The sequence below is a fragment of the Antedon bifida genome, chromosome 3, assembly GCF_963402885.1.
Source record: "Antedon bifida chromosome 3, ecAntBifi1.1, whole genome shotgun sequence".
Taxonomy (NCBI): Eukaryota; Metazoa; Echinodermata; class Crinoidea; order Comatulida; family Antedonidae; genus Antedon; species Antedon bifida.
The window spans coordinates 19,876,145-20,020,323 of record NC_136228.1 but is presented as its reverse complement, the minus strand read 5'-3'; the positions used below and the strand labels follow the sequence as shown (position 1 = coordinate 20,020,323).

General features: G+C 33.4%; 5 protein-coding genes, 2 long non-coding RNA genes and 1 pseudogene across 13 annotated transcripts in view; 6 read left to right on the top strand and 2 right to left on the bottom strand.

The window, feature by feature from the left end:
- Nucleotides 1-11,039: 11,039 nt before the first annotated feature.
- On the top strand, nt 11,040-15,849 carry LOC144837949 (uncharacterized). Of its 2 annotated transcripts, XR_013611582.1 has the most exons (5): nt 11,040-11,452; nt 11,655-12,036; nt 12,890-12,947; nt 13,845-13,873; nt 14,280-15,849. It is a non-coding gene; the product is annotated as an uncharacterized LOC144837949 (long non-coding RNA). The 2 variants fall into 2 exon arrangements; XR_013611581.1 differs by lacking the exons at nt 11,040-11,452; nt 11,655-12,036 and having other exon boundaries at nt 12,633-12,947.
- Nucleotides 15,850-35,468: 19,619 nt separating this feature from the next.
- Nucleotides 35,469-41,821, top strand: LOC144837202 (uncharacterized). The gene is made up of 6 exons (XM_078692218.1): nt 35,469-35,619; nt 35,829-36,329; nt 36,589-36,651; nt 36,759-36,821; nt 38,242-38,337; nt 39,822-41,821. The coding sequence occupies exons 1-6, from the start codon at nt 35,610-35,612 to the stop codon at nt 41,819-41,821; spliced, it is 2,733 nt and encodes a 910-aa protein (XP_078548344.1). The 5' UTR covers nt 35,469-35,609.
- Nucleotides 41,822-67,072: 25,251 nt separating this feature from the next.
- LOC144837947 (uncharacterized) lies at nt 67,073-102,439 on the bottom strand. Its single transcript, XR_013611579.1, has 4 exons — nt 102,375-102,439; nt 86,964-87,071; nt 67,487-67,536; nt 67,073-67,208 (listed from the first exon to the last, which is right to left on the bottom strand). It is a non-coding gene; the product is annotated as an uncharacterized LOC144837947 (long non-coding RNA).
- Nucleotides 75,381-128,692, top strand: LOC144837858 (uncharacterized). Of its 6 annotated transcripts, XR_013611555.1 has the most exons (7): nt 75,381-75,483; nt 77,729-77,762; nt 77,972-78,472; nt 78,711-78,773; nt 80,408-80,539; nt 82,041-84,659; nt 100,285-100,634. XR_013611555.1 is itself a non-coding variant. In XM_078693150.1 (6 exons), the coding sequence occupies exons 2-6, from the start codon at nt 77,753-77,755 to the stop codon at nt 128,393-128,395; spliced, it is 2,718 nt and encodes a 905-aa protein (XP_078549276.1). In that variant the 5' UTR covers nt 75,381-75,483; nt 77,729-77,752; the 3' UTR covers nt 128,396-128,692. The 6 variants fall into 6 exon arrangements, 5 of the variants coding, with proteins under 5 accessions (XP_078549276.1, XP_078549272.1, XP_078549274.1 ...); XM_078693150.1 differs by lacking the exons at nt 82,041-84,659; nt 100,285-100,634 and adding an exon at nt 126,384-128,692; XM_078693146.1 differs by lacking the exon at nt 100,285-100,634 and having other exon boundaries at nt 82,041-84,954.
- Nucleotides 92,046-100,313, top strand: LOC144837859 (uncharacterized). Its single transcript, XM_078693152.1, has 7 exons — nt 92,046-92,225; nt 93,549-93,804; nt 94,538-94,571; nt 94,668-95,174; nt 95,550-95,612; nt 96,260-96,385; nt 97,691-100,313. The coding sequence occupies exons 3-7, from the start codon at nt 94,562-94,564 to the stop codon at nt 99,676-99,678; spliced, it is 2,694 nt and encodes an 897-aa protein (XP_078549278.1). The 5' UTR covers nt 92,046-92,225; nt 93,549-93,804; nt 94,538-94,561; the 3' UTR covers nt 99,679-100,313.
- Nucleotides 123,669-125,181, top strand: LOC144837201 (uncharacterized). The gene is made up of 4 exons (XM_078692217.1): nt 123,669-123,992; nt 124,173-124,673; nt 124,934-124,996; nt 125,168-125,181. Exons 1-4 carry the CDS (start codon nt 123,983-123,985, stop codon nt 125,179-125,181), a joined length of 588 nt encoding a protein of 195 aa, XP_078548343.1. The 5' UTR covers nt 123,669-123,982.
- A 1,380-nt stretch (nt 128,693-130,072) lies between the features above and the next one.
- LOC144838202 (lymphocyte-specific helicase-like) lies at nt 130,073-131,850 on the bottom strand (annotated as a pseudogene).
- Nucleotides 131,851-136,375: 4,525 nt separating this feature from the next.
- The window catches only part of LOC144837856 (uncharacterized), a 9,146-nt gene continuing 1,342 nt past the window's right edge, over nt 136,376-144,179 (top strand). The window contains exons 1-8 of the mRNA XM_078693145.1: nt 136,376-136,609; nt 138,416-138,671; nt 139,410-139,443; nt 139,540-140,046; nt 140,284-140,346; nt 140,452-140,514; nt 141,162-141,287; nt 142,593-144,179. The exon at nt 142,593-144,179 is cut by the window's right edge and continues 1,342 nt beyond it. Coding sequence (XP_078549271.1) covers nt 139,434-139,443; nt 139,540-140,046; nt 140,284-140,346; nt 140,452-140,514; nt 141,162-141,287; nt 142,593-144,179 — 2,356 coding nt within the window. The 5' untranslated portion in view covers nt 136,376-136,609; nt 138,416-138,671; nt 139,410-139,433. The remainder of the gene's footprint in view (nt 136,610-138,415; nt 138,672-139,409; nt 139,444-139,539; nt 140,047-140,283; nt 140,347-140,451; nt 140,515-141,161; nt 141,288-142,592) is intronic.

Below are 144,179 nucleotides of genomic sequence, written 5' to 3'. Positions count from 1 at the left end.
GCTATAAATCCTGAAATGCATCGCGCGCAGAGTAATATATAGTATTTTTTACAGAACGTCGAAATTAGTAGGGAATGGGTCTTTAAACTTTATAAACATATAGGAGAACAAGAAAGAACAGTCACGTAAAACTTTATCTGTATCTGGCATTGCATATTTGACATTCCCATTCAACGGTATCTACTGTGATGGGGGAGGTACATGTATTTTTATGATACCACCTCCCACACACATCACAACAGATCCACTCTGTTGCCTGCCTTTGGGCAGTGCATGACACAGCCTCACATGCTCTTATAGATCCTTTTTGGCCTCTCAGCAATAGTCTTCTCAGAACAAAAAAAAAAAGCTTTTGTGACCAATTTTGTAAATGCTCATTTGAATTACTTCATATTTTTAATGCTATATTTGAGTACTACGATTTTAGAAGAAAATTCAATGTTTATCTATATCTTTTTACATCAATTTGTTTTAAATACTTTTTTTACGGTTTTTAGCTTCTGTTCTTTAGTTTTTTTTATATTTTTTTAAATTAAATACTTCCATTCTTTCGTTTAATATAATGTAAGTTGTTTTTTTGTATTTGTACATGAAGAGAAATAAATGTTTATTTGCATACCATCATTACAAATGCACTGCAACTATGTCCATCTTTCTGCTGACAAGATGACAAATGCAAGTTTTTTCTAGTTGCCTCCAAGTTCATTAGTCTGTATGAAACGTTTCTTCATGTATTTTCTTAAAAAGAAAACTACTTTACTTTATTTATAAAAATATCAAAAACATAATAGCAAAATACTATATATAAGGTTGTACAGTAATAATATACCCAAAACTTTACATAACCAATTACACACAGGAATTGAGAATTATTATTCTGAATATTAGATCTTATATTTGTCATATTCTGAAATATTTACCTGAAGTTGTCAGAGTGACGTTCATTATTTAGATTCAAAGAATCTAAAATACACACACTCATTGATGAGATGTGTGCTACAAGAAGAATCCAGTGATTTGTGTTGGTGCAAACAACCACTTGAATTTTGATAGCACAACCTGTATTATTAACAAATGGAAAAAAAAAGAATTATAGTTGACAGTTTCACTAAAAATGAGCATGGTAGATTATATTATATTAAATATAATTATTATTATATTTATGTTATAATAATTTTTCTTAATTGCATACTTATTAAGACTGGTTAGACAAATTTGATTGAATATCTTTAATTGTCACAATCAAATTTGTTAAAATACTTCATGCAAGGCCCTACCTTTGATGTCATCCAGGTAGATATATTTGGATTGTCCCACCTAGATGATATGTGTGTGGGTAGCACACAAATGTGGCCAGAATCATTTTGGTTATTGTCATGTGCCAAAAGGCCCAGAAAAGCATTTATTATCTGAAAAAGATACAGGCAAACATTATTTTAGGATCTGAAAACAACTGTAATGTGTACAGCGCCCCACCGCACAATTCGTGCACATGGTTTGGACAGCCATCTTGAATCTGGAGTTTTACATTAAAGTTGTAAAGTTTACACAGTCGTCCATTTCGCATTATTATAGTCATTATCCCCACAAGTCAAGTTACTTTTATTTTAATTTTTTGATGTCAATTAGTTAAGAAAATACAGTATTTCAAGTAATCTCTTGATCATCATGTCTCTTTTGGCCATTTTAATCAGTTTTAGATTAGATAGTTACTTTTATATTTCGTACCTATGGTTGAATCTTACTGCACATTGTGTGTGAATAATATTGAATAATTAATATGCTACTTAATTCATAGAGCAAATTTTGATATAAATATATTATTAAATTCCTATTCTTTATTACTGTGTTTAACAAATTATATTTTTTATCATTAAAGATTTACTAAAACCAAATTTAACAGCAGCCTTTCTTTGATAGTCTCGTAAGTTTTGAAATGCTTTAGAAATTCGAGAGAAAATCTTTTTCTGTATTTGTTGGCTAGGTTGGCTATGATGATCTTTTACAGAATTAATGTAAATTTAAATCCTGATACCAATCCCGGCGAATGTGTCTCAATAATCTCATCGAAGCATATTCAAAACAACCATATTTTAGGGGGAAAATAGTTATTTTTTACCATTTTCTCCACCTTTATCTCGTCGCCCCATCAATTACCTCCATAATGCTTTAAAAATAACAAGGTCAATCCCTCATGAATATGTATGAGAATATCTGACCTTTCAAAAAACTTTTGAAATTTTTTTATAGATGTTTGAAAATTACATGATTTTCGACGTAAAATTTTAGTGAAAGTTAACATCAATAATAGCTATACTGTGTTTTGTATTTTTAGATATTTTAAATAATAATATTTAAAGGAAAATAAAATAACTTGTTTGAAGGTCATAATTTTATAGAAAGGTTATGTAAAATGCCAGGTCATTTGTTGATCAAAATGTAATCGACCGTTACGCGAAAATACAAAAACAACTGCGCGTGGTATTTAAACGGTGCATGGACGCGCATGCGTAGAACAGTATTCACTTGGAAACGTATGTGGGAGGAAAACATGCATTGCGCAAACCTCTATGCGCCTCAACAATAACCGGTGAATATGCGATTCGTCACTTGATGTAATGAGACAGTTACATTTAATTGTTCTGCTCTTTTTGTACATATCTGTATTGCTGTATGTTAATGAAATGATCTTATTAGGTACACTATGCAGTATCTCAAATGTCTTCACTAATTGGGAGAAAATCATATTGTATCATATCATAATTATTATCATGTTTATATTAAATTCCTATTCATAATCATTGTGTTTAACCGTAACCAAATTGGTTATAGTAAAACACAGTACTAAATTGCTATGTAAATGTCATTTATCATGTTTATATTAAATTCCTATTCATAATCATTGTGTTTAACCGTAACCAAATTGGTTATATAGTAAAACACAGTGCTAAATTGCTATGTAAATGTCATTTATCATGTTTATATTAAATTCATATTCTTTATCATTGTGTTTAACCGTAACCAAATTGGTTAAAGTAAAACACAGTGCTAAATTGCTATGTAAATGTCATTTATCATGTTTATATTAAATTCCTATTCTTTATCATTGTGTTTAAAGCCCCCTTCCCTACGTTTTTTAGATCTAATTTAAGATCACAAACTATATTTAATGTAAAAATAATACTATATGGTCCTATTGCGATAACTTTTTTCGTCTTTAAACGGTTAAAAATGTGAAAAATAAGTCGATTCTAATAATTATAGCGGCCCGCTATAAATCCCAAAATGCATTGCGCGCGGATTGATATTTTTGTTTTTCACCTGTAATTCGCCCACTTTTCGATCGATTGTGCCGGCCAAAACAAATGGAAGACTCCTAACTTTTCAGCGAAAATACCGGGTTTTCCCCAATTTGTATCAACGGAGTCTGGCAAAAATAGAAAGACAATTAATGCAGCAACTATACAACGTCAGGCTAGGTATATAGCTAGCGTATGAAGTTTCGTACGTTACCGATGTTTACCAGCTAGGCCTACAAAACTAAGCCTAGCTAGGCTAGGCCTAAGACCGTCCACGAGAGGTCGATCGCCGCGAGCTACTTAGGTAGTGCATTGTTTCTCACTTTTTATCATAATTTACCATAAAACGTACATTTAAGACAAGGAATGACATGGTTTAATGTTTTTAAAGTGATATATATGTATTATTTTCCAAAAACGTCCAAAATTGCAGGGAAGGGGTCTTTAACTGTAACCAAAATGCTTTTAGTTAAACAGTGTTTTACTCTACCACATTGGTTATAGTAAACCACAGTGCTAAATTGCTACCGTAGTAAATGTAATTTATCATATTAAATTCCTATTTTTGATTTTTGTAAATGTCATTTTTCATACTATTAAATGTTTCCTATTCTTTATCATTGTGTTTAACTCTAACCAAATTGGTTATATATTAAAACACAGTGCTACATTGCTATGTAAATTTCATGTATCATAATATTATTATTAAATGTTTCCTATTATTTATCATTGTGTTTAAATATTTCCTATTTCATATCATTGCGTTTATTTAACATGGAAATAATTATTTGCTTATTATTGATTCAACCATGGTTATACCTCCATGATTCAACAGATTGCAGATTAAACATAATTTTGTCAACTCAGTAAATGCTTGTATATCAAATATTCTCATATACTCTGGGATTCACTCACAAATAGGCCAGTACAAATAATTAATATTTTACAATTACACTTTATTCCTGTTGGTCTACTTTTAAGCATCAAAATACCATGGTAAAAATAACTAGATCAATTATTTTAGACAGAATGTTTCATTGTGAACTATGTAGGTCACTTAAGGGTAAAGATGAGTTTCATCATGTCAGGTCTATAAAAGAATTTGTCATATTAAACATTATTATCATTAATTCATGAAGATGAACAAAAATAACATTTGAAATATAGAATCTACAATGCTTCACCTTTTCAGAGTAAACATTAGTAATATAACCACTTATAATCTAATTTAAGGTCACAAGCTGCATTTTATGTAAATTTAAATACTATATTGACCTATTGCACCATTTTTTTTTTTCTTTCAGTAAAAAAAAAGCGGCCGGCTATAAATCCTGAAATGCATCGCGCGCAGAGTAATATATAGTATTTTTTACAGAACGTCGAAATTAGTAGGGAATGGGTCTTTAAACTTTATAAACATATAGGAGAACAAGAAAGAACAGTCACGTAAAACTTTATCTGTATCTGGCATTGCATATTTGACATTCCCATTCAACGGTATCTACTGTGATGGGGGAGGTACATGTATTTTTATGATACCACCTCCCACACACATCACAACAGATCCACTCTGTTGCCTGCCTTTGGGCAGTGCATGACACAGCCTCACATGCTCTTATAGATCCTTTTTGGCCTCTCAGCAATAGTCTTCTCAGAACAAAAAAAAAAAGCTTTTGTGACCAATTTTGTAAATGCTCATTTGAATTACTTCATATTTTTAATGCTATATTTGAGTACTACGATTTTAGAAGAAAATTCAATGTTTATCTATATCTTTTTACATCAATTTGTTTTAAATACTTTTTTTACGGTTTTTAGCTTCTGTTCTTTAGTTTTTTTTATATTTTTTTTAATTAAATACTTCCATTCTTTCGTTTAATATAATGTAAGTTGTTTTTTTGTATTTGTACATGAAGAGAAATAAATGTTTATTTGCATACCATCATTACAAATGCACTGCAACTATGTCCATCTTTCTGCTGACAAGATGACAAATGCAAGTTTTTTCTAGTTGCCTCCAAGTTCATTAGTCTGTATGAAACGTTTCTTCATGTATTTTCTTAAAAAGAAAACTACTTTACTTTATTTATAAAAATATCAAAAACATAATAGCAAAATACTATAAGGTTGTACAGTAATAATATACCCAAAACTTTACATAACCAATTACACACAGGAATTGAGAATTATTATTCTGAATATTAGATCTTATATTTGTCATATTCTGAAATATTTACCTGAAGTTGTCAGAGTGACGTTCATTATTTAGATTCAAAGAATCTAAAATACACACACTCATTGATGAGATGTGTGCTACAAGAAGAATCCAGTGATTTGTGTTGGTGCAAACAACCACTTGAATTTTGATAGCACAACCTGTATTATTAACAAATGGAAAAAAAAAGAATTATAGTTGACAGTTTCACTAAAAATGAGCATGGTAGATTATATTATATTAAATATAATTATTATTATATTTATGTTATAATAATTTTTCTTAATTGCATACTTAAGACTGGTTAGACAAATTTGATTGAATATCTTTAATTGTCACAATCAAATTTGTTAAAATACTTCATGCAAGGCCCTACCTTTGATGTCATCCAGGTAGATATATTTGGATTGTCCCACCTAGATGATATGTGTGTGGGTAGCACACAAATGTGGCCAGAATCATTTTGGTTATTGTCATGTGCCAAAAGGCCCAGAAAAGCATTTATTATCTGAAAAAGATACAGGCAAACATTATTTTAGGATCTGAAAACAACTGTAATGTGTACAGCGCCCCACCGCACAATTCGTGCACATGGTTTGGACAGCCATCTTGAATCTGGAGTTTTACATTAAAGTTGTAAAGTTTACACAGTCGTCCATTTCGCATTATTATAGTCATTATCCCCACAAGTCAAGTTACTTTTATTTTAATTTTTTGATGTCAATTAGTTAAGAAAATACAGTATTTCAAGTAATCTCTTGATCATCATGTCTCTTTTGGCCATTTTAATCAGTTTTAGATTAGATAGTTACTTTTATATTTCGTACCTATGGTTGAATCTTACTGCACATTGTGTGTGAATAATATTGAATAATTAATATGCTACTTAATTCATAGAGCAAATTTTGATATAAATATATTATTAAATTCCTATTCTTTATTACTGTGTTTAACAAATTATATTTTTTATCATTAAAGATTTACTAAAACCAAATTTAACAGCAGCCTTTCTTTGATAGTCTCGTAAGTTTTGAAATGCTTTAGAAATTCGAGAGAAAATCTTTTTCTGTATTTGTTGGCTAGGTTGGCTATGATGATCTTTTACAGAATTAATGTAAATTTCAATCCTGATACCAATCCCGGCGAATGTGTCTCAATAATCTCATCGAAGCATATTCAAAACAACCATATTTTAGGGGGAAAATAGTTATTTTTTACCATTTTCTCCACCTTTATCTCGTCGCCCCATCAATTACCTCCATAATGCTTTAAAAATAACAAGGTCAATCCCTCATGAATATGTATGAGAATATCTGACCTTTCAAAAAACTTTTGAAATTTTTTTATAGATGTTTGAAAATTACATGATTTTCGACGTAAAATTTTAGTGAAAGTTAACATCAATAATAGCTATACTGTGTTTTGTATTTTTAGATATTTTAAATAATAATATTTAAAGGAAAATAAAATAACTTGTTTGAAGGTCATAATTTTATAGAAAGGTTATGTAAAATGCCAGGTCATTTGTTGATCAATATGTAATCGACCGTTACGCGAAAATACAAAAACAACTGCGCGTGGTATTTAAACGGTGCATGGACGCGCATGCGTAGAACAGTATTCACTTGGAAACGTATGTGGGAGGAAAACATGCATTGCGCAAACCTCTATGCGCCTCAACAATAACCGGTGAATATGCGATTCGTCACTTGATGTAATGAGACAGTTACATTTAATTGTTCTGCTCTTTTTGTACATATCTGTATTGCTGTATGTTAATGAAATGATCTTATTAGGTACACTATGCAGTATCTCAAATGTCTTCACTAATTGGGAGAAAATCATATTGTATCATATCATAATTATTATCATGTTTATATTAAATTCCTATTCATAATCATTGTGTTTAACCGTAACCAAATTGGTTATAGTAAAACACAGTACTAAATTGCTATGTAAATGTCATTTATCATGTTTATATTAAATTCCTATTCATAATCATTGTGTTTAACCGTAACCAAATTGGTTATATAGTAAAACACAGTGCTAAATTGCTATGTAAATGTCATTTATCATGTTTATATTAAATTCATATTCTTTATCATTGTGTTTAACCGTAACCAAATTGGTTAAAGTAAAACACAGTGCTAAATTGCTATGTAAATGTCATTTATCATGTTTATATTAAATTCCTATTCTTTATCATTGTGTTTAACTGTAACCAAAATGCTTTTAGTTAAACAGTGTTTTACTCTACCACATTGGTTATAGTAAACCACAGTGCTAAATTGCTACCGTAGTAAATGTAATTTATCATATTAAATTCCTATTTTTGATTTTTGTAAATGTCATTTTTCATACTATTAAATGTTTCCTATTCTTTATCATTGTGTTTAACTCTAACCAAATTGGTTATATATTAAAACACAGTGCTACATTGCTATGTAAATTTCATGTATCATAATATTATTATTAAATGTTTCCTATTATTTATCATTGTGTTTAAATATTTCCTATTTCATATCATTGCGTTTATTTAACATGGAAATAATTATTTGCTTATTATTGATTCAACCATGGTTATACCTCCATGATTCAACAGATTGCAGATTAAACATAATTTTGTCAACTCAGTAAATGCTTGTATATCAAATATTCTCATATACTCTGGGATTCACTCACAAATAGGCCAGTACAAATAATTAATATTTTACAATTACACTTTATTCCTGTTGGTCTACTTTTAAGCATCAAAATACCATGGTAAAAATAACTAGATCAATTATTTTAGACAGAATGTTTCATTGTGAACTATGTAGGTCACTTAAGGGTAAAGATGAGTTTCATCATGTCAGGTCTATAAAAGAATTTGTCATATTAAACATTATTATCATTAATTCATGAAGATGAACAAAAATAACATTTGAAATATAGAATCTACAATGCTTCACCTTTTCAGAGTAAACATTAGTAATATAACCACTTATAATCTAATTTAAGGTCACAAGCTGCATTTTATGTAAATTTAAATACTATATTGACCTATTGCACCATTTTTTTTTTCTTTCAGTAAAAAAAAAGCGGCCGGCTATAAATCCTGAAATGCATCGCGCGCAGAGTAATATATAGTATTTTATATTTACAGAACGTCGAAATCAGTAGGGAATGAGTCTTTAAACTTTATAGACATAGGAGAACAAGAAAGAACAGTCACGTAAAACTTTATCTGTATCTGGCATTGCATATTTGACATTCCCATTCAACGGTATCTACTGTGATGGGGGAGGTACATGTATTTTTATGATACCACCTCCCACACACAACAGATCCACTCTGTTGCCTGCCTTTGGGCAGTGCATGACACAGCCTCACATGCTCTTATAGATCCTTTTTGGCCTCTCAGCAATAGTCTTCTCAGAACAAAAAAAAAAGCTTTTGTGACCAATTTTGTAAATACTCATTTGAATTACTTCATATTTTTAATGCTATATTTGAGTACTACGATTTTAGAAGAAAATTCAATGTTTATCTATATCTTTTTACATCAATTTGTTTTAAATACTTTTTTTACGGTTTTTAGCTTCTGTTCTTTAGTTTTTTTTATATTTTTTTAAATTAAATACTTCCATTCTTTCGTTTAATATAATGTAAGTTGTTTTTTTGTATTTGTACATGAAGAGAAATAAATGTTTATTTGCATACCATCATTACAAATGCACTGCAACTAAACCAAATTTAGATAAAACCCAGTGCTAATTAATTACTATATAAATGTAATTTATTATACTATTTGTTTTCTAAACATTATAACCAAACTGGTTATATAGTAAATCACAGTGCTAAATTGTGATGTAAATGTCATTTATCATGTTTATATTAAATTCCTACTTTATCATTGTGTTTATTTAACAGTTAACCAATTTAAAATTACTAATTAGCATATATAAAACTCTTAAATAGTAGGGTAAAAACAAGCGCGTTTTTTTTCATGTGCGACAAATTTTTTTTAAACATTAGCCACAGTAGACAAAACACTTTACTGAGTGCGAAGCGTATATTCGATAGACAACGATATCTTTATTGATGTTGACAAAGGAACTGATTTGTTATCCAGTTTAGTTAACTTCTTACAATTTACTTCTTAACAACAATTCTTATATATAACTTTAAGTTCAAACAACATAGATACTTCATGTTCTTTTAAATCGGTTGTTGGCGGAACTTGTGGATTCGACTAATTCTTAGTCGAGCAGCCATATTTACCTTGCCCGCTGATATTCATAGTTGGACTGTTTGTCCCTTCCATCGATCGGAAATTGGGTTAGGTTGGTCTCGAGGAAATAACAACATATGTATACATAGTGTGCCGCCAGATCTCTCTAATCACATCCAAAGCAAGGGAAAGAGGGACCCAAGTGCGATTAGCAAAGAAGATTCGCAACTAATATTAAAGAAAATAGGAACTTTCCTGCAAGTTGGTTCAGGTAAATATAATTAAATTTTTATATTTTTATATATTTCATGTAATTTAAACTGTTAAACAAGAACCTGTAAGTAAATGTTTTTACGCTTTTTATCTGTTCAACTTGCCATAAGATGCTGAAGTCATTGTAATACCTACAACCTCGACCGCTGAAACAAATAGCCCTAGTCTCGTCGATCAGATGAGCGCACGCAACTGTAAGTTAAAGCCCCCTTCCCTACGTTTTTTAGATCTAATTTAAGATCACAAACTATATTTAATGTAAAAATAATACTACCGTAGTTCCCCGGGTATAATCCCACCCCCCTTGTACGTGAAATTTGCCCGAATTTGGGAGGTGGGACTATACCCGGGGATTTCCCACTGCATGAACTGAAAATGACGATATTTCTTCTAGCTACGATTTAGGCTATCTAAAAGCTATATTCCGATGTAGGCCTAGCAATTAGACGGCCAGGACATCTAGGCCTACACGGCCTAATTGGTCTTACCTGTGCTATGCCTACCGTATAGATTTTCCCCGAGATTTCTACTTAAAAAATACCCTAAAATGTGATCTAGGCTAGGCCTAGCTTCCTAAATCGACATGAACTCGATCATACGAGTTCTCCATGTTCACCCACACGCTCGAGCTCTCTGTGTAAATCGCATGTTGTTGCATGTGACACAAACTCTACTGCACAAGCCGGTCGGTATAGAGGGCGGTGTTTTTTTATGGTAATCAAGCATGCAGAGTAGTGTAAACAACAAGAAAGAATGTACACGACGGCGAAAGGATGTACAAAACGTGACGATCGGGGCATGCTAGCCTTAAGGTTGTTTTCAACTTAACAATGTTTAATGAGTTTTAAGTCAGCCAAATTCAGAGAAATTACTCTATTTTTTTGGTGAGAAATTGACGTCGGCCTAGCTAGCTACAGTAGGCCTAGGCCCACCTCTGGCCTAATGTTAAATTATACACTGGGACTTTGCCCGGGGATATGCTTGCGTGCGAAGGTAATCGTAAAGTCGGGGGTGGGATTATACCCGAGGAACTACGGTATATGGTCCTATTGCGATAACTTTTTTCGTCTTTAAACGGTTAAAAATGTGAAAAATAAGTCGATTCTAATAATTATAGCGGCCCGCTATAAATCCCAAAATGCATTGCGCGCGGATTGATATTTTTGTTTTTCACCTGTAATTTGCCCACTTTTCGATCGATCGTGAGGCCAAAACAAATGGAAGACTCCTAACTTTTCAGCGAAAATACCGGGTTTTCCCCAATGTATCAACGGAGTCTGGCAAAAATAGAAAGACAATTAATGCAGCAACTATACAACGTCAGGCTAGGTATATAGCTAGCGTACGATGACCGTACGTTACCGATGTTTACCAGCTAGGCCTACAAAACTAAGCCTAGCTAGGCTATGCCTAAGACCGTCCATGAGAGGTCGATCGCCGCGAGCTACTTAGGTAGTGCATTGTTTCTCACTTTTTATCATAATTTACCATAAAACGTACATTTAAAACAAGGAATGACATGGTTTAATGTTTTTAAAGTGATATATATGTATTATTTTCCAAAAAACGTCCAAAATTGCAGGGAAGGGGTCTTTAAATATAATAATAATTGAATTAAAATCAGTAGTAATTTTTATATTATTCTGATTTTCAGGAAAGTAATAATGAGTTCTACATGCCATTAGCCACTCCAACTTGTCAAACACCGGCGTGTGATGTTATGGATACTCAAATGAGCCTATATCAATTTTGTGATCCAACATTTGCTTCAACTTATTCAAATTAAATGCATTTCTCAATTCCAATTAAATATCCTTTATCTGCACCGCTAGAGCAAGTTTAAGACCGTACTAAACGTTTCTACGCTCTCCATTCTGAAATTGCCGATCATTGTAGGGCGTATAGCTCTTAGTTCTTGCGAAGACAAAGATTACCAGACTGTCTGTGATCATGACCACAATGCAAGATGTGACAGATGTCTTTTGTCTGAAATTTATGAAGCTTTAAACGAAGTGCGCTGCAGAAAATGACATGCAGTACGTAATTACACAGTTAATTCAAGACATCGAGACGTATATCTTAAGATCCATTAATCAAGACGCTGCATGACATGATATTTTAGGAGATTTGAATCCTGGTTGTGCCCTAATTGTTTTAGACTGAGCAATAAAGTTTTTTTTTTTTTTTTTTTTTTATTGAACACTTTCATATTTCAATTTAAAAAAATAGCTTAAAATAATAACACTTTCTTATTAATAATAATATACAATATACATTTCTCTTAAGAACAAAATGTAAATAATTTCATAATGTAATAAATATAAATCTTCTTTTTTTTCTCTCTTAAAAACAAATCTATAAATAATTTGTTGTCAAAATTTTTTTTTTTTATAGCATATTTCAATTAAAAAATAATTTAACTAAACATATAACTTTCTTATTCAAATAAATAGTTATTAGGCCTACTTACTAAATAAACAGACGATAAAAGTCTATAAATAATTCAAGATTAAAAAACATTATATAAAAAAACAATACTAAGTCTTTTTTTTTTAAATGCAAAGTTACCAGTCAATAAGTTCATGTTTTTCCAAGAAAGTACTCCATTTGTTTAAGTAAGTATGATGCTCCCCTTTAGTTTTCAAAATATATTCTTCTTGTTTAACGTGTAACTTAATCTCATTCACGAATCTTGCAATATTAGGCTTACTTTTTCTCATTTTACAGCTATATATGTAGTGTCGACAAATTAGTAAAATAGTATTTAGGGCTTTAAATGTTTTTTTTCTAACTCCAAAAAGGCATAATTCGGGGTTAATAATTACATTTATATTAAAATATGATTTCAACCATTGTTTAACCTTTCTCCAAAATATTTTAATTTCACAGCATTGTGCAAAAATATGTATTAAGGTTTCTGTTTCTGCTTTACATAAAGCACATAAAGGTGAGTCAATTTTCCCAATTTTAAACAAAAAGGAGTTATTACCTAGAATTCTATGCACAATTTTATATTGAAACCAGATTAGTGGTGTGGACATAGTAAGTGAGAAAGACATGGTATTAATAATTTCCCACTCTTTATCAACATATAAAGTATCCAATGCCTTCTCCCACTTAATTTTAGCTTTCGATTGTTTTTTTCTGGAATTGATTAGAGTATTATAAATTAGCTTTGATCCTTTTTTATTTTTAATAACTACGCTAAGGTTAAAAGGTAGTAATGGACTATTTATTTTTCCTTTTGGAGAAATTTGATTTAAAGACGTATGTTGTCTGACCGCATTTATTAGGCCTTCATATTGAAGAAAGTTTATGTTAAGGTTATGATGTTTACTAAATTGTTTAAATGGAGTTATTCCATGTCTATCAACTAAATCATTTATAAAATTCACCCCATGATTACTCCAGTTTTTATAATAGATACTTTCTCCGCCGACTTTAATATTGTCATTCATCCAGAGTGATTGTCTACATATCGATTCGGTGCTCATAGGAATGTTGTGTTTCACGAATACGCACCACGCCTTCATTACATCCAGCCAAAATGCATTGTAGGGCTTAACCTTCGCTAATTTGATTAACTTCGCTGATCCGCCTTCTATGAGCCAAGTTTTATGAATATTCAACACGATTGGAACTAAAAGAGCCCAGCCCGTCTCATTGGACGTTACTAACCGTCTAACCCACGTGATTTTTACCGATTGAATATATGCATTTATATCGACCATTCGTAAGCCTCCAAATTTCTTTTCTTGTATAAGTTGATCTCTGGATATTCTATCCACCCCTTTCCATATGAAACGATATAGTTCTGACTTAAGTGATTTTATTACTTTTTCAGGGGGATCGGGTAATGTCGAAAGGACATAGGTAAGTTTGGACAGTAGTAAAGACTTAACTACCGTGATTCTTCCCAAAACAGTTAAGTTTCTTTTTGACCAATGTCTCATTGTATTTTTTATTGATTTATATGCGTCTTCATAGTTCAGATCTACCATTTCATTTAAATTTGTACTGAACCGAATACCCAATGATACAAAAGGCTCTCCATGTTTGATCCATTTTATATTATAGTTTTCGCATATTGAGTCACCTCGGTCTTTAAACGAACCAACCCAGACAGCATTTGTTTTGTTCACATTCACTTTTAGCCCGGAAAATTTGGAAAATACTTTACCGTCTTTACCGTCAAGAAACAATACAGTGTCGTCCGCATACTGGGATAATCGATACTCGTGATTTGCAATTGATATTCCTTTAATTTGTTTATTTTTAGATATCATTGAGGATAAAATTTCTGCGCAAAGAAGAAACAGGTATGGACTCAACCCATCCCCTTGTCTACATCCTCTTTCAATTAGGAATGATTCGGAGAGGAAGCCATTAACAAGAACTGAGGATCTTGCATCTTTATATAGTACTTTCACCCATTTTTGAATGGATTGTCCGAAGTTAAAATTTTTAAGAACGCAGTTAACAAATGTATGAGAAATGCAGTCGAACGCTTTTTCAAAATCTATCAGTAAAAGCAGACCAGGAATTTTCTTCTTTTCACAAATTTGCATAATATCATACATAAGTCTTGTATTTTCGCCTATATATCTCCCATTAATAAATCCTTTCTGTTGTTCACTAATTAGTATATCAAGGACCGATTTTATTCGTTTCTGCAATACATGACGAAACAAGTTTATAAGTGACACTTAACAGGGTAATAGGTCTCCAGTTTTTTAGATACTCTCGGGGTTTATCCCCCTTAGGCAGTAAAGTAATTATTCCTGACTTTTGGGAAATTGACAGTTGACCTGAGTTATACGACTTGTTAATAGCTCTCAAAAGATAGGAAACTAAATCCGCAAAAAAGAACTTAAAAAACTAATAGCTAAAGCCGTCAATACCAGGTGACTTTCCATTTTGTGACCTCTAAAAGTTCATTATAAGTAATTGGCCCTTCAATTTTATTTTGTTGTTCTTTTGTTAATGTTGGTAATGTAGTCATAGTTTTGAGAAGTTTTACAATATTTTTTTCGTCATCTGTTTTGTGGTTTGAGGAATAAAGGTTTTTATAAAAGTGTCTAGACTCCTCAAGAATTTCATTTGTGTTTTGCAGAATACTATTGTTGCTTTCCTTTACTATTTTATTTATAGTTTTATCAACAACATTTTTCTTTTCCATATTAAGAAAAAATTTGGTGGGCCTTTCGCCTTCTTCGATCCATTTAAGTTTAGTTTTCATCATTATTCTTTCCATCTTCACTTTTCTGATACCCATAAGTTCCCCAGACTTAAGTTCTAGTGTACCATTTAACGTGGAGTCGCCCTTATTGATATCAAGTGTTATTTTTTCAATTTCCCTTTCTAATTCTTTTTCTTTTTTATTTTCAGTCTTTTTCTTATAAGCCCCGTAAGAAATTGTTTTTGCTCTAATTTCCATTAATATAATTTCTAAAAGAAGTTGATCACTGATGCTAAACAGCGCTTTATTAGCATCTTTATTATCTTTTTCGTTTTGCAGTATATATTGTTTCCGGACTCTATTTATCGTTTCCTTAACTTGTTGCACGTATTGAATATCTTTTAATAAGGTATTGTCAAATTTCCAATAGCCTGGTCCGTGTTTTATCTGGTTCATCGTCATTTTAATATCTACGAGTGAGTGATCGGTTCGGTAACCTGGTTTTATATTACATTCCAGCATTTTGCTGTTTAGTTCAGATGAGATTAGGAAATAATCAAGCCTGGCTTGTTTATTGAATTTATTCTGTCTCCAAGTAAACTTTTGTTCATCTTGGTTGTAAACCCGCCAAACATCTGTAAGATTAAATTCACTACAAATATTTATTATCTTTTCTCTTGCCTTTGGGTTATTAAGCTTTAGATAATTTTTAGTCTAATTTTTTGTCCAGAATACAATTCCAGTCGCCACAAACGATATTATGTGGGTTTTCATATTCTAAAACAACTTCCCTCATTTTGTCGTAAAAGCCGGGGGTGTCGTTGTTGGGCCCATAAATTGAAATTAGCGTAAATTTTAGATCATCAACCTTTACCTCCAACGCTAACATATTTCCATCATTATCTTTTTTATGCTTTGTAACAGTGTAGGGAAAGTTATTATTGAAAAAAATTGCGACTCCCCTTGCATTACTACGATATGAACTAAAAAAACAATCAAGGTCCCACTCCAATCTAACAAGTGACTCAGTTTCTGCCGAAAAGTGTACATCTTGGAGGCAGATAATATTGTATTTTTTTGACTTTAGATAGTGTAACACATCTCTGCGTTTTGATTTTTCTGCTAGACCTCGACAGTTCATTGAAACTATTGATAGCGTATTATTATTATTAGACATTTTTAATTGTTATTTTTTTACCTATTTTGTTTATATATAACGGTAGATAAAATAATAGAGCAAGAGTATATATGGTGTCATAATGGTTGTTTTGTGTAACAACCATAAACCATAGCAGGCCAAAAATTGTTTTAGCTTCGGGGAATATGTTTACATTAATCAACAGACCGATTCTATTGCATTGTATTTTAGCACGTTTGTAAAATTTGCATTTTATGTTAATTAAATTTTTGTTACAGACGATTATAAGTTTACTTGATTGCTCTCCTATATTTTCTTTTATTTTAACAATAATTTAAAATAAAGTTTTTATGGGGCTTAACAATGTCTATACACCATGTTCCTGCCGAAATGAATGAGTCGTAATTAGTGTTAACCTCAAGTATCCAGTAAGTTTTATTACTAATTGTCAGTGGGCAATTACATTTTCCAAGATCATTAGGTAAAGTAAAATTTGTATGTAATCGCAGTCCAAAATAGCCACGTGCTGTGACAATGCGTATTGCTTTTGTATTCAGATTACCAATTGTTCTATCATACCTCGTGTTAAAATTAGCATATGTGTTCAGGTTTTTTTTGTTATAGAGTAAAAATAAAATAAAATAAAAAAAGAGAAACAAAGAAAACCCACCCAACAAATGATAACAAGACCCCGTATATCCTTCCCCCTTCCAAACCCCCGAAACGTAAATTCTCCTCAAATATAATAATAGCCTAATTTTCTTTTTTAAGCAACAAAAAAAAAAGTGAAAAAAGATAAGTATCAATACAATCATCACTGATATACCCCTAACAGGCATACATACAATATCAGTACATTGTTGGATAAATTAATATATCATATTGCGACACAGAGTTATGTTTTTAAAGTTAAAGTACAGCATATACAGACAGATTTACTGCACTAGTCTCGAACTCCCGTCTTCTTCTACAATTCTTAGTACGACCGGGTAATTTAAGAAAACTTTTCTGCCGGGTTTCTCCTCTAACAGTCTCTTACGTTTGGCACACAACCGCTTCCTCTTTGTTCTCAGATTTGGGGTAAAGTCATCCGTTATCCAAACTTTTTTTCCCGGAAAGGGACTGTTTTTCAAGTTTACAGCTCCTTTCATTACTTTAATTTTGTCGGTGAATTTATTGAAGGCAATATGTATTGGCCTCGGATACTTGGCTCGTTTACCACCTGTGGGCAGGAATGTCGGGGTACGGTGAGCTCGTTCTATGTCCATAGGCCTATTGCTATCCACTTTCAGGTATGTTTTAAAGAAGCCTAGAATATAATCTGAACAATTATTACCTTCCGACTGCTCTGGAATGCCAAAAATAACTATGTTGTTCCTCCGTTGCCTATTTTCCAGTTCGTCTACCCGATTTTGTAGTACTTCCATATCCTGCGAGTCTGCCTTTTCATCTAAATTTGCCTGTAGTGATTCTTGGGATGCTTTCATATCCTTAACCTTCTGCCACATGTTTTTGAAATCCTCTTCCAAAATGACGAGCCTTTCGTTAATGGAGTCTAGTATTTCCAGTTTCTTTAGTTTCCCTATAATTGTGTCCAACTTGTCCTCACTGTCCGCTTTTGATCTAGTTTTTGTTGCCATATTGTATTCGATTGGTTATCCTACAGTACAATTGTATCTTCAGTATGTTTAACGTGCTCGGTAACTATTGCATGCATGCCTCACCTGGGCGTGGAGGTTTAGGTATTCATATTACCCGCTGCTCAATTAACATAAAGTTAGCAGCCTAGCGGAGCGAATAAAAAACACGTCCGCTCTCCATGAAGTCACAGTCACAATAAAGTTTGTACCACGTAAATACCGCAAAAGCCAAAGAGACTGGTTTGGAAAGCGTGGACTTCCGTGGCACATAACGGTCTTGACGAAAAAGAATAAAGACAGAGAGGTACAGATACTGTTTACGGTTTAGAGACTAAGCCTAGCTATAGCATGTTTAAAGTGGAGCTAATTGAAAGTGATTACATACAAAGAACAGGGAAGATATGGCAATATTTTCCAAAAACTAATTTCTAAAAAATCGGTCAGAAAATAGTGTTTTTTTACTACATTACACTTTTTCAGTAACTTAGGGGTTATTAGTTTACAATACGTCGCAAAACACTTAGCGACTGACGCGTTTTAGTCGCCGGTGAACGCATTGGTGAAATGTCTCCTCTTTGGTAAATTATGTGTTGGAAAATGGCGAATCAATTTTATACCATAACAGTCGGAGAGCCGCGTTGGTAACGCATCACTGATTTCATACATTGTGAGGGCGCTGTTTGTAAACAAGTCACGATTTTGTGCGAATTTAATATGGTGGTAAAAATTCATTTTTTGGATGTTAAATCGACTTGTTCATTGAATTTTATGACGTTCAACGTTAGTTAATATATATGAACAATATACCGTTATACTTTTATTAGGTTTATCATTTAAAATAATTTGGTTTTTTTACATTTAAAGCCGCACATCCATTTTTTTTTATGTCTGAAAATACGGTAAAATTGCAAATTATAAAAGTGAAGTACAAATTACAAGTTTAAAATCTATTATAGAAAAATTACTAAACTACCTAATGAAGCAAAAATTAACGTTCTACGTTCACCTGCAAGCAAATCCCACCAATCAAACCAACCACCTATAATTTCGCGTACCTCGGGGAATACCGATCTCTGCCGATTCTCTTCAGTCATAGGACAACCTGCCTCGCGATCATTCTAAGGCTAAAGCGCTGTTAACTCTGTTCGAAAGTCGTTTCGGCCTAAAAAGTGCAAATGGTCATTCTGTCGGAATTATATTAAAGCTCAGGTACAGGCATGAATTTTAAATATAATATTTGGTTAATTGTACATAAATCAAATATTTGTAACAGAAATTGAGACAAAAAACATGAATTTCTCTTAATATGGTCAAATACAAAATTTGGCAAAATTCTTCCATAAAAACCAGGAAGACTTTTTTTCAGTAGTTAGGTAGTTAACCTAATGTAATAACATGTCTGATGACTCCCTAGACAGTGAAAAAAGATGGTGGATATACAGTGGATAATTTTTGCTATAGCATGAAAATAAAAATCTGAAGTTGAATAAAAATATCAGAAATGTAATATTCAAGTTATATTACCTATATTTAGTCATCTGATCTGATATTGAACATTTTTTACCACACCGTTTATTTTTCATAGCTTTTTAAAATGCCTCTCTATTTACAAAATTTGTGTACAAAAGAATAGAGATTTTACTGTGTAATTTGAACTATCCCCCCACTGATAAGAAAGTGCTTATTTTCAACAAGCTCCTGTAACACAAATAAAATCCAAAAAATTATGAAACATAGGGGAAACTAAAGATCGATAATTATTGGAATGTACGATCAATAGAAATTTTTTGCCCGTACCTGGCCTTTAAGTAAAACATACAATTTGATTATTATTGATATGTATATTATGTTGGTAAGAGATTTGGTTTTGCAAATATGTATAATGCATCTGATTAAAATGTTTAAAAGTCACTGAAATATCAATTAACAGTTGTAAACGTTTATTTATTCAGATCATACATTAGAGGCATATCAAATGGTACAGTAATTGAATAAATTCGGAGATATTCTGTTTAAATAATGTTCAATATGGGTCATACTAATCTTCGTCCGGGCGAAGATTAGTATGACCGTTCAATATTGTTTTGTAAACTAGGCCTATTTAATTGAACAACAACAAGGTACATTCGTCAGAATCCAATTTTTGTTCATGTTAAATAATGAAATGAAACTGAATTGCTGAACAAACTTTAAAAAAATATATACATACACCACATATTATATTATACAGTGAGGTTCTATCAACAATATAAATAACACATCATACTGTATGTGAATATATAAATTAACGATGTAACAAGTCATTTCAAACAATTAAAATAATGTTTATATATTATGTTATAGAACAGTAACAGTATGCCAAAGACTCAGCAATTATTTACATGAAAATGCACATTCAACTACAGTATTATTATTTATACAATATAAACAAACAACATCAAATCAGTTATAATTCTTTTTTTAAAAACATACAATTGAAACCTTTACATACCCAAACTTTTTTACACAATTCTATTGCCAATACAAAGATTGGATATAGAAAGTCTTTGATACGAAACACCAATACAATTCTGAGCTATACAGATTTATTTTACACGCTTCATAAATATTATTGTTACGATGTTTTTCGAATACTGCACTACAAGTCAATACCTTCTTATATATATTATATACTATACTATATTTGACGTTAAGTCTTTTCAATAAATTTAATGTAATTATTTTAATTTAACATTCATATTTTACTCAATTTAAAGTCATTAAACGTTGCATACATACAAAAAGTTTACACAATACAAAACACAATTACAAACTTTGACTTAGAGATATTGACCCCATGAAAAAATAATTTTAAACCACTTTAATGTCATAAAAATGGAATGCCCTTATTATATCCACACTACTTGATTACCATGGTTTTCAAGTACTAAAATAATTGGTTTTGAAAACAATGGTAAACTAATACTGTAATATGAAAACAATATGAATTTTCTAAAACACTGCTTTGGGGTAATGAGTGTAAATGAACTCCAAAATGACTGCACAACCAATTTTAACCCTTTCTTTATTGTGATATATTAGTATTAGTATTATTATTATTATTATTATTATTATTATTATTATTATTATTATTATTATTATTATAACAGTTGACAATTTTAACTTTAATAACTTTTAGATTTAAAACTTTTATATTACATTGTGTAAAAAGTTATTTTAAATTCCATGAACAAATTAAATACAATTCAACAATTTACCATTTAGTTGTACTCTTTAGAAGTCATTAGTGTTAAATGTAATATATGGCAACATTAATAATAATATAAACCATTTTCAAAGTTATATGAAACTTAAATTAACCTCAAATTTGGTTATGTTTTATATTAAATTACAAGGTTATCTTAGAATGCAATAAATAAAACTTTGTTATAAAATATTAGTGATTTAGTATGCTCATTTGATGTTACTGTATAATTATGAATGACCGAGTATAATCCTACTATGAACTAGTATAAATACCATCCCCTTACTTAGATTAAATTTAAACACAAGACTTTGGTGTATCCATTTATGTATCTCTCACTCAATAGTTTTCACCCAAATTTTATAATTAGAATCTCTGAGACTATACACGGTCATACTGTATACAGTAAATTGAAACACTAACAAAAAATAAATGACTAAAACTAAAAAAACAGAAATATTTATCTATTCAAATTGTTTCCCTTGATATACTTAAACTGAAGTATGGTACTTAAATTTCATTTTTGAAAATATTTTCAAGGGAAATTTATTTCAAATAAACATGTTTTTTGTTTCTTTTTTGCTACTTAACTTCATAAATATTATTGACCGTTGTTGTGGTTGGCATGCAGTAGAAATTTGTACATAAACCTAAATACTAAAAATAAAAAATACAGTAAAATGTAAATGTTCAATTTAATCTGTTCAAACTTTTTTTCCCTTTATCATTAAGCACTCCCTTTGGTATCAGAACAAAAACACCACATTGCATTCTGAAAGACAAAATAAAAGAATATATTTTAATTCAGTATCACACTTATAGATAGATTTAATGCACTTTAATTGATAGTATAACAAAGCTACTCATGCTTATTTCTGTAAATAAATATACAGTAAGGTAAAGTTCATAAAGTTAATCATTTAAAAAAAAAGAAATAGTTATGATTAATATTAGCCAATAGAAATTGAGAATCTCTCAATTTACAGTTTCAAAATCTCTTCTAAATCATCATATTCATTATAAACACACTCTACATCAAAATCAATATCACTACAACTGTCATCAGAACTACATTCTTCATAATCAACATTACCCACCATCTCTATATTAGTTCCATCTCCTTGACTTGCATAAACCTGCTCACTTGAACTATGTACATTAACACAGTTTATACATTTACAACTTACTCCACACTTTCTATCTGATTTTCTACATGAGCATTGATTGCTTTTACAGCCAGACTTACAGGAACAACCTCTTTTTAGGTATTTTGCATCATCTCTAACTTTCTTTAAATTATCATCACTATCCCACACTACAGACACTCTATCTGCAACTGTAATCCAACCATACTCATTCATATCTGGAAGCTCAACAAATGCATCTCCTGCTTGAGACCACATCTGAGACACATAACATGTGCGGTACCAATGCAATCTTAATGCATCATCAGAAGGAATCATGAGTTCCTCAAGTCCCACTCGGCAGTCTATAGTATCACGAACATGTTTTATAAACAATGAATGTGTCTTAATTTCAGAAAGATTAGAATTAATTCCTTCATTGTTTACTTCTACAAACACTTGTTCAGCTGTACATCCATTAAAGGCATTGTGGTACTTCTTGTGATAAACACATGCAACTAGTCGCAAAAATGCTAAAAATCCACAATCTCTTTGATCAAATTTAACCCGACTTAACTTTCCCTTAAATGATCCACCTGTAATAAAACTACAATTGTCATAAAAGGCATCCAAAAATGTCTTCTTAGAGTGTGCCCTGAAAAAAGAAACAAAGTCACATCCACTACAGATAAATAAGATTTGAAGGAACTCTGGGACTTCAGCTTTGAAATTAATTAGTTTGTCTAACTGAAGATCATTCTGTATATTGTGCAACAATGCATTCATATTCAAAAACAGATTGTCACCTCTCTTTGCTCTGAGTTGAACATTGACATTCTTATCTATATGTTTCATTAGCGGTATTCCAATGTGTATTATATCTCTGTCTGGGCTATAGATGATTACATTTGGGCAAGGAGTTTGTTTACAATGAAACCACACACGGGAGTCGCCTTCTTCATGATTTGATGTGTACTTTGCTTCTTCTTGTTTAAAACATGGTCAGCTTAGAAACGCCTTGTCTCTGTCAATGCCATCAAACCCTCCTGCTGTAATGAATGTTTCATTAGGTTTTAAACAATTCATTGCTTTAAACAGAAGAAAGGAAGATAGTTTATTGACCAAGGAACGTTTATTGCGGCGGTCTGCCAAAAAAGAAGACCATTGTTTTGGGATTTTTGCATCATCCTCAACTGAATATAAAGTGTATTGTTAGTGCCTTTATCTCTTCTAGATCTTTCGAGATCCTTCGGGCTCAACCCATGTCTACTTGGATGATCAAATAAAATATGAACTTCCGAAGCTTTGTATTCCTCAAATGGTTTTTGAACCCATTGCCTGAAAATAAAATTAAAATAATCAATAAATGTTTCATGGCTTGGTAGAGGCTTGTAATTGTGAATGATAATCATACCTTCTGCTATGTAAGCTGTTTGTGTATCATCTGTAGTAACATACGTATCTGTAAACGAATCTGGATATTTTTTATTATAGACAGAAGACGAAATTGCTTTGTTGGATTTGAAAGGCAAACCATCATCATTGCAAAGAGCTTTAGGAAGAGGAATGCACTGTTGATGGCTGCCTCTTTTGCTGTCTGAGGAACACTGATTAGCATACCTAAGTTTCATAATTTTTAGTTGCAGCTCTGCATCCTTCAGCTTTGATTTTTGTTTTGAAACAGTTTGCTTGGGTGGCGTGAATGTAGAAATGTTGTGTTTCCTTCTAACAGGCCGCTTCACTGATGGGTCAGCTAGAACAACAAATTTTACAAAAGAAAGGTAGCTCTCTTCTCCGATAGAATAAAACTTAGATAAATCAGTGTTTGCTTTTAGTGCAGCAGGCTCATTTGTAAACAGATGTCTAATGCAAGTGTCAGTAGAATCTGAAATAAAAACAGAAGTCTTGCTAATTTCCGATAACATGGCTAGAACATTCTGTTCCTCATACCTAATGAGTGTTGGAGATAAAAATGGGGGAGTAGAGGAACATTTTCGTTTTGTCACTGATGTTAGATTTGCCATGGCCTTAGTTCTATGGGGCAAATAGTGTAGGAGTTTCGATAGATAATCTCCATCAGAACTTGTCATTGCCATTTTTATGTTCTTGTTTATGACCATTTCATGGGCTTCATCGATTCCTACACATGACCAACTGTTTCCTGTCAAACTAGCAACAAATCCACCTCTTTTCAAAACAGTCATAACCTCAGATGGACATTTCTTCAGATCAGAAATATGGTATGGTATTATGCGTAGATAATTCTGTCGATCAAGTGCATGAAACATTGGACCCATTTTCATCAATGAGGCATTTCTTAGATCAAAGTTACGACCACGGATTGAAAGATAAAGTGCAATATAATGAAACATGTCACGATGAAGAAAAGTTGTTCCAGAACCTGTAAGATGCATTAATATTTGATTTGTCATCATTAAATTTTGTGAACATCTGCTTTAATGTGACTACACCAGCATTGTCACAAAGTAATTGAATATTGTGATTTGTTACACATGAGGTTGTACCCTGTGAAGAGGCATCAATAATATTGTGGACATCTGTCTCTATTGCTTGTGTTGTGGCATCTGTGCTGAATTTAAGAAATATACCTAGTTGATACCTGTAAAAGCTTTCCCAAATCTGTAACAAAAACTGATGTGTGGCATCAAAACTATTACCATTGGCCACTGATACAAGTTTTGCACCTTGATATCCGCACCTCTCTAGTATGGTCTTCAATCCTGCATCCAAATATACCTTCATTAAAGGGGCTTGGTAATTTTTCAACAGATGCCAGTCCCCTATATATGGTATTACCCAACTTAACTCTTTGGACGAGAATGAACGAAGATTTGTTGATACTAAGCGGTGGTGGAGCTAAAGAATTTGAAACGTTCGATTTGGATAGTGGTGCGTGGAGCGTGGAACAGTCGTTGGATACGGGCGTCGTTGGTGAATTGTACACGTCGCACGCAACGTGTCAACACGGCCGTGACCTATGCGCATGGTACGTGGATCAAGCGGGTGATCATCTTCTGGTGATGTTGCGACGTACCAGAAAAACGTGGCACGTCCTACTCAGACATCCAATTTCCATGGACGAAAACGAAAAGCAAAAGAACGTGAAACGTACCAGTGTGCATTCGTTCTTTGACGCAAACACGATTGTAGCGTTCCACGGCAACACCGTCATCACTGTACACGTACCGTCGGGAAGGTTCGTGAAAACAACGGCACCATTGCATCCTACGCCCGGTGAATGGATCTGCGAGGTGAAACACGAAAACACTGTTCAACGCATCGGCTGTAACGGCATTGTAGACACATTTGTTTTCAAACAGTCTGTTGCTGCTGCTGCTGCTTCTGCTGCTGCTGCCGACGAATTTAAAATACAGATTGTCAACAGAAAAATAAAACTCGAGCACGGTACTATTGTTGCGTGCGCACCGCTTCTCTTTCCCGATGGTGCAGTGCGACCGACAGTGCTGCATGCATCCGTTTTGAATTCCATAAAGAAACAACACAGATTCTCTCTCTTTCGACGATCAATAAGAAGTAGTAGTAGTAGTAGTAGTAAGCTGAAAAGCTGACGTGAAATCATATTCGGAAACGTCGAGCATTTCGGCGAGCATACGCCGTCCACAGCCTGATCGAAAGTAGGGCAGAAGAGGCAACATCATTTCGATGTCCTCAAACGCTCTCTTTGTCCATGGTTTCAGCGGTACGCCGTATTCTTTCATCCAATCGTCGAGCAGTGAACTGACGATGAAATCTTGCCACGATGCCGAACAATCGCTGACAATCTGCTGTAACATTTTCGCTGGAAGCGCAGACGTTGTTCCGTGGCGTGCAACGTTGCCGGCGCCTCCCCCCGACACCGGTATTGATCCCAATAGCACGTTTCTGACGAGAACATCGAGATGGGCGGATGCCTGTTCGAGTCCCGATTGAGTTTTTACATCCAATCTGGACGCCAACATACTTCTCTCGTCACCAACATCCTCGGTCGTCATAACCGGTAACAAGTGTCGTTCACGTCTTTTATCGAAAAGAAAACTCTTTCTCAAGTTTTCCTTCTCCTTTCTGCATCTGACTAGATCGCCGATAAGTTTCTCTTTTTCGTCTACAGTGCTCGTTTTGTTAACGTCGTCCAGTAGAGACGTTGCCATTGGAACGCCCATGGTTCTGGCTTTGATCAGATTCGCTACGGCTGCTCCGGTTACCAAGTCTTCTGTGTTGTTGTTGTTGTTGTCGTCATCATCGCCATCAATCATGCGGTTAGATTTCGCTTGAATTTTAGGACCGGTCACAATAATGTTCGTGGCCGAATTGCGCACGGCCGCCAAATGATATTCGGTCAAGAGACGTACGTTTTCACAGCTGGCGAGCAGATTTGATAGAGCGCTGTGCATTCTACCGTCAACGCCTGGCCGATGAACGACAACAACACGCAAACGAGATTGACTTTTAATCGATCTAGCATACAGATCACCTTCGTCGTCTCTGAACACTAAACATTCGTCCATGTCGACGGCAACCGGACGACCATCGACACACGTCGTCACCACAAATCCATAGATCCATATACATCGAATGGTGTCGCGTATGAAACGTTCGATGGATTCTTTGTACGTTTGACAAAAGACGGCAACTGTACATGAAGACGGCGATGGTATTTCGACTGTTGTGGACTGCGTTCTAACGATCGCTTCGGCACTAGCACGCATTCCATGTTCAAACATTGATTTTACCGAGATGGATGCACACAGTCTGTTGAGTATACACATGCACATTGGCAACTGATCGAACGTTCGACGCAATAGTTTGGCGTGCTCTTCGTCGAGTAGATAAAACGTTTTGTTCTTAAACTCTTCATTGACGGCCGTCATGCATGTTTTGCGTTTTTCAAACACACGTTGTGCATAGTCTTTTGCGTCGAGGAACATGTTAGCGTCTCGAATCTCTGATCAATGGATGCTCTAATGCTGTCAACAGTCTTTTTGGTCACGTTACTATCGACCGTAGTCAGAGGCATTACTTTCCCACCCAGAAGATTCATTTTGGCCAGAGGTGATGTGATTTCCACCGATTCGATTCACTTTCAAACAATTGACTACTTTGAGTATTCTTTGCCGATAACCACACATTTCAAAAGCAGCAGCAGCAGCAGCGGTCAAAAAAATGTTGATTGATGCTTGGAAAAGATTTACGGATAGTCTGCCTAGTGGACTTGTCGAAAAGTCAAAGCCTATCTTGATAACGGACGACTTGTGGGGTGCAACGCTGACGGGTGACGGTCGAACAGAGATCGATCTCACGCAATTGTATGCCGTCACCAAATCGGCTGGAATTTCGATTAACGTATCCAAGCCAAAAAGTACAAACAAGAAAATCAAATATATTTTATATATCGAACCTTCAAAAGAAGAAGAAGAAGATGATGACGACGATGAGGAGGAGGAGGAGGAAGAGGAGGCGGTGATGGGTGTGAACGGTACTAAAGGATTAGAGATGGCCGAGTGTACGTACGAAACGCCAGAAACTATACATTATAAATTCTATGTTCACACTTCTTTCTGGTTACCAGCCATAATCTCAAAGTTACGGAAAAAGTTTGGCGTCAACTTTCAAAAGTTGATTATTGCACCAAGATTAACGGAGAAAGGTCTTGAGCTGTTCGTTGCAGTAAATGTGCGCGAACGACGAACGTCCTCCTCCTCCTCCTTCTCCTCAGCACAACGAGTACAATCGAAATTGATGATTAAGATGATGATAATTGTGTTTGTGGCTGGAATCGGCTTCTTGAAATATCGAACATAGACATGTGCCGATTTTAAAAGCTAATAGACTCGAGATGTAGACAAAAGAAATGAAGTTGAAACTGTTTTTTATTGATAAACTTTATTAGAAAGAAAGCAAGTCCACGCCAACCACAGAATAAACGTCATGGCAAGATCATCACGAACACCAGCTGTCTTTCCACTTATCGTGATTTTACCGTCGGATTTTACGAGTCTTCTGAAGTTACACAGTTGATCCTGTAAAATGCTCATCTGTTCGTCATCGATGTCTTGTGCAAACACGACTCGATCGTTCTCCAGCAACATTTGTGACAAATGTACCAGATTTCCTTTGTCTCTTGTCCAAATTCCGACACACTTACGCCCGTCCGTTCGACGTCTCTCTTTTTCGAAAGATATGTCGACTGACGTACCGGCAAAACGATCCGTTACTTGTTTGGCCATGCGAGCGGCGTGCGCGTGCGATGTATTACGTTCTACGTACACACGAACTGGCATGAATGTCAACTGATTGTACGTAGCCAATGTCCTGTTCACCGTGTCTATTATTAGTTGGGCGTGCATGTCCAGTAAAGAATCCATACGATCCATATGTGCAACGTGGTGTTTCAAAGCAAGTATCTGCGTAGTAAAATAAAGGCTATTACGATTATTAAATGCTTTTCTTTTCTTGTGTTCGTCTCAACGTATAGTAGGGAGAGAGAGAGAGAGAAACTGTATCAATAAAGTTTAAATATATATATATATATATAAAAGAAAAAGAAAAGGAAAAAGAGAATCAATTGGTAGCGTAATGTTGACGAATGCATTTCATCCCGTGTATTGCAATCTGGAATTTCTACAAGAACGACAAAGAATATTTTTCGAATGGAAGAGCGCTATAGACAAGGCGGCTATAACGGACGAGATTAATGCATCCGCATTACCTATTGTCGAAAAGATTGTGAGAACGTGTGGTAGAGAGACAGTGTTGTTGGTGGAAATGAATGATGCAACCGTACAAGATATGGTCGAACAACGACAAAAACAATCGATTCTTGCTTACACAAGAACGGCAATGATGGCCGCCACGCAATTTGAAATGGGTCGACAACGAGAGATATCGCAATTGAACACGTTTCTCTTACAGGCAATAGAAATGTTCAATTTGACATTTTTACCAGATGTAGAACGTGAGTACAGAGCATCAACGCCAACCGATAAACATTGGATAATAGATAGCGTTCGCAAGATCATCGTACAGCTGTTGACCAACACGTACGATCAGCCAATGTGGCATTCTGTCGGATGCGGATCACCGTTGGCCGTGGCCGTTGCAACGATTCGAAATCGAGTACAGAATACCAGTTGTCGTGGTCTGTCTACGATTCGGGCCGGGCTCCCAGGGCACGCTACGTACGCGCTTCGAAGAATTATGGAGAGAAGAAGCACCGCGTGCAAAATACCACCCGTTCGACTTACCTGTCTAACGTCCGACGTCGTTAACACACCGGCAACCAATCCAATGCCGGACACGTCCGACGGAGTTGGATCGACGGCAATCAACAGACCCGATGAGAAGCCAGATCTTGTAGTCGATCTTCTTTCGTCTGAAAACAGTTTGGTTAGCAGTTTACCGGAAAAAAGTCGCTCGGCGAGTGAAGACGGTGAACAGACCGGAATGCCCATACACTCTAGTTCATAGCTTCCGGTGGCTATGAGGTTCATCATCTGCTGAACGACATTACCGTCGTTTCCATCAATGTGTTCCGGTACCAAATGTCGCCTGTGAGCGCACACTGTTCGCGTTCCTTTCTCGAAGCACGCATCGCACAGGTACGACTGAGTAATGTATTTAACCAGTGCACGTCCATCGTGTTTAATATTCACAAACTCTTGCGACCAGTGATCACTCGAAGTCATCGACGATGTTAAAAGAACCGACACGTTCTTAGGTTGAAAGATTGGCAGAGTTGATAGCATAGCCGTTTGCTTTATCCACGGATACTCGTCCATCCATCCCATATCACAACCGGTTCCTCTTGAAGCCTGAAAACAAAAATAAAGATGACAACAGCTGCTCTGAACGCGTATCTACAAGCAAATCGTTTCGACATATATCACGTGGACGAACTTCACGAATGTGTACCGAATAGATGTACGTTCGTGCAACCCATGCAAGACGGTGAGAATTTCGTGTGCATGTTGTCACTACGCACGCACACCTGTTCATTGTCGGCAGACTGCGTCGTGGAAAATTTAGATCACAACACTCGAAGATGCGCATTGACTGGTAAAGAATTCTATACAGACGACTATGAACCGATTGTCGTTGGACTCGATACGCCGCTATACAACGGCATGCAAGACGTTAGAAAGACGACAACGACGCGAAAAAAACACGATAAAATGTTTCGTTTCGGCACAACCGTACGTCAGGTTCTGAAACGATTGTACGATCGAAAGAAACGATGCAAGTACAACAACGTAAATTTCTTTGAACACAAGGCCTGTGAAATGATTTTGGAGAACATGGGCAAACAGAACATCGTGTCCGTAATCAGATACACCTTTCTAAAATACGTATCAGCAAACAGATTACCGGATGCAGCGCTTCTAGACGAAAACATGCTGGACGACGTGGTAGACTTTATTTTCGACGTTATGTCTGTGTTCATGTACTACTCGACGTTACAATATGCCAAGAAAGACTTTCTACTCAGCAACGGCCACGAAACGGTCGTGTACTTACTAAAGAGCACGTTGAATGGTATTCGTTCGGCGGAAAGCGTCATTCTAAAACCACGCTTTCCTCAACTGAAACCCATGCCAGGTGATCGGTTGATGTTTCCGATATTTCAGGTGTCGACCTCTCAACTGACAGCGTGCTCGAGGTTGTTACAGAGGATGGCGAATGAAAAGATTTGTCGTTATCATTTGGCAAAATTAAATCGAGAATCTTAGTACGTTTTTGTTTGTGTTTTTTCTTCTTGATTACGTTTTCTTTCTTCAATAACGGTTTTGATGATGATGATGATGATGATGAAGATTGTGTCGTTGTTGTTGTTGATGGTGGTGGTGTTGATGATGATGAATTTACAGTTGATGTGGTCATGTACCAGAAATTGCGTTGAATTAGTTCATCGGCCGATCGACGCCATGACATTTTCTCGCTCTTCTTCTTCTTCTTCTTCACACGACGTACGTATGCGCAACATGTCATTAATGACATAATGGTAAATTCAAAGATAATCATCATCATCATGTATACATCATCACAGACCGAAACGTTGATGGACACGACGGCTGTTAGACAGAGGCCGACAAAGAGAAAAGGACGGGATGATAATAAAGAGGTTGGCGAACAGTCGAAAAAAATTACGCCGTATCTTGGACGAGTTCTCGACGAACTCGCAGACCCGACGCTCACATCAACGACGCTCATGAGAATGGTATCGACTGCTTACAGATCCGGCTACCCTCCAGATGGATCCATGCTGGGTCTAAAAGCGCAGCTACTTCGAATGGACGGCTTTTCAAAACAGTTTTCAAACGCGTTCGTTTCTGGTCGCATAGTTGTTGCCGACGCAAAGAATCTTAAAAGCTTGTACGAAAGTCTGTGTGAAATAATCAAAATGATTAAAATCATCACAGAAATCAACAAACATGCTGACATGAAAGAGAGAACGCGTAAATTGTGCGACAGTTTGTTTCTCGGCGGTAGCTTTCTAAATTCGAAACAAGTGCGGGTCTCAATCGTCATCAAAGACGGTAATCTAATACAACAAAAGATACACTTTGCAAAACATCTCAAGACAATGACTGCCGTTCCAGGTATACATTCACAGTCGCCTGTAATAGGCGGTGGCGGCGCAGGAAAAGAGAAATCGTTTCTACAGCTGGGAAAGTTTCAGGCCGGCAATAGACTGACCATGAAAGATTTTTTTCTGAAACACTACACATCTACGCAAGGTAACAATTCCAGCGATCGTGATGCTCTGTTCAACGAAACCGGATTAAGTAAAGACGATTTCGAGAGATTGTTGAAAGCGTGTACGCACATTCAAAACGTGGAAATCGGAACCACGTTTCGATTGATGAAATACGTGTGCGCGCTGTTCGACAAAAGACCGAATCTGTACATGATTTTCGCTTGCCTCGTGCTACATCGCATAGCTCATCACATCGGCGATGCTACACTGCTCGCCAGAGCCGACATGTGGAATCTCGTGTTGGGACAGAGTGAAGAGATCACAAACAGCTGGAACTTTGAAAGAATCGACGCGGAAATCACGGCAGCTGAGAGTAAATGGAACGCAACACACGCTCCGTGGTTGACCGTTGACTCAGCGGAACGTCCCACCGTCGAATGGATCAGAAAGTTGGCAAAAAAGATACAAGAGGACTTTGCGCCATACGAAAGAAATGCTTTGGACATTGACTTTGACCATTTGTTTGGTGCGCTCGTGTCGTACATTAAAAAACACGAATTTCTCAAGATTCGTCTAAGAGATCATGCACTCGTTACTGGAACGATCGACGAACTTAAACCGTTTCAATGTGAACGACCTCCGTTCGGAACGCCCACTGCCCAAGATGACTTGCCATGGAGAGACTGTTGCCATTACGAGGCGAACGTATGCGCTATTCTACTCAACGCTCTTTGCAATATACCGGTTAGATCTCCTGAATCAACGCGCAAGATTTCACTCGACACGGCCACCGAAGGCATGGCAATGGTCGAACAAAGTCGGTTCGAAATAACGCAACTCAGTTACCAACATCTGCTAAGTTTGGAGGCTAAAGCGCGCGAACGTGCCGCCAACATCACTACTACCGATTCTGAATCTCGTATGCTGGTGGTGAACACCGAAACTGTTGATAATATGCCGGTGGTGCAGCAGGTGAACATCGAAACTGTTGACGACGACGCGCGTACTACAAACGCATCAGATACGCTTTCTGTGCTCGAATCTCTGGTCATGGAAGGTATGCCGGCAAACACCACCCAAGACACACTTTCTGTGTTCGAATCTGGTACGATGCCGGCGGTGATGAACACCGAAACTGCTGACGCGCGTACACACACCGATGATACAATTTCTGTGCTCGAATCTATTGCCATAGCAAGCATGCCGGCAAACACCACCCAAGACACACTTTCTGTGCTCGAATCTGGTACGACGCCGGCGGTGATGAACACCGAAACTGCTGACGCGCGTACACACACCGATGATACAATTTCTGTGCTCGAATCTATTGCCATAGCAAGCATGCCGGTGAACACCGCAATTGTAAACGAAGAAGAAGAAGGTGACGGTGATGAAGATGATGATTTACCTAGCATCGGTCAACTGCTCGCTCCTTACGTGAACACGGCCAACAGCACCGTACTTTCAACAAACGACGATTTGCCCAACTTGGACGAAGACACCGTTCAAAGATTGCGTGAAATCTCGGACGATGTGAACGCTCACAATAGTACAATGCACGTAAAACTCTACGATATTGAAGATTGGATATCATCTCAGCCCGATTCTAATGCCGAATCCCAATCGCAGATTGAAGTCATGCAATGGGCAAAGGCAAAAGCCGAAGAAGAACGACGGACGGCTTTGAACACGCTCGAGACTCAACGAGTAGAACACGAAGAGTTCAAAAAGACCATGGCCACCAGGAATGCAGAGTCGTCGAGAGAAAATGAAAAAAAGACGCGAGTGAGCGACGCAAAAATTAAAGAGTTGGAAACGAAACTGGACAAGACCGAAGGCGAACTGCGAAACAGTGAACGTCTTGTGAACGAAATGAAGCAACAACTTCACGACACTGAAATGCAAAATGTCGACGAGTCAGACACTCTGAAAGCCTTGCTTAACAAAAAGACGGACGAAGCACGCGCACATGAATTGAATTTGAAGCGCAAGCAATCCGAATTGATATCGTCAAAAGAACACGTTGACGAGGAAACGAGTCGTCGCATCGAAGCGCTCACAAACGAAGTTGGTGAATTGCGCGTGCTGAACAGAAGATTGGACACGGCCAACACGATTTCGGAGACAACGTACAGGCAACGAATTCAACAGTTGGAAACTGATTTGCAAACGTACGAAGAAAAGAGCAGATTGTATCAGTCGAGCGTACAAAAAAATGAACAGTTGATGAGCCGACATGTTGACGATTTGGCGTCGCAACTTGATGCCGAAAAAATAAACTCTGCTTCGTTAAAACATGATGCAGAGAACATGTTAAAAAGTCGAGAGCAGGTAGATACATACTTAGGCCTATCTTTCTGTTTTTATATTTTAACATGCTAGTGTAATACAGTAAATTCGTTTAGTTTTGACTAATATTCAATTAATGTGTGAGGTTAATCATGACATGTTTAGTTTGCCAACCTGTCCAACATAATCCTATAGTACGCGTGTTAATCATGACATGTTTAGTTTGCCAACCTGTCCAACATAATCCTATAGTACGCGTGTTAATCATGACGTTTAGTTTGCCAACCTGTCCAACATAATCATATAGTACGCGTGTTTATCATGACGTTTAGTTTGCCAACCTGTCCAGCATAATCCTATAGTACGCTTGTTAATCATGACATGTTTAGTTTGCCAACCTGTCCAACATAATCCTATAGTACGCGTGTTAATTATGACGTTTAGTTTGCCAACCTGTCCAACATAATCCTATAGTACGCGTGTTAATCATGACATGTTTAGTTTGCCAACCTGTCCAACATAATCCTATAGTACGCGTGTTAATCATGACGTTTAGTTTGCCAACCTGTCCAACATAATCCTATAGTACGCGTGTTAATCATGACGTTTAGTTTGCCAACCTGTCCAACATAATCCTATAGTACGCGTGTTAATCATGACGTTTAGTTTGCCAACCTGTCCAACATAATCCTATAGTACGCGTGTTAATCATGACATGTTTAGTTTGCCAACCTGTCCAACATAATCCTATAGTACGCGTGTTAATCATGACGTTTAGTTTGCCAACCTGTCCAACATAATTCCTAAAGTACGCGTGTTAATCATGACATTTAGTTTGCCAACCTGTCCACAACCTGTCCAACATAATCCTATAGTACGCGTGTTAATCATGACGTTTAGTTTGCCAACCTGTCCAACATAATCCTATAGTACGCGTGTTAATCATGACGTTTAGTTTGCCAACCTGTCCAACATAATCCTATAGTACGCGTGTTAATCATGACGTTTAGTTTGCCAACCTGTCCAACATAATTCCTAAAGTACGCCCGACGGGTAGCAAGACACAAAGAACATTATATAAATTGCCCGGTTGCTCCTCACTATCGAATATAAACAAACTGCAGACAGTTCAATCGTTTATCTTATCGTTACATTGAACTTAGTATGAAACGATCATCATTTACTAAGTATATACACATTAGCCTATCGGAAGTAGATATATTTGTGAATTATGATCCGATTTAACACTTATTTTTCAGAATTGAAGAGAGAAATTTGAAAAAATGGCAACAGGTACACTGATAATGTATTCACTCATAAAGACTTAATACAATATTATAAACATATTAGTATAATAACTACCGACATATAAAAAAAAGATGGGTCCGGATTATATAGGCAAAATTACAGAAAAAATGACAATGCTGTATATACAGTAATCCTAGTGTTGCATTAAATAATAATATACTTTTTAAAATTGTTCTGTTTTCACCATTTTATAGATTTTGATCTTGATTTAGTAAATGTTTCAACTTGGTATGATGAACGTAATCTCGTCACAAAGCTGAAAGTTTTGTACCAAGATTTGATTGCATTAACGAACATAGACAGCGCCACCAACACAATACACTTACTACAGGAATTAAGGGCAAATGGACGTTTAAGTTCAGACAATCGTATATTGCTATACGAGACAATAAAAGTAACTGAACAGTTTGGTGTCATCGATCGTCTCAAACAATCTTTTCTCGAAGTTCAAGAAATTAATAAGTTCACTCGATATCGACTACAAATTGTAGCTTTCGGAAATGGACTTAGACAGGCTGATGTGGGAAAAATTGATGCACTGTACAATGGTAGTGCGTTAAAGAATTATAAAGATGCCTGGAGTATGATTCTGGATTTGGAACAGAGAAAAATAATCTGTGAAGAAAAAATTGAAAAATGTATTAACAATTTAAGACAAGTTGGACTGGAAGCAAGAGTAACATCTCTGACTGAAGGTATGTTAGTGCGAAAAGCGTAAAAAACATTAATTTGGTAAAAATAAATTTTAAAAACAGTCTGACTACAATAAATCCATGTCCGCCGACTGAAGGTACATGTTAATACATTGCTGTTGTTTTGGTATGTTAATTATTATTTTGTATATACAATGACAAATATTAATGCAGTAACTGATATTTTTAAAGAAGTAGACAACCGGTAAAGAATATCATTGTAGCCTAAATTTAGGTTCTTTCCTGTCATTTATTAAACCAGGTCAAGTGGCAACCAGTAGTAATGAAGAACAAGGAATGCGAAAAGAAGTTAAATCAGAAACAGGTTAGTTACTAATAATGTATACAGTATAATTGTGCTCTCAATCGGTGTTTTTTTAGGTAGAATAAGTATTTCATTTTGTTGTTATTATTATTCTATTATTAAAACAGGTCAAGTGGCAACCAGTAGTAATGAAAAACAAGCAATGAGAAAAGAGGGTAAATCAGAAACAGGTTAGTTGCTTTCAAAATAATAATATTTAAAACAAAGAATATGCAAAAAACATCAAAAGAATACATTCCCACACTAAAAATACGAAACTAACTTTTTCAATATGACCTTCACAACAAGTTACAAACTATAGCGTTACAGTTACAAGATAATCGGAACAGAAATCTGCCCAGATTCGATTCCATATTATTGCACACTCTCAATGCAGTCGGCGGGACATGAATTGTCTGTAATTATTGGAACGGAATTAAGAATTTTACAAAATTACTGGCAAGGAATAATAATGACATTTTTATACTTTATACGGTTTTAGGAAGATTTTATTACTTTTAAAATTTTTTTATTACGTTTCACTAAAACTCCGCATTGTGTTCGGCCCAGTGAGATGTAAGCCGAAGGCTAGGGCGTACTCCAGACTGAAAAGTGATTCCAAAAACAGGAGGGGGAACCAACAAGATTGCGGCCATAAATGTGTTCAAAAACATTATTTAATATAAAAAATAATAATCTAATATAATACATTAAGACCACATAAATTACAACACATATTCTTGTCAAAGCACAGTGAAGTTTTTATACAATTAAATATAATAATTGTTAATCACAGTAGGATGAATAATTTCTTTGTAATCTATTTAATACGAGGATCATATAGAATGCGTTCGCGTTTATACGCTTAACACACTGCGTTGCGTATCGTTCTCACGCAGATTATAGGCTCTCAACACATGCGTAGTAGTGCGTACTGCGTAGGGCATATCTGATTGGTCGATTGCAGCCGCCATCTTGTTGGTTCCTTCTCCATGGAGAATCACTTGTTGAACTGCGATAACATTATTGTTTGACATCCAGAATCATTTTGGTGAATGAAAACTTTATTTGCTGCCCTCTGTTGAGCATATTTCGACACCTCCTGATGGATTAAAACTTATGTTTGTCGCCCTCTATAATTCCGCCTATACAACAATTTAATGAAAAAACCAACGAAAGTTGCAATTGCACTAACTTCATTAATAAGTATGTGATTATAGTTTCTGATACTGGCGAAAAAAATTAAAAACAATTATATATAAATGGGAAAATTTGAAAGTGAAAACAATCAAAGATTCTTAATGCATTAAAAACATGATATTATCTAAATAAATCATTTTGTTTGACAAATCCAGTAATGAAATTAATCACATTCTTTAGCTTTCGCCATCTGGCTGATGGCTTGATCCGGTCTACTGCTACTTACTGGAAATCCAATCCTACAAAATGCACTTATTCACGGATGATATTATCTAGCCCTGCAAAAACTTCAAATAAATAGTTAACATGATTACATTCATATTAATTTGGTAAAAATACTGCCTAATGGATCAAAAGATAAATTGTTAATCAGCAATGTAATATATATTTTCCAAAATAAAATAAATTCAGAAATGATAGAATATAATGACTCTGCCTCACGAGGAAACAGAAAATCTTGGTTTGTTATCACTCTCGAAAGATTGGGTTTGAAAAAATCAGATTCAAGTGAGTTACTTCAGTTATATGTACGCATTACATAATAATATGGTATTTAAAGTTAATAATTGCACCAAAAAAAAGATTTCCTATTTAGAAAGTATATTAAGTAAAACTTTGATTGGTTAGATAGAATGTTTGAAAAAATGTTTATCAAATAAAATCACATCGTTTTGGTTGATTTAATCATAATTAATTTGAAAATAGAATGTCAAAAACAATTCATGATATTTTTTAATCAAATTCAAAATTTTAATTGACACAGTTTCGTTCTGATTAATGATATATTTTGTTTGCCGCCCTCTATAATCCATTTTATTTTCATGTATACACGTTATAGGTACTGTTGTATTAATTAGGACCTATAATGCAAAAGTGTATGTCATTCGGCATAAAATTGTGGATGATCATAAATGAATGTGATTATTACGTAGATTGTGAGTTTAGTTTCAGTAATAAATCATAAATGTTCTACACAACAAATCGCCTTTTAACCTATAATAACTTAAATATTGTTACTGCTCTGCTGTCGTATATTGTGTATTGTACTGAATGCTGATACACCTGAAAAATATTAAAATTTGTTATACTACAATTCAACACCAGCTAATGTAGCACGCGCCCGACATGTAATGTGCATGGAGTAAAGAATGTAGTAACGAGAAACAGATATACGTTTACTTTATTTTACAAAACCTTGTCTATAAAATGTGTGCTACACTTGTCCGTCTATCCACCTCTCGAGCGCCTTCCTAAAAGCGGACATCTTGTAAGCGACCACATTATAGCTTGCGGTTTACTACATAAGCGGCATTTGCTACATATTACGGTTACATTAGCAGCTCTGGCGACCCAGTCGTTCCAAACAAGTTTTCTTTCTGATTGATAATATATTGTGTTTGTCGCCCTCTATATAATTTACTCTGGTGTACGTCAGCTCCATATTAACCACTACACAATTGTTTTACAGTTAAAACTCCCGTAAGCGGCCACCCTCGGGACCGGGAAAAGTGACCGATACAGGGCCAAAATCACGTACAGTATTACGGCTATGCACGATATTTGTCGGCGTTCTTAACGCAACGGTTCTCTAAATTCTCCAGCTAATTGTATTTTATGGTTTAGTATTATTTATGATTTTCAGTTAAGTTTTACAAGCTTTATCATAATATGAAAATTTTCGGTGAAAATCTGTGTAGTTTTCTCATCTCATCTACTATAAAAATCACAGAAATGCTTTTAAAACCGCTTCGAAATAAAGCTAATAGCCTATATAAAGCACAATATGTATAAACATTCTATTTTTGTCAAAAGTCAATACGAATTTTTCGGGTGGCCGCTTACGGGAGGTAATTTACCTTACAAATGGGCTTTTGAAAGTGCGGCTGTTAACGGAGGTGGCCGCTTACAAGAGGAAATTGCAAATTATAAGCCTTTATTAATTAAAATTAATTTAAACTAAATATCTTTCTTTACATTTTTCTTCTCATTAGAAAAGATTAAAGAATATCTGCTTCAAAGACAAAAGAAATTGTGTAGCCAGGCCAGTAGATTTACACCAGCAACAATGCATGCTAGATACACAGTTGACATTTCACAGATGTTTACCGATATGGAACTACTGAAAGAACGTGAAAACAATAAAGGAAGCAAACCAACATTGACAGAAGTGGTAGATGTTATCAGTTCCAAACCTGGATGTAGAGCTCTTATTGATGGGGAGGGTGGGATAGGTAAATCTACCATATTAAGGCATTTATCATACAATTGGGCTACTGGGCAATCAATTAAAGTATTTAAAGGTAAAATTGTATTTCTTTTAAGTTTAAGAGATTTAGAACAAGATGACGACATCTTGGATATGATTGTAAAGGAAATTGATATGAAAGATTTCAGTAGGCGTACACAAATTATTAAAAAAGTGCCATTTCAAAATGTTCTAATGACCCATGAAGACAACCTAGTGCTGTTGTTAGATGGGTTAGATGAATTGAGATTTAATAATCCAAGCGTAATTAGTTTGTTCAGAAATAAGTATTTAGAGAAAAGTACAGTGATACTTACTTCACGATCAGAAAATATAGACGAATTTGTAAAAGAGAGTAACGTACATGTAAGGGTTAAGGGATTTAATGACGAGAGCATAGGAAAGTATATTGACAAACATTTTGAGTATTTTGAAGAACCACAATTGGGAAAATCCCTTAAAAAGGAATTAGATATTGACACGCATCTTGAAACAGTTAGGCCTATGTCGTTGATGCAGCGTATGATAAGAGAGGAAGAGCTAAAACATCCTGAAGCGTATGCAATGTGCAAAAACCCGATGCTACTTCTTTCACTCTGTATATTGTGGGAAGATAATCAAAGTCTCCCCGAAAATAAAACTGACCTCTTCAAAGAACTCTTTCGTAGTATTTTGAATCAGTTCAACAAACAAGAAAATATACCAAAGATTTCTGAATTTGAAAAAACACCAGCGAAGTATGTAAATGCTATGATTTTATTAGGGAAATTTATGTATGATAGCTTAAAAGTAAACCAACTTTCAATAAACAAAACGGATTTGACTAAACATTCGAACAAAGCTATGGTTGATATGGCCTTAAAACTCGGGTTCGTTTACGAAGAAGCGCCAATTTCAAAATCTAAATTTGATAAAATTTTTATGCCTCCTCACAAATTGATAGTAGAGTCATTGGTGGGATTTTACTTGTGCAAATTATGTGAAAGTGAAGGTATGGAGATTGAGTGCTCAGATGTACGAACATTACTTACACCATTGGGTGATGATGAATGGGAGGTGATACGAGATAGTGAGCATTTATACAGAGCGAGAGAGTTTGCAATTGGTTTCCTTGGTGATAAAGCTGGCGGTTTCCTCAAGCACTGGGTTACAAATCGTTTGTCAACATATCGCTCTCTGCCGAGAAATTTAAACTTTGTTAAAAAAGAACATAAAGATGCTGTGGTTAATGAATTAATTAATTACATGACAAGCAAAGATTTAGAAATAAATAATCATTTGGATAATATATCTACCTCCATAAGAATGTTTATTGATTACATTAGTCCAGGTGTACAATGTGACGGGCATTTCATACGTCTAATTATGCAATTGTATTGTATGCAATATGATGATAGTATCGATGCCTTTTGTAGTAAGATGGCATTGGAGCGAAAGGGAAGAGTTATTGCACACATTTTAGGCATTGAAGGTAAATGTTACCGTGTTGGGATTAAGAATCTATCACGTGATGTATTTAATGACTTTGTATCAGAATGTTCTCTCAAACAAGTTCAATTAGCATTACGTACTCTCGGTATCTATGATAGTGAACTTCACAACATTGATGTTAATACAATGTCTTCATTTCTCATTATGTGTCCTGAGCTGGAGTTGCTTGGCATGTTCGATTGCAATCTATCAGCTGACGACATTCGTCACGTGTTTGAAAAGTGTTCAATAAGAAATATTACATTTGGTTATTAGTTAGTTTTCACTGATAACGTATGTTACTTCTACTATATAACAGACACATTTTTAAATCTCGCAGCTAGCAGGTGTCAATTTTTGATATCGCATATAATTGCATTTCTAACAATAAATTTGTATACAATATAAAAACGACCTTTTATATATAAATCGTATAGTAGATTAAATCAATATGATAATCTAAAACATAAAATGTTTTTAAACATTTTATTTTGACATACTTACCTTCATCAACGGAACGCGCGCGCGTACTTCCGCACGCGGCACACTAGCAATGGAAGTAATAATTATTAACAGCTGTAGCATATGGCAAGCCTCAGCTGTCTGAAGTATTCAAAATATTATATTATTATATCATTTTTTTATTATATTATATATTGTATTGTAATGAATTATACGTTTTGCATTATATTACTTGGTTTTAGCATTATATTATATCTATTTCTAATATATTATGTGAAAAATGTAACAAATTATTGACTTTTTGTATTATATTATTCGGTTTTGGCATTATATTATGAACATTTACTATTATATTATTAATAAAATACATTATATTATAATATAATTGTATTATATTAAACGCATTTACCTTACTTTATAACATACAACATTATTATATTATACGGATTCGTTAGTTATATTATTATTTTGTATGATGTTTATTATACGTCACGACTTATTTCAGTTCTTCTAACTCTTTCTCTCCCTCCCCCTGCTCACTAACAATCAGCGGCAGAATCTGAATTGTGTGACTGAGTTGAAGAATAACTAATTATCTTTACTACGTACTAGGCCTAGGCCTAGTTAGACAAGTGACCAAGGACCACCGGACAGCTACAACTAATACTACAATACAATAATACTACTACAATAACTAATACTGCTACTACCTAGGCCTAGCTAGTAGAGTACTAGGTAGCTACTACTAGGCTCTAGGGCGTATGTATGATGTTAGGCCTACTAGTACTAGGCTAGGCCTAGACTTAAGTTGTAGTAGGCTAGGGCCGGGCCTGCTGCCTTAGGCTAGGCTACTACTACTACTAGGCAGTCAGCCCATGATGATGAGTAAGCCAAAATTTTGGATAAGTAAACCAAAATTTGGGTACGAGCGAGTTGGCATGGGTACGGGTTGACCTGCATCCTTCTAGCTAATTGTACTAGGCCTAGGGCTCAAGTAAGTCTACGCTACCCAGTCCGGCTATAATATGGTTTATTTTGTTTTATAGCTTTATTGATAGCTGGGTTCAAATCTGGGTTGGGATGGCTTTTTCTCATTCAAAAACAGATTTCCTTATCATAATAAAATAATATATGAATTTATTTGTAATATTGTAATGTATACATAATATAAGTAATTGCCATTGCATTTATTATTATTTATTATATATTATACGGTTACCCCTTAATTATACTATAGTATAATTTCCTTGTTATATTTTACAATATTTTCTTCATAATTCTACAATTTTGTCTTTCACAGCACAAATTTATCATACTGAATCATCACACACCAAGTCTCATAAATTTCTACTGTATTTGTCCAAGCTACTCCAGCTACATGGTATTGCCTTGAGGCTAAACTACACGGTATACTGGCACTACCATTATTCCTGGCTCGTCAACCTGGACCACATAAGCACAGTTTCAGTTTCAGTTTATTTACCATTTCAATTTCTGAACATAAGAGATGAACAACTTATATGGATGGATAACCGTAAGAGCGAAGCTCGTTTACCGGTCACCCGTTAGTGCAGTAACATTACGGACAACATAAAGACAGGACAAAGGTGCAATACATGTGAACACTTGTGTTTGCAACCCCTTGGATAAAATAATATATTTATATAAAGGAGAAAGTTAGATATTATAATATTTCTTTTCGATCATACAATGATAATTTTAAAATTAATTAAATCCTAAGAAGTCATACTACTGATTCAAAATAGTGACTGACTTACACCCTGTGGTCAAGACTTGCTCTTATGCTTATTTCCTCCAACATACAGAGTACATAGGACTATTTTTATTCATAACTATTGAATTGCATCCCAATACACAGTACCTATTGGTATTACAGTATAACTAAAAATACAAAGGCAACTAACACAGATAGTTCCATATATACAGTACTCTCTTATAAATAGATGTATCTCTCCAATCTACTCCCAACTACCTAATCTAATAATAGTACTATTAGCATACTACTATACACTTTGTAGACAAGAAGTAAGTTGTATACACCTAGAGGACTTATGGTAGTACAGTCGAACGCCCTCTCACTGGCCCGGTCAACATAATCTATACCTAGATTATTGCAGTAATTAAAGTACATTATTACAGAGATTTTTTTTTTGTTGCAGAAATCAAAGTTATGTGTATAGAAAGCAGTACTCGTATTAAAAACTAAGCAGGTTGTACTCTTGAACGCAAACTGGCAGGATATTTTGAATATTTTTTATTGTTGAAATGAATGGAATCCTAACTTCATTTTCTACGAACTGGAGACAAAGACATATTATGACCCTTTTATTTAAATTTATTTGAATAGACCTCCATGTAAATTCATTAAAGGCTACATGATTGTTTTATATTTTAATATGTGATACTAATAGTAGAAAATTATTGTGTATAATGAGGACTAAGAATCTGATATTCACTTGCATTCTCATCTTTTTAAAATTTTATTTATAATGCTGGTAATGAGTTTAAAATTTAATTATATTGACTAGTTTTGATAATAATTATGTCCTTATAAATTCATTTACATTTCTTTTGTGTAATATAGTTCATATATTATGTATTAAACAAATTGGTAAGGCCCTGTACTGTTATTATTTAAGGAAAGTTTATATACACTTATTTTATGCCTACCAATATTAGTATAATTGTTTATATAAATATTTTGTCTAATTGCCTTGATTTTTTGTATAGGCCAATGGCATCAATGTTTTTCTCAAAGCAAATTAGCCTAATAATGCCACATTTAGACACATGATTCATTGATTTCTGATATTCTGTACTTGTGTATGCATTACTAAAATAACCTAGTAGTTAATATATTTCATTTGTAATGTATGTATAAACATTCATTTTTTTTTCACATTTTTAAATTTAAACATTATTACAATACCTACCTTTCTGATATTGTTACTATTGTATGATATTTTTTGAGGCAGATTGTTTTCAATAAAAAAAAATTTTAACAAACAATTATTTTGACTTATACTGTACTATGTTAGTTCAGGAGATGAAGTGTGTGTGGGCAGAATCTGGTGTGAGGTGTATATTTGTCACTTTAAGACCTAAATTAGATGTTTTCTGAAGAAAAGAAGTAAAAGGATACGCTTTCAAACAACTCCAAGAAGATTCACACAAAAATAATTACTTTCCAATAAAATAGTATAACAGTGTATATTACAGTACATTGAATAAACTCGAGCGGAAAAATAACGCACATAAAAAAACATTCATTTTCTTGTCGAAAGGTGCCCTCTCTAGTTTTCTATTAATTTATTAATAATTATTATTAATTAATGAGTAATATGAACATATTTTTAACATTCAATGCTGGAAACTGGTTCTACTCCTAACAAAGTTTCATACCTCCAAATTTCATCAACGTATTCAAAGCACTTAAATAAATATCATTTAACATTACAAATCCAGGTTTTGATAGAATTTTGCTTAAAAACATATACAAAAAACATCGATAAAAAATACTTTTCGTATTCAAAAACATTTGATACTTGGTATAAATGTTCAATATAGGTTGCTCCATCCATATTGCAAAAAAAAAATAACTATCAAGCCATATCACTGATTTTTTAAATTTACGTTTTTACAAAATGTACACTTATGAAAGACTATACAATTCCAACTCATTTTTTTCAAGCTAATAACTATTTTGAAAAAACAACCAACAAAAAACGTTCATGAATGCAATTTTGTTTCTGTGAATAGAGCAACCTATAGTGAACATTTATACCAAGTATCATCTGTTTTTGAATACGAAAAGTATTTTTTATCGATGTTTTTTGTATATGTTTTTAAGCAAAATTCTATCCAAAACCCGAATTTTTTATGTTAAATGTGATATTTAATATTGAAGTGCTTTGAATACGTTGATGAAATTTGGAGGTATGAAACTTTGTTAGGAGTAGAACCAGTTTCCAGCATTGAATGTTAAAAATATGTTCATATTACTCATTAATTAATAATAATTATTAATAAATTAATAGAAAACTATAGAGGGCACTTTTCGACAAGAATATGAGTGTTTTTTTATGTGCGTTATTTTTCCGCTCAAGTTTATTCAATGTACTGTAATATACACTGTTATACTATTTTATTGGAAAGTAATTATTTTTGTGTGAATCTTCTTGGAATTGTTTGAAAGCGTATCCTCTTACTTCTTTTCTTCAGAAAACATCTAATTTAGGTCTTAAAGTGACAAATATACACCTCACACCACCAACCTCCAACACACCAGATGCCCACACACATTTCATATCCTGAACTAACATAGTACAGTATAAGTCAAATTAATTGTTTTAATTTTTTTTTATTGCTGCCTCAAAATATATTATACAATAGTAACAATATCAGAAAGGTAGGTATTGTAATAATTTTTAAATTTAAAAATGTGAAAAAAAACTTAATGTTTATACATACATTACAAATGAAATATATTAACTACTTGGTTATTTTAGTAATGCATACTCAAGTACAGAATATCAGAAATCAATGAATCATGTGTTTAAATGTGGCATTATTAGGCTAATTTGCGTTGAGAAAAACATTGATGCCATTGGCCTATACAAAAAATCAAGGCAATTAGACAAAATATTTATATAAACAATTAATACTAAGTAGGCATAAAATAAGTGTATATAAACTTTCCTTAAATAATAACAGTATAGGGCCTTACCAATTTATTCAATACATAATATATGAACTATATTACACAAAAGAAATAATGATTATCAAAACTAGTCAATATAATTAAATTTTAAACTCATTACCAGCATTATAAATAAAATTTTTAAAAGATGAGAATGCAAGTGAATATCAGATTCTTAGTCCTCATTATACACAATGATTTTCTACTATCACATATTAAAATATAAAACAAACATATAGCCTTTAATGAATTTACATGAAGGTCTATTCAAATAAATTTAAATAAAAGGGTCATAATATGTCTTCGTCTCCAGTTGTTGCAAAGAAGTTAGGATTCCATTCATTTCAACAATAAAAAATATTCAAAATATCCTGCCAGTTTGCGTTCAAGAGTACAACCTGCTTAGTTTTTAATACGAGTACTGCTTTCTATACACATAACTTTGATTTCTGCAAAAAAAAAAAAAAAATCTCTGTAATAATGTACTTTAATTACTGTAATAATCTAGGTATAGATTATGTTGACCGGGCCAGTGAGAGGGCGTTCGACTGTACTACCATAAGTCCTCTAGGTGTATACAACTTACTTCTTGTCTACAAAGTGTATAGTAGTATGCTAATAGTACTATTATTAGATTAGGTAGATTGGAGAGATACATCTATTTATAAGAGAGTACTGTATATATGGAACTATCTGTGTTAGCCGCCTTTGTATTTTTAGATATAATACCAATAGGTACTATGTATTGTATGATAAAAAAGAAATATTATAATATCTATCTTTCTCCTTTATATAAATATATTATTTTATCCAAGGGGTTGCAAACACAAGTGTTCACATGTCTTGTTATGTATTGCACCTTTGTCCTGTCTTTATGTTGTCCGTAATGTCACTGCACTAACGGGTGACCGGTAAACGAGCTTCGCTCTTATGGTTATCCATCCATATAAGTTGTTCATCTCTTATGTTCAGAAATTGAAATGGTAAATAAACTGAAACTGAAACTGTGCTTATGTGGTCCAGGTTGACGAGCCAGGAATGATGGTAGTGCCAGTATACCGTGTAGTTTAGCCTCAAGGCAATACCATGTAGCTGGAGTAGCTTGGACAAATACAGTATGATAAATTTGTGCTGTGAAAGACAAAATTGTAGAATTATAAAGAAAATATTGTAAAATATAACAAGGAAATTATACTATAGTATAATTAAGGGGTAACCGTATAATATATAATTAATAATAATAAATGCAATGGCAATTAGGGCCTAGGTACTATTACAAATAAATTCATATATTATTTTATTATGATAAGGAACTCTGTTTTAGAATGAGAAAAAGCCGTCCCAACCCAGATTTGAACCAAGCTATCAATAAAGCTATAAAACAAAATAGACCATATTGTAGCCGGACTGGGTAGCGTAGACTTACTTAAGGCCTAGGCCTAGTACGATTAGCTAGAAAGAAGGATACAGGTCAACCCGTACCCATGCCAACTCGCTCGTACCCAAATTTTGGTTTACTTATATCCAAAATTTTGGCTTACTCGTAACCATCATGGGCTGGCTGCCTAGTAGTAGTAGTAGTAGTAGCCTAGCCTAGCCTAAGGCAGCAGGCCCGGCCCTAGCCTACTACAACTTAAGTCTAGGCCTAGCCTAGGCTAGTACTAGTAGGCCTAGGCCTAGTAGTTAACATCATACATACGCCCTAACCCCCCTAGAGCCTAGTAGTAGCTAACCTACCTAGTACTCTACTAGCTAGGCCTAAGTATTAGCAGTAGTAGTTATTGCATTAGTAGTATTATTGTATTGTAGTATTAGTTGTAGCTGTCCGGTGGTCCTTGGTCACTTGTCTAACTAGCTACGTCTAGGCTAGATCCCCTAGTAGGCCTAGGCTAGGCCTAGTACGTAGTATAGTTATTCTTCAACAGTCACACAATTCAGATTCTGCCGCTGATTGCTAGTGAACAGGGGGAGGGAGAGAAAGAGTTAGAAGAACTGAAATGAGCCGTGACGTATAATAAACATCATACAAAATAATAATATAACTATACGAATCCGTATAATATAATAATGTTGTATGTTATAAAGTAAGGTAAATGGGTTTAATATAATACAATTATATTATAATATAATGTATTTTATTAATAATATAATAGTAAATGTTCATAATATAATGCCAAAACCGAATAATATAATACAAAAAGTCAATAATTTGTTACATTTTTCACATAATATATTAGAAATAGATATAATATAATGCTAAAACCAAGTAATATAATGCAAAACGTATAATTCAATACAATACAATATATAATATAATAAAAAAATGATATAATAATATAATATTTTGAATACTTCAGACAGCTGAGGCTTGCCATACTGAAGTATTCAAAATATTATATTATTATATCATTTTTTTATTATATTATATATTGTATTGTAATGAATTATACGTTTTGCATTATATTACTTGGTTTTAGCATTATATTATATCTATTTCTAATATATTATGTGAAAAATGTAACAAATTATTGACTTTTTGTATTATATTATTCGGTTTTGGCATTATATTATGAACATTTACTATTATATTATTAATAAAATACATTATATTATAATATAATTGTATTATATTAAACCCATTTACCTTACTTTATAACATACAACATTATTATATTATACGGATTCGTTAGTTATATTATTATTTTGTATGATGTTTATTATACGTCACGGCTCATTTCAGTTCTTCTAACTCTTTCTCTCCCTCCCCCTGTTCACTAGCAATCAGCGGCAGAATCTGAATTGTGTGACTGTTGAAGAATAACTATACTACGTACTAGGCCTAGCCTAGGCCTACTAGGGGATCTAGCCTAGACGTAGCTAGTTAGACAAGTGACTAAGGACCACCGGACAGCTACAACTAATACTACAATACAATAATACTACTAATGCAATAACTACTACTGCTAATACTTAGGCCTAGCTAGTAGAGTACTAGGTAGGTTAGCTACTACTAGGCTCTAGGGGGGTTAGGGCGTATGTATGATGTTAACTACTAGGCCTAGGCCTACTAGTACTAGCCTAGGCTAGGCCTAGACTTAAGTTGTAGTAGGCTAGGGCCGGGCCTGCTGCCTTAGGCTAGGCTATAGGCTACTACTACTACTACTACTAGGCAGCCAGCCCATGATGGTTACGAGTAAGCCAAAATTTTGGATATAAGTAAACCAAAATTTGGGTACGAGCGAGTTGGCATGGGTACGGGTTGACCTGTATCCTTCTTTCTAGCTAATCGTACTAGGCCTAGGCCTCAAGTAAGTCTACGCTACCCAGTCCGGCTACAATATGGTCTATTTTGTTTTATAGCTTTATTGATAGCTGGGTTCAAATCTGGGTTGGGACGGCTTTTTTCTCATTCTAAAACAGAGTTCCTTATCATAATAAAATAATATATGAATTTATTTGTAATAGTACCTAGGCCCTAATTGCCATTGCATTTATTATTATTAATTATATATTATACGGTTACCCCTTAATTATACTATAGTATAATTTCCTTGTTATATTTTACAATATTTTCTTTATAATTCTACAATTTTGTCTTTCACAGCACAAATTTATCATACTGTATTTGTCCAAGCTACTCCAGCTACATGGTATTGCCTTGAGGCTAAACTACACGGTATACTGGCACTACCATCATTCCTGGCTCGTCAACCTGGACCACATAAGCACAGTTTCAGTTTCAGTTTATTTACCATTTCAATTTCTGAACATAAGAGATGAACAACTTATATGGATGGATAACCATAAGAGCGAAGCTCGTTTACCGGTCACCCGTTAGTGCAGTGACATTACGGACAACATAAAGACAGGACAAAGGTGCAATACATAACAAGACATGTGAACACTTGTGTTTGCAACCCCTTGGATAAAATAATATATTTATATAAAGGAGAAAGATAGATATTATAATATTTCTTTTTTATCATACAATACATAGTACCTATTGGTATTATATCTAAAAATACAAAGGCGGCTAACACAGATAGTTCCATATATACAGTACTCTCTTATAAATAGATGTATCTCTCCAATCTACCTAATCTAATAATAGTACTATTAGCATACTACTATACACTTTGTAGACAAGAAGTAAGTTGTATACACCTAGAGGACTTATGGTAGTACAGTCGAACGCCCTCTCACTGGCCCGGTCAACATAATCTATACCTAGATTATTACAGTAATTAAAGTACATTATTACAGAGATTTTTTTTTTTTTTTTTCAGAAATCAAAGTTATGTGTATAGAAAGCAGTACTCGTATTAAAAACTAAGCAGGTTGTACTCTTGAACGCAAACTGGCAGGATATTTTGAATATTTTTTATTGTTGAAATGAATGGAATCCTAACTTCTTCGCAACAACTGGAGACGAAGACATATTATGACCCTTTTATTTAAATTTATTTGAATAGACCTTCATGTAAATTCATTAAAGGCTATATGTTTGTTTTATATTTTAATATGTGATAGTAGAAAATCATTGTGTATAATGAGGACTAAGAATCTGATATTCACTTGCATTCTCATCTTTTAAAAATTTTATTTATAATGCTGGTAATGAGTTTAAAATTTAATTATATTGACTAGTTTTGATAATCATTATTTCTTTTGTGTAATATAGTTCATATATTATGTATTGAATAAATTGGTAAGGCCCTATACTGTTATTATTTAAGGAAAGTTTATATACACTTATTTTATTCCTACTTAGTATTAATTGTTTATATAAATATTTTGTCTAATTGCCTTGATTTTTTGTATAGGCCAATGGCATCAATGTTTTTCTCAACGCAAATTAGCCTAATAATGCCACATTTAAACACATGATTCATTGATTTCTGATATTCTGTACTTGAGTAGGCATTACTAAAATAACCAAGTAGTTAATATATTTCATTTGTAATGTATGTATAAACAATAAGTTTTTTTTCACATTTTTAAATTTAAAAATTATTACAATACCTACCTTTCTGATATTGTTACTATTGTATAATATATTTTGAGGCAGCAATAAAAAAAAATTAAAACAATTAATTTGACTTATACTGTACTATGTTAGTTCAGGATATGAAATGTGTGTGGGCATCTGGTGTGTTGGAGGTTGGTGGTGTGAGGTGTATATTTGTCACTTTAAGACCTAAATTAGATGTTTTCTGAAGGAAAGAAGTAAGAGGATACGCTTTCAAACAATTCCAAGAAGATTCACACAAAAATAATTACTTTCCAATAAAATAGTATAACAGTGTATATTACAGTACATTGAATAAACTCGAGCGGAAAAATAACGCACATAAAAAAACACTCATATTCTTGTCGAAAAGTGCCCTCTATAGTTTTCTATTAATTTATTAATAATTATTATTAATTAATGAGTAATATGAACATATTTTTAACATTCAATGCTGGAAACTGGTTCTACTCCTAACAAAGTTTCATACCTCCAAATTTCATCAACGTATTCAAAGCACTTCAATATTAAATATCACATTTAACATAAAAAATTCGGGTTTTGGATAGAATTTTGCTTAAAAACATATACAAAAAACATCGATAAAAAATACTTTTCGTATTCAAAAACAGATGATACTTGGTATAAATGTTCACTATAGGTTGCTCTATTCACAGAAACAAAATTGCATTCATGAACGTTTTTTGTTGGTTGTTTTTTCAAAATAGTTATTAGCTTGAAAAAAATGAGTTGGAATTGTATAGTCTTTCATAAGTGTACATTTTGTAAAAACGTAAATTTAAAAAATCAGTGATATGGCTTGATAGTTATTTTTTTTTTGCAATATGGATGGAGCAACCTATATTGAACATTTATACAAAGTAGTATCAAATGTTTTTGAATACGAAAAGTATTTTTTATCGATGTTTTTTGTATATGTTTTTAAGCAAAATTCTATCAAAACCTGGATTTGTAATGTTAAATGATATTTATTTAAGTGCTTTGAATACGTTGATGAAATTTGGAGGTATGAAACTTTGTTAGGAGTAGAACCAGTTTCCAGCATTGAATGTTAAAAATATGTTCATATTACTCATTAATTAATAATAATTATTAATAAATTAATAGAAAACTAGAGAGGGCACCTTTCGACAAGAAAATGAATGTTTTTTTATGTGCGTTATTTTTCCGCTCGAGTTTATTCAATGTACTGTAATATACACTGTTATACTATTTTATTGGAAAGTAATTATTTTTGTGTGAATCTTCTTGGAGTTGTTTGAAAGCGTATCCTTTTACTTCTTTTCTTCAGAAAACATCTAATTTAGGTCTTAAAGTGACAAATATACACCTCACACCAGATTCTGCCCACACACACTTCATCTCCTGAACTAACATAGTACAGTATAAGTCAAAATAATTGTTTGTTAAAATTTTTTTTAATTTAAAACAATCTGCCTCAAAAAATATCATACAATAGTAACAATATCAGAAAGGTAGGTATTGTAATAATGTTTAAATTTAAAAATGTGAAAAAAAAATGAATGTTTATACATACATTACAAATGAAATATATTAACTACTAGGTTATTTTAGTAATGCATACACAAGTACAGAATATCAGAAATCAATGAATCATGTGTCTAAATGTGGCATTATTAGGCTAATTTGCTTTGAGAAAAACATTGATGCCATTGGCCTATACAAAAAATCAAGGCAATTAGACAAAATATTTATATAAACAATTATACTAATATTGGTAGGCATAAAATAAGTGTATATAAACTTTCCTTAAATAATAACAGTACAGGGCCTTACCAATTTATTTAATACATAATATATGAACTATATTACACAAAAGAAATGTAAATGAATTTATAAGGACATAATTATTATCAAAACTAGTCAATATAATTAAATTTTAAACTCATTACCAGCATTATAAATAAAATTTTAAAAAGATGAGAATGCAAGTGAATATCAGATTCTTAGTCCTCATTATACACAATAATTTTCTACTATTAGTATCACATATTAAAATATAAAACAATCATGTAGCCTTTAATGAATTTACATGGAGGTCTATTCAAATAAATTTAAATAAAAGGGTCATAATATGTCTTCGTCTCCAGTTCGTAGAAAATGAAGTTAGGATTCCATTCATTTCAACAATAAAAAATATTCAAAATATCCTGCCAGTTTGCGTTCAAGAGTACAACCTGCTTAGTTTTTAATACGAGTACTGCTTTCTATACACATAACTTTGATTTCTGCAACAACAAAAAAATCTCTGTAATAATGTACTTTAATTACTGCAATAATCTAGGTATAGATTATGTTGACCGGGCCAGTGAGAGGGCGTTCGACTGTACTACCATAAGTCCTCTAGGTGTATACAACTTACTTCTTGTCTACAAAGTGTATTGTAGTATGCTAATAGTACTATTATTAGATTAGGTAGTTGGGAGTAGATTGGAGAGATACATCTATTTATAAGAGAGTACTGTATATATGGAACTATCTGTGTTAGTTGCCTTTGTATTTTTATTTATACTGTAATACCAATAGGTACTGTGTATTGGGATGCAATTCAACAGTTATGAATAAAAATAGTCCTATGTACTCTGTATGTTGGAGGAAATAAGCATAAGAGCAAGTCTTGACCACAGGGTGTAAGTCAGTCACTATTTTGAATCAGTAGTATGACTTCTTAGGATTTAATTAATTTTAAAATTATCATTGTATGATCGAAAAGAAATATTATAATATCTAACTTTCTCCTTTATATAAATATATTATTTTATCCAAGGGGTTGCAAACACAAGTGTTCACATGTATTGCACCTTTGTCCTGTCTTTATGTTGTCCGTAATGTTACTGCACTAACGGGTGACCGGTAAACGAGCTTCGCTCTTACGGTTATCCATCCATATAAGTTGTTCATCTCTTATGTTCAGAAATTGAAATGGTAAATAAACTGAAACTGAAACTGTGCTTATGTGGTCCAGGTTGACGAGCCAGGAATAATGGTAGTGCCAGTATACCGTGTAGTTTAGCCTCAAGGCAATACCATGTAGCTGGAGTAGCTTGGACAAATACAGTAGAAATTTATGAGACTTGGTGTGTGATGATTCAGTATGATAAATTTGTGCTGTGAAAGACAAAATTGTAGAATTATGAAGAAAATATTGTAAAATATAACAAGGAAATTATACTATAGTATAATTAAGGGGTAACCGTATAATATATAATAAATAATAATAAATGCAATGGCAATTACTTATATTATGTATACATTACAATATTACAAATAAATTCATATATTATTTTATTATGATAAGGAAATCTGTTTTTGAATGAGAAAAAGCCATCCCAACCCAGATTTGAACCCAGCTATCAATAAAGCTATAAAACAAAATAAACCATATTGTAGCCGGACTGGGTAGCGTAGACTTACTTGAGGCCTAGGCCTAGTACAATTAGCTAGAAGGATACAGGCCAACCCGTACCCATGCCAACTCGCTCGTACCCAAATTTTGGTTTACTTATCCAAAATTTTGGCTTACTCGTACCCATCATGGGCTGACTGCCTAGTAGTAGTAGTAGTAGCCTAGCCTAAGGCAGCAGGCCCGGCCCTAGCCTACTACAACTTAAGTCTAGGCCTAGCCTAGTACTAGTAGGCCTAGGCCTAGTAGTTAACATCATACATACGCCCTAGAGCCTAGTAGTAGCTACCTAGTACTCTACTAGCTAGGCCTAGGTAGTAGCAGTATTAGTTATTGTAGTAGTATTATTGTATTGTAGTATTAGTTGTAGCTGTCCGGTGGTCCTTGGTCACTTGTCTAACTAGCTACGTCTAGGCTAGATCCCCTAGTAGGCCTAGGCCTAGTACGTAGTAAAGATAATTAGTTATTCTTCAACAGTCACACAATTCAGATTCTGCCGCTGATTGTTAGTGAGCAGGGGGAGGGAGAGAAAGAGTTAGAAGAACTGAAATAAGTCGTGACGTATAATAAACATCATACAAAATAATAATATAACTAACGAATCCGTATAATATAATAATGTTGTATGTTATAAAGTAAGGTAAATGCGTTTAATATAATACAATTATATTATAATATAATGTATTTTATTAATAATATAATAGTAAATGTTCATAATATAATGCCAAAACCGAATAATATAATACAAAAAGTCAATAATTTGTTACATTTTTCACATAATATATTAGAAATAGATATAATATAATGCTAAAACCAAGTAATATAATGCAAAACGTATAATTCATTACAATACAATATATAATATAATAAAAAAATGATATAATAATATAATATTTTGAATACTTCAGACAGCTGAGGCTTGCCATACTTCAGACAGCTGAGGCTTGCCATAGTAGTTGATATCAATGAATTTTTATGGCAAGCCTCAGCTGTCTGAAGTACTCAAAATATTATATTATTATATCATTTTTTTATTATATTATATATTGTATTGTAATGAATTATACGTTTTGCATTATATTACTTGGTTTTAGCATTATATTATATCTATTTCTAATATATTATGTGAAAAATGTAACAAATTATTGACTTTTTGTATTATATTATTCGGTTTTGGCATTATATTATGAACATTTACTATTATATTATTAATAAAATACATTATATTATAATATAATTGTATTATATTAAACGCATTTACCTTACTTTATAACATACAACATTATTATATTATACGGATTCGTTAGTTATATTATTATTTTGTATGATGTTTATTATACGTCACGACTTATTTCAGTTCTTCTAACTCTTTCTCTCCCTCCCCCTGCTCACTAACAATCAGCGGCAGAATCTGAATTGTGTGACTGTTGAAGAATAACTAATTATCTTTACTACGTACTAGGCCTAGGCCTACTAGGGGAGCTAGCCTAGACGTAGCTAGTTAGACAAGTGACCAAGGACCACCGGACAGCTACAACTAATACTACAATACAATAATACTACTACAATAACTAATACTGCTACTACCTAGGCCTAGCTAGTAGAGTACTAGGTAGCTACTACTAGGCTCTAGGGCGTATGTATGATGTTAACTACTAGGCCTAGGCCTACTAGTACTAGGCTAGGCCTAGACTTAAGTTGTAGTAGGCTAGGGCCGGGCCTGCTGCCTTAGGCTAGGCTACTACTACTACTAGGCAGTCAGCCCATGATGGGTACGAGTAAGCCAAAATTTTGGATAAGTAAACCAAAATTTGGGTACGAGCGAGTTGGCATGGGTACGGGTTGACCTGTATCCTTCTAGCTAATTGTACTAGGCCTAGGCCTCAAGTAAGTCTACGCTACCCAGTCCGGCTACAATATGGTTTATTTTGTTTTATAGCTTTATTGATAGCTGGGTTCAAATCTGGGTTGGGATGGCTTTTTCTCATTCAAAAACAGATTTCCTTATCATAATAAAATAATATATGAATTTATTTGTAATATTGTAATGTATACATAATATAAGTAATTTCCATTGCATTTATTATTATTTATTATACGGTTACCCCTTAATTATACTATAGTATAATTTCCTTGTTATATTTTACAATATTTTCTTCATAATTCTACAATTTTGTCTTTCACAGCACAAATTTATCATACTGAATCATCACACACCAAGTCTCGTAAATTTCTACTGTATTTGTCCAAGCTACTCCAGCTACATGGTATTGCCTTGAGGCTAAACTACACGGTATACTGGCACTACCATTATTCCTGGCTCGTCAACCTGGACCACATAAGCACAGTTTCAGTTTCAGTTTATTTACCATTTCAATTTCTGAACATAAGAGATGAACAACTTATATGGATGGATAACCGTAAGAGCGAAGCTCGTTTACCGGTCACCCGTTAGTGCAGTAACATTACGGACAACATAAAGACAGGACAAAGGTGCAATACATGTGAACACTTGTGTTTGCAACCCCTTGGATAAAATAATATATTTATATAAAGGAGAAAGTTAGATATTATAATATTTCTTTTCGATCATACAATGATAATTTAAAAATTAATTAAATCCTAAGAAGTCATACTACTGATTCAAAATAGTGACTGACTTACACCCTGTGGTCAAGACTTGCTCTTATGCTTATTTCCTCCAACATACAGAGTACATAGGACTATTTTTATTCATAACTGTTGAATTGCATCCCAATACACAGTACCTATTGGTATTACAGTATAACTAAAAATACAAAGGCAACTAACACAGATAGTTCCATATATACAGTACTCTCTTATAAATAGATGTATCTCTCCAATCTACTCCCAACTACCTAATCAAAGTTATGTGTATAGAAAGCAGTACTCGTATTAAAAACTAAGCAGGTTGTACTCTTGAACGCAAACTGGCAGGATATTTTGAATATTTTTTATTGTTGAAATGAATGGAATCCTAACTTCATTTTCTACGAACTGGAGACGAAGACATATTATGACCCTTTTATTTAAATTTATTTGAATAGACCTCCATGTAAATTCATTAAAGGCTACATGATTGTTTTATATTTTAATATGTGATACTAATAGTAGAAAATTATTGTGTATAATGAGGACTAAGAATCTGATATTCACTTGCATTCTCATCTTTTTAAAATTTTATTTATAATGCTGGTAATGAGTTTAAAATTTAATTATATTGACTAGTTTTGATAATAATTATGTCCTTATAAATTCATTTACATTTCTTTTGTGTAATATAGTTCATATATTATGTATTAAATAAATTGGTAAGGCCCTGTACTGTTATTATTTAAGGAAAGTTTATATACACTTATTTTATGCCTACCATTATTCGTATAATTGTTTATATAAATATTTTGTCTAATTGCCTTGATTTTTTGTATAGGCCAATGGCATCAATGTTTTTCTCAAAGCAAATTAGCCTAATAATGCCACATTTAGACACATGATTCATTGATTTCTGATATTCTGTACTTGTGTATGCATTACTAAAATAACCTAGTAGTTAATATATTTCATTTGTAATGTATGTATAAACATTCATTTTTTTTTCACATTTTTAAATTTAAACATTATTACAATACCTACCTTTCTGATATTGTTACTATTGTATGATATTTTTTGAGGCAGATTGTTTTCAATAAAAAAAAATTTTAACAAACAATTATTTTGACTTATACTGTACTATGTTAGTTCAGGAGATGAAGTGTGTGTGGGCAGAATCTGGTGTGAGGTGTATATTTGTCACTTTAAGACCTAAATTAGATGTTTTCTGAAGAAAAGAAGTAAAAGGATACGCTTTCAAACAACTCCAAGAAGATTCACACAAAAATAATTACTTTCCAATAAAATAGTATAACAGTGTATATTACAGTACATTGAATAAACTCGAGCGGAAAAATAACGCACATAAAAAAACATTCATTTTCTTGTCGAAAGGTGCCCTCTCTAGTTTTCTATTAATTTATTAATAATTATTATTAATTAATGAGTAATATGAACATATTTTTAACATTCAATGCTGGAAACTGGTTCTACTCCTAACAAAGTTTCATACCTCCAAATTTCATCAACGTATTCAAAGCACTTAAATAAATATCATTTAACATTACAAATCCAGGTTTTGATAGAATTTTGCTTAAAAACATATACAAAAAACATCGATAAAAAATACTTTTCGTATTCAAAAACATTTGATACTTGGTATAAATGTTCAATATAGGTTGCTCCATCCATATTGCAAAAAAAAAAATAACTATCAAGCCATATCACTGATTTTTTAAATTTACGTTTTTACAAAATGTACACTTATGAAAGACTATACAATTCCAACTCATTTTTTTCAAGCTAATAACTATTTTGAAAAAACAACCAACAAAAAACGTTCATGAATGCAATTTTGTTTCTGTGAATAGAGCAACCTATAGTGAACATTTATACCAAGTATCATCTGTTTTTGAATACGAAAAGTATTTTTTATCGATGTTTTTTGTATATGTTTTTAAGCAAAATTCTATCCAAAACCCGAATTTTTTTATGTTAAATGTGATATTTAATATTGAAGTGCTTTGAATACGTTGATGAAATTTGGAGGTATGAAACTTTGTTAGGAGTAGAACCAGTTTCCAGCATTGAATGTTAAAAATATGTTCATATTACTCATTAATTAATAATAATTATTAATAAATTAATAGAAAACTATAGAGGGCACTTTTCGACAAGAATATGAGTGTTTTTTTATGTGCGTTATTTTTCCGCTCGAGTTTATTCAATGTACTGTAATATACACTGTTATACTATTTTATTGGAAAGTAATTATTTTTGTGTGAATCTTCTTGGAATTGTTTGAAAGCGTATCCTCTTACTTCTTTTCTTCAGAAAACATCTAATTTAGGTCTTAAAGTGACAAATATACACCTCACATCACCAACCTCCAACACACCAGATGCCCACACACATTTCATATCCTGAACTAAAATAGTACAGTATTAGTCAAATTAATTGTTTTAATTTTTTTTTATTGCTGCCTCAAAATATATTATAAAATAGTAACAATATCAGAAAGGTAGGTATTGTAATAATTTTTAAATTTAAAAATGTGAAAAAAAACTTAATGTTTATACATACATTACAAATGAAATATATTAACTACTTGGTTATTTTAGTAATGCATACTCAAGTACAGAATATCAGAAATCAATGAATCATGTGTTTAAATGTGGCATTATTAGGCTAATTTGCGTTGAGAAAAACATTGATGCCATTGGCCTATACAAAAAATCAAGGCAATTAGACAAAATATTTATATAAACAATTAATACTAAGTAGGCATAAAATAAGTGTATATAAACTTTCCTTAAATAATAACAGTATAGGGCCTTACCAATTTATTCAATACATAATATATGAACTATATTACACAAAAGAAATAATGATCATCAAAACTAGTCAATATAATTAAATTTTAAACTCATTACCAGCATTATAAATAAAAATTTTTAAAAGATGAGAATGCAAGTGAATATCAGATTCTTAGTCCTCATTATACACAATGATTTTCTACTATCACATATTAAAATATAAAACAAACATATAGCCTTTAATGAATTTACATGAAGGTCTATTCAAATAAATTTAAATAAAAGGGTCATAATATGTCTTCGTCTCCAGTTGTTGCAAAGAAGTTAGGATTCCATTCATTTCAACAATAAAAAATATTCAAAATATCCTGCCAGTTTGCGTTCAAGAGTACAACCTGCTTAGTTTTTAATACGAGTACTGCTTTCTATACACATAACTTTGATTTCTGCAAAAAAAAAAAAAAAATCTCTGTAATAATGTACTTTAATTACTGTAATAATCTAGGTATAGATTATGTTGACCGGGCCAGTGAGAGGGCGTTCGACTGTACTACCATAAGTCCTCTAGGTGTATACAACTTACTTCTTGTCTACAAAGTGTATAGTAGTATGCTAATAGTACTATTATTAGATTAGGTAGATTGGAGAGATACATCTATTTATAAGAGAGTACTGTATATATGGAACTATCTGTGTTAGCCGCCTTTGTATTTTTAGATATAATACCAATAGGTACTATGTATTGTATGATAAAAAAGAAATATTATAATATCTATCTTTCTCCTTTATATAAATATATTATTTTATCCAAGGGGTTGCAAACACAAGTGTTCACATGTCTTGTTATGTATTGCACCTTTGCCCTGTCTTTATGTTGTCCGTAATGTCACTGCACTAACGGGTGACCGGTAAACGAGCCTCTTATGGTTATCCATCCATATAAGTTGTTCATCTCTTATGTTCAGAAATTGAAATGGTAAATAAACTGAAACTGAAACTGTGCTTATGTGGTCCAGGTTGACGAGCCAGGAATGATGGTAGTGCCAGTATACCGTGTAGTTTAGCCTCAAGGCAATACCATGTAGCTGGAGTAGCTTGGACAAATACAGTATGATAAATTTGTGCTGTGAAAGACAAAATTGTAGAATTATAAAGAAAATATTGTAAAATATAACAAGGAAATTATACTATAGTATAATTAAGGGGTAACTGTATAATATATAATTAATAATAATAAATGCAATGGCAATTAGGGCCTAGGTACTATTACAAATAAATTCATATATTATTTTATTATGATAAGGAACTCTGTTTTAGAATGAGAAAAAGCCGTCCCAACCCAGATTTGAACCCAGCTATCAATAAAGCTATAAAACAAAATAGACCATATTGTAGCCGGACTGGGTAGCGTAGACTTACTTGAGGCCTAGGCATAGTACGATTAGCTAGAAAGAAGGATACAGGTCAACCCGTACCCATGCCAACTCGCTCGTACCCAAATTTTGGTTTACTTATATCCAAAATTTTGGCTTACTCGTAACCATCATGGGCTGGCTGCCTAGTAGTAGTAGTAGTAGTAGTAGCCTAGCCTAGCCTAAGGCAGCAGGCCCGGCCCTAGCCTACTACAACTTAAGTCTAGGCCTAGCCTAGGCTAGTACTAGTAGGCCTAGGCCTAGTAGTTAACATCATACATACGCCCTAACCCCCCTAGAGCCTAGTAGTAGCTAACCTACCTAGTACTCTACTAGCTAGGCCTAAGTATTAGCAGTAGTAGTTATTGCATTAGTAGTATTATTGTATTGTAGTATTAGTTGTAGCTGTCCGGTGGTCCTTGGTCACTTGTCTAACTAGCTACGTCTAGGCTAGATCCCCTAGTAGGCCTAGGCTAGGCCTAGTACGTAGTATAGTTATTCTTCAACAGTCACACAATTCAGATTCTGCCGCTGATTGCTAGTGAACAGGGGGAGGGAGAGAAAGAGTTAGAAGAACTGAAATGAGCCGTGACGTATAATAAACATCATACAAAATAATAATATAACTAACGAATCCGTATAATATAATAATGTTGTATGTTATAAAGTAAGGTAAATGGGTTTAATATAATACAATTATATTATAATATAATGTATTTTATTAATAATATAATAGTAAATGTTCATAATATAATGCCAAAACCGAATAATATAATACAAAAAGTCAATAATTTGTTACATTTTTCACATAATATATTAGAAATAGATATAATATAATGCTAAAACCAAGTAATATAATGCAAAACGTATAATTCATTACAATACAATATATAATATAATAAAAAAATGATATAATAATATAATATTTTGAATACTTCAGACAGCTGAGGCTTGCCATAAATTTTGCATTTAGTTTCATTGCTGTGTTTTTAAATATATTTTTTGATGTAGAAATATTTTTTCTATATGATGTAGAAATAGTGAAATATAATTCTGTATAAAATAAATTTAAAGTTGATAAGTTATGGATTACCATTTTTGTTATCACTATATGTATTATATTAAAAGTTCTACATAAGATATATTTGTGTACAGTCTTTGATTTTCTTTATGTTGTAAGAGTAATAACACTTGGTGTTAACAATAGTTTAAACCTGAACACTGTGCTGACTTGTAATAACACTTGGTGTTAACAATAGTTTAAACCTGAACACTGTGCAGACTTGTAATAACACTTGGTGTTAACAATAGTTTAAACCTGAACACTGTGCTGACTTGTAATAACACTTGATGTTAACAATAGTTTAAACCTGAACACTGTGCTGACTTGTAATAACACTTGGTGTTAACAATAGTTTAAACCTGAACACTATGCTGACTTGTAATAACACTTGGTGTTAACAATAGTTTAAACCTGAACACTGTGCTGACTTGTAATAACACTTGATGTTAAAAATAGTTTAAACCTGAACACTGTGCTGACTTGTAATAACACTTGGTGTTAAAAATAGTTTAAACCTGAACACTGTGCTGTGCAGAAAACAACAGTAACTACTTGCATAGAAATAAATGTCAGAGCTCAAGATCGGCGTCGCTGATGACTTGTTCTTTACAGTTTTTGATAATGCCAGAGGCTGGTATTCATGAAAGGGGACTAACTTTAGTCCTGGACTATCTCTGGATTTAGTCCTGGACTATTTTGAAATGGTATTCATGAAAGGGGACTATCTTTAGTCCTGGACTAAACATGGACTAAACCTGGACTAAAACCGGCAAAAGATAGTCCACCCAAGGGGTAGGTTTAAGAAAGTTAGTCCTGGACTATCTCAAGAATAGCTCGAAAAAAATGGCGGCCTGAGGTAAGGTAGGTTACAAGTGTGACAACGTTAAAACCATATTTAAGAAACAAAATATTATTAATCATTTTTATTTGTATCAAATTAGTAAATATAACGTATATTTAATATAATAAAGTACTTTAGAAAGTAAAAAAATTATATTTAGTAAGTTAATTTAGTGTGTTTAATCTAGGCCCAAAAGCTAGGCCCACAGTTTCAATTCTGACAGCGCTTGCCTAGGGCGATATTGCCTAGCAACCACCCTATACTGCTAGTGTTAAAATGATTTGTTCTTCATTAAGCGCACATTTAACTTATTTTAAAGATGTAAATCACTCTATATATCTTAATTTGTAATATATTTTACATATTATAATTTTTGTTAAAAATGATGATAGATGGATATAGCCTAGCTAGCTAGGCCGAAGTCTAGTATTTAGTAAGCCTAGCTAGCTAGAGTACCTAGTAGCCTAGGCCTACTACTAATTAACTAGGCCTCTCTAGACTCTGCCATTGGCTAAGTCGATGGGCATTGCAAGGCCCTATATCAGGTAGTCCGTAAACAGTAGTCTTAGCCTATTGTAGGCATACCTTGTATTACTTAGTATGCCTTGTCTAGGCCTAGACTGGAATGCAGTGTTGGGTATTTTCAAAATATTGGATCAATTTACATAGGACGTCCTGTTGAAGTAATTTTAATTTGGCATAATAAATGCAATAGGCCTAGGCTAATAGTTAGTAGTCAATATTAGATACTGTATATATTTTAATATCATTTATTTATTTTTCTATTAGTATTGGTTTAGACAGCTGAACAAATGTTTGGTGAATATTATATGCCTCCACTACCGTCCTAGTTACATGGAATGCTGCTGTTGGTCAGGTAAGGTATTAATAAGATAAAAATACCGCTATTGTCTGTACTGTCTTTCAGTTGTAAAGCTGTTTGGATGTAATTTAACATTATTTAAATATTTTTTTTTTAGATACAATTGCTAACAAACCTGGATGGAGCACAATAATCATGCAGAGAGAAACAGGACTATCAAAACAATTGTATACGTTTTAGCAAGTTGTACTTGTGTAGTAATAAATGAAAATAAGAAAATTAATATAAAAACCACATATGAAACTTTTTAAATTACTCTATTGTTTTATTCAAAAACAGTAAATAAATAAATTCAAATACCATATTACTGTAGTACATTCATGTTCAGATCACAGCATTCTGTCCAACTTTTATTTAGATAAATAATTCCTGACTGAAATATATATTATATACAATTGTCATCAAAATAAATAGTTTTGTTACTTAAAGATGGTCATCATGTCTTGAATTATTTATGTCCAATTCTCAATTCTGCAGTTTATACTCTGATAATTTTGCAACCACAGCTCCAACAATGAAAATAGTAGTATAGTCCTAATAACAGTATTTAATTTAATCAGTCTCTAAACAATGTTGATGCCTTGCTGACTTGAAAATCTGTGTAGATAAAAAAAAGGTAATTTACAATAAATATTGGAAATTAATAATTACTGTATTATTGTTTTTTTTATATTTTCCTGTGAAATTACCTTTTTTCATATATATATACATATTTTTCTTATTTCTCTGTTTTTTGTTTGCTTTGCTATATTTATTTGTTTGTTTTATGTATTTATATGAGGGCCCCTTGAATTATGGTCATCATGCATACTGTATGCTGTTTAGGTTCACCATTTAACAAAAATAAATAAAACATTTGAAATAATTATATATAAGGTAGTGCACTATTTAAATGTGATATCTCATTTTAAATTTAATGGAACACAGATCTTCAATTAAATAGCTAGTAGAAGGCAGGCTATTGCTCTACTCTAGTCTAGTAGTAGGAACTAGATGGACAAGGTTGCAGCTAGCTAGGTTAGGCCTAGTTTTTTTTAAATTTAATCATCATATTATTATTATTATGAATCAACCTACTGTAACAGATCAATTAATAACAAATGATGCATCCATTTTTTTAAACAAAATATAAAAAAGTACTACTAGGCCTAGTACTAGCCCTTTGGATAGTAGCACTACTAGTAGTAGCAGTAGTAGAAGGAGTCTGCCTAGAATCCTCCTATATATAATATAGGCCTAGTAGTTAGCTAGGGCCTAGGCTAGTCTAGATCTAAAGAAAAGAGTAGACAGTAGTTACTACTGGAACTAGCCTAGGCCTAGGTAATAGGCCATATTTTTAGTGAAATTAGTGTAGGCCTAGGACTATAGGTAGAATAGTGGGTAGGAATACTAGGCCTAGATAGTAGTTGCGCCTAGGCTAGTCTAGGTAGGCCTAGAGAGAGGTAGGCTAGGCCAACAAGGTAGGCCTACTACTACTACTAGGCTAGCCAGCTAGGCATATGCTAGGCCTGAAGTTCGCCTTAAAATTCAATTTCTTTACATGAAATTCAAATAAAATTACACAAGAGTCTTCTTTAAATATTCAAGACTTACTTTGTTTTCCAATAATTTCATTTATGCTTCTGGTTTAATGGCAAAATTGGTTGTTTTATGTTACTATTTATTCATCAGGCATCTGTCACACACGTGTACATGTACTGTGTGTAGAATCTGTAATCTGACCTCTAGTTGAACTTGTGCAGGGTAAATTATACCCTGGACGCGTAGTACGCGAATGCAATGCTAGCGTGTTTAGAACAAGTTTAGAAGGAAACATCATGGACCACCTAGCTGCTGTAATTTTCCATGGCTTAATCCAGGACTAGTTAGTCCAGGTTTCATGAATACCATATTAAAGATAGTCCAGGATTATCCTTAGTCCTGGACTAGATAGTCCAGGACTAAGGATAGTCCAGGACTAAAGATAGTCCCCTTTCATGAATACCAGCCAGAGTGATCAGTGGCGCGTAACACTTTTAGTGGTTCCATCACAGCTTTTGAGTCTCTCACCATAGTTTTACTGCTTTTGAATTTACCTAAAAACAAAATAAGATAATGAATTTTTGAAATGAATGAGAACAATCAATGCCTAGAAGTTTGCATACTACTGTAGAAGTCTATAAAACAATATGATTAATTTAACGTATTTATATGAATAAACATCCCAGGAGGGTTTTTAGGGAGATGTGAAAGATAAAACTGACCTTGATGAATGACCATCTTCTCCAGCTTCCTCTTTGCAGCTGCTCTCTCCACTATCTTCTGGTCAATGGTGTTAATGGTCACTAACCTGTAGACAATCACTGGCTTTTCTTGACCAATTCTGTGGCATCTATCTTGGGCTTATAGATCTGACTGTGGATTCTATAATACAACTATATATGCTACTTTACAATGTATTGAAAGTCGCTACACTAAAACAAACATTACACCACAAGCTTGTGACTAATTATTATAACATCGGTTCAAGGATGTAGCCAATCAGACGCGCTGAAATGAGTCACTAGTGCGCTCTTTATTTTTTCACTATCATGCACAAAAAAAGTGCACAGCAAAAAAGCATATTGCACTCTGTGTGTAAATGGTATGGCAGATTATTGATCACGCTGTAATAGAATGTAGTCATTATTTATTTAACTTACCCAATCACTGTCATATATAATGACTGTGTCAGCTGTTGTCAAGTTGATGCCTAACCCACCAGCTCTTGTTGAAAGCAGAAAGATGAAATAATCAGGATCATTGCTGAAATTACTAATATAAGAGGATAAGAAAACAACCTTCCACTATTGTTTAATCATTGAAAAACAAATTAACGTGATTCATGGCTGCTAGTATGAAAAAAACAAAACAAAACATGGTCTGTGGCCTGTTACAAGTCCAACTGATATTATTGTATTAAAGATAGTTATCATTCTTGGATGTGTAAAATTTAAGACAAACACATTTTCCTACTGAATTAAGTTTTCTCTTTACTCGGACGTATTCTGAAATACTTACATGTTGTCTATCAGTAAGAACATTCTTGCACTCATTCTTAAAAAAAAAAAAAACAGAAACCGTAACAGCATGCGGTAGGCCTAGTTGCTGCTAAAATCAGAATGTGAAATGTCTATATCAACTGGCCATTCTTCATTGTGCATTCACTATAATTTACATTTACAAATTGCCAAAAACATAGTTTTTTTACTCTGTATCCATGAGTGCTTACCTGTCAACAGCCATCTAGACGACAGTAGTTCTGTCTCTGTACATGGAGGTATATGTAGGTCTACATGGTCGTGGTGGAGGTATTATAATAACTCCATGGTGGTCTGTATAGCAGCTGTAATCTTCACGTATGTCACGCATTGTCATCCTGCTGTGAGATTGAAGATGAGGACAATTAAGATCAGACATTGAGGTCATCTAGGCACCGGCCTATATAGTAGTAGGCTACTAAACTAGGCTAGTTACAAGTCACAGTTCCCTCCTGCGACTCTCTAGTTTGTGTGGGCTAGAAAAGGGAGAAAAAAAAGTGGTAGGCCTAGGCCCTGGCTGGCTGTCTGTGTGGTGGAGGGATAACAATTGATGTGTTCATATTATTTGTCACGTTAGTTTAGTGCCATGCAGGCACCAGTAGAATCTAGCGTAATACCAAAACAGAAACAAACTATAAACATGGATCTTACCTAAGTTGTGTGTCTCTTACAAGAACAGGCTAGGCCTACACCTTTTATGTTATTCATAAAGGCCGCGCTGTGTGAATTGATACCAAACCATTAACCACCTGCTCTCCTCCTCTACTCGTTTTAAATAGAAACCAAAGAGCGCCTTCAACGAACAACATGAGACCGTAGGGCCTACTAGTTTTAATCGAATTAGAATTTTTAGTTTAATTTATTTTATCAATTTAATTTTTTATCACTATAACTATGTCGAAGTCAAAATATAACGCAATTCGTTATTTTTTCTACCAGCATTAGATAGAATACAACAACAATTGTTTTGTAATATTGTCGGCGCAGTTACGATGCGATAATGCTGAGTCATCATGAGGACGGTATAAGGTGCCAGTTTTAGCATAAAAAACACTATAGCAAATAATTATGTAAAATGTATAAAATGATGAATGCCGACTGGACAAAGAAAGACAATGAAAGAATATGAGAATTGTATGAAGAGTTGCATGAAAATATTAAATGTTTATATAAATTTTGCAGTACACCACGCGTATATACAGTTCTTGAAATGAATGAATTGTTAAGTTTCTCGACGTTCCAATCAATAATTTACTTTGATCGTCCTCGGGAAAATCATAAATAACTCCTCACTCGATCCTAAGGACGATCATAATATCTATGAATGGGACGATCAAAGCATAATATTGATCGAAACGTTGAACTCTAACGTCAGTTATTTTCAGAACCAAATACGTTTTATTTAAAAATTCTATTCACATGTATTGATCTTTTACATTTAATCGAGGATTCTGTGTCATTTTGAGTGAATAAGTATAGACTTCAGTAATCCTATTGTGCTTCTACAGAAAGACCTGCACTAAACTAGTTAGAATTCACACTTCCCTCCTCCGACTCTCCTCCAGTGTTTGAGGGCTAGAAAAGGGAGAAAAGTATGATACGCCTTGGCTGGCTGTGGGTGGAAAGATAACAATTGATGTGTTCATAATTGTCACGTTAGTAGGTGCCATGCAGGCACCAGTAGAATCTAGCGTAATACCAAAACAGAAACAAACTATAAACACCCAGCTTACCTAAGTTTTGTGGCTTTTAGAAGAACAGGCTAGGCCTACACCTTTTATATTTATTATTATTCATAAAGGCCGCGCTGTGTGAATTGATACCAACCCATTAACCACCTGCTCTATCGCTTTAAATAGAAACCAAAGAGCGCGTTCAACGGACAACATGACACCGTACCAGTTTTTGAAAAATAATTTATTTTATCAATTTAATTTTTCATCACTATGTCGATGTCAAAATATAACCCAATTCGTTTATTTTTTCCTACCCAGGATTTAAATACAATACAACAACAATTGTTTTGTAATATTGTTGGCGCAGTGACGATGCGATAATGCTAGCTGAGTCATCATCATGATGACGGTACAGTACAAAGATGACAGTTTTAGCATAAAAAACACTATAACCAAATACGTTTTATTTAAAAATTCTATTACATGAATTGATCTTTTACATTTAAATCGAGGATTCTGTGTGTTTTTCTAAAAATAGTTTCTGTGTAATTTTGAGTGAATAAGTATAGACTTAGTAGTAATCCTATTGTGCTTCTACAGAAAGACCTGCACTAAACCGTGGAACAGCTTTTGTGAAGTCACGGCCAAAGTCAATAGCGGCATGTGAACGTGATATTAAAGTTGACCTAAAGGGGGCGCAGTTGCATCCAAATGAATATTTGATAGTTCTTTTCAATTTATATTTGTATAAGTGTGTTTGGATACAATCATCAATCTACATACCAGAAAAATTATTTTCTGCAATCAAAAATTGCAATTTTAATATTATTATAAGTTGGAAACATTTGTTTGTTTTATTCAGTACAATCAACATACCAAGGATTCCCTTAGATCTAGAAGAAGAGCTTTCCAATGGGGTCCTTATAACAAAAACATAGAAAAAATTCACACAAATATAACAACAGTCACAATACCTGTACATCAGTCTGGTTATGCACATTACTAGAATAAAGCTTTATATAGCACGTTTATACTCATCAAGTGTTTTTATAGTTTTTATGTTTGATGGAAGATTATTCCAATCTTTAATAGTATTATAATAAAATGTTTTCGAAGCTAACCCTTTGATATTAGGAATTACAATATTTTCATTTATTTTCCTCGTACAGTGCATATGTTGTTTAGAAATATTTGTAAAATTGTCTGCTAAAAAAGTGAAATCTACATCATGGTATATCTTATAGGCGTGGGCCTATAATAGTGAAATCTACATCATGGTATATCTTATAGGCGTCGGCCTATAATACTGTAATCTACATCATGGTATATCTTATAGGCGTGGGCCTATAATAGTGTAATCTACATCATGGTATATCTTATAGGCGTGGGCCTATAATACTGTAATCTACATCATGGTATATTTTATAGGCGTGGGCCTATAATACTGTAATATACATCATGGTATATCTAATAGGCGTGGGCCTATAATACCTGAAGTCTATCTTAGAAATTTAACTCAGTGTTGTTTATGTTCAGATAACCAACAGCTTTGAGTTGTTCCTGACCAATGTGTGCCCTAGGGGCAATGTGTGCCCTAAGGTCAATGTGTGCCCTAGGGTCAATGTGTGCCCTAGGGCCAATGTGTGCACTAGGGTCAATGTCGAGAATAAACCGTACAATTTTGTTTAGGGTTACCTGGAGTTTATTTTAAAGGAATGACGTTATACCAGAATACCAGTCTGTATACACTGAATTAATTAATGCAGAGCACAAATGTTTCCTACTAGCCTGATTGTACAGACATTTCAATCTGGTGGTCGAATTTGCTTTAGTTTCATAATAGTTTGTAACATATTCTTCATTTGAAATACAATTATCAATTTGTAAACCAAGGTGCTTATGGAATCATGACTAAGGATATTATGATCATTAAAAGTGATTTGAAATTCTCAATATTTTAAACTTTTCTCTCAACAAAATGCATTCTGTTTTTTGTGGGTGCAAGGACAACTTATTTTGAACTACCACAATTGTAACATAATTCCATACCATGACCTAGTTAATGTGAAATGTATAATGGATCACGATGAGCCACCAATAAGGCACTGTCATCGGCATATAATAATAGTTTGCAATCATTATCAATACAAATAGACATATTATCGTTAATATAACAAATAAAAAGGAGCGGGCCTAAAATACTGCCCTGTGAGTACATTTTGTAATGTTGGGGAAAAAGTGTTATCAATACAACGTCGTGAGGTATTTTCCCGATTGATCGTAATCAAAACGGTGGGTTTGGTCTACTAGCGTTCCTGCTCCCAACTCGTCATCCATTCATAGAAGCCTCGATGAAGTAAGCCTACCTGGTGGTGACCATAGAACGGTCCCGAAATAACGACTATACTTCGGCTTTAGTCGATAGAAGATTGAAAAAATTGTTAGAGATAGAGTATACGATGTTTGATTATGTGTAGATGTGTGAGACTTGTTCTATTATTCAAATGATGTTCCGCATAAGGAGATGAAGATAGTAGTAGTTGGGTGTAATGATTTTGTATATCAATTAATTATCCTAGACTTTATATTATGCGATAAAAATTATTTTATGTATATTTTTTAAATATTTATTGTTATGATTATAATATTAATAAAAAGATATTTGTTAGTATAAACAGTGGCGTATCCAGTGGGGGGTCCGGGGTAGCTACCTTTTATTTTCATTACATCTAACCAAATACGTTTTATTTAAAAATTATATTACATGTATTGATCTTTTACATTTAATCGAGGTTCTGTGTGTTTTTCTAAAATATTTTCTGTGTCATTTTGAGTGAATAAGTATAGACTTCAGTAATCCTATTGTGCTTCTACAGAGAGACCTGCACTAAACTAGTTAGAATTCACACTTCCCTCCTCCGACTCTCCTCTAGTGTTTGAGGGCTAGAAAAGGGAGAAAAGTATGGTACGCCTTGGCTGGCTGTGGGTGGAAAGATAACAATTGATGTGTTCATAATTGTCACGTTAGTAGGTGCCATGCAGGCACAAGTAGAATATAGCGTAATACCAAAACAGAAACAAACTATAAACACCCAGCTTACCTAAGTTTTGTGGCTCTTAGAAGAACAGGCTAGGCCTACACCTTTTATATTTATTATTATTCATAAAGGCCGCGCTGTGTGAATTGATACCAAACCATTAACCACCTGCTCTATCGCTTTAAATAGAAACCAAAGAGCGCGTTCAACGGACAACATGACACCGTACCAGTTTTTGAAAAATAATTTATTTTATCAATTTAATTTTTCATCACTATGTCGATGTCAAAATATTACCCAATTTGTCTATTTTTTCCTACCCAGGATTTAAATACAATACAACAACAATTGTTTTGTAATATTGTTGACGCAGTGACGATGCGATAATGCTAGCTGAGTCATCATCATGATGACGGTACAGTACAAAGATGACAGTTTTAGCATAAAAAACACTATAACCAAATACGTTTTATTTAAAAATTCTATTACATGGATTGATCTTTTACATTTAAATCGAGGATTCTGTGTGTTTTTCTAAAAATAGTTTCTGTGTAATTTTGAGTGAATAAGTATAGACTTAGTAGTAATCCTATTGTGCTTCTACAGAAAGACCTGCACTAAACCGTGGAACAGCTTTTGTGAAGTCACGGCCAAAGTCAATAGCGGCATGTGATCGTGATATTAAAGTTGACCTAAAGGGGTGCAGTTGCTTCCAAATGAATATTGGAATAATTGATAGTTCTTTTGCAATTTATATTTGTATAAGTATGTGGATACAATCATCAATATACCTATCTGTACCAGAAAAAATATTATCTGCAATCACAAATTGCAATTTTAACATTTACTATAAATAAGTCGGATACATTTGTTTGTTTTATTCGGTACAATCAACATACCAAGGATTACCCATAGATCTAGAAGAAGAGCTTTCCAATGAGGTCCTTATAACAAAAACATAGAAAAAATTCACACAAACATAACAACAGTCACAATACATCAGTCTGGTTATGCCCATTACTAAAGCTTTATAACACGTTTATACTCATCAAGTGTTTTTATAGCTTTTATGTTTGATGGAAGATTTTTCCAATATTTAATAGTATTATAATAAAATGTTTTCGAAGCTAACCCATTCATATTAGGAATTACAATATTTTCATTTAATTTCCTTGTACAGTACGTATGTTGTTTAGAAATATTTGTAAAATTGTCTGCTAAAAAAGTGAATCTACATCATGGTATATCTTATAGGCGTGGACCAATACCTGAAGTCTATCTTAGAAATGTAACTCTGTTGTTTATGTTCAGATAACCAACAGCTTTGAGTTGACCAATGTGTGCCCTAGGGGAAATGTGTGCCCTAGGGCCAATGTGTTCCCTAGGGGCAATGTGTGCCCTAGGGGCAATGTGTGCCCTAGGGCCAATGTGTGCCCTAGTGCCAATGTGTGCCCTAGGGTCAATGTGTGCCCTAGGGTCAATGTGTACCCTAGGGTCAATGTCGAGAATAACCGTACAATTTTGTTTAGGGTTACCTGGAGTTTATTTTGAATGAATGACGTTATACCAGAATACCAGTCTGTATACACTGAATTAATTAATGCAGAGCATAACAGTTTCCTACTTTGTCCAAACAGTATAGCCTGCTTGTACAGACATTTCAATCTGGTCGAATTTGCTTTAGTTTCATAATACATGTAACATATTCTTCATTTGAAATAAAGTTATCAATTTGTAAACCAAGGTGCTTATGGAATCATGACTAAGGATATTATGATCATTAAAAGTGATTTGAAATTCTCAATATTTTAAACTTTTCTCTCAACAAAATGCATTCTGTTTTTTGTGGGTGCAAGGACAACTTATTTTCAACTAACTACTTGTAACATAATTTCATACCATGACCTAGTTAATGTGAAATACGTATAATGGATCACGATGAGCATATTGGCATATAATAATAGTTTGCAATCAAAAACAACAAATACATAATACAAATATATAAAAACAAATAGACATATTATCGTTAATATAACAAATAAAAAGGAGCGGGCCTAAAATACTGCCCTGTGAGTACATTGTAATGTTGGGGAAAAAGTGTTATCAATACAACGTCGTGAGGTATTTTCCCGATTGATCGTAATCAAAACGGTACTGGATTTGGTCTACTAGCGTTCCTGCTCCCAACTCGTCATCCATCAGAAGCCTTAATGAAGTAAGCCTACCTGGTGGTGACCATAGAACGGTCCCGAGATAACGACTATACTTCGGCTTTAGTCGATAGAAGATTGAAATATTGTTAGAGATAGAGTATATACGATGTTTGATTATGTGTAGATGTGTGAGACTTGTTCTATTATTCAAATGATGTTCCGCATAAGGAGATGAAGATAGTAGTTGGGTGTAATGATTTTGTATATGAATTAATTATCCTAGACTGTATATATTATTCGATAAAAATTATTTAAGTATTAAAAAATTTATTGCCGTCTATATTTATACAAAAATGTGAATTCTCATTTCTTGTAGTAATTAAACCAATTCCCCTTAGGTGTTTCCATAACATTCATTTTGCAGTTTTTAAATATTATTTAAAAAGAGTCTAGGTAATTTTCTAAAAATACTTTCTATGGAATTTTGAATGGGATAATTATAGACGTCGTACGATATAATCGTGTACATTGTGTTTCAACAGAAAGACAGTTGGACCGTGGAAAAGTTTTTGTGACGTAACGGCAAAAGTCAATATAGAATACATATACGTGGATTATGAATAATAATTATACAGTAGTTGACGTCAAAGGGAGTGGCGCAGTTGGAGGTACAAATCGTCACATTTAACTGTATCGGTATACTTGATAGTCCAGATACGAGATCCAGTTACAGTCCAGTCTTAAACCAATTTGTAAGTTTACACTAATTGCAGTAGTTGACGTCAAAGGAAGTGGCGCAGTTGATGCTACAAATCGTCACATTTAACTGTATCGGTATACTTGATAGTCCAGATACAAGATCCAGTTACAGTCCAGTCCAATTTGTAAGTTTACAATATTTCATTAATATATTTCGGAACAATAATATGAGAATATAAGTATAATTCTGGTGGTTATGTTTCCATGGTTATTGGGTTGTAGTAAATGTCTTGTTAATATCACTGAACGTACTATCTGTGTGCCACACGTCAACAAACAGCGAGTTCTCTGAAGAATTCCATCACCATAAACAATATATCCTATTATAAGATAATATACTTATGTATGTTTTTTATATTTAAGTACGGTTCTATACAAGGCTAACATTCAATCTCATTTTGTGATTGTGATTGCCGAACCTGATCTTAATCCTCGGGTGATTGCCGAACCTGATCATAATCCTCGGGTGATTGCCGAACCTGATCATAATCCTCGGGTGATTGTTGCCGAACCTGATCATAATCCTAAATATAGCGGGTGTTCACTCCTCTTGCGTTCTGAGCAATACTAGCACCGCCAACTACAATAATATTAAATTGACTTGGACCCCATTTATAGACTTACTATAGTTATTTTTACGTTTAATGGGAGGGAGCGAGTATGTGGTTGTGGATCGAAAATGACCTGTTCCTGTTAATTGAACGTATCTGTACACCCTATAAAGAACAAGCAAACATTTTTCTCATCTCTCAATCCAGAATGTGGCCATCACAATAAACAAATCAGATGCATACTTATCTTTCTGTTTTTATATTTTAACTATACTAGTGTAATACAGTAAATTCGTTTAATTTTGACTAATATTCCATTAATGTGTGAAGTTACTTTGTGTTCAGTTTGTCACTGATGCCCAACCTGTCCTGTCCAATCCTAAAGTACGCACGGGTAGCAAGACATAAAGAACACTATATAAATTGCCCGGATGCTCCACACTTATTGACTATAAACAAACTGCAGACAGTTCAATCATTGATCTTATCGTTACATTGAACTTAGGCTATGTTCAGACCCATGGCGTTAGACCGTTTTAGCGTACAACGTTACTAGCAAGGTCACATTACAAACCGCAGAGAAAAAAATGAGGTGTTCAGACCCATAGCGTACAATTATCGTTACAACGGAAGTGCGTCATTCAGGTTGGTTCTAGTTGCATATTCATGTGCTCTTACCCACGTGTTTTCATCATTATTTCCACTGTATATAGGCCTAGATCTCAGCCCTACAATTATGACAAAATTTGCCGTAAATAAAACATACCTCAGCATTTATTTAAGTAAAATATAATAAAGCCAAATTTCTGTTTCTATTGTTTTATTTTGTAGTAAAAAAACATTTTCCCCAGGCTCTTGTGTTACGAAAATAAAGTAGGCCTCCTAATGATGAAGATGGAGATTGTGTTAACCACATGGGTGGAAAAAATTGATTGTGATAGTCCAGACCAGTCAGTTAAAAAAAACCCTTAACTTGCTAATAAAAATGACACAGCTCCCCTTGTTTGTTTATTGAATTTTTTAGGAGTTAGGGGGTTTTCAGCATTAAACTTGTCCGGTCTAGTCTGCCTTGTATATGAATGAATGACTTGATGTCCCACCACGCTAGTTTTTAGCTTGAATGAAATGCGTGAATGGCTCTTAGCTAGGCCTAAAAGGGGACGGGATCGTAGTCACTATGTTTAAATACAAGGTGCATTTATTTATTTCATTTGTTAGAAAATATAATGGTAATCAATTGATACATGTAGTTTGTAGCCTAGTTTTTTTTAACAGTTGTATTTGTAGTCTAGTTAGGCCTTATTTATTCTGGCCTTTTTGTTGTTGAAATCCATCTCTCACACATTGACGATACAAGATGTCAGCCTAGGTCAAACCTTGTTTCGCGTCATAACAGGAAACGTTCTGATTGGATACAACGTTGACTTACAGTAGCGTCGTACGCTAAAACGGTACTATCAACCGTTTTCCACTACAACGTTACAACCGTTGTACAACGCGTTGTACGCTAATCCCCAACTGTTCAGACACACATTCTTTTAGCGTCGTACGCTAAAACGGTCTAACGCCATGGGTCTGAACAGGGCCTTAGTATGAAACGATCATCATTTACTAAGTATATACACATTAGCCTATCGGAAGTAGATATATTTGTGAATTATGATCCGATTTAACACTTATTTTTCAGAATTGAAGAGAGAAATTTGAAAAAATGGCAACAGGTACACTGATAATGTATTCACTCATAAAGACTTAATACAATATTATAAACATATTAGTATAATAAGTACCGACATAAAAAAAAAAGATGGGTCCGGATTATATAGGCAAAATTACTGAAAAATGACAATGCTGTATATACAGTAATCCTAGTGTTGCATTGAATAGTAATACTTTTTTTTTTTATTGTTCTGTTTTCACCATTTTATAGATTTTGATCTTGATTTAGTAAATGTTTCAACTTGGTATGATGAGCACAACCTCTTGAGACAGCTAAAAGTTTTGTACCAAGATTTGATTGCAGTAGCGAAAATAGACAGCGCCACCAACACAATACACTTACTACAGGAATTAAGGGCAAATGGACGTTTAAGTTCAGACAATCGTATATTAATATACGATACAATAAAAGTAACTAAACAGTTTGGTGTCATAGATCGGCTCAAACATTCTTTTCTTGAAGTTCAAGAAATTACAAAGTTCACTCGGTATCGACTACAAATTGTAGCTTTCGGAAATGGACTTAGACAGGCTGATGTGGACAGAATCGATGCATTGTACAATGGTAGTGCGTTAAAGAATTATAAAGATGCTTGGAGTATGATTCTGGATTTAGAACAAAGAAAAATAATCTGTGAAGAAAAAATTGAAGAATTCATTCACAATCTAAAACAAGTTGGACTGGAATCAAAAGTAACACCTTTGACTGAAGGTATGTTAGTGCGAAAAGCGTAAAAAACATTAGTTTGGTAAAAAGAAATAAAAAAAACAGTCTGACAACATTAAATCCATGTCCGCCGACTGAACATTGCTGTTGTTTTGTTATGTTAATTATTATTTTGAATATACAATGAAAAATATTAATGCAGTAATTGATATTTTTAAAGAAGTCCAGTATAGAATATCATTGTAGCCTAAATTCAGGTTTTTTCCTGTCATTTATTAAACAGGGCAAGTGGCAACCAGTAGTAATGAAGAACAAGGAATGCCAAAAGATGTTAAATCAGAAACAGGTTAGTTACTAATAATGTACCGTATAATTTTGCTCTCAATCGGTGTTTTTTTAGGTAGAATAAGTATTTCATTTGTTGTTATTATTATTGTATTATTAAAACAGTGGCGACCAGTAGTAATGAAAAACAAGCAATGAGAAAAGAGGGTAAATCAGAAACAGGTTAGTTGCTTTCAAAATAATAATATTTAAAACAAAGAATAAGCAAAAAACATCAAAAGAATACATTCCCACACTAAAAATACGAAACTAACTTTTTCAATATGACCTTCACAACAAGTTACAAACTATAGCGTTACAGTTTACAAGATAATCGGAACAGAAATCTGCCCAGATTCGATTCCATATTATTGCACACTCTCAATGCAGTCGGCGGGACATGAATTGTCTGTAATTGTTGGAACGGAATTAGGAATTTTACCAAATTACTGGCAAGGAATAATAATGACATTTTTATACTTTATACGGTTTTAGGAAGATTTTATTACTTTTAAAATTTGTTTTTATTACGTTTCACTAAAACTCCGCATTGTGTTCGGCCCAGTGAGATGTAAGCCGAAGGCTAGATGGCGTACTCCAGACTGAAAAGTGATTCCAAAAACAGGAGGGGGAACCAACAAGATTGCGGCCATCAATGTGTTCAAAAACATTATTTAATATAAAAAATAATAATCTAATATAATACATTAAGACCACATAAATTACAACACATATTCTTGTCAAAGCACAGTGAAGTTTTTATACAATTAAATATAATAATTGTTAATCACAGTAGGATGAATAATTTCTTGGTAATCTATTTAATACGAGGATCATAATATAGAATGCCTTCGCTTTTATACGCTTAACACACTGCGTTGCGTATCGTTCTCACGCAGATTATAGGCTCTGAACAACACAGGCGTAGTAGTGCGTACTGCGTAGGGCATATCTGATTGGTCGATTGCAGCCGCCATCTTGTTGGTTCCTTCTCCATGGAGAATCATTTGTTGAACTGCGATAACATTATTGTTTGACATCCAGAATCATTTTGGTGAATGAAAACTTTATTTTTCTGTTTGCTGCCCTCTGTTGAGCATATTTCGACACCTCCTGATGGATTAAAAATTATGTTTGTCGCCCTCTATAATTCCGCCTATACAACAATTTAATGAAAAAACTAACGAAAGTTGCAATTGCACTAACTTCATTAATAAGTATGTGATTATAGTTTCTGATACTGGCGAAAAAAATTAACAACAATTATATATAAATGGGAAAATTTGAAAGTGAAAACAATCAAAGATTCTTAATGCATTAAAAACATGATATTATCTAAATAAATCATTTTGTTTGACAAATCCAGTAATGAAATTAATCACATTCTTTAGCTTTCGCCATCTTGGCTGATGGCTTGATCCGGTCTACTGCTACTTACTGGAAATCCAATCCTACAAAATGCACTTATTCACGGATGATATTATCTAGCCCTGCAAAAACTTCAAATAAATAGTTAACATGATTACATTCATATTAATTTGGTAAAAATACTGCCTAATGGATCAAAAGATAAATTGTTAATCAGTAATGTAATATATATTTTCCAAAATAAAATAAATTCAGAAATGATAGAATTATTTATTTTTCCTTAAACAGATGAGGAAGTGCCGACGACTCAAGAAGAACAAGGAAAGCGAAGAGAATATAATGACTCTGCCTCACGAGGAAACAGAAAATCTTGGTTTGTTATCACTCTCGAAAGATTGGGTTTGAAAAAATCAGATTCAAGTGAGTTACTTCAGTTATATGTACGCATTACATAATAATATGGTATTTAAAATTAATAATTGCACAAAAAAAAAAAAAAAATTCCTATTTAGAAAGTATATTAAGTAAAACTTTGATTGGTTAGATAGAATGTTTGAAAAAATGTTTATCAAATAAAATCAAATCGTTTTGGTTGATTTAATCATAATTAATTTGAAAATAGAATGTCAAAAACAATTCATGAGGGCGACAAACATAATTTTTAATCTATCAGGAGGTGTCGAAATATGCTCAACAGAGGGCTGTTTTTATGCTATTTTAAACCTTTTTAAAACCATTTTTAATTTTTTATTTTTCATTTTAGACATTTGCTTGTTTTAGATTGTTTATAACATTTTTCCCTTCTTTTTAATTGTGAATCTCAAGTTTTAACTTTCTGTATTGTAACTTTGTTATGTAATCATGTATTGTATGTTGATTATGACCGAATAAATGAATGAATGAATGATATTTTGTAATCAAATTCAAAATTTCAATTGACATTAACTCAAACACAGTTTCGTTCTGATTAATAATATATTTTGTTTGCCGCCCTCTATAATCCATTTTATTTTCATGTATACACGTTATAGGCACTGTTGTATTAATTAGGACCTATAATGCACAAGCGTATGTCATTCGGCATAAAATTGTGGATGATCATAAATGAATGTGGTTATTACGTAGATTGTGAGTTTAGTTTCAGTAATAAATCATAAATGTTCAACACAACAAATCGCCTTTTAACCTATAATAACTTAAATATTGTTATTGCTGTCGTATACTGTATGTACTGAATGCTGATACACCTAAAAAATATTAAAATTTGTTATACTACAATTCACCACCAGCTAATGTAGCACGCGCCCGACAGGTAACGTGCATGGAGTAAAGAATGTAGTAACGAGAAACAGATATACGTTTACTTTATTTTACAAAACTTTTGTCTATAAAATGTGTGCTACACTTGTCCGTCTATCCACCTCTTGAGCGCCTTTCTAAAAGCGGACATCTTGTAAGCGACCACATTATAGCTTGCGGTTTACTAAATAAGCGGCATTTGCTACATATTACGGTTACATTAGCAGCTCTGGCGACCCAGTCGTTCCAAACAAGTTTTCTTTCTGATTGATAATATATTGTGTTTGTCGCCCTCTATATAATTTACTCTGGTGTACGTCAGCTCCCTATTAACCACTACACAATTGTTTTACAGTTAAAGCTCCCGTAAGCGGCCACCCTCGGGACCGGGAAAAGTGACCGCTTACGAGAGGTTCTGCCGATACAGGGCCAAAATCACAGTATTACGGCTATGCACGATATTTGTTGGCGTTCTTAACGCAACGGTTCTCTAAATTCTCCAGCTAATTGTATTTTATGGTTTAGTATTATTTATGATTTTCAGTTAAGTTTTAAAAGCTTTATCATAATATGAAAATTAATTTAAACTAAATATCTTTCTTGACATTTTTCTTCTCATTAGAAAAGATTAAAGAATATCTGCTTCAAAGACAAAAGAAATTGTGTAGCCAGGCCAGTATATTTACACCAGCAACAATGCATGCTAGATACACAGTTGACATTTCACAGATGTTTACTGATATGGAACTACTGAAAGAACGTGAAAACAATAAAGGCTGCAAACCAACAACATTAACAGAAGTGGTAGATGTTATCAGCTCCACACCTGGATGTAGAGCTCTTATAGATGGGGAGGGTGGGATAGGTAAAACTACTATATTAAGACATTTATCGTACAATTGGGCTACTGGTCAATCAATTAAAGTATTTCAAGGTAAAATTGTATTTTTTTTAAGTTTAAGAGATTTAGAAAATGATGACGACATCTCTGATTTAATTGTAAAGCAAATTAATATGACAAATTTTAATTTAGATACCGATCTCCCAAATGATCCACGGTTAATTAAGAAATTCATAATGAAACATGACGATAAAGTTGTACTGCTACTAGATGGGTTAGATGAATTAAGATTTAATAATCCAAGCGTAATTAGTCTTTTCAGAAATAAATATTTAGAGAAAAGTACTGTGATGCTTACTTCACGATCAGAAAACATTCATGAATTTGTAAAAGAGAGTAACGTACATGTAAGAGTTAAGGGATTTAATGACGAGAGCATAGGAGAGTACATTGACAAACATTTTGAGTATTTAGAAAAACCAGAATTGGGAAAATACCTTAGACAAGAGTTAGACATATATGAGTCGTCGTCGTCGGAGGAGGAGTCGTCACATTCGGTGTCGTCGTTATCGTTCTCGTCAGAGGATCAAAAACATCCTGAAGCGTATGCAATGTGCAAAAACCCGATGCTACTTCTTTCACTCTGTATATTGTGGGAAGATAATCAAAGTCTCCCCGAAAATAAAACTGACCTCTTTAAAGAACTATTTCGTAGTATTTTAAATCAGTTTATCAAACACGATAATGAACAAAAGATTTCTGATTTTGAAAAAACACCAGTGAAGTACGTAAATGCTATGGTTTTATTAGGAAAATGTATGTATAAAAGCTTAAAAGTAAATCAACTTTCAATAAACAAAACGTATTTGACTGAACATTCGAACAGAGATATGGCCGATATGGCCTTAAAACTCGGGTTCGTTTATGAAGAAGCACCAATTTCAAAATCTAAATTTGATAACATTTATATGCCTCCTCACAAATTGATAGTAGAGTCATTGGTGGGATTTTACTTGTGCAAATTATGTGAAAGTGAAGGTATGGAGAATGAGTGCCCAGATGTACGAACATTACTTACACCATTGGATGATGATGAGTGGGAGGTGATACGAGAGAGTGAGCATTTATACAGAGCGAGAGAGTTTGCAATTGGTTTCCTTGGTGATAAAGCTGGCGGTTTCCTCAAGCACTGGGTTACAAATAGTTTGTCAACATATCGCTATCTGCCGAGAAATTTAAACTTTGTTAAAAAAGAACACGAAGATGATGTGGTTAATGAATTAATTAATCACATGACAAGCAAAGATTTCGAAATAAATAATCATTTGGATGATATATCTACCTCCATAAGAATGTTTATTGATCATATTAGTCCAGGTGTACAATGTGACGGGCATTTCATACGTCTAATTATGCAATTGTATTGTATGCAATATGGTCGTCGTAGTGTCCGTGACTTTTGTAGTAAGATGGCATTGGAGCGAAAGGGAAGAGTTATTGCACACATTTTAGGCATTGAAGGTAAATATGACTACGGTGTTTTCATTCACAATCTATCACGTGATGTATTTCATGACTTTGTATCAGAATGTTCTCTCAAACAAGTTCAATTAGCATTATGTGAACTCGGTATCTATGATAGTAAACTTCACAACATTGATGTTAATACATTTTCTTCATTTCTCATTATGTGTCCTAAGCTGAGGGAGCTTTGGATGTATGATTGCAATCTATCAGCTGACGACATTCGTCACGTGTCTGAAAAGTGTTCAATAAGAAATATTACATTTTTTCATCGTTAGTTTTCACTGATAACGTATGTTACTTCTACTATATAACAGACACATTTTTAAATCTCGCAGCAAGCAGGTGTCAATTTTTGATATCGCATATAATTGCATTTCTAACAATAAATTTGTATACAATATAAAAACGACCTTTTATATATAAATCGTATAGTAGATTAAATCAATATGATAATCTAAAACATTAACTTTTATAAAATGTTTATTTGACATACTTACCTTCATCGACGGAGCGCGCGCGCGCGTACTTCCGCACGCGGCACACTAGCAACGGAAGTAATAATTATTAACAGCTGTAGCATGCAGATAAACAAGAATGTTTGTTTCTTATTCATTATAATCTTTATAAGCTGTGCTGCCATATTTAATGAAAATGATTATTTTATAATAATGCAATGTTTTTTACTTGATATATTGTATAGAATTGGTTGTGCGTGTTTTAAAGTAATTATGTGATAATATTATATTAAATGTAATTAATACAACTCTTTATAATTAGGTTGGCTGGTTAAATACTAAAAGTAAAGTGGTACAACTTGAAACTACAAAACATAACATTAACATAATGATGAAACGTAATTTGTTATCAAAAGCAGTTTCATTAAATGAAAACGTAATTAGAAATTAAATTAACAAATAAACACATAATGAGATGTCTTTGGCACAGTAACAACAACAGAACAAAGTTGTAGTAGAATTTGTAAAACTAAAAATGACAAAAATCAAACAATGAAGACATTATATAATATAGTTTGATATCAATGATTAGTTTCATGTTCATGTTTTTAAATATATTTTTTGATGTAGACTTATTTTTTATGTTATGATGTAGAAACAGTGAAATATAATTATGTATAAAATAAATTTAAGGGTGAAAATATATAGATTGGAATAATTAAAAGTTCTACTTAATGTTCAGATATATTTGTGTACAGTCTTTGATTTTCTTTATGTTGTAAGAGTAATAACACTTGGTGTTAAAAATAGTTTAAACCTAAACACTGTGCTGACTTGTAATAACACTTGGTGTTAACAATAGTTAAAACCTGAACACTGTGCTGACTTGTAATAACACTTGGTGTTAACAATAGTTTAAACCTGAACACTGTGCTGACTTGTAAAAACACTTGGTGTTAACAATAGCTTAAACCTGAACACTGTGCTGACTTGTAATAACACTTGGTGTTAACAATAGTTTAAACCTGAACACTGTGCTGACTTGTAATAACACTTGGTGTTAACAATAGTTTAAACCTGAACACTGTGCTGTGCAGAAAACAACAGTAACTACTTGCATAGAAATAAATGTCATAAATACCATTAACAATCCCAGATTTCAATTTGTGCAATATTGGGTATACAGTATGTGAACCCAGTACTGTAGTAAATTTAAAGCCAGGAGCCATGGATTTGATGTGGATATCTTGATGGAGAATTGAATGAATATGCAGCGATCAAACTTGCAATAGATTGTCGAAGACAGGTTAGTTATCCTTCTCTAGCCGAGATCTTTAACACCACGACATTCTCATCGCAGGATTCCAGAACCTTAAACGCTTCATTCTCCTTTACTGGTTTCAATTTCTTTCCAACGTTATTCCCAACACGGTCGCTGCGATCCAATAGGAGCTCAAGATCTGCATCGCTGATGACTTGTTCTTTACAGTTTTTGATAATGCCAGAGTGATCAGTGGAGCGTAACACTTTTAATAGTTCCATGGGATCCATCACAGCTTTTGAGTCTCTCACCATAGTTTTACTGCCTTTGAATTTACTTAAAAACAAAATAAGATAATGAAATGAATGAGAACAATCAATGCATACTGCTGTAGAAGTATATAAAACAATTGTGTTTGCCGCCCTCTATAATAGGGAGGTTTCGCAACCTTACGAATACGATAACGAAAACGGATACGTCATACATTTGTGAAACTTTTGAGCTGATCCCCATTTCATATTCGTAAAGCGTATTCGTGTTGACGAATATCACCAGTCATATTCGTAACTACAAAACGAGTATAGTTTTTGATCTATTTTGCACATTTTGCATTTGAATTAGGAATGATTCATGATGATAATATAATTATAGATTTATTGAAAGTAATTTACTAAAGTAATTTACTAAAATGCCAGGTCAATTTAGATAAATAGCAGTTTTTAAAGTCCTCACTCGCTTTGATGTTATGCTAGGCCTAGGCAGCCAAGCACCAAGCAACACGTACCTTCGCTTCGCTCAAATTTACCGCAGTCATATTTTGGACGCGTCTCAATATTTCGTTGCCATGCGAAACAGATGTTTTTATGGCTTACGAAAACGAATACGTATGCGCGACGTATCCGTTTTCGTTATCGTATTCGTAAGATTGCGAAACCTCTCTAATATGATTAATTTAACATATTTATATGAATAAACACCTCAGGAGGGTTTTTAGGGAGGTGTGAAAGACAAAACTGACCTTGATGAATGACCATCTTCTCCAGCTTCCTATTTGCAGCTGCTCTCTCCACTATCTTCTGGTCAATGGTGCTAATGGTCACTAACCTGTAGACAATCACTGGGTTTCCTTGACCAATTCTGTGGCATCTATCTTGGGCTTGTAGATCTGACTGTGGATTCTATAATACAACTATAAATGCTACTTTACAATGTATTGAAAACAAATAAAACACTAAAACAAACATTACACCACAAGCTTGAGACTAATTATTAAAACATGGGTTCAACGATGTAGCCAATCAGACGCGCTGAAATGAGTCACATGTGCGCTCTTTATTTTTTCACTATCATGCACTTGAGTGCAAAAAGTGCACAGCAAAAAAGCATATTGCACTCTGTGTGTAAATCGTATGACAGATTATTGATCATGCTGTAATAAAATGTAGTCATTATTTATTTAACTTACCCAATCACTGTCATATATAATGACTGTGTCAGCTGATGTCAAGTTGATACCTACCCAATCACTGTCATATATAATGACTGTGTCAGCTGTTGTCAAGTTGATGCCTAACCCACCAGCTCTTGTTGAAAGCAGAAAGATGAAATAATCAGGATCATTGCTGAAATTACTAATCTAAGAAGATAAGAAAACAACCTTCCACTATTGTTTAATCATTGAAAAAAAAATTCACGTGATTCATGGCTGCTATTATTATGAAAAAAACAAAACAAAACATGGTCTGTGGCCTGCTATAAGTCAAACTGATATTATTGTATTAAAGATAGTTATCATTCTTGGATGTGTAAAATTTAAGACAAACACATTTTCCAACTGAATTAAGTTTTCTCTTTGCTCTGACATATTCTGAAATACTTACATATTGTCTATCAGTAAGAACATTCTTGCACTCATTCTTAAAAAAAAAAAAACAGAAACCGTAACAGCATGCGGTAGGCCTAGTTGCTGCTAAAATCAGAATGTGAAATGTCTATATTAACTGGCCATTCTTCATTGTGCATTACCTATATTTACATTTACAAATTGGCAAAAACATAGTTGTTTCTTTACTCTGTATCCATGGGTGCTTACCTGTCAACAGCCATGTAGACGACAGTAGTTCTGTCTCTGTACATGGAGGTATATGTAGGTCTACATGGTCGTGGTGGAGGTATTTATAATAACAATCTGTGTAGCAGCTGTAATCTTCACGTATGTCACGCACTGTCATCCTGCTGTGAGAAGATGAGGACAATTCTGATCAGACATTCAGGTCATCTAAATTCTAGGCCCAGGCCTAGTTAGTAGTAGGCTACTAAACTAGTTAGAATTCACACTCTCCTCCAGTGTTTATGGGCTAGAAAAGGAGAAAAGTATGGTACGCCTTGGCTGGCTGTGTGGTGGAAAGATAACAATTGATATGTTCATAATTGTCACGTTAGTTAGGTGCCATGTAGAGTCTAGCGTAATACCAAAACAGAAACAAACTATAAACACCCAGCTTACCTAAGTTTTGTGGCTCTTAGAAGAAACTACAACAGGCTTAGGCCTACACCTTTTATATTTATTATTATTCATAAAGGCCGCGCTGTCTGAATGATACCAAAGAATATATATCACAAGAATGAGTAATCCGCGATTTTCCCTGTAACAGTAATATTGTCCATGTGGTAGGGCGCCGCCATAAGTGAGGATGTATCTGGGATGTATACAACTTTTTGTGACGGTTTCACTAATCAAAGGCTGGACCACCGGTAGTATTTTCATGGTAAAAAATGTTATCAACTACATGCCAACATCATGTTAAATGCTGTTTGGATATTTAATTGTTCGTTTTAGGTAATTTATTTAGTAAAAACTGCCGTATAAACAGCTCGCTTTATCAACCGGGCGCTACGATAGCGTGACCGGGCGTGTTGGTGTTTACGCGTTTTCACGAAGGATAGTTTAATAATATTCCTATATTTAACTTGTTTCTGGTAAAACAAATAAATGTTAATGAAATTTAACATTTTATCCTATTAATAACATGTATTTTATACTAATTTATATCATAAAAACAATACTTAATTTACCGGGCGTAGAGTAGTACGCGGCAATGGTAAAGAATATGCCGTGTTGAGTAACGATTCGTTGATTTTTGGTGTTGCTGTGTTAGGCCTTTTTTGTGAACTAATTTAGCATGTTAGTAAATAATTGTCTGTAAAAGTGAAGTGCAAACTAGTTTGTTAATAAATATGTATTATAAAATAGTTTACAATTGCAAAATATATTATCATAATTCTATTTAATGTGACATGTATAATATCTATTAAATCAAGTCTTATTTAGTATGTATACATCCGCCCTTATGAGGGCGGGCATCACTCTCTGGAGCTCTCTGTTACAAATTTCTCATGCAAAAATTGCGGAATACTCATTCTTGTGATATATATTCTTTGATGATACCAAACCACCTGCTCTATCGCTTTAAATATAAACCAAAGAGCGCCTTCAACGGACAACATGACACCGTACCAGTTTTTGAAAAATAATTTATTTTATCAATTTAATTTTTCATCACTATGTCGATGTCAAAATATAACCCAATTCGTTTATTTTTTCCTACCTAGGATTTAAATACAATACAACAACAATTGTTTTGTAATATTGTTGGCGCAGTGACGATGCGATAATGCTAGCTGAGTCATCATCATGATGACGGTACAGTGCAACGATGCCACTAGTTTTAGCATAAAAAACACTATAACCAAATACGTTTTATTTAACAATTCTATTACATGGATTGATCTTTTACATTTAAATCGAGGATTCTGTGTGTTTTTCTAAAAATAGTTTCTGTGTAATTTTGAGTGAATAAGTATAGACTTAGTAGTAATCCTATTGTGCTTCTACAGAAAGACCTGCACTAAACTGTGAAACAGCTTTTGTGAAGTCAATAGCGGCATGTGATCGTGATATTAAAGTTGACCTAAAAAGGGTGCAGTTGCTTCCAAATGAATATTGAAATAATTGATAGTTCTTTTGCAATTTATATTTGTATAAGTGTGTTTGGATACAATCATCAATATACCTACTGTACCAGAAAAAATATTATCTGCAATCACAAATTGCAATTTTAACATTTACTATAAATAAGTCGGATACATTTGTTTGTTTTATTCGGTACAATCAACATACCAAGGATTACCCATAGATCTAGAAGAAGAGCTTTCCAATGAGGTCCTTATAACAAAAACATAGAAAAAATTCACACAAACATAACAACAGTCACAATACATCAGTCTGGTTATGCCCATTACTAAAGCTTTATAACACGTTTATACTCATCAAGTGTTTTTATAGCTTTTATGTTTGATGGAAGATTATTCCAATATTTAATAGTATTATATTAAAATGTTTTCGAAGCTAACCCATTCATATTAGGAATTACAATATTTTTATTTAATTTCCTTGTACAGTACGTATGTTGTTTAGAAATATTTGTAAAATTGTCTGCTTAAAAAGTGAAATCTACATCATGGTATATCTTATAGGCGTGGGCCTATAATAGTGAAATCTACATCATGGTATATCTTATAGGCGTGGGCCTATAATACTGTAATCTACATCATGGTATATCTTATAGGCGTGGGCCTGTGTAATCTACATCATGGTATATCTTATAGGCGTGGGCCTATAATACTGTAATCTACATCATGGTATATCTTATAGGCGTGGGCCTATAATACTGTAATATACATCATGGTATATCTTATAGGCGTGGGCCTATAATACCTGAAGTCTATCTTAGAAATTTAACTCGGTGTTGTTTATGTTCAGATAACCAACAGCTTTGAGTTGTTCCTGACCAATGTGTGCCCTAGGGGCAATGTGTGCCCTAGGGGCAATGTGTGCCCTAAGGTCAATGTGTGCCCTAGGGTCAATGTGTGCGCTAGGGCCAATGTGAGCACTAGGGTCAATGTCGAGAATAAAACGTACAATTTTGTTTAAGGTTACCTGGAGGTTATTTTGAAGGAATGACGTTATACCAGAATACCAGTCTGTATACACTGAATTAATTAATGCAGAGCACAAATGTTTCCTACTAGCCTGCCTGTACAGACATTTCAATCTGGTGGTCGAATTTGCTTTAGTTTCATAATAGTTTGTAACATATTCTTCATTTGAAATACAGTTATCAATTTGTAAACCAAGGTGCTTATGGAATCATGACTAAGGATATTATGATCATTAAAAGTGATTTGAAATTCTCAATATTTTAAACTTTTCTCTCAACAAAATGCATTCTGTTTTTTGTGGGTGCAAGGACAACTTATTTTGAACTACCACAATTGTAACATAATTCCATACCATGACCTAGTTAATGTGAAATGTATAATGGATCACGATGAGCCACCAATAAGGCACTGTCAGTGGCATATAATAATAGTTTGCAATCATTATCAATACAAATAGACATATTATCGTTAATATAACAAATAAAAAGGAGCGGGCCTAAAATACTGCCCTGTGAGTACATTGTAATGTTGGGGAAAAAGTGTTATCAATACAACGTCGTGAGGTATTTTCCCGATTGATCGTAATCAAAACGGTGGGTTTGGTCTCTAGCGTTCCTGCTCCTAACTCGTCATCCATTCATAGAAGCCTTGATGAATAAGCCTACCTGGTGGTGACCATAGAACGGTTCCGAGATAACGACTATACTTCGGCTTTAGTCAATAGAAGATTGAAATATTGTTAGAGATAGAGTATACAATGTTTGATTGTGTAGATGTGTGACTAATTGTTCTATTATTCAAATGATGTTCCGTATAAGGAGATGAAGATAGTTGGGTGTAATGATTTTGTATATCAATTAATTATCCTAGACTGTATATATTATGCGATAAAAATGATTTTATATATATTTTTTAAATATTTATTGTTATGATTATAATATTAATAAAAAGATGTTTGTTAGTATAAATATAAAAAGCTAAAAAAAAAATAAATAAATAAAAAAAAAATAGATATAAGGTGTAAAATGATTAAATAAATTTAGAGTCAGTATATAAAGTATTGCACAAAGGGAGTTCAGATACCAGATCAGAAGCAATATTATAAAAATAGTTATTAAAATGATTAGATAGTACAAGTATTAAAACATTGATTGCCGTCTATATTTATACAAAAATGTGAATTCTCATTTCTTGTAGTATTTAAAACAATTCCCCTTAGGTGTTTCCATAACATTCATTTTGCAGTTTTTAAGTATTATTTAAAAAGATTTTAGCTGGTAATTTTCTAAAAATACTTTCTATGGAATTTTGAATGGAATATTTATAGACGTCGTACGACGCTGCCGATATAATCGTGTACATTGTGTTTCAACAGAAAGACAGTTGGACCGTGGAAAAGTTTTTGTGACGTAACGGCAAAAGTCAATATAGCATACATATACGTGGATTATGAATAATAATTATACAGTAGTTGACGTCAAAGGGAGTGGCGCAGTTACTGCTACAAATCGTCACATTTTACTGTATCGGTATATTGATAGTCCAGATACGAGATCCAGTTACAGTCCAGTCTTAAGCCAATTTGTAAGTTTAAACTAATTATACAGCAGTTGACGTCAAAGGGAGTGGTGTAGTTGGTGGTACAAATCGTCACATTTAACTGTATCGGTATATTGATAGTCCAGATACGAGATCCAGTTACAGTCCAGTCTTAAGCCAATTGTAAGTTTACAATTTCATTTTAATTATTTCGGAACATTTATTTCTAAAACAATAATGAGAATTTAGGTGTAGATCTGATTATTGTTTTTTAGTTAGAGGATAGGGTGTGGCTTCACGTGGTTTTGTTATACTGAACGTAGGCCCTATTCCACATAATAATCGTAACAATAAACAGCAAGTTTCTCTGAACAGAAGAATGCCATCACAATAGAGAGTTGTCCCTGATCACACAATAAACAATTATATCATAATAATATAGCATTGTCTACACTATTAAATGTTATGTGACAAAATAATGTGATGTGCCTATATATAGACATTATGATGTCATAGCACTAGCATGTTTTTGGGCATATCACTACCATATTTGGGCACATCACACTTTTTTTGTCACACTAGTTTGATAGTGTAGACAGAGCTTTACACAAAATTCAGATAACGACTAAGATGTTCTCAGTCAAATAAAGTGGAACGTAAAATTAAGTAAAAGAAAATTAAGAGTAAATTCAGAAATAAGAAATACACGGGCCCTTACATCAAGATGGTATTATTGCGGAGGTACGAACACAGCACCACATTGCCTAATAGGTTCACAAGTAGTAATACACGGGCCCTTTCATCAAGATAGTATTGCGGAAGTACGAACACAGCACCACATTGCCTAATAGGTTCACAAGTAGTAATACACGGGCCCTTTCATCAAGATAGTATTGCGGAAGTACGAACACAGCACCACATTGCCTAATAGGTTCACAAGTAGTAATACACGGGCCCTTTCATCAAGATAGTATTGCGGAAGTACGAACACAGCACCACATTGCCTAATAGGTTCACAAGTAGTAATACACGGGCCCTTTCATCAAGATAGTATTGCGGAAGTACGAACACAGCACCACATTGCCTAATAGGTTCACAAGTAGTAATACACTGGCCCTTACATCAAGATGGTATTCTTGCGGAGGTACGAACACAGCACCACATTGCCTAATAGGTTCACAAGTAGTAAAACTTGAAAATAATCTAAATTAAATCACTAATTGGAACACTGATCTTACCATTGAGAAGCTTTTTTTCCATGATCTTAAGTTACAATTAAAAGGGTTTAAAAATGACTCTGCCCAAATACACATATAAGCCATCCATCCGTCTAATCGCTAAAACTATAATGTTGTTGCTGTTTTATAGGTGTTTTGTATTGTAAGTGTGTGTGTGTGTTTTAATAAACTCAATGATTGGCACCAATTAAATAGAATTTCTTTAAAAAGTCTATTACAGGTATTGATACATTTAAATCAAGGATTCTGTGTGTTTTTCTAAAAATAGTATCTGTGGAAGTTTGAGTGAATAAGTATAGACTTCAGTAATCCTATTGTGCTTCTACAGAAAGACCTGCACTAGACTGTGGAACAGCTTTTGTGACGTCACGACCAAAGTCAATAGCGACATGATCGCGATTATTAAAGTTGACCTCAATGGTGCAGTTGCTGCTACGAAATCGTCAAAGATTGACTTCATCGGAATAATTGAGTCCATACAATTTAGTACGAGATCCTACAGTCCAGTTTTAAATAAATAATGTGTAAGTTTGCAAAATAGATTTTATTTAATTTGTTCGAAACATCCATCAGATATTGCCAAAACAATAGTAGGCTGAATATTCTGATTGTATTAATATGCTTATTGTTTTGGAAAATGACTGTACCACACACCGGGACCACACACAATAATAACAACCAGTCGAGTTTCTCTCCGGTAATGTGGCCATCACAATAAACAAAATATCTGCTTTTATTCGTTTATTTTTGGCTAATAATATTTAATTATTTGGTGAGACTACTTATGCGTTTAGTTTGCAACTGATTGCCGAACCTGACCATAATCCTAAAAGTAGTCTTCATAGCAAAACTTTAATCTTCACACCAAAACTCCAGAGTGATCTCCGGAGACACCCCGGGGTTTACGACCATTCAAAACATCGAGAAACTCGGGAGATACCCCTTTCACACCAACCTATAAAGTTGAACATTGTAAATGACCCGGATCCTCTAAACTAATGGAACACACTTGGACGCAAATACATACGCGCGCAACGCAAGTAAACAATCAATCAATCATGTCGCGCGATGGTTCATTTCGACTGTCGCGCGCTTGTCATCAACTAGCTTGCGAGTTGCATCCTCTTGTGGGAACCAAGCTTAAAGACTGAGCACGCCTTTCAATTCTTAAGTTGGAATGAAAACGTATGAAACGACACTTCATAAACATCCCACCGGAATTAGATTTATTCATTTGTAAATTAAATTATTTTTCAGAAATGAAGACACAAAATAGACACCATGGCAACAGGTAACAAATATTGATTGTTTATTGTGTTGCATTGAGTAAACGGTAGTGTATTGGAATTATCAATTTTTATAATTTTATGTTTTCACCGTTTTGTAGATTTTAATGTTGATTTAGTGAACGTTTCAACTTGGTATGATGACCACCACCTCTTTCGACAGCTGCAAGTTTTATACCGAGATTTAATTGCAGTAGCGGACATAGATAAAGCACGTAAAACGATAGACTTACTGCATCAATTAATTAAATCAGGATATTTGAGTTCGAGCGAGCTATCCTTACTTTACCAAACAATCAAAATAACTCAAACGTTTGGTGTCATCAAAGTTCTCCAACAATCTTTTCTCGATGTTCAAGAAATCAAGATTACACATTTCACCCCATATCGACACTGGATTGTCAATTTAGGAAATGCACTGACCAAAGAAGATATCGACAAAATTGATGCACTGTACAATAGCAGTGCGTTAAAGAATTATGAAGATGCTTGGAGTATGATTTGGGATTTGGAACAGAGAAAAATAATTTGTAAACAAAGAAAAGAAGAGTTTATTGATGATCTAAGAAAGATTGGATTGGAATCAAGAGTGAAACTTCCGACTGAAGGTAAGTTAGTGCGAAGCGTTATAACATGGTACCACAAACATTATATAACAAAATTAAATCCATGTGAAGTCTGAGTCCGAATAAAGGTGCATGCTATGAACATTATATATCTTTGTTATGTTACTTTCTTATACATAATGAAACATATTTTTAAAAGAGATATAGAATATCATTGTACATTTATATTTTTGTCATTTATTAAACCAGGGCAAGTGGCGACCAGTAGTAATGAAGAAAAAGGAATGCGAAAAGAAGTTAAATCAGAAACAGGTTAGTTACTAATAATGTACCGTATAATTTTGCTCTCAATCGGTAGTTTTTTACGTAGAATAATAATAGTTTTTTAATTTTTTACTTATTCTATTATTAAAACAGGGCAAGTGGCAACCAGTAGTAATGAAGAACAAGAAATTCGAAAAGAGGGTAAATCAGAAACAGGTCTATTGATTTCAGAATAATAATATTTAAACAAAATTTTTTTTTGATGTACATTTCCAATCCTGACCACATGTAGAACGATATAATAATTATGAAGCTTCATTGTTTTAAAAACGAAATGTTGTTAACATCGTAAATAAGTAAGACTCATATTACACATATTATTATTCTTTGAGATTCAATAAGCTTAATTCTAATCCGCATTGCAAAGTTTGTTTACTGAATACAAATAAAAATATGTCTACTAAAAAGTTAGATTTTCAGAGTAAATATTTATGTTTTACTAGCATTTTAATACACGCACTCAGCACGGTGTACGGCTCTGAAAATGTTTATTTTTCTGTTTGCTGCCCTCTGTTGTACATATTTAGACAACCCCTGAAGGATTGAAAATTGTGTTTGCTGTCCTCTATAATTCCGCCTATACTACAATCAATGGAAAAACGAAGTTTCTGTAACAATAAAACATTCTTATGCATTAACAATCATCATGATATTATCTAGCCCTGAAAAAACATAAATAGTTTAATTTAGTAAAAAAATGCATAATGGATCAATTGATAATCGGCAATGTAATAATATTATTAATATTTTCCACAAAAAAATATATTCAGAAAAGATAGAATTAGTTATTTTTCCTTAAACAGATGAGGACGTGTCGACGACTCAAGAAGAAAAGGGAAAGCGAAGAGAATATAATGACTCTGCCTCACGAGGAAAATCTTGGTTTGTTATCACTCTCGAAAAATTGGGCTTGAAAAAATCAGATTCAGGTGAGTTACTTCAGTTATATGTACGCATTACATAATAATATGGTATTTAAAAAAATTAATAATATCACCAAAAAATAAATTTTCTATTTAGAAACTTAGTTTGATGAGTTTTAGATAGATATATAATTTATGTTTGAAGAAATGTTTACCAAACAAAATCACATTGTCTTACTTTAATTTTGCTCATTTAATCATAATTAATTTGAAAATAAAATGTCTCCATAAAACAATTTTGTAATCAAATTCAAAAATAGTAATTGACCGTACTATTTCATGCTGATGTACTGTAGTTCCAATCATATTAACTCAAACACATTTTTAAAGTTTCGTTCTGATTAATGATATATTTTGTTTGCCGCCCTCTATAATCCCTTTTACTGTACAGTATTAATTAGGGCCTATAATGCACAAGTGTATGTCATTTGGAATACAATATTGTGGATATAATGAATGTAATTATGACGTAGATAATTGTGAGTTTAGTTTCAATAATAAACGTCCTCAAGATGGCAACAAATGGCGTTTTAAACTATTGTTATTGCTGTCGTATAAGCAGAAGTTGTACTACTGATATACCTGAAAAATCTTCAATTTAGTTTTTAATTAACCTACAAACAAATTAATTCATGCGTCTCACAACCGCTAATATCGTGAAACCGTTAATGTAGAAAATCCGAGTAATTTACTTGGGTGTTCGTCAGCTCCCTAACCACTACACAATTGTATTACGACAGTTGAACGTATGCGGCCACTCTCGGGACCGGGAAAAGTGACCGCTTAATTACGCGAGGTTCTGCCCGATACAGGGCCAAGATCACGTACAGTATTATGGCTATGCACGATATTTGTCGGCGTTCTTAACGCAACGGTTCTCTAAATCCTAAATTGTATTTTATGTTTTAGTGTTATTTTTTATTTTCAGACAAATTTTAAAAACTTTATCATATTATGAAAATGGTCGGTCAAAATATACTATAAAAATCACAGAAATGTTTTTAAAACCGCTTCGAAATAAAGGTAATAGGCCTATATAAAGCACAATATGTATACACATTGTATTTTTGTCAAAATTCAATACGAATTTTTCGGGTGGCCGCTTACGGGAGGTAATTTACCTTACAAAAAATCTAATGCACTAATTAGATAGGAAGAACAATGGGCTTTTGTTGTTGAAAGTGCGGCCGTTAACGGAGGTGGCCGCATACAGGAGGTGGCCACTAACGAAGGAAATTGCAAATTATAAGCCTTTATTAATTAAAATTAATTTAAACTAAATATCTTTCTTGACATTTTTATTCTCATTAGAAAAGATTAAAGAATATCTGCTTCAAAGACAAAAGAAATTGTGTAGCCAGGCCAGTAAATTTACACCAGCAACAATGCATGGTAGATACACAGTTGACATTTCACAGATGTTTACCGATATAGAACTACTGAAAGAACGTGAAAACAATAAAGGAAGCAAGCAAACAACATTAACAGAAGTGGTAGATGTTATCAGCTCCACACCTGGATGTAGAGCTCTTATAGATGGGGAGGGCGGGATAGGTAAAACTACCATATTAAGACATTTATCGTACAATTGGGCTACTGGTCAATCAATTAAAGTATTTCAAGGTAAAATTGTATTTTTTTTAAGTTTAAGAGATTTAGAAAATGATGACGACATCTCTGATTTAATTGTAAAGCAAATTAATATGACAAATTTTAATTTAGATACCGATCTCCCAAATGATCCACGGTTAATTAAGAAATTCATAATGAAACATGACGATAAAGTTGTACTGCTACTAGATGGGTTAGATGAATTAAGATTTAATAATCCAAGCGTAATTAGTCTTTTCAGAAATAAATATTTAGAGAAAAGTACCGTGATACTTACTTCACGATCAGAAAACATAGATGAATTCGTAAAAGAGAGTAACGTACATGTAAGAGTTAAGGGATTTAATGACGAGAGCATAGGAGAGTACATTGACAAACATTTTGAGTATTTAGAAAAACCAGAATTGGGAAAATACCTTAGACAAGAGTTAGACATATATGAGTCGTCGTCGTCAGAGGAGGATCAAAAACACCCTGAAGCGTATGCAATGTGCAAAAACCCGATGCTACTTCTTTCACTCTGTATATTGTGGGAAGATAATCAAAGTCTCCCCGAAGATAAAACTGACCTCTTTAAAGAACTATTTCGTAGTATTTTAAATCAGTTTATCAAACACGATAATGAACAAAAGATTTCTGATTTTGAAAAAACACCAATGAAGTACGTAAATGCTATGGTTTTATTAGGAAAATGTATGTATAAAAGCTTAAAAGTAAATCAACTTTCAATAAACAAAACGTATTTGACTGAACATTCGAACAGAGATATGGCTGATATGGCCTTAAAACTCGGGTTCGTTTATGAAGAAGCACCAATTTCAAAATCTAAATTTGATAACATTTATATGCCTCCTCACAAATTGATAGTAGAGTCATTGGTGGGATTTTACTTGTGCAAATTATGTGAAAGGGAAGGTATGGAGATTGAGTGCTCAGATGTACGAACATTACTTACACCATTGGATGATGATGAGTGGGAGGTGATACGAGAGAGTGAGCATTTATACAGAGCGACAGAGTTTGCAACTGGTTTCCTTGGTGATAAAGCTGGCGGTTTCCTCAAGCACTGGGTTACAGATCGTTTGTCAACATATCGCAATCTGCCGAGAAATTTAAACTTTGTTAAAAAACAACATAAAGATGCTGTGGTAAATGAATTAATTAATTACATGACAAGCAAAGATTTAGAAATAAATAATCATTTGGATGATATATCTACCTCCATAAGAATGTTTATTGATTACATTAGTCCAGGTGTACAATGTGACGGGCATTTCATACGTCTAATTATGCAATTGTATTGTATGCAATTGTATTGTATGCAATATAATCGTCTTAGTGTCAGTGTCTTTTGTGATAAGATGGCATTGGAGCAAAAGGGAAGAGTTATTGCACACATTTTAGGCATTCAAGATAAATGTGACGATGTTTTGATTCAGAATCTATCACGTGATGTATTTAATGACTTTGTATCAGAATGTTCTCTCAAACAAGTTCAATTAGCATTACGTGAGCTCTATATCTCTGATAGTAACCTTCACAACATTGATGTTAATACATTTTCTTCATTTCTCATTATGTGTCCTAAGCTGAGGAGGCTTATCATGATGCATTGCAATCTATCAGCTGACGACATTCGTCACGTGTCTGAAAAGTGTTCAATAAGAAATATTACATTTTATCATTAGTTAGTTTTCACTGATAACGTATGTTACTTCTACTATATAACAGACACATTTTTAAATCTCGCAGCAAGCAGGTGTCAATTTTGAATATCGCAAATAATTGCATTTCTAACATTAAATTTGTATACAATATAAAAACGACCTTTTATATATAAATCGTATAGTAGATTAAATCAATATGATAATCTAAAACATAAAATGTTTTTAAACATTTTATTTTGACATACTTACCTTCATCGACGGAGCGCGCGCGCGTACTTCCGCACGCGGCACACTAGCAACGGAAGTAATAATTATTAACAGCTGTAGCATGCAGATAAACAAGAATGTTTGTTTCTTATTCATTATAATCTTTATAAGCTGTGCTGCCATATTTAATGAAAATGATTCTTTTATAATAATGCAATGTTTTTTACTTGATATATTGTATAGAATTGGTTGTGCGTGTTTTAAAGTAATTATGTGATAATATTATATTAAATGTAATTAATACAACTCTTTATAATTAGGTTGGATGGTTAAATACTAAAAGTAAAGTGGTACAACTTGAAACTATAAAACATAACATTAACATATTAATGATGAAACGTAATTTGTTATCAACAGCAGTTTTATTAAATGAAAACGTAATTAGAAATTATATTAACAAATAAACACATTATGAGATGTCTTTGGCACAGTAACAACAACAGAACAAAGTTGTAGTAGAATTTGTAAAACTAAAAATGACAAAAATCAAACAATGAAGACATTATATAATATAGTTTGATATCAATGCATTTTGCATTTACTGTAGTTTCATTGCTGTGTTTTTAAATATATTTTTTGATGTAGAAATATTTTTTCTATATGATGTAGAAATAGTGAAATATAATTCTGTATAAAATAAATTTAAAGTTGATAAGTTATGGATTACCATTTTTGTTATCACTATTTGTATTATATTAAAAGTTCTACATAAGATATATTTGTGTACAGTCTTTGATTTTCTTTATGTTGTAAGAGTAATAACACTGAACACTAATAACCTGAACACTGTGCTGACTTGTAATAACACTTGGTGTTAACAATAGTTTAAACCTGAACACTGTGCTGACTTGTAATAACACTTGGTGTTAACAATAGTTTAAACCTGAACACTGTGCTGACTTGTAATAACACTTGGTGTTAACAATAGTTTAAACCTGAACACTGTGCTGACTTGTACTAACACTTGGTGTTAACAATAGTTTAAACCTGAACACTGTGCTGACTTGTAATAACACTTGGTGTTAACAATAGTTTAAACCTGAACACTGTGCTGACTTGTAATAACACTTGGTGTTAACAATAGTTTAAACCTGAACACTGTGCTGACTTGTAATAACACTTGGTGTTAACAATAGTTTAAACCTGAACACTGTGCTGACTTGTAATAACACTTGGTGTTAACAATAGATTAAACCTGAACACTGTGCTGACTTGTAATAACACTTGGTGTTAACAATAGTTTAAACCTGAACACTGTGCTGACTTGTAATAACACTTGGTGTTAACAATAGTTTAAACCTGAACACTGTGCTGACTTGTAATAACACTTGGTGTTAACAATAGATTAAACCTGAACACTGTGCTGTGCAGAAAACAACAGTAACTACTTGCATAGAAATAAATGTCATAAATACCATTAACGATCCCAGATTTCAATTTGTGCAATATTGGGTATACAGTATGTGAACCCAGTACTGAGATCTTTAACTCCATGACATTCTCATCGCAGGATTCCAGAACCTTAAACAACAAACAACAAACATCTATTTCATTTTTTATATTCCTTACCATTTTTGTTTATTATTTTGTACTGTATTGCTATGGAGGAAAATAAATGTCTTTTGAAATGAAATGAAATTCTCCTTTACTTGTTTCAATTTCTTTCCCGCGTTATTCCCAACAAGGTCGCTGCGATCCAATAGGAGATCAAGATCTGCGTCGCTGATGACTTGTTCTTCACAGTTTTTGATAATGCCAGAGTGATCAGTGGAGTGTAACACTTTTAGTAGTTCCATGGGATCCATCAAAGCTTTTGAGTCTCTCACCATAGTTTTACTACCTTTGAATTTACCTAAAAACAAAATAGGATAATGAATTTTTGAAATGAATGAGAACAATCAATGCCTAGAAGTTTGCATACTACTGTAGAAGTAAAACAATATGATTAATTTAACATATGAATAAACACCCCAGGAGGGTTTTTAGGGAGGTGTGAAAGACAAAACTGACCTTGATGAATGACCATCTTCTCCAGCTTCCTCTTTGCAGCTGCTCTCTCCACTATCTTCTGGTCAATGGTGTTAATGGTCACTAACCTGTAGACAATCACTGGCTTTTCTTGACCAATTCTGTGGCATCTATCTTGGGCTTATAGATCTGACTATGGATTCTATAATACAACTATATATGCTACTTCACAATGTATTGAAAGTCACTACACTAAAACAAACATTACACCATAAGCTTGTGACTAATTATTATAACATGGGTTCAAGGATGTAGCCAATCAGACGCGCTGAAATGAGTCACTAGTGCGCTCTTTATTTTTTCACTATCATGCACTTGAGTGCAAAAAGTGCGCAGCAAAAAAGCATATTGCACTCTGTGTGTAAATCGTATGGCAGATTATTGATCACGCTGTAATAAAATGTAGTAATTATTTATTTAACTTACCCAATCACTGTCATATATAATGACTGTGTCAGCTGTTGTCAAGTCGATGCCTAACCCACCAGCTCTTGTTAAAAGCAGAAAGATGAAATAATCAGGATCATTGCTGAAATTACTAATCTGAGAAGATAAGAAAACAATCTTCCACTATTTTTTAATAATTGAAAAACAAATTAACATGATTCATGGCTGCTATTATTATGAAAAAAAACAAAAGTCCAACTGATATTATTGTATTAAAGATAGTTATCATTACTTGGACGTGTAAAAATGAAGACAAACACATATTTGCCAACTGAATTAAGTTTTCTCTTTACTCTGGCGTATTCTTGAATGCTTACATGTTGTCTATCAGTAAAAACATTCTTGCACTCATTCTAAAAAAAACACAGAAACGTAATAATACAGCATGCAGTAGGCCTAGTTGCTGCTAAAATCAGAATGTGAAATGTCTATATCAACTGGCCATTAATTGTGCATTAACTATAATTTACATTTACAAATTGGCAAAAAAATAGATTTTCTTTACTCTGTATCCATAAAGCGTGGTTCCCACTAGCGACGCAACACAAGGACGCAACGCAACGCAAGTGAATTGACCAATCACAAGCGATGGCTTATTCGCTTGTGCTGCCAACTTGTCATTGGTTAAAACGCTTGCGTTGCGTTTACGTCCTTGCGTTACGTTCTAGTGGGAACCAAGCTTGAGTGCTTACCTGTCAACAGTCATCTAGACGACAGTAGTTCTGTCTCTGTACATGAAGGTATATCAATGTAGGTCTACATGGTCGTATTGGAGGTATTATAATAACTCCATGGATGGTCTGTATAGCAGCTGTAATCTTCACGTATGTCACGCACTGTCATCCTGCTGTGAGAAGATGAAGACAATTCTGATCAGACATTGAGGTCACCTACGTTAATTAGTCCTAGTAGTAGACTACTAAACTAGGCTAGCTAAAAGTAGAATTCACACTTCCCTCTCCTCCGACTCTCCGGAGTTGTTTGTGGGCTAGTGAAGCGCGGCCGGAGTGAAGCGCGGTCGGAGTGATCTGTATTCGGCCTAGGTAGGGGAGAAAAGAGTGGTGCACCCTGCTGGCTGGCTGTGTGTGATAATTGTCACGTTAGTTAGGTGCCAGGCAGGCACCACCAGTAGGCCTACCGTAATACCAAAACAGAAAAAACTATAAACAACCAGCTTACCTAAGTTTTGTGGCTCTTAGAAGAACAGGCTAGGCCTACACCTTTTATATTATTCATAAAGGCCGCGCTGTAACCACCTGCTCTCTACTCGTTTTTTAAATAAAAAACCAAAGAGCGCCTTCAACGGACAATGAGACTGTACCAGTTTTTGAAAAATAATTTATTTTATCAATTTAATATTTTATCACTATGTCGATATCAAAATATAACCAAATTCGTTTATTTTTTTCTACCCAGAATTTAAATACAATTCAACAACAATTGTTTTGTAATATTGTCGGCGCAGTGACGATGCGATAATGCGGAGTCATAATATGAGGACGGTGCAAAGATGCCAGTTTTAGCATAAAAACAATATCAAATATGTAAAAGGTATAAAAATGATGAATGCCGACTTGACAAAGAAAGAAAATGGAAGAATATGAGAATTGTTTGAAGGTTTTCATGACGAAATCAAATATTATATAAAGTTTGCAGTACATACACCACGCGTATATATATAGTTCTAAAATGAATGAATTGTTAAGTTTCTCGACGTTTCAATCAAATAAATTTATACTTTGGTCGTCCTCAGGAGAATCAGAAAACACTACTCCTCATGATCATCATGATATCTATGGACCGGACAATCAAAGCATAATATTGATCGAAACGGTAAGAAACTCACGTCAGTTCTTTTCAGAACTTGTACTTGTACTTGTACTTTATATAAATATGAGAATTCACAAATCATCAATAAACAATTCCTCACATCATCCTGACTACCTTATTCCACACGCACCAATGCATTATGGGAAGGTCAAAATACATTGATCAACAACGGGTAGTAAGAAAATGCGAGGCACGCGAGGCAGGGAAGGCAAGCGAGGCAAGTCAGAAATGTATGTGAGGCATCGTTTTACACCATCATCAAATAATGCGAGGCATCATTATTTTTATCATTTCCCAAAATTGCGAGGCAGGAAATCATCGAAATTGAAGTAGCCTAGGCCCGCTAGTTCCTTTTTGCACCTGCCTTGTATTTTAACTCAAAATTTGTTAACCAACTTTATCCTGAATACCACACCTTAGAATTAGTAGGCCTACTTTAATGAAGAAAAATCACATAAAAGTAACAATAAATCCGTTAAATATTTTGGTTTCTATAGAACGCCAAAGAGCAAAATTAATTAGAGGGCTAACTCAATGAGTGGAATCCATATATTTAACGCATTATTTGTTGAAAATCACGTATAATTTCAATAGATTTTGTCACTGTCAGAAAGGAAAAATGTTACTGTTGATACTGTACACGATTTCATTAACCTTTTAAAGAATAAAATAGATCAATTCATCATAATATCTAGGATCTAGGATAATATTTAGGATCGATTAGTATTCTTTGAAAACCGAACAACGTATCAGCAGTAACATATTACAGCATTTTTATTGACAACCCAAATTAAAAAATATATTGAAATTAATTTTTCACCAATAAATACATGAGAAATTGACGCATTCCACTGAGTCCTCTATTATTGTTGGTCTTTTTGGTGCTCCATAGAAACAAAAATATTGAACATTGAATAAGTGAAATTCGCGAACAGTGTGCGAGAAACACGCCTGTAAGGTGTGGTATTCACACGATAAAGTTATCAACTTTGGAGTCAAAATACAAGCGAAGGAAACTAGCGCCAGGTTTATTAGTACGTACATGGACAACAATAAATAAAAATCGTTCGTAATATACCTAGCCTACTAAAACAGGAATAGTGTATCATTATTAATATTACACCAATTATTATTATATCAAAATTGAATAAATTATTGTCTACATAGGCCTCTAGGTTAGGGCTAAGCATATTAGCTAAAGTTTAATTTTAGGCCTAGTATTACGATTGTCGGACGTAAGTCTTTTTCACACGCGCTTCAGAATTCTCTCGCAATTTTTTTCTTTGCGGCATGTTATTTGACCGGCATATTAGTTACGGTACCTTTTATTCACCGCCAGTTATTGAACTTGTCTTGGCCATCGCTGTTCACTTTATTTGCGAGAGAGGTACACGTGTTGACTTCCTAGAGAATAAAATGTCAAAAATATCTTTGGCACGCCGCTCAGAGAGAAGTATGTGCGTTGCTGCTGAAACCACGTGCTATAGGAGGGGAATCGCCACAAGGCCGAATCCTCTCAGGGCAGAATCGTTCCGCTACCTGTTAAATAACAAAGAGGGATTTTCCATCTTAGGTCTACCGGATCGAGGCGCGGGGGTGTGACAAAATATTATTTTCACTCTGCTATGTTCGAGAGTTAAATTAATTGTAAAGTGAACACGCTCGAAATGCCAACAAGCATGGCAGTCATTATATGAGTGTCGCTATAACAATTACGGTTTATCGAAAGTTGAAGAGTCGTTCAGATTTTTAAATACTTTTGAACAGTTTGGGCACTTTTGTAAAAGTAAAATTTGACACGATATGACTTGAATGAAAATAACAAACAATCGTTACATAAAAATAAACAACATACACGAATCTATTTAGATACGGTAGGCCTATTATAAAAATATAAATAATTAATTATTAGGCCTATAATATAGCATAATAGCACGTTAAGATATGCCTCGCACCTTTTTGAAATTGTATGCCACGCATGCCTCGCACTTTTCGAAATGATATATGTTGATGCCTCGCACAAGTATTTGGCATACCTCGCATACCTCGCTTGCCTCGCTGCCTCGCACTTTGTCAACACTTCCAGATTATGCTAGATTTTCTAAAATTGTGCCTAGCATAAATGCTAGATGCCAGATGGGTCAAAATAGATAGTTATTATCCTGTTATATTAGGGGGTGCAATCTGTCACGGAGGTACCTCTAAACAGTCCATAATATATTGCACCCCCCCTATAATAGATATTTATTATCCTGTTATATTATAGGGGGTGCCATCTGTCACGGGGGTACCTCTAAACAGTCCATAATATATTGCACCCCCTATAATAGATAGTTATTAACTGTTATATTATAGTGGTGCAATCTGTCACGAGGGTACCTAATATTCTAGACAGTCCATAATATATTGCACCCCCTATAATAAATAGTTATTATCCTGTTATATTATAGGGGGTGCAATCTGTCACGGGGTACCTAATATTCTAGACAGTCCATAATATATTGCACCCCCTATAATAGATAGTTACTGTCCTGTTATATTATAGGGGGTGCAATCTGTCACGGGGTACCTAATATTCTAGACAGTCCATAATATATTGCACCCCCTATAATAAATAGTTATTATTCTGTTATATTATAGGGGGTGCAATCTGTCACGGGGTACCTAATATTCTAGACAGTCCATAATAATATTGCACCCCCTATAATAAATAGTTATTCACTGTTATATTGTATACAGTATTTAGGCCTACTGTTAGTATGTGCGAGTAAGACGTGTCTTAGCAAGCTCCGCTCAACCACCTATTTTGTTGTAATTTACTATAGAGGATATTATTGGAATCGCCTTTGACTGTCTCAAGATAAGTGTTTACTATATTTGACTCTACTTTTACTAATCTAAATCAAATAACCATGAGTAAAAGTGGTGGTTATACCACTAGGAAAGTCAAAGTTTTGAGTGAAGCAACTGAAATGCAGGCGGTAGATTCAAATGAGGCACGTGACGTACTGGACATTCCAACCCAGTTGCATTCTATTATAACCACGCTAAAAGAAAGGTAGTCTATCAGTGTACATACTCAACTTGATACAGTTGATCAGGGTCTGGCAGAGCTCAGGAAAATTAACAGTGATCATAATAGCGCTATTCAAGATCTTGAAATGGGAGTTAATAATATGGAAACAGAGTAGAAGAAATCAAGGTAAAACTAGATAACACATTATCGAAACAATATTACTGCAAAATGCAAAAAATGATGACTTAGAAATTAGAAGTAGACGTAACAATATCGTAATTAGAGGAATTCCTGAAAATGCAGAAAAGGATAAAGGTTATATTGAGTTCGTTAAAGCATTTTTTTATATACCATATGATTGAAAATGCTGATAAGAAACCATATCTCATAACTGTATATTTTTGCCGTTGTGACAATAAAGTGTTATCGTGTCGTATCTTATCGATAATATTGAGAGGGGAACAGACGATCGGGGCCACGGACGGAATGCGTCTACATTTAATGCATTTAGGCCTATTGGTGAAATGCACGTTTAATTTGTTCAAAATATTTTGTCAATTTGTCAATAAAAATGCTGTAATATGTTACTGCTGATACTTTTCTATTTTCAAAGAATATTAATCGATCTTAAAATCAGCGTCACTACTTACCCATGGCCTAGTAATGTATTAGGGGCGACCTAAGGGAATATGATGAATTTGTCGATTTTATTCTTAAAGTTAAAGAAACCGTGTAAAGTATCAACAGTAACATTTTATTTGTATGGACAAAATATATTGAATTAGGCCTAAACATAATTTTCACAAAAAATGAGTGAAAATAGATGGATTCCACTTGTTTTTAGCCCTCTATTAATGTTGCTCTTTTGGCGTTCCATAGAAACAAAATATTGAGTATGAGAAATTCGCATGAGAAAAACGTCTGTAAGATCATCAATTTATTTAAAGAATTTATTGTTATTTATTGATTCTTCTTCATCTAATTCTAAGGTGTGGTATTTAGGATAAAGTTGGTTAACAAATTTAGAGTTAATAAATACAAGGCAGGTGCGAAAGAGAACTATTGGTAATCTTAGGTCTTGGGTCTTAGGTTTCGCGATCTATTAGGTCTTAGGGGGTCTTAACTTTCGTAATCTTAGGTTTCGTGACACCCAAAATCTAAGGTCACAGTGCATATCGGCCGCCAATCATTTCGACCGCCGGTTATGTAACGACCAAATTCATAAAACTCCAAAAAGGACAAAATATGGCATGATCATTGAAATAGTCAAAAATAACTGTACATTATTTAATACAGTAAAAAAATAACTTTAGCAAGTCTATGGAACGCCACAGAGAGATATGGCCATTTAAACCAGAGATCAGCTGTGCAATGGGCTAAATACAGTTTTTTTTTTTACCGTTTGAATATTTTGATCAAAATGAATATTGATTACATTTTTATTATTTTTTATTTTACAGGTCCCGTGCTTTGTAACAATGTGTTTCTTTATGAATGTAATAAATATAAACCATACGAATAAAAGTGTTTTTGGCTGGCATATAAAAAAACTCACCTCCTTATTAAAAGAAATGATGGCTTTGCGATATAAGGGAAGTTTAATTTATAATTTCCAATAAAAATGCCCTAGGATGAGTTTTACAAGGCTCATCAAACATTAGTGCCTTGGTTTTAATACCTTATCTTTGAAACCACCGCTAACGATAATAACCGTATACATATCTGAGGTGATTTTTCTTTTCGGGCGCATTTCGTCAATATTAGGCGGGCTAAAAATCCGATGCTATAAACAGTTATAATAACTGAATAAATGTGTATGATTGATTGATTGATTGACTATGCGCTAAACAAGTAGACGTATCTTTTTTTTATGTGGTCTTTTAGCACACTTCCTATTAAATTTCAATAAACATGCGATGACGCGCGATGCATTGTTTATTTGTTTGACGAAATATCAAAGGAAGAGGGTTCGATCAATCACGCGGAGATTCTTTTTTCTCATTCAAATCAGATAATTATCGGATAAATGCGTTAATTTTTAACCTCTGACGTTGAAGGACAAATTGTTGCAATGTGATTGATATGACTGATCATGCGCACTTTTATTGGTTGAAAAATTAACTGATATTTTGTTTTTGCTGCCGAAGCAGCGGCGTAGTCCTCTATTGAGCTGCACGCGTGCCCTGCAGGCGCTACCGCTAAAACTAACAAATCCGGGATTCCCCCTTTTATGTAAATGGTGACGTTTTTTCTATATAAAATAAAAGCTATACATTTTTAAGTAAAACTGGTGTAGGGCTACGTATCAGTCGGCAAATGAGATTGTTTTTAATGTATCGAAATGGCAGGCAATCCAGTTGGAATGTATAAGGCTTAATTTAGGCTAGTGTCTTACCGTAATCATCCACAACAAGGAGTATTATTACAAAGTATTTAAAAGAGACTAGTTTTTTTTAATTTTATGATTTGAGCTCTTAATACAATAATTCCTTTATTTCAATTGTATGTTTCATTTTTTAAGCAATTTCATTTCCTTATAATCATTCTTTTCTTATCTTTGGAACATCCCTCTAGATAAATACAATTGATCAGGTAATTATATACCTTGTCATATTCTTCTTCCATTCTTTTGAGGATATTAAGTGCTGGAGGAAAGAGACTGTGACTTAAGATGCTCTTTTTGTTCAGCCTGTGATAAGCTATCATCCCTTAAAAGTCGACCTCATTTGAAGGGATTGGCACCCGTCCCGAAAACTGTCGTAACCGAAGTTTTACCATTACTTCTTTGGTGTTGGAGGGGATGGAATCTAGCCTAAGATCGTTCAGGGTTTTCCCATGTTCTAAGAGAAATTGTTGTTTTTGTCCCTGGAAATCTGGGGGTAGGATATGGGTGTCCTTTTCTGAGGTCTTTCCATCCCATTTTATAATAGTCCAGGTTTCGTTATCTGTGTGGTCAATGGTTGTGGGATTACTTAGATCTACTACAGGTTTGAAAAAGAAAGTAATAATTGAAAAGTGATATCTGTTTCATCGATAACTTCAACAACCTGGGATCGATCAATATTGAATGCATTAGGGTGTTCTATCCTGACTAGAATTGGCCTTCAATACACCCCTTAATGCAATAGCTTCTACAGTAGAAATTGATATGGTTTATATTGAATTTGTGATATAAGATTATAATAATATATATATAATAGATTATAAGGTGATTATTCATTACATTGTTGGTGTGTCACATTGTACATTTGTGCGAGTTTCTTGCTAATGAGACAATGCAGTGACACTAAACCACACAAGTTGTTTCGCATTCTGTGTCATTTTTTCTATAGTAGTTCATGATTCAGGTTACAATTGACGAACATTATTGACAGACAAAACATTAGTATTATTTGATCTTTATTATCATTACTATTAATACTTTTTTATTATTAAATTATTACTAAGATTTCTATTATTATCATCATTATGTACTATCCTATCTTTATCCTAACTAGGTGTTACCTATATATTTTAACGCCTAGCTGCTATTCTACTTGATCTACGTGGGAGTCTGGTTGACAAGTCAATGGTCTGTGCATTTGTCGTCTGTCGTCGTCGTCGTACCCCGTAGCTATAGACTTCCGTCTTAATAAAACTGTTAGCTTCGCGTACCAATGAGCAATTAATAGAAGCTATACACAAATATATTCTTTTATTCATAATGGCATACATATGTAAAATTCTAAATTCAAAAGGTAATATTAATTTTGATTATACAATTTGTTATACAACTTTTTGATTTTTGTGCTAAGGTAGTTTTTATACTATACATAATGTTATATTTTTATACTTTAACCTGTGGATGTACATATGCAATTCTGAATTCAAAAGACAAACAAAAATACAAACCGCAACAAAATGATATCAATCCATAATCAACCCTATGATATTAAACTCTATAAATGATTACATTAACAACCATAATGCACTAATCAACAACTTAGGTGGTCTGTGTATATTTCATGCCATATTCTCGAGTATGACACATTGTTCACTTGTGTGACATCCATTTGTATAAACCATTTAGAATTAATTTAAGTGTAAAATATTGTAGCATTTTTTGTATACCTGCTTTCATAAGTTTTTAGTTGGAATTCAAATTAAAGCAAGCTAAAGCTAAAAATATTTACCAGATGCCATTAAGATCTCCAAACCAATGTCTTTTCTGTACTGTTGTACAGATTTGGAGTCGGCCTGTAAAATAAATGTTCCTTCTTCAACCATTGCCTCTGCAAACTTCAGATAAAAATTTATGTATGAATTTAATTTGAAATGTCCTAATTTTTACTTTCTAATTTTAACTATGGATAGTCTTTACTTCTCCCGCTATATGCCTACACTTCTGTTCGGATGAAGCTGTTATCTTTGCGTACCAATCTGTAATAAAGCAGAAAACAGATGCAATGAAACGACTACTGAGAGTGCATGGTATAACGCCTGCTAATATTATTAATTATTACTATTACTATTTATTATTATTATTATCATTATTATATACTATCCTATCTTTATCCTAGCTAGTGTATTACCCTTTTAACGCCTAGCTGCTAAATTTCTACGCGATCTACGTGGTCTGGTAGTTGGTGTTACAGTCTTTACCTGTGTCGTCCAACATCGTCCCCCGCTGTAAACTTCAGTTGTAATGAAGTTGTTGGCTTCTCTTACTAATCTGTAATAAAACAGAAAATAGAAACAACTAATATGAGTGCCCTCTAACAGTTACATTTTTATATTTATCTAGAACGTCTTAGCTTTCGTCCACCTTTGTCATCGTCCCTCGTCATACACCCCAACAGTAATGAAACTGTTGGCTTCTGCCATCAATTTGTATTAAAACGGAAAATAGATACTATTGAAAAAAAATCCTTTTCACTGTGTTGATGCATTATTTGTATCTATTTTAATTTGCACCCAATTATATTATTGGTACCCTTATCACCATGTTGGTGCTGTCTAATAGTATTTCTCAGATATTTTTTTGTATTGACAACCTTACAACAACTTTCTCAAGTCAAGTGCCTTCAGTCTTTCATCTCGTTACATTGCATTGTATTTATTTCAATTGACAATAAAGTTTCAAACTTTGTTTCTTAATATTACAGTACAAACTACTGTAGGTCAGCTACTAATACTGTGTAAATAAAATAATTGTAATTTAAAATTAAATTTATTATTAACAAAATAATCAAAATCCAGCTACTGTATTTGTGAACAATTTCAGCAGTTCACCGCGTTCCATAAAATAAAGCAATAAGAGGGTCAGCAATAAAATGTACCATTTTATTGGAATCGTGTCTCGATTAGCAGGTTTCCAATACAAGTACAGAGATTTGTAAAGAGAAGCTTATCAAACTACCAAATCATTTTTTTTTGGGACCAAACTCAAGCAGAAAACAATTCATCAATATTGTAGACTTTAAATGCAACTTATTTTCCTGTTCAATAAGTCGGACATTTTGACTGTATGAACTTGGATATTTTCAAGATACTGCACACTTCAGTGACCTTAACTACAACATACGAGAATTAACGTCCACAAAAAGAAATTTATTTCGTCAATAAGAAGATATTGCTGCATATTCTATGATGTTTTGATGAGAAGAGGCTGTTCCTTACTTGACTGTGTTTTAGCTGCAGAGCTAAAATTCCAGTTTAGTATAAAACAGTTGATTCAATCAACAGAACGTCTTATCACATCATTTACAGAACAAACTGTAAAACGATGGATTACCTATAAATTAATTACATTTTAGAGGCTCTCCTGCTGTGCAAGAGGAACTGTTTTGTTTTGGAATGTTAAAAATAATATGAACATGTTGTAAAAATGAACATTTTGATTCAGATTAAACAATGGAAAATGGAGAAAAAAGAATAGGAACATTATTATTCAAGTAACAAAGATTTGCTATTTTGACCTGTGAGCAATTGCCTGGTGAATTATTTCTGTAATTAAGAACATGATTTGATGTTTGAACATTATGCAATCCAATTTACTATAACCTGAGAAGAGCTGTTCGACACTGCATATTATGATGTAACAAGAACATTGGAAATTTTGATTCAGTTTGGACAATACAAAGCAAACAGATTGGAAAACTGTCAAAAAGGAGCTTTAGTACAAACAAGGCCAACAGCCATTAAGTCGCGTGCTACAATGCATAGTGATACCGGACCGACAGACAGACCGACAGACAGACCGACAGAAAGACCGACCGACATAGTGAACTATACTGACCGAAATTACTGAACATGTTTAAAAATGTTGAAATGTTTAAAAACATTTATATTTTTTATTTTAATTTACACGTGCGTAGCCTGTCACTTTTGACGTGCTCGTATAACGTAATTTCGAGTTGAAAAGTAAGTCAACAAAACAGAAATCGGGCAAAAAGAGTGAGCAATAACATTTAACGCGCAGTGCGCGCGCAAAAATCTGCGCACAATTTTGTAAACGCTTAAAATTGCCTGAAACGTACTCTTATTTCATCGAAAATAAATTTTGAAAATTTTAAGCGCGCGTACGCATGCGTTACATGCGCTACGCACGTAATTGTATTGCCATATGATGATTTATGCCCTGAAATTTATGAGTACCAAATTTTATTTAATTGTGATTCATGGTTGTGAAGATATGATTACAAACGTGATTTCGTTAAATCGTGCGTAGACCGCGTAATTTTTTATTGCGCACCGTGAAAACATAACCACATCGATTCCTGGCCATAAGGAATATTCTGTGAAAAATTGACTTAGCTAGATTAAACTGATATCAAGATAAGATCAGAAAGCGATAAAACGCATAGTGATACCGGACCGACAGACAGACCGACAGACAGACCGACAGACAGACCGACCAACCGACCGACATAGTGAACTATAGAGTCGCGTCCACGCGACTAAAAACATTTTTGAAGAACTTTGAAGAAACGATCGATTTATGCCAGGCAGCGTACAGATAAGACGTGTCTCGATTACTCTCTCTCGTGAACTGGTTTTTCGCCAGTGTTTTTCAACTTAAATCGACACCGATCCAGAATAATTGAACAACATATGGAACAGTAAGATCTGGATCTACGCTCAGCCTGTATTTTAACTATTTTATCTGAAATTTTTAATCGTTTTTATCCAGTTTTAATCCTCGTAAGACCATACTACGACGAGGGCGAGTCGGACCCAGGCAACGATCAAAGGAGAGGTGCCCGGTCTGGGCGGTGATTTCATCCTAAGCCTAGCTCGACTTTTTGCTGTTTTTAAGCCTAAGTGCAATATTGATCACCTCGATCTAAGTATCAACGACATCATAAATACTTTTTAAAGAAGTTTTATATGGATATGTACAGTTTTTTGATGTATTTTGGTGTTTTTTTATTCCGTTTTTATCCTGTTTACATTTGATTTGCTTCGTTGCGCTTGGCGGGAAGTTTTAATCAGCTGACCAACACTTGTTTACCTGTTTGATTGACTTTGCTAAGCTCCTGGACGACATTCAACCACTGATAAGGTAATTAAATCACTCTTAATAATGGCAGCGATTACTACAAATGTTCTTATTATTTTATGCCTTCTAGTGAGAATTAACTTTACCTGCCGCCCAACGTTAAACTCAGACATTTTTTCTACGTTAAACTCCAGCATATATGATAGCTGGGCAATTCAACCGAAGATACATACGGATAACCTGAATATAATGTCTCCCTTATGGACATTGTACGGATCTTCTAAACCGTATCCAGTTTGCCGCTTAAACTTAAAAAACCCAAGTTTCCTGATGGTACTTATTATTATCGCTGGAGACGTTTCTCCGAACCCAGGACCAATCAGAAACCCATGTTCAATTTGTAAAAAATCGATTGCGAAAACGCACAGGGCAATGAAATGCACTGAATGTAAATGTAACTACCATATCAAGTGCGGAAGAATAAATAAAATTGTATATGATAAGCAACGGAACTCGAAAGATAATTGGTTATGTCAAGAATGCCTCTTCAATCAGCTTCCGAATGATGAATGCATCAGTGACATTAATATTCATGACGAATTTATTGCCGACACAAATAATGTGAATGAAACCCAACAAGATGGACATACATGTACAGAAGACATTTACGAGCATTTAAGCGAGGAATTCAACGTGTTTAACAAAGGCCTACATTTTATTCACCTTAATGCGCGGTCATTAGTTAATAAAATGTCTGAACTAAGGCACATCGCATCGAAGACCAAAGCTACTGTTATATCCATCAGCGAGTCGTGGCTGGACGAATCCATCACCGATAACGAGATCAAAATTGATGGATATACAGCGCTCAGGAAGGACAGAAACCGGTCTGGTGGTGGAGTTTGTATCTACGTAAAAAATGAACGCGCCTTCACACGTAGAAATGATCTGGATATCGACGATTTTGAAGCAATATGGATAAATATATATCTGCCTCGTTCAAAGGAAATTGTGATTGGTACATGCTACCGCCCACCAAAACAGAATGTAACTTTATTTCAGAACAACTTTGAAGAAACTGTATCAAAAATCAAAGAGAGTAGTGAAATTTATATTCTTGGTGACTTTAACATATGTACTTTAAATATTAATCCAGTATCGCAAAGATATAATGATTGCCTTATAAGAAATGGTTTTAGTAATGTTATTAAGGATATAACTAGAATAGGAAAAGAAAAAAGCTCATGTTTGGACCACATTGTTACTAATGTACAAAATAATGTGAAGCAATCTGGAGTAATTAACATTGGCCTTAGTGACCATTTTCTTATTTATTGCACTAGAAAAATACCTAAGTCTCATGTTCATAAAAATGAACACAACTCCGCAAAATTACGATCTTTAAAAAACTATAATGTAAATAACTATCTTGAAACACTTAACGATATCGATTGGTCTGTTGTCACTAATAATGTCGATGTAAATATCGCGTGGTTAACTCTTAAAGATATCATCATTAAGGTGATCGACTCAATAGCGCCAATAAAAAAAGTTAGACTTAAACAAAACATAGCACCCTGGTTTACCTCCGAAATTGCCGATGAAATCAAAGTAAGAGACACACTTTTAAAACAATTCAAGAAAGATAAATCTAATCTAGATATATACAAATATTATTGTGCCTCTAGGAACAAAGCTCAGCGGCTGATCAAAAAAGCTAAATCTAATTATTTTCTCAATAAGATTGATGAAAATAAAGACAACCCTAAAAAATTATGGAAAACCCTCAAACAGCTCGGATACGAGAAGAAATGTAAAACAAACACTAAAATCGTTCTCGATGACAATGGTAAACAAACTTTCTGTCCAAAAGGCGTTGCCTCTCGTTTTAATGAGTTTTTCACGAATGTTGCGTCAACACTCGTCAAAAAACTCCCAAAATGCATAGGTCTTTTCACCATGTCCACTAACGATCTTCTTAAATACTACGTTAAATTAAAAGGAAAAATGTTTAAGCTGGAGCCTGTTACCATAGAATTTGTTAAAACTCAACTCGAAAGCCTAAATGTAAACAAAAGCGTCGGTCTAGATAATATTCCCTCAAGATTCTTACGTGACGGTGCGATAATCTTGGCTGAACCGATAGCTCATATCATTAACCTTTCGTTTAAAACTAATTGTTTTCCTCATGATCTTAAAATTGCTAAAGTTACCCCTCTATTTAAGAAAAATACTAGAACAAATGTTGAGAATTATCGGCCGATTAGTATTCTGCCTACGGTATCTAAGATTCTTGAAAAATCTGTAGCTATACAAGTTGAAAGGTATCTTTCCAAAAATAATATACTTTATGCCTATCAATCCGGTTTTCGGCAGGCCCATTCAACTGAAAGCAACCTCATAAATCTCATCGACGGTTTAAAAAACAATAAGTCCAAAGGCCTTCTTACTGGAATGGTTCTAATTGACTTACAAAAAGCTTTCGATACCGTCGATCATGTGATTTTAATTAACAAGCTAAAATGCATGGGTTTTAAGTGTACTGACTGGTTTCAATCTTATCTCGCTAACCGCACACAAGTTGTCAGTGTGAATGGTACCTGCTCTGAACCTCTTATAGTTACTCATGGTGTACCGCAAGGTAGCATCTTGGGCCCTATTCTTTTTCTATGTTATTTAAATGATATTGCTTCTTGTATTGATTCTGATGTTCAATTATTGCTTTATGCTGATGATTCTACGATTCTGTATTCTCATCACGATGCCACCAAAATCGCTCATAAATTAAGTACTGTCCTAGCTAAGTGCCAGGACTGGTTAACTGAAAACAAATTATCTTTACATGTTGGCAAAACCGAAAGTATTATCTTTGGTAGCAGAGCGAAGCTTAACAAAGTAAAAGAGTTTTCTGTAGAATTAATGGGCCGTAGAATCAAAAGTACTAAGCAAGTTAAATATTTAGGTATTGATTTAGACCAATATGTATCATGTGATATCATTGCAACTAGTGTTATCAGTAAAGTTAAGTCAAGGTTGAAGTTTTTACATAGGCAAAGTTCGTGCTTGAATAAAAAATGTCGTAAACTATTAAGCACTGCTTTAATACAATGTACATTTGACTATTCTGCCTCGGCATGGTACGGCGGTGTCAATAAGAATCTTAAACATAAATTACAAACTGCCCAAAACAAGATGGCACGTTTCATTTTAAATGTTGGTCCGAGGTCTCACATAGGTGCCAAAGAGCTTTCTGATCTTGGGTTTCTTAATGTCAGCCTCAGAAATAAGTTTTTAAGATTAAATTATGTTCACAAAATTCGTTATAACTTTAATACGCCTTCTTTCCTTAAGGATAACTTTTTGTTAATTTCTGATCATCACAACCATTTCACCAGGGGTACAACATTTAATTTTGTCACTCCTAAGGCTACTGGCGTTAATGATACGACTTTTTATTTCTTAGGTATCCGTGACTGGAACAGGCTCCCCAATTCACTCAAATCAATACAAAATAATGCAACCTTCAAAATAAAACTTAAAGAATATTTTAATAATGAACAGCTTGGTATTTCAGTTTAATTAAGTTATTTTTAATATTGTTTTTTTGATGTTTTCTTGTCTTGTATGTATTTTCTTGTTTTTTCATTTTTACTGAGTCATACTTAACGATAATTGTACTAGGCCCAACCACTCACTTTTCAGTCATTACGGATTGGACCCCATTGGAAATAAGTTTACTTTTTTGTCGACTTAATGGGTTATCCAGGTATTCTTTTTATACATTGTATATTTTAACTTTTATGTATGAATATCAAATAAAATCAATCAATCAATCAATTTGATGCACTGTTGCATGTTAGAAAAGGTAGTGGAATTTGTTGTTCTCATTACAAATCTCAAAGTATATTTTGATTAAAACATTGCTAATTATTTATTAAAAAGTGCAATTTTTGAAATGAACTGAAAAGGATTTAAGATCAAATGCTGTATATACTCTAATGTATTTAAAATTTATGAATGATTCCACCGAACTTTCAAGTTAAAATAACTATAGTGAGACATTTAATGAATAGGCAAACTGCCTTAAAATGTGACATGTTTCGAGAAACTATTATCATCATCATTTAAAATTTAGCAGTTCACAGCGTTTCACCGTAGGCCTATTGCCAATAAAATGTGCTATTTTATTGATGTCCTGGCGCCATTTAGAGCTTTATGAACTGTTGTTTTGTTTTATTGTATTTATTCATTTCCCAATCAACCGTGAACTCATGGTTCACCACTTACAGGAGGTTGGATTTTTTCATAGGGTAAAAAATTATTAATTAAAATTATTTTTAGATTTGATTAGTATTTATATTAACCAATTCAGCAGTTCACCGCTGTCTAAGGCGGGTGTTATCGAGTTTTGTATTAAAAAAACTACCAATTTTTTATTTTTTTGTGCATAATCAAAAGGATATTCAACCATTGATACAGTATGCCAGAAAAAGACATTTTGTTTTTTGATATCTTTAATACAATTCTTAAAAGATATAATAGTTGGCAATGTTCTTATTTAAAAACAAATCTGTTGGTATTTGATTAATTTATAATTGCATGGTTGGATTTTGAAATGTAAAAAAATGTAACTTTAACAATGAACGCCTTGTACAAACAAAGTTTGAAACATGAATTATTTGTCTAATTTTTAATCTAATTGAAATTGAAGCCTTCACTTATCTTCTACTAATCTTAAGTACCAATTATAAAAATGTTGTTTCAAAATGTATTTATTTCTTGCCTTTTCTGATACCCAGGGCAGATTACATATATCTATACCTTTTAAATAAATTTACGTAATTTAACTGTTTGAATGGCATTTTGTTGTTTTTTTAGACCAATGCTATGCCTTGGTAATTTCAACCATAATCTTTACAATCTGGTCTCGGAGAGGTCATCATCTTCATACAGTAGATGGCATCCATCCATTGGACGTATAAACCATTTTAATAAATTTCTTTATGACGGCCGAATGCTATGTTCGGTAATTTTACACATCTTCTTTACAATCTGGTCTCGGAGAGAGGTAACGTCTTCATACAATAGATAGCGTCCATCCATTGGACGCACAGTAATATGTTATACTCATGTTGATGCAATGATGTTATCATTAATAAACAATTTAATTAAACCTAATAAATTTTTTTTTTTAATGTTTTAATCATAATGTTCAGTATTGTTATATTGTCAATATTGTAAAAATAAATGCTCTTGAAAAATCTTGAAAAACTTCAGCTTCAATTAATTTAAACAAAAATACAACATTTTGTATGCGACAACAACATAATAAAATATAAAATGATTGACACACGAACTAAAAGGTAAGTATTTTGTTTTGGGAGGATCAAGATGATGCCAAATCAGATGCCAAATAAAACGTATTATAATATTCAAAAGCAATAGGCATGAGAAGAAACAAAATTGCTATAATAATAATAATTATTAATTAATTAATTAATTTTGCGTGTTAACTTTATTTGTTTTCACGTGTTATTATTTCGCGTTATTTTTCGTGTGGAATCTACTCCATCGATACAAAATCAAATGTTCTAGGTAGAGTAAAGAAAGGGGTGGATTCAGACATATTCCTTATCATTGTTCGCTAGTATTAAACCAACATGGGTATTACCGCACAGTGCTAAACTGATTTTAAGCGTATCCTATTCATTATCACTGTGCGCGAGTACAACCACTATGGGGATAGTAGCGCACATCGGTAAGCTTCTCACTGATTTTAATCGTATCCTATTCATTACCGTATCACTGTGCGCGAGTACAACCAACATGGGTATTGTAGCGTACAGTGGTAAGCTTCTCACTGATTTTAATCGTATCCTATTCATTATCACTGTGCGCGAGTACAACCAACATGGGTATTGTAGCGCACAGTCGTAAGAAGCTTCTCACTGATTTTAATTGTATCCTATTCATTATCACTGTGCGCGAGTACAACCAACATGAGTATAGTAGCGCATATTGGTAAGCTTCTCACTGATTTTAATCGTATCCTATTTATTATCACTGTGCGCAAATACAACCAAAATGCAATGACCATCGCATGATCCTCAACATAGTTACAGACCTAATGTTTTGCTTCTTAGAAAACACTGTTAAATAGAGAATACCGTTATGATTATTGCACATTGATTGTTATAGATAAACATACTGTTGTAAACAAATACATCGGGAAAACAATTAAGTTGAGTAAGTTGAGAAATGTTACCGTATATATTATAAACAAGATGGCTATAAGATAATACTGTGCTTAAATTCATTATGTTATGATATGCGTGATGTAACAATAATCTGAAGATCTGATCTTGGAATTTGTTTCATTTTTCTTTTAAATATTAGTTTTATTTCCTTCACCACAAAGACAACATTCTGCCATTCTGGATTTATAAGGAAAGAGATCGGAAAAGAGATCGTTTTGATAACTTCCTTATAGCGTGCTAGTAACAAGAACCCATTGTGACGTATAACGAGAAGAAAAACAACTCAATTATGATTGCACAACGAATACAATGTAGAATATGATACAGATTGCAATCATAGATCATTTAATAAAAACGTTAATAGCAAAATAATACACTGTACAACTGCCACAAATCATGTGTTTAAAGGTCCTTCATTTACTGAAGTTTCTAAAAAACATAATGTGACGTCAGTGTCCCCTCTTTACTTCGCAATCTCGTCAATCTTTCGTGGAAACACAACTTATGCATTGTTGATATCCATGTGTATCATCATCATCATCATCATCATCATTTTACGATGTAGTTTTTAAATCGAAATGTTAGAGAATCTAAAGTCATCATTTTTACCTAAAATATAGATGTTTTCAGCAAGAATTAGTACATCTTTGATCAATGTTTCCTGCTTTAAAATCTGCGTAGAATGTTGTAACAGTCGAAATGCAAGGATATTGACGTACTTCAACAAGCTACACTCGACGACTACCTACAGTAGTCTGTCTGTTAGTCACTCATTCTAAAGATACACATATTTATGTTGATAGTGTACAATAAGTTGTTGTATGCTTTAATCAAAACCGTACATTATTGTTGTTCATTTGACCTTTGACATGACGAAATGTTCAGAGGTTTCAGCATCCGCGCCTACACAGTGTGTCTGTTTAAGCATTTAATCCATGGTTTAAGTTATAGCACTTTATAATAGGCGAAATAAATACAATTTGTTCCGTACATGTGTAAAAAAAAAAGACAAACAAAAGAAATCATTAAATTTAGCTCATGGTAAACTGTTATAATAACACGAAGTCATGTGTTTTTTAGTGATTATTTAAACATCACGCCATGCATGAATGCACAAAGGAAGCCGGTACTTCCTTTTTGATGAAATATTAAAATCAAGAACCTAGAATTCTTATATTATTATTGTGGTATCAGCTTCTACGGCCTACTCATGAAATAGGACTTGAAAACTTTGTTGTTTGTTCATTTCATGTCGCTCATATTGAACTCATACAAAATCCTTATAAGCATATTTGACTCGGCGGCGAAAACAGAAAGCCGAACATGGAAGAACCAACCCCAAAATCAGAAACCAACCCAGTTTTAGTACTGTACTATGTGATAACAAAAAAAGACTATAACAATAATTTTAAGTGTGTGTTTTAATAAACTCAACGATAGGCACCAACTTTTTTCAAAAAGTCTATTATTATAGGTATTGATATTAATTATATATTTAAATCGATATTCGATAAAATCATATCAGAAGGACTTTATTTCAGCTTTTGGCTACCACTGTATTTTAATGTTTTTGCAAATAAAAGATACCATGAATATAATACATACTAAAATAATCTGCAGTTTTTAAATATTATTCAAAAAGAGTCTAGGTAATTTTCTAAAAATAGTTTCTAGGGATTTTTGAATGGAATAATTATAGACGTCGTACGACGACGATATAATCGTGTACATTGTGTGATTCAACAAAGACAGTTGGACCGTGGAATAGCTTTTGTGACGTCACGACCAAAGTCAATATAGCATACATACGTGGATTATGAATCATAATTACACAGTAGTTGACGTCAAAGGGAGTGGTGCAGTTGCTGCTACAAATCGTCACATTTTACTGTATCGGTATATTGATAGTCCATATAAAGATTCAGTTACAGCCCAGTCTTAAGCCAATTGTAAGTTTACAATATTTCATTAATATAGTTTAATTTATTTGCAAAACAATAATATGAGAATATAGGCATAATTCTGATAATGTGCTTCCTTCCATTGCTATTTGGAGTAGAGTGTGGATTGTGGTATGTGTTGTTAATATCACTGAACGTACTATTCTGTGTACCACACATAATCGTCAACAAACATCGAGTTCTCTAAAGAATTCCATCACCATAAACAATATATCCTATTATAAGATAATTGTAATACTTATGTATGTTTTTTATATTTAAGTACGGTTCTATACAAGGCTAACATTCAATCTCATTTTGCCAGTGATTACCGAACCTGATCTTAATCCTCGGGTGATTGCCGAACCTGATCATAATCCTCGGGTGATTGCCGAACCTGATCATAATCCTCGGGTGATTGCCGAACCTGATCTTAATCCTCGGGTGATTGTTGCCGAACCTGATCATAATCCTCGTGTGATTGCCGAACCTGATCATAATCCTCGGGTGATTGCCGAACCTGATCTTAATCCTCGGGTGATTGTTGCCGAACCTGATCATAATCCTAAATATAGCGGGTGTTCACTCCTCTTGCGTTCTGAGCAATACTAGCACCGCCAACTACAATAATATTAAATTTACTCGGACCCCATTCATAGACTTACACAAAACAGATACATACTTATCTTTCTGTTTTTATATTTTAACATGCTAGTGTAATACAGTAAATTCGTTTAGTTTTGACTAATATTCAATTAATGCGTGAGGTTCCTCATGACATGTTTAGTTTGCCAACCTGTCCAACATAATCCTATAGTACGCGCGGCGGCGCGTAGTGAAACATAAAGAACATTATAAATTGCCCGGATGCTCCACACTAATTGATTATAAACAAACTGCAGACAGTTCAATCATTGATCTTATCGTTACATTGAACTTAGTATGAAACGATCATCACGTCATAAGTATACATCATAGCTTACTGTAAGCAGATATATTTGTGAATTATGATTCGATTTAATACTTATGTTTCAGAAAATGAAGACAGAAGATTGAAAAAATGGCAACAGGTACACTGATAATGTATTCACTCATATAGACTTATATAATATTATAAACATATTAGTACAAGTACCGACATAAAAAAAGATTGGTCCGCTTTACATAATATGATTATATACAGTAATCCTAGTGTTGCATTAAATAATAATACACTTTTTAAAATTTTTCTGTTTATCACCATTTTATAGATTTTGATCTTGATTTAGTAAATGTTTCAACTTGGTATGATGAACGTAATCTCGTCACAAAGCTGAAAGTTTTGTACCAAGATTTGATTGCAGTAACGAACATAGACAGCGCCACCAACACAATACACTTACTACAGGAATTAAGGGCAAATGGACGTTTAAGTTCAGACAATCGTATATTGCTAGACGAGACAATAAAAGTAACTGAACAGTTTGGTGTCATCGCTCTTCTCAAACATTCTTTACTTGAAAATCAAGAAATTACTAAGTTCACTCGATATCGACTCCAAATTGTAGCTTTCGGAAATGGACTTAGACAGGCTGATGTGGACAGAATAGATGCATTGTACAATGGTAGTGCGTTAAAGAATTATAAAGATGCCTGGAGTATGATTCTTGATTTGGAAGAGAGACGAATAATCTGTGAAGAAAAAATTGAAGAATTCATTAACAATTTAAGACAAGTTGGACTGGATTCAAAAGTGACACTTCTGACTGAAGGTATGTTAGTGCGAAAAGCTAAAAAAACATTAATTTGGTAAAAAGAAATAAAAAAACAGTCTGACAACATTAAATCCATGTCCGCCGACTGAAGGTGCATGTTAATACATTGCTGCTGTTTTTTATGTTAATTAATATTATTTTGTATATAAAATGAAAAATATTTGTGTTGAATTAATGCAATAATTGATATTTTTATTACCGGTATAGAATATCATTGTAGCCTAACTTCAGGTTTTATACTGTCATTTATTAAACAGGACAAGTGGCAACCAGTAGTAATGAAGAACAAAGAATGCCAAAAGAAGTTAAATCAGAAACAGGTTAGTTAGGCCTACTAATAATGTACCGTGTAATTTTGGTGAAAGTGAATACTTGGCCTCGTACTACATTTCTGTAACAATCAAACATTCTTAATGCATTAAAAACATGAGATGAGTAATAAGTACGGTCTTTTTATTCATTTATATGTAATTTTACTTTCTATGGTCCAGAGATTCCGAGATAAAAGATTGAATGAATAATAAAATCAAATCCTCTTAATTTATTTTTGCTCATTTATTCATAATTAATTTGAAAATAAAATGTCTTCCTAATTATAATAAAAACAACAATTGATGAGATTTTGTAATCAAATTAAAAAATAGTAATTCACCGTAATAATTTATGTACTGTAGTTACAACCATCTTAGTTCAAATAACATTGTTAAAATTTCGTTCTGATTAATGCTATATTCTGTTTGTCGCCCTCTATAATACCTTTTATTTTAATGGATACAGCATTAATTAAGGCCTATAAATGCACAATTGTAACATGTCATTTGGCATAAAATTGTGGAGAATCATAAATAAATGTGATTATGACGTAGAGAATTGTGAATTTAGTTTCAATCATAAACATCTTACGCAACAATAGCCTTTTAACCTAATAACATACATGCATGGTAAAAAAAAACCAATATGTCACACCCTGAGTCGTGTATCCTTTAACTCTTTTTACGAGAGACCAAAGAATAGAATATGTAATATCAATGATATTATTGCAAACGTGTGTTTACAACAGCAGCTCCACGATAATTACCAGTTAATTTTAATTTAGGATAAATGGTATGGTTTTTAATTAAATTATTTACGAGTGCAATATTTCAATATTGAATAAAAGCAAATTCATTTACAATTTTAACTTTTCCTTTAAAATTAATCAAAACTATCACTTTGAACGCAATTTCTATTATTTCTGTTATTTGTTATTGCTTTCGTATTAAGAAAAAAAGTTGTACTGAGATGAATGAAAAATCTTTAATTTGTTATACATACTAGTAGAAATTATTTTTATTTCACCTACAAAAAAATGAATACATGCGTGTTACAAAGCTAATGTCGTAAAAAGTGAATGTAGAAAAATCAGCTTTCATCATCAATGACCACACTAGCACGTCACATCAGGTTTTACCATAAGCGGTGGATTTCTCTACATTTAACGGTTGTTACGATTTGCTGGCGACCACCAGTCGTTAACCGAGTTTTTCTTTCTGATTGATAATAAATTGTGTTTGTCGCCCTCTATATTATTTACTTGATGTACTACTTCGCCGGCGCGGCCACAGCACTACTTTATTGTATTACAGTACTAGAAATTGCAAGGCCCTTATTAAATAAAATAAATTTATTTTACTAAATATTGTTTTTGCCATTTTTCTTCGCATCTAGACAAGATTGAAGAATATCTGCTTCGAAGACAAATGAAATTGTGCAGCCAGGCCAGTAAATTTACACCAGCAACAATGCGTGATAGATACAAAGTTGACATTTCACAGATGTTTACTGATTTGGAACTACGCAAAGAAGGTGACAAGAATGAAGGCTGCAAACCAACAACATTAACAGAAGTGGTAGATGTTATCAAATCCACACCTGGATGTAGAGCTCTTATAGATGGGGAGGGTGGGATAGGTAAAACTACCATATTAAGGCATTTATCATACAACTGGGCTACGCCTACTCAATCGATTAAAGTATTTGAAGGTAAAATTGTATTTCTTTTAAGTGTAAGGGATTTAGAAAAGGATGACAACATTTTCGATCAAATAGTAAAGCAAGTTGATATGACAGATTTCAATTTAGACACTGATCTCCCAGAGGACCCACGGTTAATTAAGAAATTCATAAAGAAAAATGACGATAAAGTTGTACTGCTACTAGATGGGTTAGACGAATTGAGATTTAATAATCCAAGCGTAATTAGTCTGTTCAAAAAGAACAACCTAGAAGAAAGTACCGTGATACTTACTTCACGATCAGAAAACATAGACGAATTCGTAAAAGAGAGTGACGTACATGTAAGAGTTCAGGGATTTAATGATGAGAGCATAGGAGATTATATTTACAAACACTTTAAGTGTTTTGGAAAACCGCAATTGGGAAAGTCCCTTAAAAAGGAATTAGATATTGACACGCATCTTGAAACAGTTTTGGAGTTAGATACGATGGATAAGCTATATTTGTATAGGCGTAAACATGAAGACGTATATTCAATGTGCAAAAATCCAATGCTGCTTTTTTCAATCTGTTTGCTATGGCAAGACAGACAAAGCCTTCCTAAAGATAAAGCTGAACTTTTTAAAGAAATATTTCGTAATATTTTAAATCAGTTCAACAAACAAAAACAATTCGCCAAGCTTTCTAAATTTGAAGACACACCACTAAAGTACGTAAATGCTATGATTTTGTTGGGAAAATGTATGTATGATAGTTTGAAAGAAAACCAACTTTCAATAAACATGAAAGATTTGAATGATAAACATACGACTAAAGATTTGGTTGATATGTCCGTGAAACTTGGATTTGTTTACGAAGAAGCACCGATTTTAAAATCGAATTTTGATATCGTTTTTATGCCTCCTCACAAATTAATAGTAGAGTCATTGGTGGGATTTTACTTGTGCAAATTATGTGAAAGTGAAGGTATGGAGAATGAGTGCTCAGATGTACGAACATTACTTACACCATTGGATGATGATGAGTGGGAGGTGATACGAGAGAGTGAGCATTTATACAGAGCGACAGAGTTTGCAATTGGTTTCCTTGGTGATAAAGCTGGCGGTTTCCTCAAGCACTGGGTTACAAATAGTTTGTCAACATATCGCTATCTGCCGAGAAATTTAAACTTTGTTAAAAAAGAACATAAAGATGATGTGGTAAATGAATTAATTAATCACATGACAAGCAAAGATTTAGAAATAAATAATCATTTGGGTGATATATCTACCTCAATAAGAATGCTTATTGATTACATTAGTCCAGGTGTACAATGTAACGGGCATTTCATACGTCTAATTATGCAATTGTATTGTATGCAATATGAATATTATAGTGTCAATGTCTTTTATAGTAAGATGGCATTGGAGCGAAAGGGAAGAGTTATTGCACACATTTTAGGCATTGAAGGTAAATGTGACGGTGTTATAATTTGGAATCTATCACGTGATGTATTTGATGACTTTGTATCAGAATGTTCTCTCAAACAAGTTCAATTAGCATTAGGTATTCTCACTATCTCTCATAGTAAACTTCACAACATTGATGTTAATACATTTTCTTCATTTCTCATTATGTGTCCTAAGCTGGTGGTGCTTGACATGTGGGATTGCAATCTATCAGCTGACGACATTCCTCACATGTCTGAAAAGTGTTCAATAAGAAATATTACATTTCGTCATTAGTTAGTTTTCACTGATAACGTATGTTACTTTTACTATATAACATACACATTTTTAAATCTCGCAACAAGCAGGTGTCAATTTTTAATATCGCAAATAATTGCATTTCTAACATTAAATTTGTATTCAATATAAAAACGACCTTTTATATATAAATCGTATAGTAGATTAAATCAATATGATAATCTAAAACATAAAATGTTTTTAAACATTTTATTTTGACATACTTACCTTCATCGACGGAGCGCGCGCGCGTACTTCCGCACGCGGCACACTAGCAACGGAAGTAATAATTATTAACAGCTGTAGCATGCAGATAAACAAGAATGTTTGTTTCTTATTCATTATTTATAAGCTGTGCTGCCATATTTAATGAAAATGATTATTTTATAATAATGCAATGTTTTTTACTTGATATAATTGTATAGAATTGGTTGTGCGTGTTTTAAAGTAATTATGTGATAATATTATATTAAATGTAATTAATACAACTCTTTATAATTAGGTTGGATGGTTAAATACTAAAAGTAAAGTGGTACAACTTGAAACTACAAAACATAACATTAACATATTAATGATGAAACGAAATTTGTTATCAAAAGCAGTTTTATTAAATGAAAACGTAATTATAAATTGTATTAACAAATAAACACATTATGAGATGTCTTTGGCACAGTAACAACAACAGAACAAAGTTGTAGTAGAATTTGTAAAACTAAAAATGACAAAAATCAAACAATAAAGACATTATATAATATAGTTTGATATCAATGATTTTTACATTTAGTTTCATTGGTGTGTTTTTAAATATATTTTTTGATGTAGAATTATTTTTTATTTTATGATGTAGAAATAGTGAAATATAATCCTGTATAAAATAAATTTAAGGGTGAAAATATATAGATTGGAATAATTAAAAGTTCTACTTAATGTTCAGATATATTTGTGTACAGTCTTTGATTTTCTTTATGTTGTAAGAGTAATAACTCTTGGTGTTAAAAATAGTTTAAACCTGAACAGTATGGTTAAATACTAAAAGTAAAGTGGTACAACTTGAAACTACAAAACATAACATTAACATATTAATGATGAAACGAAATTTGTTATCAAAAGCAGTTTTATTAAATGAAAACGTAATTATAAATTGTATTAACAAATAAACACATTATGAGATGTCTTTGGCACAGTAACAACAACAGAACAAAGTTGTAGTAGAATTTGTAAAACTAAAAATGACAAAAATCAAACAATAAAGACATTATATAATATAGTTTGATATCAATGATTTTTACATTTAGTTTCATTGGTGTGTTTTTAAATATATTTTTTGATGTAGAATTATTTTTTATTTTATGATGTAGAAATAGTGAAATATAATCCTGTATAAAATAAATTTAAGGGTGAAAATATATAGATTGGAATAATTAAAAGTTCTACTTAATGTTCAGATATATTTGTGTACAGTCTTTGATTTTCTTTATGTTGTAAGAGTAATAACTCTTGGTGTTAAAAATAGTTTAAACCTGAACACTGTGCTGACTTGTAATAACACTTGGTGTTAACAATAGTTTAAACCTGAACACTGTGCTGACTTGTAATAACACTTGATGTTAACAATAGTTTAAACCTGAACACTGTGCTGACTTGTAATAACACTTGGTGTTAACAATAGTTTAAACCTGAACACTGTGCTGTGCAGAAAACAAAAGTAACTACTTGCATAGAAATAAATGTCATAAATACCATTAACGATCCCAGATTTCAATTTGTGCAATATTGGGTATACAGTATGTGAACCCAGTACTGTAGTAAATTTAAAGCCAGGAGCCATGGATTTGATGTGGATATCTTGATGGAGAATTGGATGAATATGCAGAGATCAAACTTGCAATTAGATTGTTGAAGACAGGTTAGTTATCCTTCTCTAGCCTTTAACTCTATGACATTCTCATCGCAGGATTCCAGAACCTTAAATGCTTCATTCTCCTTTACTGGTTTCAATTTCTTTCCCACGTTATTCCCAACAAGGTCGCTGCGATCCAATAGGAGCTCAAGATCTGCGTCGCTGATGACTTGTTCTTCACAGTTTTTGATAATGCCAGAGTGATCAGTGGAGCATAACACTTTTAGTAGTTCCATGGGATCCATCACAGCTTTTGAGTCTCTCACCATAGTTTTACTGCTTTTGAATTTACCTAAAAACAAAATAAGATAATGAATTTTTGAAATGAATGAGAACAATCAATGCCTAGAAGTTTGCATACTACTGTAGAAGTCTATAAAACAATATGATTAATTTAACAGGCGTTTATTGTTCAGGAGGGTTTTTAGGGAGGTGTGAAAGACAAAACTGACCTTGATGAATGACCATCTTCTCCAGCTTCCTCTTGCAGCTGCTCTCTCCACTATCTTCTGGTCAATGGTGTTAATGGTCACTAACCTGTAGACAATCAGTGGCTTTTCTTCACCAATTCTGTGGCATCTATCTTGGGCTTATAGATCTGACTGTGGATATATATGCTACTTCACAATGTATTGAAAGTCACTACACTAAAACAAACATTACACCACAAGCTTGTGACTAATTATTATAACATGGGTTCAAGGATGTAGCCAATCAGACGCGCTGAAATGAGTCACTAGTGCGCTCTTTATTTGTTCACTATCATGCACTTGAGTGCAAAAAGTGCGCAGCAAAAAAGCATATTGCACTCTGTGTGTAAATTGTATGGCAGATTATTGATCACACTGTAATAAAATGTAGTAATTATTTATTTAACTTACCCAATCACTGTCATATATAGTGACTGTGTCAGCTGTTGTCAAGTTGATGCCTAACCCACCAGCTCTTGTTGAAAGCAGAAAGATGAAATAATCAGGATCATTGCTGAAATTACTAATCTGAGAAGATAAGAAAACAATCTTCCACTATTTTTTAATCATTAAAAAACAAATTAACATGATTCATGGATGCTATTATTATGAAAAAAAAAACAAACAATACAAAACATTGTATGTGGCCTGCTACAAGTCCAACTGATATTATTGTATTAAAGATAATTATCATTACTTGAAAAATGAAGACAACCACATTTGCCAACTGGTTTAAGTTTTCTCTTTACTCTGACGTATTCTTGAATGCTTATTACATGTTGTCTATCAGTAAAAACATTCTTGCACTCATTCTAAAAAATAAACAGAAACGTAATAATACAGCAGTATCATTAGGCCTAGTTGCTGATAAAATCAGAATGTGAAATGTCTATATCAACTGGCCATTCTTCATTGTGCATTCACTATAATTTACATTTACAAATTGCCAAAAACATAGTTGTTTTACTTTGTATCCATGAGTGCTTACCTGTCAACAGCCATCTAGACGACGACAGTAGTTCTGTCTCTGTACATGGAGGTATATGTAGGTCTCTGTAATCTTCACGTATGTCACGCACTTTCATCCTGCTGTGAGAAGATGAGGACAATTAAGATCAGACATTGAGGTCATCTAGGCACCGGCCTATATAGTAGTAGGCTACTAAACTAGGCTAGTTACAAGTCACAGTTCCCTCCTGCGACTCTCCAGTTTGTGTGGGCTAGAAAAGGGAGAAAAAAAGTGGTAGGCCTAGGCCCTGGCTGGCTGTCTGTGTGGTGGAGGGATAACAATTGATGTGTTCATATTATTTGTTAGTTTGGTGCCATGTAGGCACCAGTAGAATCTAGCGTAATACCAAAACAGAAACAAACTATAAACATGGATCTTACCTAAGTTTTGTGTCTCTTACAAGAACAGGCTAGGCCCACACCTTTTATAATATTCATAAAGGCCGCGCTGTGTGAATTGATACCAAACTATTAACCACCTGCTCTCCTCTACTCGTTTTTTAAATAGAAACCAAAGAGCGCCTTCAACGAACAACATGAGACCGTAGGGCCTACTAGTTTTAATCGAATTAGAATTTTTAGTTTAATTTATTTTATCAATTTAATTTTTTATCACTATAACTATGTCGAAGTCAAAATATAACGCAATTCGTTATTTTTTCTACCAGCATTAGATAGAATACAACAACAATTGTTTTGTAATATTGTCGGCGCAGTTACGATGCGATAATGCTGAGTCATCATGAGGACGGTATAAGGTGCCAGTTTTAGCATAAAAAACACTATAGCAAATAATTATGTAAAATGTATAAAATGATGAATGCCGACTGGACAAAGAAAGACAATGAAAGAATATGAGAATTGTATGAAGATTTGCATGAAAATATTAAATGTTTATATAAATTTTGCAGTACACCACGCGTATATACAGTTCTTGAAATGAATGAATTGTTAAGTTTCTCGACGTTCCAATCAATAATTTACTTTGATCGTCCTCGGGAAAATCATAAATAACTCCTCACTCGATCCTAAGGACGATCATAATATCTATGAATGGGACGATCAAAGCATAATATTGATCGAAACGTTGAACTCTAACGTCAGTTATTTTCAGAACCAAATACGTTTTATTTAAAAATTCTATTCACATGTATTGATCTTTTACATTTAATCGAGGATTCTGTGTCATTTTGAGTGAATAAGTATAGACTTCAGTAATCCTATTGTGCTTCTACAGAAAGACCTGCACTAAACTAGTTAGAATTCACACTTCCCTCCTCCGACTCTCCTCCAGTGTTTGAGGGCTAGAAAAGGGAGAAAAGTATGGTACGCCTTGGCTGGCTGTGGGTGGAAAGATAACAATTGATGTGTTCATAATTGTCACGTTAGTAGGTGCCATGCAGGCACCAGTAGAATCTAGCGTAATACCAAAACAGAAACAAACTATAAACACCCAGCTTACCTAAGTTTTGTGGCTTTTAGAAGAACAGGCTAGGCCTACACCTTTTATATTTATTATTATTCATAAAGGCCGCGCTGTGTGAATTGATACCAAACCATTAACCACCTGCTCTATCGCTTTAAATAGAAACCAAAGAGCGCGTTCAACGGACAACATGACACCGTACCAGTTTTTGAAAAATAATTTATTTTATCAATTTAATTTTTCATCACTATGTCGATGTCAAAATATAACCCAATTCGTTTATTTTTTCCTACCCAGGATTTAAATACAATACAACAACAATTGTTTTGTAATATTGTTGGCGCAGTGACGATGCGATAATGCTAGCTGAGTCAACATCATGATGACGGTACAGTACAAAGATGACAGTTTTAGCATAAAAAACACTATAACCAAATACGTTTTATTTAAAAATTCTATTACATGAATTGATCTTTTACATTTAAATCGAGGATTCTGTGTGTTTTTCTAAAAATAGTTTCTGTGTAATTTTGAGTGAATAAGTATAGACTTAGTAGTAATCCTATTGTGCTTCTACAGAAAGACCTGCACTAAACCGTGGAACAGCTTTTGTGAAGTCACGGCCAAAGTCAATAGCGGCATGTGAACGTGATATTAAAGTTGACCTAAAGGGGGCGCAGTTGCATCCAAATGAATATTTGATAGTTCTTTTCAATTTATATTTGTATAAGTGTGTTTGGGTACAATCATCAATCTACATACCAGAAAAATTATTTTCTGCAATCAAAAATTGCAATTTTAATATTATTATAAGTTGGAAACATTTGTTTGTTTTATTCAGTACAATCAACATACCAAGGATTACCCTTAGATCTAGAAGAAGAGCTTTCCAATGGGGTCCTTATAACAAAAACATAGAAAAAATTCACACAAATATAACAACAGTCACAATACCTGTACATCAGTCTGGTTATGCACATTACTAGAATAAAGCTTTATATAGCACGTTTATACTCATCAAGTGTTTTTATAGTTTTTATGTTTGATGGAAGATTATTCCAATCTTTAATAGTATTATAATAAAATGTTTTCGAAGCTAACCCTTTGATATTAGGAATTACAATATTTTCATTTATTTTCCTCGTACAGTGCATATGTTGTTTAGAAATATTTGTAAAATTGTCTGCTAAAAAAGTGAAATCTACATCATGGTATATCTTATAGGCGTGGGCCTATAATAGTGAAATCTACATCATGGTATATCTTATAGGCGTGGGCCTATAATACTGTAATCTACCGTACATCATGGTATATCTTATAGGCGTGGGCCTATAATAGTGTAATCTACATCATGGTATATCTTATAGGCGTGGGCCTATAATACTGTAATCTACATCATGGTATATCTTATAGGCGTGGGCCTATTTTTAATACTGTAATATACATCATGGTATATCTAATAGGCGTGGGCCTATAATACCTGAAGTCTATCTTAGAAATTTAACTCAGTGTTGTTTATGTTCAGATAACCAACAGCTTTGAGTTGTTCCTGACCAATGTGTGCCCTAGGGGCAATGTGTGCCCTAAGGTCAATGTGTGCCCTAGGGTCAATGTGTGCGCTAGGGCCAATGTGTGCACTAGGGTCAATGTCGAGAATAAAACGTACAATTTTGTTTAGGGTTACCTGGAGGTTATTTTGAAGGAATGACGTTATACCAGAATACCAGTCTGTATACACTGAATTAATTAATGCAGAGCACAAATGTTTCCTACTAGCCTGATTGTACAGACATTTCAATCTGGTGGTCGAATTTGCTTTAGTTTCATAATAGTTTGTAACATATTCTTCATTTGAAATACAATTATCAATTTGTAAACCAAGGTGCTTATGGAATCATGACTAAGGATATTATGATCATTAAAAGTGATTTGAAATTCTCAATATTTTAAACTTTTCTCTCAACAAAATGCATTCTGTTTTTTGTGGGTGCAAGGACAACTTATTTTGAACTACCACAATTGTAACATAATTCCATACCATGACCTAGTTAATGTGAAATGTATAATGGATCACGATGAGCCACCAATAAGGCACTGTCATCGGCATATAATAATAGTTTGCAATCATTATCAATACAAATAGACATATTATCGTTAATATAACAAATAAAAAGGAGCGGGCCTAAAATACTGCCCTGTGAGTACATTTTGTAATGTTGGGGAAAAAGTGTTATCAATACAACGTCGTGAGGTATTTTCCCGATTGATCGTAATCAAAACGGTGGGTTTGGTCTCTAGCGTTCCTGCTCCTAACTCGTCATCCATTCATAGAAGCCTTGATGAATAAGCCTACCTGGTGGTGACCATAGAACGGTTCCGAGATAACGACTATACTTCGGCTTTAGTCAATAGAAGATTGAAATATTGTTAGAGATAGAGTATACAATGTTTGATTGTGTAGATGTGTGACTAATTGTTCTATTATTCAAATGATGTTCCGTATAAGGAGATGAAGATAGTTGGGTGTAATGATTTTGTATATCAATTAATTATCCTAGACTGTATATATTATGCGATAAAAATGATTTTATATATATTTTTTAAATATTTATTGTTATGATTATAATATTAATAAAAAGATGTTTGTTAGTATAAATATAAAAAGCTAAAAAAAAAATAAATAAATAAAAAAAAAATAGATATAAGGTGTAAAATGATTAAATAAATTTAGAGTCAGTATATAAAGTATTGCACAAAGGGAGTTCAGATACCAGATCAGAAGCAATATTATAAAAATAGTTATTAAAATGATTAGATAGTACAAGTATTAAAACATTGATTGCCGTCTATATTTATACAAAAATGTGAATTCTCATTTCTTGTAGTATTTAAAACAATTCCCCTTAGGTGTTTCCATAACATTCATTTTGCAGTTTTTAAATATTATTTAAAAAGATTTTAGCTGGTAATTTTCTAAAAATACTTTCTATGGAATTTTGAATGGAATATTTATAGACGTCGTACGACGCTGCCGATATAATCGTGTACATTGTGTTTCAACAGAAAGACAGTTGGACCGTGGAAAAGTTTTTGTGACGTAACGGCAAAAGTCAATATAGCATACATATACGTGGATTATGAATAATAATTATACAGTAGTTGACGTCAAAGGGAGTGGCGCAGTTACTGCTACAAATCGTCACATTTTACTGTATCGGTATATTGATAGTCCAGATACGAGATCCAGTTACAGTCCAGTCTTAAGCCAATTTGTAAGTTTAAACTAATTATACAGCAGTTGACGTCAAAGGGAGTGGTGTAGTTGGTGGTACAAATCGTCACATTTAACTGTATCGGTATATTGATAGTCCAGATACGAGATCCAGTTACAGTCCAGTCTTAAGCCAATTGTAAGTTTACAATTTCATTTTAATTATTTCGGAACATTTATTTCTAAAACAATAATGAGAATTTAGGTGTAGATCTGATTATTGTTTTTTAGTTAGAGGATAGGGTGTGGCTTCACGTGGTTTTGTTATACTGAACGTAGGCCCTATTCCACATAATAATCGTAACAATAAACAGCAAGTTTCTCTGAACAGAAGAATGCCATCACAATAGAGAGTTGTCCCTGATCACACAATAAACAATTATATCATAATAATATAGCATTGTCTACACTATTAAATGTTATGTGACAAAATAATGTGATGTGCCTATATATAGACATTATGATGTCATAGCACTAGCATGTTTTTGGGCATATCACTACCATATTTGGGCACATCACACTTTTTTTGTCACACTAGTTTGATAGTGTAGACAGAGCTTTACACAAAATTCAGATAACGACTAAGATGTTCTCAGTCAAATAAAGTGGAACGTAAAATTAAGTAAAAGAAAATTAAGAGTAAATTCAGAAATAAGAAATACACGGGCCCTTACATCAAGATGGTATTATTGCGGAGGTACGAACACAGCACCACATTGCCTAATAGGTTCACAAGTAGTAATACACTGGCCCTTTCATCAAGATAGTATTGCGGAAGTAAGAACACAGCACCACATTGCCTAATAGGTTCACAAGTAGTAATACACGGGCCCTTTCATCAAGATAGTATTGCGGAAGTACGAACACAGCACCACATTGCCTAATAGGTTCACAAGTAGTAATACACTGGCCCTTTCATCAAGATAGTATTGCGGAAGTAAGAACACAGCACCACATTGCCTAATAGGTTCACAAGTAGTAATACACGGGCCCTTTCATCAAGATAGTATTGCGGAAGTAAGAACACAGCACCACATTGCCTAATAGGTTCACAAGTAGTAATACACTGGCCCTTTCATCAAGATAGTATTGCGGAAGTAAGAACACAGCACCACATTGCCTAATAGGTTCACAAGTAGTAATACACGGGCCCTTTCATCAAGATAGTATTGCGGAGGTACGAACACAGCACCACATTGCCTAATAGGTTCACAAGTAGTAATACACGGGCCCTTTCATCAAGATAGTATTGCGGAAGTACGAACACAGCACCACATTGCCTAATAGGTTCACAAGTAGTAATACACGGGCCCTTTCATCAAGATAGTATTGCGGAAGTAAGAACACAGCACCACATTGCCTAATAGGTTCACAAGTAGTAATACACGGGCCCTTACATCAAGATGGTATTCTTGCGGAGGTACGAACACAGCACCACATTGCCTAATAGGTTCACAAGTAGTAATACACGGGCCCTTTCATCAAGATAGTATTGCGGAAGTACGAACACAGCACCACATTGCCTAATAGGTTCACAAGTAGTAATACACTGGCCCTTACATCAAGATGGTATTCTTGCGGAGGTACGAACACAGCACCACATTGCCTAATAGGTTCACAAGTAGTAAAACTTGAAAATAATCTAAATTAAATCACTAATTGGAACACTGATCTTACCATTGAGAAGCTTTTTTTCCATGATCTTAAGTTACAATTAAAAGGGTTTAAAAATGACTCTGCCCAAATACACATATAAGCCATCCATCCGTCTAATCGCTAAAACTATAATGTTGTTGCTGTTTTATAGGTGTTTTGTATTGTAAGTGTGTGTGTGTGGTTTAATAAACTCAATGATTGGCACCAATTAAATAGAATTTCTTTAAAAAGTCTATTACAGGTATTGATACATTTAAATCAAGGATTCTGTGTGTTTTTCTAAAAATAGTATCTGTGGAAGTTTGAGTGAATAAGTATAGACTTCAGTAATCCTATTGTGCTTCTACAGAAAGACCTGCACTAGACTGTGGAACAGCTTTTGTGACGTCACGACCAAAGTCAATAGCGACATGATCGCGATTATTAAAGTTGACCTCAATGGTGCAGTTGCTGCTACGAAATCGTCAAAGATTGACTTCATCGGAATAATTGAGTCCATACAATTTAGTACGAGATCCTACAGTCCAGTTTTAAATAAATAATGTGTAAGTTTGCAAAATAGATTTTATTTAATTTGTTCGAAACATCCATCAGATATTGCCAAAACAATAGTAGGCTGAATATTCTGATTGTATTAATATGCTTATTGTTTTGGAAAATGACTGTACCACACACCGGGACCACACACAATAATAACAACCAGTCGAGTTTCTCTCCGGTAATGTGGCCATCACAATAAACAAAATATCTGCTTTTATTCGTTTATTTTTGGCTAATAATATTTAATTATTTGGTGAGACTACTTATGCGTTTAGTTTGCAACTGATTGCCGAACCTGACCATAATCCTAAAAGTAGTCTTCATAGCAAAACTTTAATCTTCACACCAAAACTCCAGAGTGATCTCCGGAGACACCCCGGGGTTTACGACCATTCAAAACATCGAGAAACTCGGGAGATACCCCTTTCACACCAACCTATAAAGTTGAACATTGTAAATGACCCGGATCCTCTAAACTAATGGAACACACTTGAATTGGACGCAAATACATACGCGCGCAACGCAAGTAAACAATCAATCAATCATGTCGCGCGATGGTTCATTTCGACTGTCGCGCGCTTGTCATCAACTAGCTTGCGAGTTGCATCCTCTTGTGGGAACCAAGCTTAAAGACTGAGCACGCCTTTCAATTCTTAAGTTGGAATGAAAACGTATGAAACGACACTTCATAAACATCCCACCGGAATTAGATTTATTCATTTGTAAATTAAATTATTTTTCAGAAATGAAGACACAAAATAGACACCATGGCAACAGGTAACAAATATTGATTGTTTATTGTGTTGCATTGAGTAAACGGTAGTGTATTGGAATTATCAATTTTTATAATTTTATGTTTTCACCGTTTTGTAGATTTTAATGTTGATTTAGTGAACGTTTCAACTTGGTATGATGACCACCACCTCTTTCGACAGCTGCAAGTTTTATACCGAGATTTAATTGCAGTAGCGGACATAGATAAAGCACGTAAAACGATAGACTTACTGCATCAATTAATTAAATCAGGATATTTGAGTTCGAGCGAGCTATCCTTACTTTACCAAACAATCAAAATAACTCAAACGTTTGGTGTCATCAAAGTTCTCCAACAATCTTTTCTCGATGTTCAAGAAATCAAGATTACACATTTCACCCCATATCGACACTGGATTGTCAATTTAGGAAATGCACTGACCAAAGAAGATATCGACAAAATTGATGCACTGTACAATAGCAGTGCGTTAAAGAATTATGAAGATGCTTGGAGTATGATTTGGGATTTGGAACAGAGAAAAATAATTTGTAAACAAAGAAAAGAAGAGTTTATTGATGATCTAAGAAAGATTGGATTGGAATCAAGAGTGAAACTTCCGACTGAAGGTAAGTTAGTGCGAAGCGTTATAACATGGTACCACAAACATTATATAACAAAATTAAATCCATGTGAAGTCTGAGTCCGAATAAAGGTGCATGCTATGAACATTATATATCTTTGTTATGTTACTTTCTTATACATAATGAAACATATTCATGTTGAATTAATGCTCCCAATTGACATTTTTAAAAGAGATATAGAATATCATTGTACATTTATATTTTTGTCATTTATTAAACCAGGGCAAGTGGCGACCAGTAGTAATGAAGAAAAAGGAATGCGAAAAGAAGTTAAATCAGAAACAGGTTAGTTACTAATAATGTACCGTATAATTTTGCTCTCAATCGGTAGTTTTTTACGTAGAATAATAATAGTTTTTTAATTTTTTACTTATTCTATTATTAAAACAGGGCAAGTGGCAACCAGTAGTAATGAAGAACAAGAAATTCGAAAAGAGGGTAAATCAGAAACAGGTCTATTGCTTTCAGAATAATAATATTTAAACAAAATTTTTTTTTGATGTACATTTCCAATCCTGACCACATGTAGAACGATATAATAATTAGGAAGCTTCATTGTTTTAAAAACGAAATGTTGTTAACATCGTAAATAAGTAAGACTCATATTACACATATTATTATTCTTTGAGATTCAATAAGCTTAATTCTAATCCGCATTGCAAAGTTTGTTTACTGAATACAAATAAAAATATGTCTACTAAAAAGTTAGATTTTCAGAGTAAATATTTATGTTTTACTAGCATTTTAATACACGCACTCAGCACGGTGTACGGCTCTGAAAATGTTTATTTTTCTGTTTGCTGCCCTCTGTTGTACATATTTAGACAACCCCTGAAGGATTGAAAATTGTGTTTGCTGTCCTCTATAATTCCGCCTATACTACAATCAATGGAAAAACGAAGTTTCTGTAACAATAAAACATTCTTATGCATTAACAATCATCATGATATTATCTAGCCCTGAAAAAACATAAATAGTTTAATTTAGTAAAAAAATGCATAATGGATCAATTGATAATCGGCAATGTAATAATATTATTAATATTTTCCACAAAAAAATATATTCAGAAAAGATAGAATTAGTTATTTTTCCTTAAACAGATGAGGACGTGTCGACGACTCAAGAAGAAAAGGGAAAGCGAAGAGAATATAATGACTCTGCCTCACGAGGAAAATCTTGGTTTGTTATCACTCTCGAAAAATTGGGCTTGAAAAAATCAGATTCAGGTGAGTTACTTCAGTTATATGTACGCATTACATAATAATATGGTATTTAAAAAAATTAATAATATCACCAAAAAATAAATTTTCTATTTAGAAACTTAGTTTGATGAGTTTTAGATAGATATATAATTTATGTTTGAAGAAATGTTTACCAAACAAAATCACATTGTCTTACTTTAATTTTGCTCATTTAATCATAATTAATTTGAAAATAAAATGTCTCCATAAAACAATTTTGTAATCAAATTCAAAAATAGTAATTGACCGTACTATTTCATGCTGATGTACTGTAGTTCCAATCATATTAACTCAAACACATTTTTAAAGTTTCGTTCTGATTAATGATATATTTTGTTTGCCGCCCTCTATAATCCCTTTTACTGTACAGTATTAATTAGGGCCTATAATGCACAAGTGTATGTCATTTGGAATACAATATTGTGGATATAATGAATGTAATTATGACGTAGATAATTGTGAGTTTAGTTTCAATAATAAACGTCCTCAAGATGGCAACAAATGGCGTTTTAAACTATTGTTATTGCTGTCGTATAAGCAGAAGTTGTACTACTGATATACCTGAAAAATCTTCAATTTAGTTTTTAATTAACCTACAAACAAATTAATTCATGCGTCTCACAACCGCTAATATCGTGAAACCGTTAATGTAGAAAATCCGAGTAATTTACTTGGGTGTTCGTCAGCTCCCTAACCACTACACAATTGTATTACGACAGTTGAACGTATGCGGCCACTCTCGGGACCGGGAAAAGTGACCGCTTAATTACGCGAGGTTCTGCCCGATACAGGGCCAAGATCACGTACAGTATTATGGCTATGCACGATATTTGTCGGCGTTCTTAACGCAACGGTTCTCTAAATCCTAAATTGTATTTTATGTTTTAGTGTTATTTTTTATTTTCAGACAAATTTTAAAAACTTTATCATATTATGAAAATGGTCGGTCAAAATATACTATAAAAATCACAGAAATGTTTTTAAAACCGCTTCGAAATAAAGGTAATAGGCCTATATAAAGCACAATATGTATACACATTGTATTTTTGTCAAAATTCAATACGAATTTTTCGGGTGGCCGCTTACGGGAGGTAATTTACCTTACAAAAAATCTAATGCACTAATTAGATAGGAAGAACAATGGGCTTTTGTTGTTGAAAGTGCGGCCGTTAACGGAGGTGGCCGCATACAGGAGGTGGCCACTAACGAAGGAAATTGCAAATTATAAGCCTTTATTAATTAAAATTAATTTAAACTAAATATCTTTCTTGACATTTTTATTCTCATTAGAAAAGATTAAAGAATATCTGCTTCAAAGACAAAAGAAATTGTGTAGCCAGGCCAGTAAATTTACACCAGCAACAATGCATGGTAGATACACAGTTGACATTTCACAGATGTTTACCGATATAGAACTACTGAAAGAACGTGAAAACAATAAAGGAAGCAAGCAAACAACATTAACAGAAGTGGTAGATGTTATCAGCTCCACACCTGGATGTAGAGCTCTTATAGATGGGGAGGGCGGGATAGGTAAAACTACCATATTAAGACATTTATCGTACAATTGGGCTACTGGTCAATCAATTAAAGTATTTCAAGGTAAAATTGTATTTTTTTTAAGTTTAAGAGATTTAGAAAATGATGACGACATCTCTGATTTAATTGTAAAGCAAATTAATATGACAAATTTTAATTTAGATACCGATCTCCCAAATGATCCACGGTTAATTAAGAAATTCATAATGAAACATGACGATAAAGTTGTACTGCTACTAGATGGGTTAGATGAATTAAGATTTAATAATCCAAGCGTAATTAGTCTTTTCAGAAATAAATATTTAGAGAAAAGTACCGTGATACTTACTTCACGATCAGAAAACATAGATGAATTCGTAAAAGAGAGTAACGTACATGTAAGAGTTAAGGGATTTAATGACGAGAGCATAGGAGAGTACATTGACAAACATTTTGAGTATTTAGAAAAACCAGAATTGGGAAAATACCTTAGACAAGAGTTAGACATATATGAGTCGTCGTCGTCAGAGGAGGATCAAAAACACCCTGAAGCGTATGCAATGTGCAAAAACCCGATGCTACTTCTTTCACTCTGTATATTGTGGGAAGATAATCAAAGTCTCCCCGAAGATAAAACTGACCTCTTTAAAGAACTATTTCGTAGTATTTTAAATCAGTTTATCAAACACGATAATGAACAAAAGATTTCTGATTTTGAAAAAACACCAATGAAGTACGTAAATGCTATGGTTTTATTAGGAAAATGTATGTATAAAAGCTTAAAAGTAAATCAACTTTCAATAAACAAAACGTATTTGACTGAACATTCGAACAGAGATATGGCTGATATGGCCTTAAAACTCGGGTTCGTTTATGAAGAAGCACCAATTTCAAAATCTAAATTTGATAACATTTATATGCCTCCTCACAAATTGATAGTAGAGTCATTGGTGGGATTTTACTTGTGCAAATTATGTGAAAGGGAAGGTATGGAGATTGAGTGCTCAGATGTACGAACATTACTTACACCATTGGATGATGATGAGTGGGAGGTGATACGAGAGAGTGAGCATTTATACAGAGCGACAGAGTTTGCAACTGGTTTCCTTGGTGATAAAGCTGGCGGTTTCCTCAAGCACTGGGTTACAGATCGTTTGTCAACATATCGCAATCTGCCGAGAAATTTAAACTTTGTTAAAAAACAACATAAAGATGCTGTGGTAAATGAATTAATTAATTACATGACAAGCAAAGATTTAGAAATAAATAATCATTTGGATGATATATCTACCTCCATAAGAATGTTTATTGATTACATTAGTCCAGGTGTACAATGTGACGGGCATTTCATACGTCTAA

Bases quoted from the DNA above. Each gene is read 5' to 3' on its own strand.
- LOC144837202 (XM_078692218.1), top strand. The intron at 36,330-36,588 runs GTATGTTAGTGC...TTATTAAACCAG, and splicing joins AGTAACATCTCTGACTGAAG to GTCAAGTGGCAACCAGTAGT. The intron at 36,652-36,758 runs GTTAGTTACTAA...TTATTAAAACAG, and splicing joins AGAAGTTAAATCAGAAACAG to GTCAAGTGGCAACCAGTAGT.
- LOC144837858 (XM_078693146.1), top strand. The intron at 78,473-78,710 runs GTATGTTAGTGC...TTTATTAAACAG, and splicing joins AGTAACACCTTTGACTGAAG to GGCAAGTGGCAACCAGTAGT. The intron at 78,774-80,407 runs GTTAGTTACTAA...TTCCTTAAACAG, and splicing joins AGATGTTAAATCAGAAACAG to ATGAGGAAGTGCCGACGACT.
- LOC144837859 (XM_078693152.1), top strand. The intron at 95,613-96,259 runs GTCTATTGATTT...TTCCTTAAACAG, and splicing joins AGAGGGTAAATCAGAAACAG to ATGAGGACGTGTCGACGACT. The intron at 96,386-97,690 runs GTGAGTTACTTC...TATTCTCATTAG, and splicing joins CTTGAAAAAATCAGATTCAG to AAAAGATTAAAGAATATCTG.
- LOC144837201 (XM_078692217.1), top strand. The intron at 124,674-124,933 runs GTATGTTAGTGC...TTTATTAAACAG, and splicing joins AGTGACACTTCTGACTGAAG to GACAAGTGGCAACCAGTAGT.